Source organism: Ictidomys tridecemlineatus, chromosome 12 (genome assembly GCF_052094955.1).
Source record: "Ictidomys tridecemlineatus isolate mIctTri1 chromosome 12, mIctTri1.hap1, whole genome shotgun sequence".
In the NCBI taxonomy this organism is placed as follows: Eukaryota; Metazoa; Chordata; class Mammalia; order Rodentia; family Sciuridae; genus Ictidomys; species Ictidomys tridecemlineatus.
In genome coordinates, this window is record NC_135488.1 from 44,150,770 (window position 1) to 44,255,181 (window position 104,412).

Consider the following 104,412-nt stretch of genomic DNA (forward strand, 5'->3'; position numbering starts at 1 on the left):
GTGATTTGGGGGAGGAATAATGAACTAAAACTTTCATTTACCAAAGCTCTGACAACAGGAGAGGAAGAAGCTGGAGAAGGCAAGTCCACAGCCCGAAGAGAAATCTCATCCTTAGGGGCGAGCTCCCGCAGAGACAGAGACACATGGGGAAAGAGTAAGTACTTAATTCAACTAATACTATTATGATTCTCTCATGGTCCACGGTAGCTTTATAGCCCATTGTCTCTGGATCATAGGTAAAGAAATGTGCAGCATCTGCTCAGAAATGCTAGGGTCAAATCAAGAGGACCCTTTGAATCCCTCCACTTTCAGCCCTTCCCACAAAAAGCTTAAAGCACTGTGGAAAAGTTTTGTTTATAACCACCAGTTGTTTCGTTTAAAGTCCCCATACATGTGAAGTGACAGATGTTGCTGAGATAGCACATCCATGATTTTTGAATATTTCACACAAAGCAATTGTGTCAGCAGTTCATTTGAACAATTATTTAAGCTCTTTTCTCAACATATATGTTTGTATTAGGATATCTAGTGAGAAAATGTACTGTTATCTTACCTTTATTTCCTCTTCTTAAGACATGAAAAAAGAGGAAGGAAACTTCAAGTCCTTATGTCATTGACTGCTGGCTTTTATATCTGAAGAAAAGCATGGGGAAGGTATCCATTTTCAAAAATTTCTACCGTACTTCTTCTTAGCCAGAGAGACACCTGGAGAAGACAAGAGAGCCGTCTAACTCAGACAGTTTGGGAAATAATGAGTTATACATGGAGGGAAAAAGAGTCAGCTTTCAGTATTGTGGAAACAACCTTTAGCATTACGGAGTGTGTAGTCATACAGGAAAAAAAAAAAATCAAATTAACTACCTCTGTCAGTAGAAGGAAATGTCCTGAAGATGAAGCATCAAAAACTCCTCTCAGGCCAGCCTCCTTGATAAGAAAAGGTTTGTGGTTGGGTTTAGTTGAAAGAGTGAGTAAGCTTGCTTCCTTTACAAGAATTTCCTGTACAGAATACTAGCACCCAACTCAATTTCTCAAGTGTGAAGCTTTCTATTTTTCTTTCTTTCTTGTAAAGCTAGCCCTTAACAATATAACCTTTAAGATCAAAGGTAGAGCTGGGTGCGGCGGTGCACGCCTGTAATCCCAGCAGCTCTGGAGGCTGAGGCAGGAGAATCATGAAGCCAGCCTCAGCAAAAGTGAGATGCTAAGCAACTCAGTGAGTCCTGTCTCTAAATAAAACACAAAAAAAGGACTGGGGATGTAGCTCAGTGGTCAAGTGCCCCTCAGTTCCCCAGTACCCACCCCCCTGAAAAAGATAGTCTTTATTGTGATAAAAATTTTAATTAAAAAAATCTCTCCAACACCATTTATCTGAACCAATAATTTCTTGATAGAGTGAAATAACTTTAAAGTCTAAAATCCCATTTGAGATTTCATACCTATGTATCAAGAGAGAGCTTCAGAATATAACATATAATTAAAAACTCCATTGCAATCAATACCTCTTAATACTTAGGACAGTCTGAGTTCACTCTAGACACAAAGAATTGTGTCTAAAAGCTCTTTTGTTTATTTATTTTTTTTTTTTTTTTAGTTACACATGGCAGTAGAATGTATTTTGACATATCGTACATACATGGAGTATAACTTCCCAGTCTTGTGGTTGTACATGATGTGGAGTTACACTGGCTATGTATTCATATATGAACATAGGAAAGTTATATCTGATTCATTCTACTGTTTGAGAAAGCTTCTAAATTAAGCTCAGATAGCATTCTCCCTCAGAGTCAAAATTCTGAGAAACTTAAGGCTGATGTGGCTGAGCTCATGGAAGCTCCTACGCCATTTCTTCACATAACTGTATAATAACATAAAATACAAATGGGGACCACATTGCACTTGGGGATGAAGGCATGGTAAATGATTACCTGAGATGAAGGCAGGAGGATAGAAGAAGGAATACAGGATTGAACCAAATAAGTATGTCCACCATTGGCCATGAACCTCTTAGGAATCCAAGAGGACATGGGACTTTTTTTCTGAGACTATTGGAAGACTAGTAGCAGGTGCTATGGAAAAGACATTCCAGGCATGTGAAGTCCCAGACTCACAGGGTCCTGCTGGGACAGATCAGAGGTGAGCGGAAAGGAAGCTAACCTGGGAGGGTTTAGGGCAGGGATGGCTAGGATAGAGGGGAAAGCTAAAATGAGGTGCTGTTCGTGACAGCTGTTGAATAGCTGTTTAATTGAACAGGATTCAAGTTACTTGCAGATTTGGAAGGTGTTTTTGCAAAGTTTTAGAGATCCTGATATAGACCTTTAATGTTAAGTTTAAAGTTACTTAGAGAGGAGGTTTCCTAAAGTATATTTATCAGCAGGTGTTTCTCTAGAGCTAAACATGTATTTATAAAGTACATTTGGAAAGAGAAAAATGCAAGAAAAGTCATAAAATCATTGAAATTCAGGAAATTTGGAAAGACGCAGGGCACATAATCACTCCAAAATGTTTCAACATATTATAGAATCTCTCCATTTAAAGTAATCACATGAATAGAAAGTTGACACGTGGAATAAGAGAGATCTAATTGGATATGAAATTTTAGTGAAGTGAGAAAAGGGACATCCAAAATCAATGTCTAAGAGGTGACTGTGGGGATAACTGGATGACCCTATGGAAAACATTCTGAAGGATTCATTTCTTGTACTACACACCAGAATGAATTCCAAATGGGTTGAGGATTTCAAATGAAAAATGAATCCGTATAAGCATTGGAATAACATGGTAATTCCTCTATAACCTGGGCCGAAGTAAGCACCAACAGCAAAGTAAAAAGATAAATGACAAACTGGGAAAATATTTGTAACTTACACCACAAAGTCTTAATATCACTAATATGTCAAGATCTTTCAAAGCAGTGTTGAAAAATAACATCATCTCTACAGAAAAATGGGCAATGGCCAAGACAAAAACTCTCATGTACCTTGCTGATGGGAATGCAAGATGACTTATGAGCCCTGTGTGGAAGAATTTGGCTATATTGAGCAAAATCACATGTGTGACCCAGCCATCCTGAATACAGAAATCTTCCCCCAGAATATTCTAGCAAAAAAAAATGTGAAAATATGTATGCATAAAACTATACTTTAAGACACAAGTTGTTAGAACAAAAGACTAGAAATCTTTCTGACTCGTTAAATCAATTATAGTACAGCCACACAATGGTGTATAAGTATCTGTATAAAAGAATGAAGAGTAACTTCATATACAATCATGGAGTGATCACAAAATATATTCAAATAAGAAAATCAAGGTGGAAAAATTGTATATAATATTTCCAACTTATCTATGACAGACGAGAGAATATTTATATAATATGCATGTATGTTTATTTATATTAAAATAAGGGAGGCTAAGCCAACATGATTTTTTTTAAATGTTTGCCTTTAGGGGAAGGAGCAAACAAGTGATGGGAAGGGAATAGAAAGCGAACATCCAGGCACATACTTTATTTTAGAGGTGAGATCCTAAAAGAATGTAAACATTTTTGCAATGGTAGAAAACAAAATAAAAATTTAAGTACCAATCCCTAAAAATCAAAATAAAATAAATAAACCTAAATATATTGAATGGACTAAACTACATTCACGGGAATCCATCCCTCCATCCAGTATGATTCCCCAGGCACATCTGTAGAACCCCAGGACTCCTAAAACTTAGTATGGAAGTCACCACTAACTACTAAGCATCTGCCTCATTTGTGTAGCAATTGTATAAACAAGGTACGGTGCTCCCTGTGTGTTTGTACATTCAAAAGATACACCAGAAAGAGAGAAAAACATGTTTTGAGAAACCTCACACACAAAGCTGTTGGCTCAAAACTCCCAGCCGGGATCCTGATGACTATCAGTGTGACACCAGAGGTGTTGAAAGGCCCCAGTTCCTGCCCACAGTGCACACATGCTGTTTCCTGTTAGATTTGTGGCTGGGCCACTCTTTGAAGAACCTCCATGGCTCAAAGATCCTACTCTTTTAGAGAAGCTTTTGCTCAGAAATTTGGCTTCTCCTGATCCTGTATTTCCTTCCGTGTAGCTACATTTCAAGTCAGAGTAACAGGCTATTCCCTCGGGGTATTTAAAGCTATAATTCAACTTGGTTCAGGGGCACTGATTTTTCTAATGTCCTCACTTCAGACAGCTGTTGGTAGCTACATTCTTTCTATAGCTTTCTGGGAGTCCTAACCCACCTATCCTGCTACTAAACTTTGATATAGTCCCTGTTGAGGGTCCAGAATCCCTCTAATGCAGTCGATGCCACATGAGCATGCTCTAGTAAGCATGCACTTTAATCTTACACAGAACTTAAAGGCTTAGTTGGCCTCCACTCTGACCTTGATGGCTATAAGCACATTCCTCTTAACTGTCTTTTCATCCTCTGAGCCAGTCCTAAGCAACCTGCTTCCTCTCTGTGGGACCCTACCCCAGGCTCTCCGTGTATGATGTGCATCCCCAGAGAAGTGCTTGCAGCCTGCAAAATACTTGCTCCACAATTGAAGAAAACATCATAAGATGAAAAGATCTCCCATGTTCATGAATAGACAGAAATGATATTGTTATAATAACCAGATTACCAAAAAAATGAGACAGATTCAATAAACTCCCATCAAAATGCCAATGACTTTCTTCACAGAACTAGAAAAAAAATCACAGTAAGGAAAAAAAAATACTCAGACTAGCCAAAGCAATTCTAAGTCAAAAAAGTCATGTGTGCAATTTTAAAGAGAGAAAACTAGGAATTTTCCTGTTCCAGACTGGTAGGATAGGCTGTTCTGTGACTGCAGTCACATCCTGAATGTCTCAGTCACACCATGTCTCAGATTCCTAGGTTTGGAAAACTTGGGTCTTAAAGTTGGTCTCTGCTTTGACGGACGGACTATGACTCTAAATTTAATAAATGCTTTCCAATAGAATAATAGACATAGATAAAGCATTTCTTTATACATCCAGAGAGTTAGTTGTTCTGGTTCTCTGAAACAGATTTTCCAGTTTAAGGGTATTGGAAATCATGGAAGAGAAACATGTTCAAATATCTAAAAAGTTGTTTATTGATACTGGTTGGATTCTTTTTAAAATTTAAAATATGCACATTAACTGGCATGTGAAGACCTATTATTTTTAAGTCCTTGTTTTAGTATCATGTGAACTTGTGAGAGAGGAAAGGAAATCTTTTGCTCCTGGATAGAAGATAAATAAAAAGGTAGACACAAAGTAACTTCACATTAAAAATATGAGTGGGTAGAAGCTCATTTTGAATGTCCCATATCTTATTAAAACAGGTGGGGCCAGGCACAGTGGCTCAGGTTGAGGCAGGAGGATCTCAAGTTCAAAGCCAGCCACAGAACTTAGCCAGGCCCTAATCAACTTAGCAAGCCCTTCTCAAAATAAATAATAATAATAATAATAATAATAATAATAATAATAATAATAATAATAATAAAGGGCTGGGGATGTGGCTTGGTGGTTTAGCACCCCTGGGTTCAATGCTTTGTATATAAAAAAAAAAAAATCAGGTGGGAATCTGTTTAAAGTGAGGGTTTGCAATTTTCAAGTAAGTGGAAAAGAGAGTCATAAGGCACTTCAAAAATAAAGACAGAGACCAAAGTTTTATTAACATATTTCTTTGTATTTGAAGTTCTTGAAAGCACATATCTAATATATAGAATGCACATATTTAATGTGAAATACATTTAATACAAAATACATTTAATGTCTTTTAAAGAATGCATAATAAAAGAGAAAAGCAAAATTATTCTATGCATTATAATAGAAATATATGTTTTTTGATTATATATTTTCACATACAAAACATAAGGTATTCATTTAAAAAATCATTTACCAGCTTTAGTCGGTCAACAAGCACACAGAATCGTAAGCACTAAAAAATTGCATCTCACTCTCTCACAAAGGAAATATCACTTGTCTTGGATGTTCAACAAAATCTTCTGTTTTAAAGAGACTCTTTAAATTTTCCGGAACATTCATGCTGCACTAAAGTTCTAGTGAGCCTCCCAAATTGACAGTTCCGCACATATCTGTCTTGCCTTTCTCTGTAAAGGCTGAGTCATCAGTGTTTTTGGTTTTGTTTTGTTTAGTTTTGGTACCGGGGACTATTGAATGCAGGGGCACTTAACCATCAAGCCACATCTGCAGCCTTTTCTCTATTTTTTATTTTGAGACAGGGTCTTACTATGTTTCTTAGGGTCTCACCAAGTTTCTGAGGCTGGCTTTGAACTTGAGATCCTCCTGCCTTAGGCTCCCATATCGCTGGGATTGCAGGTGTGCACCACCATGCCTAGCTTATCACTAGTTGATTTTCAAGGACAGGCATTACTTCTGAGGTCAATTGGAAGGCCCACAGAACTGGGGTTCCTCTAGGGAAACAGATGTAGGACTTCTAAGGCCAAAAGTAACACATGTCCGCGGAGCGGAGGTATAACCTTTGCCCTAGTAATATGCATCTCCTTATATTTCTATTTACTAATGCCCTCAAATTCAGATGCTGCCTTCTCCAGATCTGCTTCGCCTTCCAGCTCTGTGGCTTCTATTTGATCCACTGTTAAATAACTGATATAAGTAATAATCAGTAACAGCAATAATAGTGATAGCAACACTTCAGTGGTAAGTCTGCACCAAGAACAGTTAGTTGGAAGTACTTTATTCACTCAGTAACCCTGAGAAGTAGGCAAAACTATTACAAAATCTAATTTTACAATGTGGAAACGAGGCAGGCACAGAGAAGTTAGGTAAAGTTGTAGAGGGCACAGAACTAAAACTCAAGATCGGGGCTCAGGATTACACAGCCAGACTCTCCACCATCATGCCATGCTTCTTCCATACTAGTGGCACTTAAAAAATTTAATTGTTAAAAAAAAAAAAAAGGTGAATACCTATGTTTTATTTTTTTATTGTGATTCAGTGCATCCCATGATCTTATGAGCGGCACTCACCTTGGATATCAACATTTACATGCAATCAACAAGTGTTTTAGGACAGTATGAGCAAAAGACCCAGAGAATCCTATGAATTAAAATTTGGGTATTTTGTGAAAAGTCCTTCTGTTTGGGGTTCTCTTTTAAAAGCTCTTACGAACAGGTTCGAATAAACCAGGTTCATGCAGTGCCTCTCTGGAGTTCCAAGAACTGTTTCCTCGCAACTGTGGCTGGGCCACAGGACTCATCTCTTGAGGTTCAGACCCTGCTTGCAGCAGCGGCCCTCATCACTTCCCTGTTCTGCACATCATCAGGCCTCTCTTCCTTTCCGCGTCCCATGCATTTAGAGATTGATGGCCAGTGCTGGGGGGATGAAGGCTGCATTCCCATGACTACCATCCAGTGGTTCATAGAAAATAACTCCTTGCGCCCTTAAAATCCTCAGCTTCAAATGAATTGTTAGCATTGAAAACTCTTAAAGATGCACCCTCCATGTAAGGCAAAAGTTGATTTGCAAGGTTCCTAGCCTCACACTTGCTGAATCAGCTGATTGGTGTGAGCAGCTGCAAGCAGTTTCAGAAGAGGAAGAAAGAAGAGCTCCATTTCTTTTGCATTCCAGGGGTTTCCAGAAGTACCACAGCTCAATTTGGTCTTACCCCCAATGACCTAATGACAGATCTCATCTTTGAACTGTGAGCAGGATGTTCATAGAGTCGTCTATTTTAAACAACAGCCTTTGTGATGAGCAGGCTCCTGTGCTGGCTCCCCAGAACAGCTGGAGTACTTTCCCATACTCCGCTTTTCTGGAGCTCAATACGCTGAAAAAATAGGCAAGGCTTCTGATTCTCCTTTGCTTGGCTTGGTGGCTTTTGCAGGCATCAAATAAAGAAGATCTTTCCAGAATCTTGAGTTAGAGGAAAGAGACTTACCAGCCTTCCATTGCAGCACTCTGTGGGATTTCAAGAGCTTGACTGACTGAGGCAGGAATGAGAATTCAGTTGCAGGTGTAAATTCAATTAAGATTATTTTGATTTTTCTTTCCACCAATGCTTCGTGGAGTTCACTTTCAAGTTCATACCTGACTTCATTGGACATGTAACTTTTACTGAGGACGATGATCAGTCTTCGGCTTTTCTCTATCAGCGAATGGATTTCATCAACCACAGCTGAAAACACAAGACATGTTGTCAATGGAAGCAGACTGGAAAGGGTGGGCATGTAATAAAAAACTATTTTGCACAGTCTTGTTTTAAAATAAGCCATTTATTCTCAATTTTTATATGCTCATTGAAAACCACCACCTAGGGGCAGTAATAATAATCACCTTCCCAGCTCTCACTCTGTTACTTCTTTTAAAATTTTACCCATATTAACTCATTTAATCATCATCGAGACCCCATGAGGAAAGTCTTGTTATCACTCCCATTTTACTAAGCCAGAGCACAGGGTGGTCACGGAAATTCCCCAGAGTCACAAAGCCAGTAAACAGCAAGTTGACTGAAACAGCTTTTGAAAAAGAATATCTCTACTAGTTTTCTGCCTAGCATCTCCTTTGTTACCTCCTCCAGGCACCACATCCCTCTCAAATATGCATAACTTGTACCCAAAGTTTACTGTAATTTGCCTTGAAACATGTGCTGTGGCCGTTTGTATTTACATATTAGTAAAAACATCAAATTTCCTATGATCTGATAGGAAAACACCCCAAAACTCCTCTTACTTATTCTTTCCTAACTCTTCTACTTTAATTTCCTCACCAACATCACGCCATGAAGAACAAGCATTCCTTGTAAGAATTATCCTGCTTATCATTGTGCAAACATCAAGGGTTAAATTAGAAACTGGTTTTCCAAGGAATAAGTGTTCTTTCTGGGGGTTGTTTCTAGATCAATGTCTCAAGATAAGGACAATTCTAAACTTGTCTCTGAAAATAAAATGTCCAACCCTTCTCTCAGAACTTTGCAGAACCATGAGGCAGAACAAATATAGCCCAAGAAAGAGATGATTGGCAGGCAATACAATAGTTTGCTTTTCCACTGTGAGATAATAAGGTATTGGTTAACCACATTAATCTGGTTAACTAAGAACCAAATATTGACAGGTCTGGTTATGTCTGTTCTAAAGAACCTTGCTCATTTATTTTTAAGGAAAAAAGGGAGAGCCATCTCTCTATATAACTGGCTGACTCAACTTTTGAAAAAGAGTATCTCTACTAGTTTTCTGTTTCGGCATCCCCTTTCTTACCTCCTCCAGGCACCACATCCCTCTCAAATATGCATAACTTGTACCCAAAATGTTTTTCCAACACCCTGGGCAAAGTCTCCACAGCGAAAGTGTACTCTTCTGCATTCTCCGAGCAACCATCTTTTAGGTAAGACACAAAAGCATCATACGTTTTTCCATCTAGGAGATAAAATTAACTCTTTGAATTAATATGTAAATCAAAGTTGTTTTAAGTAAAAGTTGATCTAAAGTCATAATTAGTGAGTATAGAATCATTAAAAAAGGAAAGTTAAAAATAGCATTGCCAAACCTCAGTCACCAACCAGACATTGAATCAAATGTCTTTGTGAAAATCTACTTTAAGACTCACGTTGATATCATCTAGAGCTGGAGAGAAAGATAAGCCATCAATCAGGGCCACGGAGGGATTTAAAGACAAGAGCAGGCCAAGGAGCAGGAATGTGCTCTCCTTCCAGGAGTGAAAGCAAACCTCACCTTGACTCACATCATTCAATTCTACCAGTATCCTAATCTCTGCCCACCAAAGGAAGAAGGAGGCAATACTGAGTCCCTGTTCACTGCACCAGGAAGAGAAACCAGAGAGGTGATTGAGACAGTATGCTAGCAGAACACACACTGATGATTTAAAATATCACAGCATATCGGGTGTCAAAAGGAAAACTTCTGACCCATTGAAAGGTTTTCCGTGGTCCCAACATCTGCCCGTACTGAACTCTTGCTCTGGGAGCAGTTTTCAGATGACCAACAGCAGTTTTCAGATGTGGCAGGCCACGTGTTACCTACATAACAAAGGTCATGCTCCTTACTGGATAGCTGGACAATTACGCGGTTTTCTCTTCAGCTTGATCTGATCAACTTGAGGAGACAAAGGAGACAAGTGCAACAACTTGGGAAAAGTCACAATCCACCCATTAGCAGATGAAAAACAAAGTAAAGCAGAAAGACAAAGTAACCTGGTCAGAGAATGAAGAGGGATCCCAGTGCACCAGCTTTATGAAAGGTGACATTTTGGGTCAGATCCTAAATAATGCAACTAAGGCTACTGAGGATGGGCAAGGAAAGAAGGGAACGGAGTATTCTATCTCTATCTCATGAAAACTGGGTAGCCGATGAGATTTATGCCTGGCTTATTATCAGGGTCAGTAAAGCTATGACTGGCTTTAATAAATTTATCGATTAATTTTTTATTAACAATTTATTATTTATCATTTATCATACTATTATGGAATTATTATATTATTTATTATTAATCTTTATTTAATGATTAGTAATTGCCCATAATACATTTATTAATAAATGTATTATGGGCAATACTTTCACTGGCAAAAATTGGCTCCGTCCTGTCTATTTCAAACCTGTTGTTGATGTAAAGCAATTGCTTTACAGAAATTTCATGCATATGAAAGATTGAAAATTTTATAAAGATTGCATAGTTGCATGCATATTAAAAATAGGAAACAAAGTTAAAAATAAAAGTGGTTATTCGTTTAATTAGTAATTATTTCACCTGGATGATTATCCTAGATTGCTGTACCATATATTTATTTATTAGTTAAGAGCCGGTGCTCCATTAGTATTGTCATTGATGAAAATAGGCATTATATAACTAAGCACCGTTTACTACTGATTGTAGGAATTACTGATGGTGATTGTTTTACATTCAGTTTATTACTGATCACAATAAACTGGGAAGACAATTTAGTCAAAGATGGATTTCTATTTCAGTGTTGCTCTTACCTATGAAGAATTGGTTTTTCAACTATAAATTGTTTTCAATTTTCTTTTTTCAAACAACTCTCTTCTTGTAATGTAAATCTGCAAATCTATGTTACAATTTTTTAAAATCCAGGTAATGAAAGATTTAACAGCTTTAAAATTTTACAAAGAGCTCAAGAAATATGAAAACGCTAACGATGCTTTTTTTTTTATTCTGAATAAAGGAAATCATCATCTGAGTGGGTAGTTGAAAAAAACAAGAAGTTAGTTATATCAATGCCTCTTAAGCTATGTGTGATTGAAAGCATGTTTTAATTAAATTTGTTTTTGTTGTTGTTGTTGATCAGTTGATTTCATTTCCAACCTTTCAGAAACCAATATTAAACACACTCTTGGATATAACAGCAATATTAAACTGCTATAAAAGTTTTTATTTTTATCCTTTAATCTCCATTTCTGCCCTTTTCATGGACTGCATCTGCTGGCAGACCACACTTTGAGTAGAAGTGGTTTAGAGCACATCTCTAAATGTCTCTGTACAGCGCCATGTGGAGAGTTAAAAGTATGAACAAAAAAAGAAAGTCTGTAAATCAGATCAAACACACTGGAAAGAAAAAAAAATCCTAGATAAAAATCTGAAAGACAAAGAGTTATTAATGCCTTCTCTAGGGTAAATACCAGTTGATTCCAGCTGTGACAGTGCAGGAAATACCAAACACAGCCCTCCCAGTTTGCTGCAGCCTCTCGCCTCATAGCAAAATCATACACACATGCAGGGTGACTTTGCTAGTTTTATGTTGTCAGACTAAAAGTCCTAAGTGAGACAAAGAAATTGGTAAAAATTTTAAAGGATCCAATATAAAAAATTCCTTTACCTGGGGTCCGTAGGTAGAAGGCCCTTTGTACTTTAACCCCAAATCCAGAGACCAAAAAGATATAATAGAGTCTTCCATATAGCACCCCAAATAAGCAAAGTCAAAAGATAAATGACAATATGGGAATATTTACATTTCTTATTATAGAGAATAGGCAAGTAAAAAGCTCTCAGAACAGTGAGCCAATTTAAAAAAAAAAAAAAAAAGCTATCAGTGCTGAGAGCCATAGCCAAGTAGGAATGAGCATGGTATTTTTGGTTGGAAGGTGACCCCAGCAAGCCATTGAGATGATAATGATTATGTTAAGATGTGCATTCAATTGGAGATTAGACCCCTGCTGTCTGCCTAGGCCTGCTACTTTGGAGCTGGGACTCCAGGAGAGTTCCCATTGTTTGGGGAAGTGCAGTAGGAGGGAATTCCGGAGGAGGGATTTCCTGTTGGAGTGTGTCCCGGGAGAACACCACCTGTGTGGTTTGCGGGAGAACACCAGACTGCTAGCATATCAGCCCAATGGAAGAAGAAGAAACAAATGATAAGATTAGGAATATTGTAAATGAAAACACAAAGAAGTCTTAAACAAATTAAGAGATTGCTCAGGCTCTTGCATAATAATTGCAATGGAAATTAAAACTATACCACAGGGGACACAAGTCACCTATCAGATTGTGGTGGGTGAGGCTATGGGAAAGTGATAATAACAGTGGTATGGAGGGCAAAGTTACAATATCTACCAAAATAACAGCTGTATCTTCCTTTTGTATTGCCAGAAATATCACTTGGGGGAATTTTTCTTTCCAATCACTGCAATTGTAGAAAGCCATTCCTCACAGAATTTCTGTAGTTAACAGACAATTGGAAACAACCGAAATACCTGTCAAATAAACATGGGGACTTCCACAGACATAAAACACTGACCAGCACTTAGAAATAAGGGGCATTATACATAAAGTGATATGGAGGAGTACCTAAGGAATAATAAAGCAGATTACAATAGTACGCACAATAAACCAAGATTTGTTTTTTGTAAAAGGGGGAGTGAAACAAGAATCCATATTAATATTTAATTGGGTGTGTATCAGTGGGTCAGAGTAGGACTCACAGACCTGGGACAGGGATGGGCAGGGGATGCCCAATTGTGTTCATTTCTTAGAATTCTTGGTGTTTGAAATACATGAAGGGTTTTTTTTTTTTTCCCTACAGTCAGACAAATATATCTATAAACAAAAGCCAGTGAAATCTATTAGCTTGATTTTTTAAAGCTCAGTAATTGTAAGGATGTCAACTCCTTCTAAATACAGGGAAAACTTAGTTCTAGAGTCCCCAGGTAGACATCATAGCAGGTAAGACTGGTAGATTTAGGAGACAAGAACCCAGATAATTTGGCTTCCAGTTTCACATTCTTACAGGTACATTATGCAGCCTCCTATTCCAGTTCAAAATAATAAAACAGAACAATGCAATTCCATATAAGCAAGCTTTATTAAGTCTATGCACTGGGTGAGATCAGTAAGTGGTATGTCAACAAAGGCATCCATATGTGCAGTTCCTGGACTCAAGTGTCACATGCAGGACAGGACATACATACGTGAAACAATTAAAAAACAATGTTTGCAAACATACAAGCACAAGCAAAGGTCACATGATAACATGCATGATGGAGGGTACATGTGGGGTTACTTTTTCATGGAAAACCTCTCCTACAGATTAAATCAACAGTACCATCAAAATAAGATGAATGTCAACGTTTCCCTATTGGGTTTACTAACTTCATCATGAAATAAGAAGTCCCAGCGTTACGACAGTTGTTACCTTTTAGTGTTTCATCTCTTCTCATTAATTTTCTATAAAACAGAGCCAAGTCGACTCTATAGATGATACCCATAATCACTAGGCACACTACCACCACCGAGATCAAAATTGCTACAATCATTCCTCCAGTGAAGACGTCGCCTGGGATGTCATCTTTGCTTGCTACAAAAGAAAGAGAAAAAGAAAATAATGAATCCAAGAAACATCACCAGCATCTTCCACCATCACATTGTGGTTGTCAGTTTCTGCCCTTCTCACTAATTTGGGTATCCACCCAAGTTCACCCACATTCCATCAAACAACTCAAATGCCTGCTGTTAGTCTGCAGTACTTATCTATTCAAATTTCGAAAGAATTAAAATAGGTATCAGAATATTCAGAAACCTGAACTGAAAACATTATAACATACTCTGAGCCTGGAGAATTCAGATTTCTGGGACAATGATAAACTAGGGTGAAATACAAAGGACTCAAATAGAAATCTCAGTTGGTGTTATGGTTTGGTTTAGATGTGAGGTGTCCCCCAAAAGTTCATGTGTGGGACAATGCAAGAAGGTTTGGAGGAGAAACAACTGGGTTATGAGGGTCTTCACCCAATCAGTGAATTGACACCCTGATGGGATTAACTGGGTGGTGACTGAAGGCAGGTATGGTGTGGGTGGAGAAAGTAGGTCTTTGGTGGCATGTCTTTGGGATATATATTTTGTATCTGGCCAATGGAGTCTCTCTCTCTGATTTCTGATCTTCACATGCCATACTCCTCCACCATGATGTCCAGCCTCACCTTAGGCCCTAAGAAATGGAGCCAGCAATCTATGAATCAAGACCCCTGCAATCCTGAGCCCCCAAATAAACTTTTCCTTCTCTACAATTATTCTGATCATGTCTTTTAGTCGCAGTGACAAAAACGCTGACTAAAACTAAAGCTAAACTAAACCTTTTGGTAAGCAGAAAATGGAAATGCATGGTTTTGACCGAACCCTGGACTGAGATTATCTAGGTTTGCAGCCTTGGCTCCATCCATTAGTTCATATCAGAGGCAAAATCATAGAGACTCCTCAATCTTAGTATTTTCATCTTTAAAAATAAACTAATAAATAAAGTTATTGCTTTACTTACAGGTGCTTTTTTGGGGAAGATATTATACACAAAGTAGTTAACACAGTGCCTGGCACAATGTCCTCAAAATTTGAGCAAAATCTCATTAGAAAATTGCCTTTGGGGAAAAAAGTTACATTTCCTAGAGTACTCAGTTTGGGCTCATGGTATAAGATAATGCAGAGGATTACAAAGAGTAAATTAATTTTAACAACCATCCCACAATGTGGTGATAGCCACAGGTAGACGTGTTTATCCACATTTCTGAGTATTTTCTCAGAGCAGATTCGAATTCACAGAATACAAACATGTTTAAAGTGTTTGCCATCTTAAGCAGCACAATATTTAGTGATGACCTTCCCAGTGAAATTAACTTTTAGGATGCAAGTAAGCAGCTAAAGCTATTTAATAAGTGCATCTGAATAAAGTCAGGCCCTGGAATTCCTAAACCTTTGAAGGGTCTTCATAGTCATGACTGTGACAGACGCATACACAAACACAGGCACCCAGGCCCACACTTTCCTCCAGGGGCAAGGGTGGGTTGGGAGGCCCTAATTCCCCAGCCTGTATTTTTGAGCTCAACGTAGGGAGAATTGATCAGGGCAGGAGGAAGGAGGAAGAAGGACAGTCCTGCACGGAGGGCGGAGGTGACAGGTGGCCAGCAGGCAGCCAGGAACGCAGGCAAGTCTGCGTGTCAACCAAGAGAAGCAGATTTGAAAGCTTCTGCCTTGCAAGTGCATGAACATGGCAGAGGTACCTGCAGGGAAGGGACCTGTGGATGTGAAGAACCGCACCGATTCCAGAGTCAATCAGTTCTGGGTTTTAATACCTTTACCTGCTATGGGACCTTGAGCAAGTTTCCTCAATTATAAAAGCTTGTTGTTGAGATAGAGTGAAATCATAGAAAGGGCTGAGCACCAAGTCTGTTGCAGAATCAGCATGTAATGAACGTGAGCTTCTGCTCTTACTGCATGTGGGAGAACAAGGGCTTCCCAACAGGGTGCCTGGGGGGATGCCAACGGACTCTGGGGCAGCACAGAGGGTCCTGGCCCTTGGTTCTCTCTGCCTCTCCCTTCTGCTTCTTGCAAAAACCACGGCAGTCATTTCTGTGTCTTTGATCTCTGCTTCTTTCTCTGTTTGCACGTGTGCCTCTCCTGTCCTCTGTGTGTTCCTCCCCAGCTCCCTGTGTCGCTCTCCCACTTCTGTCTCTCTGTGTTTCTGTCTCTCTCTGTCTCCATCTCTCCATGTCTGTCTGCCTGTGTCTGTCTGTCTTCCTCTCCGTCTCTCAGATCCTGACCTTTCCTTACATATCCAGGGAGATGGGGGAATGAGCAGTAAGTTATGACAAACAGAATGAGAAGATTTCTGGCTCAAGCTACAGCTGCACCTGAGCAGTCACTGGACCCCAGGCCCTGAGTTCTGCTGTGTTGGTAGATGATGGAATGGACGACCCTGGAGCATTGCATCAGGCGGGCACTGAAAATACTAAGAATCCCACAGATAAGGACCATCAACTGCCCACTTGCTATGTCCTGGAGATGGCCCAGGAAGGAGGTCTCAGTTAAGCTTTCTGAATTAGCAACCACCCCCAAGGGCCAGCTGAGCCCAGGACCCTGCTACAGGAGGCTGGAGGAAGCAATTATGCCTGATGTCCAATGGGCTCCTTCCACACTGATCTGCAAGCTCTCCTCTGGTTGTCGTGGGTGTGAAGGATTGGGTGTGCAAAGGCTGATCCGACTGCTTCCCCGAGACCTACCAGCATCTCTGCGTGCCCGAGCTTCACCTGCCTCCCTGCTCTGTCTACCTGGTCTCTGCGGTTTGGAATACGACTGTGAGAGTAAAGGTGTAAACTCTGTGTTTTCATTCTGCTTGGGATCACGACACAGAGAATTCCAGCAAGGGCTGAGCACAAATCCTGCTACTGAATGCCTGGGACGTAAGATGAATCATGTCACCTCTCAGAAGCCTGGTTCTACTACAAAAAAAAAAAAAAAAAAAAAAAAAGGACTCAGCAGCTGTGTGCTGTTTCCACAAGCTTCCAAGCATACCTTTTCTCAACAAGATGAACATACTGGTGTCTGTTTTTTCCTGATTGACCACAGTGCAATTATATGAAAAACTTAGATCGTTTTCCTTAACTTTCTCAATTCTCAGTATTTTTGAAGCATAAGATTTGCCTTCTGAGATCCTGTAAGAAGAAAATGATTTAGCAAGAGGCTTTATTCATAATCGGCACATTTTACCCAGGAGAGGGAATTCACATTCAAAGGCAGGTACTACATTGACTATATCAAATCTTCTCATTCTGGTGGATGCTCTTAAAGCTACAATAAGCTTCCTGCTCTCCGTGGAGCATCATGATCAACAGAAACAGTCCTCCTGCGATCAGCTGGAATGATGTTATCAAGAATCTAGAATTTAAATGCCAGGAAGATAATGATGCAAAGTTGAAAATACAATTATTCTAATCATCAATTATTTATCCTATTTCTCTCCTTCTTCCCACAAAGTGTTTTCCACCCATTCTGACAAGGCAATTGTATTGGGTAGCTTTTATTACTGTAATGAAATACCTGGAACAGGTAACTTTATAAAGGAAATAAGCATATTTACCCTATAGCTTTGGAACTCTAAAAGTCCAAACAGTATGGCCCAGGTTCTAGGAAGGAAACCCCTGAGCTTTGTCACACATGATCCCTTTAGGGATCATGTGTGCATTTCCACGTGTATTCCTCTCTTCTCCTTATAAAGCCACCAAAATTCAGTCATGGGGACTCCACTGTAATGACTTACTCTAATCAAATTGCTTTGAAAACATGTTACTTCAAAATACTACTGTTGGTTTAACTGTCTTCCCTATCAATATCATTAACAAGACTGGGAATTAAACTTTTGCAGGAGTTCTGAACACAAATAATATACAAACCAGAGCAACTGTCAACTGTTGTGCACGATACAGATTCCTATCCAGAGTATTCAATCGCTATTTTCAGATACCATGGGCACAAGAGAAATATCAGCTCAGCTGTTCAGACACATCAGAAATGGCCTGAGACAACCACTGGTAGCAAGCTGTCTTCCTCTTCCTCAAACGATCCAAGCTTTCCTTTCACTGATGTGACGCAAACACTCATGACAACGTTCACTTCCTCCATGCTCGGAGGGCATGTGAGGCAGCACACTCTTGTGTGGGTCCTGGGACATGGAGCCCCACTGAAGCCTCTGACTATCTCAAATACATCTTAGAACACAATTCAGTACAGAATCTCTAGAAGCTCCAATCCAGAAATACTATCTATCTCCAACCTGTGAAAAATCCATAAGTGAGACACAAAAGGCTTTGGGAAGCCAACAGGGATGACATTTAAAGCTTGTGCAGACTACTCTAAGACCTTCTGCTCTTGTGGCTTACGTTTCAATTCTAAGTAGCCTGGTGAGTTGTTCTACTATCCCTCCAAATATTAGAAATGCATCATTAGAAGGAGGAAATGTAAAAACTTCAATGGAGGATGGTTGCTGAGGATGAAACACCAGCAGGAAAACCATGCCATTAATTCAACTAAATTCTACGTGGATTGGGCACTAACCATGTGTCCGCTCTGGAAGACCCAGACCTTGCAGTGCAAAGAACTTACAGATCAGTCACGAGGCTGACAAAGAATATGCTAAAAAAGTGAAAATTCAGGAAAAAAACACATCAGAGTGCAGCTTAAGTGATAGGTCAGATCACCACTCCCTGGACCCCAAGGAGTGTACTCATATAATAATTAATCATTACAATATAGTCCGGGGTCATTCGGATGGTTAAAACAACCATCTGCTTAGTAGGTTTTGTTGTAGTAAGTCTGGCCATACTTTAATGTAAGAATATAGACGGTTATGGAGGTATCCCACAAAAGCTTATGTGTGAGAAAATGATAGAGTTTTCAGAGGTAAAATGATTACATGATGAGAGGTATAACCTAACCAGTAGATTAACCAGCTGATTTGGATTAATTGGGTGGAAGCCTCAAGCAGGTAGGGTATGGCTGGAGGAGGCAGTTCATTGGGGGTGTGCCTTTGGAATAGATGTTTTGCCTGTGGAAAGTGGAGCTTTCTCTCTCTCTCTGTCTGCTGTACCCCTCTGCCATGATGTTCCGCCTCATCTCAGGCCCAGACCTATGGAGTCGGCAATTTCCTCCTCTACATTGTTCTCACCTGGGTCTCTGGTCACTGGTCACCGTGATACAAAGCTGACTAAAACATAGACTATTTAAGTATCAGTTATGTATGGTTTTGGGAACATTGGTAAAAATGAAGCACTGAACACATTTTTCAAAATCCCAAAACAATGAATCCTAGGTAATTGCTCTTTTGTAAGAAACAAAGTACAATCCCACCTACCTAGGACCAAAATAACCACTATGACAAGGTGATGCTAATACCCCCCATGGACCTTGTTTATGTAACATAGATGTTGGCAATAAATTTCTTCATATTTCATCAATCTAGGGTATGGAAATCATAATGCTAAAATATATACATTGGTTGTAATTTAAACTAACCTCAAATACTACATCAACCACTTAGGAATTCTGCATCTTTTATATCATATATGTGTGTGTATATATAAATATATATAAATGTGTGTGTATATATAAATATATATATACACACATATATGATATAAAAGAAATATATATATATCATGATTTTCCTATCATATGTATTATGATATATATCACATAATGCATACCATGTTTTCTTTCCTTCTTCCTGTATATTACTAAATTGGTCCATTTCTTTCCAGAAGCTCCAATAAATTATATCGTTTTCATTCATCAAAGCCAAGCAATTCAGCTGTACATCTTTTCCTAGGTAAAAGTTGAAAAGCACCATTGCAATTTTAGAAACTCATATTTCCCAGAGGTTTCAGATTAATAAAATCAATGAATGTTAACTCAATGTAAAAAAACTGCACTACATTCCAGAAAGAGAGCAAATATGCTTTGCTTTTAAATAAAAAAATAAAAATAAAGTAGAGGAATTGGATAGTAATGACAAGCCACCAAACTATGAACTGAATTATAAATATTAACTTTTAAATCAATTATTAAAACACAGGGTCATTAGTGGACTTTATGTTTAGTACATGATTTATTAGGTACTGTCAAGTCAACTTATAGAAAAACAAAATTAATAAGTTACAAAAATTAAGTTAACTAAAAATTAAAGTTATCAAAGTATAGGGGAAAATAAAGAAAAATAGCAAAAAAAAAAAGATACATAAAAAAAGCATAGTCAAAAAAGATATCTCCAAGGGTGAGCAAAGATGATCAGCCATTTTATTCCATGGAGGAATTTGGGTTTGGGATAAATAGAAGGAATACCATAGAGATAAAAGAATCCAACGATGATTTTGTAGCTGCACAGGCTTGCAGGATTATCACTAAAGCCTTGGGCAGCATAGGAGGCCACAAAGACTGTCATCCTTATGGTACTTAGGAAAGCAAGTTCCACTCTAGGAAAAGGCCCATAATAAATACAACTGCAGTGTTCTCCCCCACCCCCATTATTGGTAACCTAGAACACCGCATCCCAGACACCCTAGCTCCATTATTAGTGAACAGAGATATTCAGCCCCTCACTCTGCCTATCTAACAGAAAAAAAAAAGAGTCATAGCAAGAAAATAATGCAAGCTTCATTCATTTTGGTTGTTTAATTCATGAAGATCAATAACAATAAATAATTAAAAGACACACAAAGAGGAAGAAAACGTGACAATAATCAATAGAAAATATAGATGGTAGAAGTAGGTCCAGAGATGATAAAGACTTAGAGTAACTATTTACAAGAAAACAGAGGAAACCATGAACAAGTGAATAAAAGATTGACATTTTAAATAAATGAGAGTAATTCATTTAAAAAGAACAAACATTTTCATATCAGGGTTATAAACAACCATAATCAGTAATTTCTTAAATATAAAACAATGTACTGATTGGACTTCAAAAAAGGTCCAAAGATATGCAGTTTATGTGAGACAGCATTTACGCATAAGGACAAAGAAATTTCAGAAATAAATGGATTTAAAAATAGATAAAACATGCCAATCCCCAAGCCAAAAACACTGTCTTGATTATTTCATACCAGAGAGCCTAGGCACTGAGGAAGGATGCATTATGAAAGCTATAGACAGACATCGCATAATGATGAAGGTGTCAATTCAACAGGCACAGATTTATATGTGCCCAAATTCTATCTTCAACACAAAGAAAGCAAAATTTGACAAGAACCATAGAGCATGTAGACAACTTGACCATCACACTTAGAAATCTTAACGTATCTTTCTCAGAAAGAGATAGAGCAGGAAAACAAAAGATGAGTAAGGATATAAATCATGTAAATAACACCATTAATTGACTTAACTAATTGACACTTAAAAGTGATATAACCCAAACCTGCAGAATACATCTTTGTTTCAACTACACTTGGAACATTCATCAAAATAATCCCTATCCTGGCCTTTCAGCAAATCACTATAAATTCCAGAAGGTTAAAAGGATAGTCTCTAATCATGGACCATCATAAAACTACATTGAACATCAGTAACAGCAACATAACTAGAAAATCCTCCGGACATTTGGAAATTAAGAACAACAATAATCCACGGATTAAAGAAGAAATCACAAGGGAATTATTTTTTAAAAATGTTTGAAACAAAATAGTATTACATATGGTATACCAATTCTTAGTAGAAGTAGCTAAAAATAGTACTCAGAAGGAAATTTGGGGCATAAAATGTACATACTATTAGGAAAGGAAGAAAGCAAAAGCCCACCAGGCCCAGGCCTGTAATCCCAGCAGCTCAGGAGGCTGAGACAGGAGGATCATGAGTTCAAAGCCAGTCTCAGCAACAATGAGGCTCTAAGCAACTCAGTGAGACCCTGTCTCTAAATAAAACAGAAGACAGAGCTGGGGATGTGGCTCAGTGGTTGAGTGCCCCTGAGTTCAACCCCAGTACTAGAAAAAAAAAAAAGAAAAGAAAAAATCCCAAAATGAGAGGAAAGAAATAATATAGACATGGACTAGAATCAATAAAAATAAAAAGCAGACAAAGTGCAAGTACAGAGGACATCTTATCTGATAAGCTCCGGGCATGCCTTATCATATGAACTACCGTGACCCCAACATCGATCGCAAGCTGTGGACTTTGGAAGCAACGACAGAGACTATGATCCCCACTCTTCCACTTTCCAGCAGTTTAAGTTTAGACAAGTTACTTAGCCTTTCTGTATATCTGTTATTTAATCCATAAAACACGTCTAATACCCCTGTGAGTTGATTAGAAAATCTAATTCAAATAAAGTATTTCAATCACTTAGCCAATACCTGGGTTCGCACATTTAGCAGAAGTGAATTTCTGCCTTTTTTTTTTTTTAACTTTCCTATTTGAAAGAAATGGCTCAACTGGACATGTTGATTCATAAGACCTGTCAAACAAATCCTAAATTACAGTTGATGCGGCCCATTGATTCAAAGTGAATTGATTAATTGAATATTCAAAGCACAAAGCCAGTTTGACTCATCTCCGAAGAGTGTTATCACCAAATTTTCCTATTTAGAAATGATCATGGAGAGCATTAAAGGAAAAGCCACACACACGGTGACAGAAATCCTAGTCTAAAAACCATAGGCAGTGCCACAGTCTTTTGAACAGACTGATCATTTTAATCAGTCTAAAGATGACAACATTCAACGACATGCTTTTCTTGATTTTGTAGTGCTAGTGCTCTTCACCAAATATGGAGTGTGTTGTGCACCTGATGTCAATTAAAAATGAATGAGATTTGCCCCTTGAAAACCCAATTATGCCCCATACTCATAAGTGCAGGAAATATACATATTAAAAATATACCTAATTCCACTTCAACATAATTAATCTTTGGTCCAATAAGAACGGGAGCCATATTCTTCTGACCTAAATGTGAAAAAGAAAATAAAAAGGTCAAGTTCTCTGTCACAATAGGCTCATTCCATGTAATAAAAAACCTTAACATACCAGTCCCCCGTATCTGCGGTTTGCTTTCTGCAATTATAGACTCACCCAAGGCCCACAGGGGTCCAAAATTATTAAACAGAAAAATCTCTAAACAGTTCATATAATCGGAATGATGTCACTCTCAGGTGCCAACCCTCCTTGTGCAGGACACAGAGAGGAGATTCCCTTCAGTGTCTTGTCCTGGTGACTCACTGGGCTCAGCCCAGCCCCAGCCCTGCTGGGGTCCACACCTGAAAGTCCGCTTCTACTTCTGATCCTGAGAGATTTCCATCCCTGACTAGAAGAATACAGTGGTGTCCTGCTCGGCCGATCTGGTCATGCTGAGATACGAGTGCATCACCCAGCAGCCCCCCACTGTATGCTAGCGTGCAGCCTAGAGCAGCCGAGAACTGCAGGATGCTGAGAAACACCACTGTCCCATCGACTGAAGACAAAACGTTAGACAGAAGCCAAGCAGCCCAGGGTCACAACCTCACTGTCATGAAGACGGTAAGGGACGGTTCCACTAAAGCAGCTGGTGCCATCTCTGCCATTTAATAATAGATATTCCTGTCGCTTCTTCAAGGAAGGAAGGAAAGAGGTGGTGATGGGCAGAAAGTAAAGATGATTGGGGGAAAGGAGAGGGGGTGACAATATCAAGGGACCAGAGGTTTATAGGAAATGAGAAAATATACCCATGAGAAAGGAAAGCTCAAGAACTTAGAGTCGATAATTACAATAGAATTCAAGACTTCGGAGTTTAGGAATTCAGGGGTGGGATTCCCAGCTAATGGCCACAGAAGGCAGATTCATAGCTCCCACAGTGAATAAATCCCGCTCTGCAGGTCATGAGGTCATGATTAAAAACTGATTAATGTCATCATTGCTGGAGTGGGTTGGTTGTTGTGGGAGTGGGAGCCTGAGGAGAAGGATGAGTCCACTCCCATTTTTCTCTGCTCACACATGCTGGACTGCCCTCCTGCCTAGGCATGATGCAGCAGGAAGACCCTCCTCAGATGTGGCCCTTCCTCTGGGCATCCCTAGCCTCCTCAAGTAAACATCTATCATTCACCATGGGTCTAGTCAAAGGAAGTGGACGAAGACACGGGGCCGTAGGATTTTGTAGACAAGATGAAGTGAAGGATGTTGACATGAGGAGATGATCCTGGATTATCCAGGTGGACCCTGAGTGCAATCACAGGTGTCCTCAGAAAAGAGAGACAGAAAGGTCACAACATGATGGAAGCAAAATTGAGAGAGAGAGAAGACTCGGTGGTCCTCTGCTCTTGGCTCTGAAGATGAAGTGATATGATCCAAGACGTGCAGATGGCCTCTGGAAGCTGGGGAACATTCTCCCTTACAGCCTCCAGAAGTGGCTCAATCCTGCTGAAACTCTGATTTTAAGCCCAGTCAATCTACTCTGGAGTCTGACTTCCAGAACTGTTAAGATAATAGATATATGCTACTTGAGGACAGACATAGGCTTGTGGCACTTTGTTACATTAGTAGCCCACGGGTATATAGCCATATATGTGGATAGTTGAAGAGGAAAGATTTTGCTAAAGTCGATATGCTACCAATATTTCATGTATAGCTAATTAGAACAAATTTTTTTAAAAAAAGAAAGAAAACTGAACCCACAGATTTGGCTGGATGAGTTACCCACCCAAAGTTTTAGTTTTCCAGGATGGTGGAGGGGTGGGACATAAGTCCAGCATGGACACGTCATCTATCTTCAAGCAACGGAAGAAATGTTTATGTTAAGAAGGGATCAATCTTTGAAGTTATTGAAATTCAAGCAACAGTAAGATAGAAGGTGCAAGAAGGCGTGTTTGAACTCCGTGGGAAAATAAATAGACTTTCCTGTAGTCAGATATTAAAATCTAGGCTAAGCTTCTGTGCCATTTGATGATTGCCTTGGAAAATCCCAAGAAGGGACCAGAAATGACCAATTATCGTCCACACCACATTCTTCGTAGAATGAGGTTTAGTTAAATGACTCTAAGGTCCCTGTCACTCTAAAATGCTGTGCTTTGATTTTTCCATTATACATAGTCTGGGGGGCATGGCAAACCAGACCACGTGTTATCCTCCAAATCCTCGTAGCACCCATGTGCCACTTATAGCTCAGTCTATCTGCCCTTTCCTAGTACATCCCGCCCCTGCTTCCCTGGCCTCTCCATACTAAGTACAGTTTTTGAAAATAGGGGCCCTCCAGAAATATTTGTGTCCTCAGTAAATATTTGTTGTGTGGAAACAAAAAGTTTAATGACCTCAAAATTCTACAATTTACTCAAATGATAAATAAAATACAGCTGACTTCTGTGAGGTTGGTTCACCCATGTATCCCTTCATTTGCTGCCCCAATTAAAAAAAACATTCAGTCAGGTGGCTGGGAACCAGAAGGAAGATTTTGAATCTTATTAATTTTAACGAGTGACATGGTCACCAGCTCAACAAAATGAGCTCTGAGTTCCGAGGTGACCTTCCAAGAAAGATTCTGTTTTTTTTTTTTTTTAATATAATTTTGTTTCTTCCCAATTCTGGGATTTCTCTTACCTTTAGTTACTATTATGTTGTAGGTTTTGGTGATGTTATAAGATTTTCCGTTATGATAAAGAGAAAACACACAGGAGTAAAATCCCTGGTCACTGAACTCGGCGTTCTTCCTCATAAATAGGCTAGAATTGTCTTCAGCTAACTTTTCACAGTTCTGTTTTTAAAAAAAAGCAAGATAAAATATTTTCAGTAAGCAAAGGTGATATTTGTATGACAATCATTCACATGGAAAGCTTAAGATCCTTAGAGAAAAAAGGAGAACTGAACAGAAATTCAGCAATTGTTGAGAAAATGTCCCAGTGACTTGATCTTGCTCTCTTTGGAGCAAGGATCAATGAAGTGTGACCCCATGACCTTGTTATCCCTGTCTTGTCCTGGAAGTGGAGCACCGGGGCACCCTAACCACTGTCCGCATTTTATTTTAAACTATATTTCACACACACACGCTACAACAATAATAGCAAAAACACATCAAAGGGCTGGGGATATCACTCAGTTGGTGGAAAGTGCTTGCTTCACATGCTCAAGGCCCTGGGTTCAATCCCCAGCACCACAAACACACACACACACACACACACACACACACATACACAAATACCACCCCCCAAAAAAAATAATAATTTCTATTCTGTTCAAAACTTTCTGCTCAAGCCTGTTTCAAAAGGTAACACTTAACTCCAACTCTGTGTACTAAGAACTAGGCACCCTGGGAGTAAGTACTAGGGATAAGAACAGAAGGAGAATAGGGGAACTGAATGGCTGACCCTTACCAGGTGACATTCTTCCTGAAAATACCAAATTAGAAGGACCTAGTATCCACAGGCTTCTCCCTCAAAGCTGGTCAAAGCTGGTGGCCACTGTGGCTGGACCCAGACAAAACAGGCTTGTGTAGCTAGGACCCACAGGGGTACCCCAGAACAACAACATGTTTCTGTATAAGTCAAATTTTTATAAACCCAAACTGATTTTTCCAGGACACACAAAATATCAGAAACTCCAATTAGCCCTCGACAAATTGAGCGTCCTTGTTCTCCTCCCCTCAAACAGGTCACAATCAGTCCACAGGATGAGAACACTTCGCCCCTGTGTCAATTGATTAGCTAAAAACATCCTCAGGGTGCCCCTTTCCTAAATGTGGGTATCTGAACCTTGGGACTTTAAAACCCACTATGTCGAACTCACTGATTTCCGTGTTCTGTAAAACATGTGGACCTTCGATGGGAAACAGAAGCAAAGTCAACTGGGGACTGACTCAATGTTTAGAAAACATGTCAGGTAAGAGGTCTCCTTGAAAAATCCAAGTAAAGAGGGTAAATCCTTTGTTGCTTCAAGTTTCCCAGCTCTTTCCTATTCAGACCACCCACTCCTGAAGCTCTTCCAAGTTTCCATGATAGAGTCAGATTATTCATATTTATTCTATAGAAACTATGTTGTTGGAGTTGTGCAAGTGCTTAGATGTGTGTGTATGTTCTTTACACACAACACACAATACACACACAAGTATATATAGAGTCTCTGTAGCATTGTTTAAAAGACCTCTTATAACCCAACAAGAAAAAAGGTACGGCAACTGAAAAAAGAAAAATATACAAGCTGTCCACCAAAGGAATAATATGATATAATAAACATATTAAAGTATTTAATTCATTATTAAGAAAAGAACAGAAAAAATTACTAAGAGTTTCAGAAATTGTCCATGTCAGATTTTTCATTTCTGAAAGCATCATTTCCCAGTTTGGGATAAGTATAAGGAAGAGGAATTCTTATACCAAGCGTGGGACCTTATACTAGCAAAGCCTCCCAGAAACTAATACTATATTGTGTATCGAAAGTCATAAATACGCCATCAACTTTTGATCCAATGATATACTTTAGGGATTTGATTGTAGACAAATTATATAAACACCCAAAGACCTATGAAAATCATACTCCTTTTTAGCCTTTAAACAAGAGAGAAAAATTAGGAATGTACTAATGTCTAATACAAGGGAATCTGTTAGGTGAAACCAATGGAATCCTCTATTTGGAAGAATGTTTAAAGATGTAGGCAAATAATCAAATATAATTTTTAGTGAGTAAAAGAGAGACACTAACAATAAAACAAAGCACTTTTTAAAAGTAGATGTTTACACAGGAAAAAAAAAGAGGCTGGTGGGATTATGAGTGATTTTTGCTTTTATTTTATATTTTTCCATCTTTCAACTTTATAAAATAAACTTGTATTTTTAGGAGAAAAAAACACGTGCACTCAAGTTTTGAATTTTAAGTGTTTGTGACAGAAGAAAATGAAAAACTTAAACTCACATTACCAAAAATTAATTAATTGAAAGAGAAAGAAAATGAAGGAAAGGCAGAAGAGGGCAGCTGTTAAAACTGATTGAACAACACACACAGAACAGAGAAGCTACTGGGCTACACACGTTGTGTACGTTACATCTTCCCAATAACCCCACAGGGACACCCCACTCAACAGGCCATTCGAGCTGTCTAGGTTCAGAAGGCTTGTCTGTTAGGGGACCAAAATGGTCCACAGCCACCAGATCTTCATTTGGGAATGTTATCTTTGCTATCATGTTGTAAGCTGAAATACTTTTCAAGTGTTACCTTATATAATGATGTTTTCTTGATCAGTTTCTGATAGTAATCATTTGTACATGGAATCTCCAAAGCTTTCTCAACTTCCACAGGTTTGCTAGTTACTTGTTTTTCATTAAAACAGCTGTGTGTGTTTCTTCTGGTGACGGTTAATGTCCGCTCCTGAGTATCATTTCTATGAAATAAAAGTGTAAAGGCCTTTAATAATTATGACAGAAACCTTCTAGCTATCAACCACCTTCCCTGTTGTCATTGATCCTATAATTTGTTCCTAATTTTTGTATAAAGACATTGATTCATTGATTGTCTATACCCTACTTTGCCTCCTCTTATTTCAGAGCAGCAAGAAATTTAACAATAGGGTGAAAGATAAATTTAACCTAGGGTGAAAGATAAAAACCTGAGCAATACACACACACACACACACACACACACACACACACACACACACACACACACCCACCACTAGCTGTATCTTATGGATGTCAGAACAGCAAATGTCTAAAACTTGGATAATCTTTATTAAGGGACAAGAACAGAAAATCCTGGGTCAGGATGGGAGGGTAGCCTTGTTTTCCTGATATCTATAAACTCCTGGCAGTTTTCTGAATGAGTAAGTATATACATTACGTTTATGTATCTCAGGGCAGTGTATTACAATCCCTGTCTCTTACACTGTTGAGTCACACAAAGTCTATTCTGGCCCTCAACACATCTATATGAGCCCTTTACTCAACAAAAGTGAATCTGAATAGATTTTATAGTGTTCCTTCTGGTCAGAAATGAGTAATTTTAAAAAAGTTTATAGTCTGACGTTTGCTTACATTGCACATGTGATGTACGTATCCATACATGATGTGATAGACCTGTATACATAGGAATCCATCTCCCAAATACAGCAGATAGGTGCTGTGAGCCTGACCAATGGGCACCCAACTTAGGCTCTCCCAGCTCCCCTTTAAGTCTAGAATAGGCTCGGAGCAAGACAAGGCTACCACCAAGCTCCAGCTGTTGTACCAGGTATTTTCCCTGTGTTCAGAAGGAAAAGCTCAGTCTCAGAGAAGTTAAACCACTTGCCCAAGGTCACACACCTATTCAGGGTGAGGCCAGATGGGCATGCACATCTGGTTAGCCCCAAGGGCCAGGAGTGTTTTGTACAATCCATGTAAACCTGGCTCCTCACTTTGGGCATTCCTTATCTGAAGATGGTCCAGTGCTGGAGAGGGTGGCAGGCGGTTGTCACAGTGAAACGCAGTGGGTCAGTGACCGTGAGACATAATGGAGCCGCCTGGCCCTTGAGAAGGACTCAGACTCCCGTTGGCACCATTCTCTTCTCAAGTGTTTGCTGAAGTTTCCCCAACTCCAGCCTCACTAACCTGGAGAGAGAGATTATTTCCAGGTCTCTCTGACCTGTTGCTTTTAAGGAACAGACATGTACCAGTTCTCATCATAGTAGATCATGCTCTTTACCTGTGTAGTCCACCTCCTAACACTCAGGAAACTGACAGAATGAGTGCTCTCTTCACCCGTGCAACATTACGCTGCAGACGTGGAAAGAAGCAACAGGCCACACTTGCTACAGAAGAACTGGAGGCTGATGGGAGGCCAACGGACCCACAGCCGTGGACTCTGACCCACTGCTAGGTGGGACCACTGACTGCACTCTGCCTCTGAGCTCCGCCTCTGGCCATGCACAGAAAGGGCTTAAAAGCCTGCAGTCCGCTCTCTGGGGGGACCTCGCCAAGCCCAACTTGCTGCTCATCAACTCAGGATCTAATTATTAGTTTTTCAAGTGTGCTTCTTGCTCTACCTTCATTTCTTTGACTCTTTCAGAGAAAATTCTTTCTTCTGGAAACCTTTCCTTCTTAATTGGTTTCCTCCTTAAAATATATTGGGACAGATCCCTGCAGGATTAAAGTATGGGTCCCCAGAAGCATTTGATTGTTAGTAAATGCAGTCCGTTAAGAATTAAGGGATTACAATTCCCATGGGAGAATTCCAAGTGGAGGGTCTGCACATTGAAAGCAGCTCCCACACCAAACTACAAAAGCTAATGCGCACCTGAGTAGGCACACACTTGTGCATGTACGTGCATGTACGTGCATGTACGTGCATGCACATGCACGCACATGCATGCACATGCACGTGCACGCACACACACACCTATAGTAAAACCAGGACGCTGCTTACTGATTGCTCTATGTTGAGCACCTCTATGTTTTCCACCATCCTAAGTGGCCTAAACAACTCACTCCCAGATAGAACCCAACCATCGTCACCCTATTGTGAAAGCTGCTTCTCCCCCATTGCTTACTCTCACGTTTTACTCATCAGTCTCCAACAACTTTCAAAGTTTGTCACCAAGGCCACTCTGAGCCACCCCTCTCCTCTCCAACCCCTGAGTTTCCATGCCTCTCTGACGTCATCTCTCTAGCTAATAACTCCACGTGGCTTCCTGTGGTGAGCTGTGTTCTCTGTACCCCATGTCACATCTCCACGTTGGTCACAGACAACGGGTTTGTCCCCTTGGTTTTGATGGTTCTGCCCTGTCCTTGTTCCTGTATTCAATCAGGGTTCGGAAGTGTTTGTTGTTCTCTTCCTCCACCCAATTTACAAGTACCGTCTTCAATCTTCCTTAACTTGCTCTGAAATATCCCGTCGTGACCCATTTTCTGCAATTATCTCTCTTTAAAAGGTCACATGAAATGTACTGACTTTTGAAAGAGCTCTGTAATTTCTTTATGACTCTTGGGAGTTTCTATGTATAAAAACAAAACAAAACAAAAAAAACCCATGACCTCATTTTGTGCAAAACCACAGGAGTGATACCGAGGTTTCACTGTGATATCTCACCCTGCTCTCAAAGACGGGGTGATAATTATCAGGACTCACTCCTGTGCAAAGAACGAGATTTCTAAAAGAACTCTGCTACATCTCACAGCACAATGACACCACTCAGCCAGCCCCGAGGTATTTTCTCAAATCTCTAGATAAAGGCATGCATACATGTGTATATGGGTACATGTATGTGTGCACATGTTTCTGTATGTTCCTGTCAACAGAACCAAGTCTAGTAACAGTGATTGACGTATTCAATATTCAATGGATTGCTCTTGTTTCAGAATAGTGGCATCTCTCCATTATTATTATCCTGGCATAATCTCAGGCTATAGCATGAGTACACTACAGAGCCCTGTCCCTGTTCCCCTTCATCACTGGCTCAGGGCTGTAGGATTTTGGTTGACTCTTGAACACACACCTCCTCCTCTAGCACCGCCACCTGGATCCCAGTGAGCCCTGAAAACTAGAGTACCATGTGTCGCCATCAATGCCATCCTCTCTGCCACCTGAAGATGCTACCCAGGAGACTGATCCTGTTCCCCCTTCTCTACACATCAATGTCATTATGAAGTCCTAGCCATTGATTTCACTTCATCGGGATATCAGGACCACAGGAGCATCTGACTTCTAAAACCGACCTTTACTCAGTCCACACTAATGAACAAGGATCCCTTAACAGGAAATCTTACCCAAGTCTTTATGATGACTAAGAAGAAAAAAAAAAGATTATTTTTTTCAATAATGAAATATTTATTTCATGTTAGATCTCTTTATAATCGAGTGGCTGAACGGTGGCCCAGAGGACTGTGAAGCAAAAAGATAATACTTACCCCATTTGGGAAAAATAAGAGCCCTGGTCTTCCAACTCTAGTGGCCAAAATTCCAAAGTGTTGTCGTACATAGTAATTCTGGGAGAGCTGCTTGGGTTCAGCTCGGTGCGTCCGTTCGACTTGCTGCTCTTGTACCATCGTACAGAGGTTTCCTCGTTTTCACTTGTGTGTGAAGAGGAGCAGTGTTTCAGAAAAAAGGGTTCCCCTTCCACCGCGCTAATATTGGGCCGTGAAAAACACGTTTCTAAAGATAAGTAAAAGAAAAGGGGGAAAACCAAAAACCAAATGAAGGAAGTAACTTTTTCTCTTGATGCGTTAGGTGAAGACGCAAAGGCTCCCAAGAAAGCTCTGAGAATTCTCAGGGTCACCGTCCCATGGATTCTTTATTTTTAGCCTCTGTCTTTTGAACACTATGAGGAATAAGACACTTTGCAGAAGACAAGGAAGACAAATCTTCCAATGGTTCCTCCTAAACAGGAAGGTGTGAGAACCTCACCTACCACAGCAAGAAGACAGACCTGACAAGTGCCATCTTTCAAAAGAAAATTTTGCACAAGACAACTGAAACCATAGGCCATGGTGTTGCCACACCTACCCACAAAGCATCCCTAGCCAGGAAGTCTCCATGCCAAAGGAAACAGATACCTAGAGACCTTCATCTGCATCCTCAGAAATCTCACCAAGCTTGTACCCAGCCGGCCAGTTGACCTGCCCATTTCCTGGGCAGGTGTGAGGATGGTTAAAGCTGCTTCCTGCAGCTTGAAGTGTGCATAGGGTTGTTATTTCTGTAGGTTACCATGGGGATAATCAAGAATTGATTAATATAGTATCACTCCAAATTCTGGTATCTGTCACTTCTGCTGTTTGGTCTCCTGTTCGGTCTCCCTCCTTCTTTCTCAATTCGCCCAGATTCTCTGGCCTTGGAATTTGGTCTGATTTGTTCAGAGGGTAGGTCTTCTTGCCACTCTTGTTGTACTCCTGGGAGTTCAAACCTGGCTTTAGTGGCCTTTTCTCATATCCTGTCCTCTGGTGGCTCCAAGGTGGTCTTCATCCACATTGAGAAAATGAGTATCTTTTAATCGAATGCAACTTTTCCCTGAGAACATGGACAAAATGCTCTCTGCAGCGACAGTTTATTTCTGAAAGCAACAGGCTGGTTTTAACTCAGTGTCGTTGACCACAGCATAAAGAGGAAGTGGCCCAAAGGGTAGAAGCACTCTTTGAAACCGTGGATATCAAGTCTATCTCAAAGTTCAAGAGTTAATGAGCATCAACCAGTTCTGTTTAGTGGTTGTCACATAATCTCTGTTTTACATTTCAGTACTTCAACGCAGAAGGTGTGATAAAAATATATACGAAACTCAAAATATGGCAAGCCATTGACAGTTCATTCGCTTTCCTGTATTAGAGTTTTGCATATGTGATAAAATGCAGAATCATATCAGATTTGCTCTTCTGAGTCTGAATTCTTCTGTACACCACTGTGTCTGTGACAGGCACCAGGTTGCTACATGCGGCAGGGATGTGTTCGTTTTTCATTGTTATGCAAGTTGTGTTACTATTTGACTGTTAATTCTATAAATTGAAAAATACTAAGAAATTGGGTTATTAGAGAAGTGTCTACAGGATATCTGGGTTATTCCATGTTTTCAAAGTTTTGATTAATATTTTAAAATGTTTGTGGACTCTTAATTAGAATAAGTTATACTCCATGTATGTATAATATGTCAAAAGACACTCTACTGTCATATATATCTAAAAGGAACAAAAAAGTTTTTAAATGCTTGTATAAATATGCCTGTGTTTTGATGAACATATGCACTCATTCCTCTTAGGAAATAGTTATCATTTGAAGAAATATAATGCTTGTTTGGAACAGTGTTTGTAGAAATGAGTGAAGTTCAGGTAAGCAGAGTTCAAGGTCTAAGAACAGTATTCCAATTTTTCCATGAGCAGGGTCTATGAATCCAGCAATCCCAATAACCTGTATCCTTTGGAACAGTCTTGAGTTTGGACAAGCATAAGATTTTGTCACCTGACTTCAACTAAGTTAAGTGACTTCTACAGGTAGAATAGTGCTATGTCTGCCCCCAGTTACCTGCTCATGGAAGGTCCTGTCCAACTACCTGAAAAGACAGGAAACTGGGACTCTGGCAACATGACACAGCAGATCTTAGAGTTGTGTTTGTGTTCTGAAACATCCTGTTATGGTTTGGATAAGAAGTGACCCCAAAAAAGCTCATGTTGGGCAATGCAACATGATAGACAATACGATTAATGTATGTACATTCCATGTATGTATTATATACAAAATGCATTCTACTGTCATGTATGACTAAAAATAAATAAATAAATAAATAAAAGTTAAAAAGAAAATGTCCAGAGGTGAAGTAATTAGAGCGTGAGAGCTATAATCTCACCAGAGGGTTAATCCTTTTTATGGATTAATAATTGGAAGGTCACTGTAGGCTTGGATGGTGGGGTTGCAGGAAGTAGGTCATTGAGGGCATGCTTTGGGGGAACATATTTTATCCCTTGCTTCTTTCTTCAGCCCAGAGTGGTGAAGTGGACTGAACCTCCAAAACCGTGCCCCCCCCCCCAAACAAACTTTTCCTCCCCTAAGTTGTTCTTGTCATGCATTTTAGTCACAGCAATGCAAAGCTGATGAACACGTTTCATAGTAACCGGGAGCAAGTTTGTTAGTGCATTTGAACAGAACATGGGATCCATGCACACACCTCTCCCTGCACCTTGCTTTTCCACTCAGTACTTTCTGACAGATTATTCTCGATCAGGAAGAGAATGTCTACTTTGTTCCTTTAGTGTTTGGAAAGTACTGCATTGTATGCCTTGGTGCCATCACAACAATAGAGGATCCATTTAAGTGACCATCCTCAAGACTGGACCTACGTTATTTGAAAGTATCTACTAACTCAGCTAGACCTTCAGCAATAATTTACCAACGTGGGTGCTCCCTTCTCCTAGACAATATATCCAGGCAAAGTCTCATATGTGCTCCCACTTTACCCTCCAAAGCCTGAGGGAAGACTTGCCATCCAATCATGGAACTCTTCTCCAAAGAATGGGGTTTCAGAATTCTTTTCAAAGAGGGTTGAGGCAGAGGGGACTTCCAAGTAATCGTTGTTCATAAGTTTAGAAATCGTATCCACCTAGAAACCTACTTGTCTCCCTCATCTAACCCGTCTCGTTCTTGTTTATTCTTTCTAGCCCCGATATTGTTTATACGTCTATAAGGTGCTTATTATTTCCTAAAGAATCAGATGAATCTTTGCATCCCTCTAAGGAACGAATTGTTGTGTACAAAACTTCCTAAAAAAAAAAATCCATAATAAAGATAGTTGCTTCCTCCTCAGTTTCAAATAACATGAACCAAAGTTTCTTCTCAAATGTAATTTATTTCAGGACACAAGTTTTTACAAGCTTGGAGAACTAAGTCCTTTAAAAAAAATATTATCACATGGATCTTTTTTACTTGATTCCATTGCTATGGATCTTTGATTCTTTACCTCAGAGACATCAAATAGTTGTCAACTTTCTAAAGTAGAATTTTAGATCAATACATTTTGGTAAACTCAGCATTTTTAGTAACCACCTCCACCCCCCCCAAAAAAAAAACAAGACAAAATCCTGACATTCCCCCTAGATGACTAACAAAGTATTTTTTTTTTCACAACTTACCTGAGTCGCGTGTAACCATAAGAAGCAAAAGAGTCAGGAATAATCCTCCACGATGCATGTTTAGGACTCTGTATCAAATCGTTTATCTGAAACAGAATAAGATAGCTTATGCCAAAAACTTAATAAAAACATACCTGTCTTAGGAAGGCTTTTAAAAAATCATGTGACAGCAGATGTTTAAACATAGCCCAGATATTTTCAAATCCCTTAAAGTAGTCACCAGTTCTCCGAAGTTCCAGCCATGGAGAACTAACGAAATGTCAAGGCAATTAATGTTGGCTTCCAGAAGAAATAGTTAACAATGCAACTTTCCTATTCAACAGAATTAGGCCTAAAATCAGTCTTTTAGGCCTGATCTACTAAGTCCTGCCTCCCAAGTCAAAGTTAAGGGCCACAGTATTTCTAAAAAATCTGCCATTTCATTAATGAACAAATTTGTGTCATGCCAAGACATGTACAGCAGTTGCATCTATGGGGAACATGTGTGTTGACACGTGCATGATCAAGTATGTGTGTTAGACAGGTTTATGTCAACTCCTGTTCACAGTTAAGGAGGTCTGTGTCTGTGTCTGCTATCAGCTGGCCCCATTGTTTTAGGTCTACGGTGAGCAAGCACATCTCCGTGGGGGACACGTTGGTGGAGTAAAAATGGTCACCTTATGACCAGGGAACAAACAAGAGAAAGGGAAAGTAGTCAGGGTCCCACTGTCCCCACAAGGGCACTCCCCCATGACCTAAAGGTCTCCTCCTAGGCCCTGCTTCCCAGTGTCCACCACCTCCCAAGCCACTTCTCGGGGATGAAGCGTTTAATACCCAGGCCTTTGGAGGGTGCATAAGAATTTGCTCATCCTGATTTGTAATTCAGTCTTCATTTGTGAGTTGAATGTTTAAAAATCCACCTTCCTTCTGAGAGCTGAGCCTATCATGCTTGTCCCGAAAGTCTGGCTCAGTATCCAGCACACAGCTCTCAGTGTCACTGAAGAACACGTGTGTGCGCTATGGCCGTGCATTCAAACTCATGTGCCCATGGGTGTTTATTGTAGGGAACAGAGACTTAAAGATCTCCTCTTTGAAACTGACCATGACCCAGTGTAACTGAGATCTGCATAGAACTTTCATCCTAGGACAACCTGACCCTTACCCTTCTAAATACAAAATTTAGAAAGAAGAATGTCAGCAAATTCTTCCTCAGTGGAGACCAGTCACCAAGTCCAACTATTTCATAAATAACCCTGTGTCCCTTGTTTACCCAAAACCCCGCTGCTTCCACCCCCGTGACCGACCAGGTGGAGGGAACACAATGTGATCTAAAGAGCTTAGTCTTACGGACACACAAACCCTAGCTGGCTGTCTAATTTGACCGAGGCCTGAAGAGCTGTCCAAGTTTGGGCAAGGTATTTGAAAGTCTTATAGCCTGTTTGCTTGTTATCAAAACGAAGCTAAAGAGGCTCACCTCCAGAGGTATTAGGTATTACATAATAAAGCCGTCTGATATTTATGAAGACTTTTGGGTACATGGTAGCCTCTCACCTAGAATAATGTTCCTTTTACCAACTTCCACTCACCTCCCATCCTAAACAAAAGGGGAGCTATTAATTCCTGAATCCTAGAAAAAGTTTAATAACGAAGCTGCTGAACTATTTATAACAATCCTTACCTATAACGCCATCCAACGTTTGGTGGAATTTCCAAGAGCTACACATCAGTAATGTAAAGGCGAAAGGAATCAATATGTATGGAAAGTACCCACTGTTCATAATTGAATTAGAACAGTTTTATGCTTGAAACTTCTTCCATTCCCCCCCACCAACACCTTTTATCATTAACTCTGTCTATTCTTGCATCTTGGGTAGAATGATAAGTGTTGTTTCCTTTATGTTATTTCTCTGGTGAAGGCTGACGTAACCTTGTAAAGGGCACCAATTTCTTTCTTTCGTTCTTTTTTTTAAGATTTGAGGTTTTTTAACAAGGTCTACAAATGGGTAAAATTATGAGATTCTGATTTTTTTCCCCCTGTCCTAGGATGTAAACCCAGGGGTACTTTGTCACTAAGCCACTTCCCCAGGCCCATTTTAATTTTTTTTTTTTTCTTGATACAGTGCCTCACTAAATTGCTAAGGCTGGCCTCACACTTGCAATTCTCCTGTCTCAGCCTCCAGAATCCCTGGGATTAGGGGTGTGTGCCACACACACACAAGTTATGAGATCCTGATTAGTTATTAGTTTCAATATGAAGCATGATAGGACCCTATTATACCAAAAATAGCTGATATTCACGAAGCTCTGTGTGTGTGGTTGTGTGTGCATTAAGCTTTGAATGTACTTGTTAAGCTGTAGGTATTAAATTAAGAGGTTAATATGTTATTAAACAATGAATTCATCTCCAGAAAAAGAACTATTCTGAGAAATGTCATTTATATACTATCAAGTATAAATAAAATAAATATAGGAGACTATAAATATTAAATTTCTGTTATGTAGGATTTTTTCAGTTTTTTTCTGATTTTTTGGTAACTGTTAAGTTTCTTCTTTCTTTAAATGTTTTTCTGATTTTTAAAGCAATATGTGCCTAACACAGAACATTTACAAAATGAAGACTAAAAGAAAGCAATATAAAATAATATTTTAGCATTTTAACTATTTTCTGTGTATTTTAAATAGTTAAAAGTATTTAATTAATTTCATATCTTGCATTTCCATTTAATATTATGCACTGAGCATTTTCCTGTATCAGGCTGTTCTCTTTGTTAACATCATTTTAATTGCCACCCCAAATTCCTTCTGATAGACATATGATTCTTTACAAGATGAATTACACTGTGAAATAACTCCATGACCATCCTCACGAGACCTGACTCTCGCATGTGACTCAGTGTTTTGGAGCGCAGCCTCTCGGACCTGCCGGGAAAGACTGGAATCTCCATTTTCTTTTACCAGTGATCGAGCCTCAGGCATGTCACTTATCCTCTCTCTGCCCCAATTTCTTTGTCCAAACAAGGAGACAGCAATACTTTCTATCTTAAGAGCTGACCATAAATTACATGCATTACTCTTGCAAATGACTGAAGAATAACAAACACCCACTTAAATGTCAGCTATTATTATTTGCATTTCTTATCATTTCCATGTTAGGATGTGAATGAACACAACATATTTGAGACATTGCCAATCATATTGTCCAGAAATGTTGCCATGATTCATATACCTTCCCTCACAGTGCAAGACGGTTTCCATCCACCACACCTGGAAAAGCACTGGGCAGTCTCATGTTTTAAAATGAACCAGGTAGTCAATATGGAAAGATGGTACCTGTTGGCTTTGTTATAAATGAGGTCAATTTTAACCATGTGCTATGAGATATTTTATTTCTATGATTATGAACTCTTTCTTCACATCCATTGCTCAGTTCTCAGATGTTGAGTGTTTTGTCCAATTTGTTTAGTTTGCTTTTAATTCCTCTTTTGATGTGCTAATAAATGGAAGATTATATATTGAGGGCATGAAACTTTTTTTGTTTTTGCTTTGTGACTTTTCTATTACTTTCAAATATAGATGATTCCTCTTCTCACAGTTGTAAAGCAGATGATTATATTTATTTTCTTCATTTTTATGGCTTAATTTTTTAATTTAAATTTTTAAAAAATTCACTGGATTAATTTTTGTGGTTAGCATGAAGATAGGGTCTAATTAATCTTACTTTTCCAAAATAGCCAAGATTAATTATCTATCATTAATTCAGTAGTCCTATCTTTCCATTAAAGTTTGTTGCTAGCAGGTTATAATGCATAGGTCCTGAGGACTCTGTGGAAAATCTAGCACAGCATGCTTGCTCAAGTTCAAATATATGTCTATGGGGGCGCGCACGCGCGCGCGCACACACACACACACACACACACACACACACACACTCTCCATTGTCTTCTCTCCCTTTGTTTTTCTATTTATAGTAATTATCACTAACTGACATTTTTACATTATGTCTGCTTAATGATTATTTGCTGAATTAATTAATGCGTTAAATTCTTAAAATATTTAGAGTTTGGAGTTCATGTGATCATCTGATTCATTAGCATATTGCCCTGATTTTCTACTTTTTAAATCATGACATCTTGAAAAGAATGTTTTAACCTCAATGATGTCCAGGGTGCTATATCTCAACTGGAACTTTTAAAAATAATAAAAAAGCTAGGACTCTACCCACCTGTCTGGAAATTCCCTGTCTGTATAGCCTGGGAATCCTGAGTCACCAAAACTCCCCAGGTGATTCTAATGCCAAGCCAAGGACAAGAGCCACTGATTTACTGGACTTATTCATATACTTAAAGAAGTAAAATGTAATATGTCATATATATATATATATATATATATATATGTATATATATATGTACATATATATTCATTTAATAAAACATACATTATATCTTGAATAATAAATACATTAAGTGAATGTATACATATATCTAATGTTTTATTTAAGTATAAAATAAATGTATGTGCACCTCTGTATATGTGTGTATATAAAGAATACTCATACACTTATCTGAATCATCTAATGTCATGAAATTTTTTCTAAATTAAAAAGATAATTTCTCTTTCAAAAATTGTGAGACCTAGGGAGAAGATCATTACAAACATTTCTGTCCCACAAGGCCATGCAGAACAAGGCCCTTTCCAGGGTATCTGGTCATCTCCTAAGCTGCTGGTTCTGCCCAGCCACCCTTGTTTATTGACCCCACCCCCACCCTGAAGAAACTGACCATTCTCTAGAATAAAATATTTCACAGAAACCCGTAAATGTCAGGCCATTAAAAAATTTATCTAATGAGGTTCCTGAGACTCATGGAAGTGAGTCTAGATTAAAGCTAGTTTCACTGACTTATGCAGAAATAAATGTGCATTGCCTTGCTACCACCCATTCTCATTAGCAAAACATATAATTGAGTTCCTCTTAAGATAAACTGCCTTGACAAAAACCATAACATCAGTGTTTTTTTGTTTTGTTTTTTGTTTTTTTTACATAGCAGATTAACTTGGGCCCTCACACATGCTAGGCAAGAGCTCTACCACTGAACTCCACCTGCAGCTCACCAGGGATTTTTTTTCCCCTCAGGTAATTCTTTCTCTCCAGGGTGCAATGCATGGGGTTTCACTCCATTTGCAAGGTGATAAAACAACCAAAGAAAAAAGAAAAAAAAAATATCTTAGAAAACTGCATGCACTTCACTCAAAGGAACAAAGAATCTATGTGGAATTGGGTTTCCCTCTATAAGGCAAGGAAAATCATAGCCACCTCATAGTTTTTGTCCCACAATTATCTGTTACTGTTCTTTTCATGCTTTTCCCTAAATCTCCCCGCTCCTCCCAGCCACTAGGAAACTATAGTCCTTGCAATGTGGCTCAAAGGCTAGCTTCTCAAGGAAGCTGATTATTACTGCCCACACAGGCACAGCCTTGTCCAAGCTCATCTGAGAGGACATTTCCATTCTTCCAGAACCAGCCTTCTCCCCCTGGTCAGGTCCCGGAGGGCAGAACCTGCCTTTCTATACTGTGTGCCCAGACCAGCAAATGCAACTCCCCAAATTTGCACCTCTCAGTCTACCCAAGCTGTGGGGTTGAGAGGAGTGCCCTAGGTCCCAGAAGTGTGTGTGGCATAGAATATGTTTGCAGAGGTCCCAAGAATAGAGCAAGGGAAGTTGGTGAAATTATTACAGTATTCTCTGATCCCTGCCCCTGACTGACCTTTTCCAGCCATTAACTGTTCTGATAACTGGGATACAACCTGCTAGGTGTTCTGACTTCTGGAGGCCCCACAGATTAAAGATAGAGCTTTGGAACCAGGAACATTCGATGTGAAACTAGGGTCTATACTTCATAGCTGTGGAACAGACTGCCTTTAGAATAAGGGCCACTTCCTAATAACTGTGTTTCTACAACCTGTATTTCCTCAAACTGTGAGTGGAGGCAGAAGGAAGAGATCTCTCCCCCCCACTCAGAGGGGCTAGGAACTGGAGACTGGCATGTTTCTGACTTACAAAGCCTACCTATATACATAATATCTGTACATTTCCTGCCTTTTGTCACACTCTGCCTTCTTGTCTTTTATAAAATCTTTCCATGTCCCTAAATCCCCCAAAGATGGATATTTTGAGTCAGAAAGTTTTTCTCCATCTTCCTCAAAGCTGGCTTTGAATAAACCATTCCCTTGCCAATCTACCTCCAGAATTTCCAGGGAGGAACAACCAGCTATAAACTCATTCCCTTGAATAAAAAGTTGGATGCCCTTGGATAAATTGCTAAATCTCTTTGTGCTTGCATCCCCCTCCCTTTTATTAAATGTGATAATACCTCCTCCTTCATTTCACCCCTGAAAGGCTTACGTGCCTACAACAAGAGTTTTCTATACTGTGTCAGGCACACAGTAAGTGCTGAAGAAACGATAACTATTGTCATCACTTAGTTCAGCTGTTCTCGTCTCTGGGAAAAGAATCGGCCATGTTTTCACTTCTAAAAATCGTACTATCAGTGAGAGTTGATGATGCTGTGTCACCAATTATTCTCAGGCGCGCGCGCGGGCGCACACAACCGGGACTTCGCATTCATGGCCCGGGCGCCCGTCCTTACCTTCCAAGGGGTGTCTCTGAGGCTGGGGCGCGGGGGTTTGTCCCTCTTTCGCACGGATTCTGGACCGCGAGGCGGCATCCAAAACTCAGGTGAGAAAAGGTGATACCCGGAGGAGCTCCCGGCAACTGTGAAACTGGAGGAGGCGCGGCCGCAGGGCGGGACAGAGAGAGAGAGAGAGAGAGAGAGAGGTCATCGGGGAGGGTAATCCGGGGCGGGGAGGGGACACCGGTCAAAGGTGAAAAAAGGAAAGCGCCCCGCGGCTCCTGGCGGTGAAACCCGGCTGGAGCAGGCTGCAGGTGGGCGCGGCCCGTGGGAAGATCCCAGATCCCGGGAGCGCTCCGGGGGGGCAGCGGGTCACGCTGTCCGCCGTGGGATGCTCCCAGGGATGGAGGCGCCCAGGCTGGAGGCGCCCACTCTCAGGAGCGACCCCGGTTTGCGGGGTGTCGGGTCAGGTGTGGGCTGCGTGCTTCTGGCAGCGAGACCGGGGACGGTTCCTCTGCGCAGGTGCCCGCCGGCGACTTACCGGAGCCGTGGGATCCCTGGGGCGACGGGCGCAGCGGGAAAATCCTGGTCGCTTGCGTCCAGGCCCTGGGAACCGCCCCGGCCTCCACGCAGGGGTGACCTTCGACTCCAGCGACCCAGGGCAGCGGTGGTGCCACCTGCAGAGTCAGGAGTCGGCGCGCCCCTCCCGCTTTTGCGCACCCTGGAGGCCGCCAGGCGCAACAGCCAGACTAGCTGCAGGAGCCGGGACACCTGGACCCCAGCGCTGTGTCCCCATTTAAGAGGAAGAGGCTGGGGGAGGATCGGAGAGAGGAAGCGTTACCCGCAGCCTCCCCAGGAACCTGGCTTAGATCCTCCCCACCACCCCCACCCCCGCCTCCCCAGGACCGGTTTCCTCCCGCCTGAGAAATAGACAAATGATGGGGAAAAAATGAAATTTATGTACTTTGCTCAAACTGGGAGGAAGCGGCTAGACTGCTTCTCCTCCAGCCCCACAGAAACGCTTCCAATGTAAAGAAACAAAATCCAGGCCATACACATGTGTGGATGAGTTAGAAAACGTATCAGTCACAATTTCCTGGGCATTTGGCCTCAGATTGAGGGAGTTTTAATTCTGAGTAAGGAAATCCAGGAGCTCTCTGTTTCAGAAGGACAACAGAGGAGTCCCCAAGCCACTGAAGGCTCCCTGAGCCAAACAGGTGGAGGGGTCATTATTTTAGGAACTCAGGTCAAACTCCAGGCATTGCCTGGCATGAGGGATGGGAATTCCCTACTGGAGAATAATCTAGAGGGGTGCAGAGTTGTTGACTTAAGATTTTAAGTTGTTCAAAAGAAAGGAGGCCAGAGGAGAATAGTGCTTCTAGATACCTGTGGTATCCACAATATATAAATAATGTCTATACATCCACCATATAAAAAGAATCAGCATAATTTAAATAGGGCAAAGACTTTACCTTCACTGAATAAGATACACTTGTGACCAATAAGAGCGTGAAAAAGATGTAACACCATTAATTGTCAGAGAACTGCAGAAATAAGACAACCGTGAGATTCATTGACCACTAAAATACCCGTCACTGGTGAGGCACTAGATCACCAGAGCTCACATTCACTAGAGGAAATTTTAAATGCAATCATTAGTTGGCAAAGCAATTTGTCAGTTTCTTAAAAAGTTAAACATACAATTACCCCTGTCATTGCTTCTAAGTACTAAACAAAAAGAAGTTAAAAAAAAATATGCCCATAAGAATGTCCATGGGAACCATATTATAATAGCCATTAATGGGAAATAGCCCATCAAGTCTCTCAACAAGAAAATGACTAAGCAAACTCTTATATAGCTATACAATGCAACACTGCTCAGCAATATAAAGAAACAAACTATTAACTGATGCAAAATATGGATAAATCTTTTAAAAAATGTTATTTTATAGAAGAAGCCAGACCAAACATCACATAAGCATGTTGATGTGAATGTGGAGGTCTGTCAAGTGTGAACATTGTTGACCTCAGGGGAAGGAAAGGAATGGACTGGGAAATGTCACAATGAAACTTCCTGGGGTGACACGCATTTCTATTTTGTTTGGGGTGCTAACCACACAAGTGTGGTTCAGCTGTCAAAACTCACTGACCTGAATACCTAGGGTATATGTTCTATGAGTACAAACTTGACTCAATTTAAAACAGTTCTTTATGTTTTTTATAATCCACAGACATTTTCGCCACAATCAGATGGTTGACACCCAATCAGTTTGGGCTGAGTTTCTTTTATTTATGCTACTTTGTGTGAATCTACGAGTCCTGTCACACAGAGCAAGAAACTGACTGAGGTTACAGGTGGTGCTGGCAGGAGAATCCAGGTATGCAGCAGGTTCCTGACCTCCCTGTGAGCAGGCAACTTGGAATTAGGAGCCCCTGGAACTCAGAAAGCCCTTAGGGGTCATTTTTTCTATCTTCTCATTTTGTCAGCTGCAGAAACTGAGCCCCAAAGAGCTTAGGTGACTTGGGAAATGGTGTGTAAACTTAGGAAAGTGTATGAGAAAGCAAAGAACTCAGCAGTGTCAACTTCCCCGAAGCCAGCCCTCTCTGGGATCTCTGAATTGCTTTCTCTTCCCACCACGTTTCCACAGTAGGCTTCCAGCTCCGTAAGAACAGGCACAGAGGGTGCTTCCCTCCTTTCTCAGCCTTCCTTTCTCGCCCTTCCCAAGGAGGTACTCTGCACACATACAGAAAATGTCGATATTTGTTGAATGTTTGCAAAGGAGCTCATAACATAGAGGCCGGAGACACATTCAAGATTAAGAAATATGGGGCAAGTTGAAAACAGATGTATCACAGAACCAAGTGAGAGATCATCACCAATTGTCTGTTAAGAATCCTATATATCTAAGGTAGAAAGATCCCAAAAACCTGAGGTACAGAGGGAAATAAAATCGGTCTCAAAATTTCCCGCGTCCATACACCAAAAAAAACACACCTATCATTTTAGATGGGTGAGGAAGCAGGGATAAAGGTATATCTATTCCCAATAATGAGACGGCAGAGAATTTACTGTTTAGGAATCTTCATTGAGAGGTGTCACGGAACATAATCAGCATTACAAGAAGTACAGGGAGGCTTCATAATTACAACTGTCACCATGGATGGAATTCTTGTGGCAATGCTAATATATGTTTTTACTATTACCACAGAAACCAAAATGTTTGACATTATTACATTTATTTCACCTAAGGCAACTAAGTTTCAATGAAGTTAAGGAAATTCCTCATGGTCATATTCCTGGTGGATCCCAAACAGATAATGATTTGTTCATTTTAAGTTCTATGATGTGAACAAGTCAGATATGCAGCATCTAGTTTTTTTGGTAATGCAATAAAATCAGATGTTGCCACAAAAAAGTACAGTAATCTAGCAAAATACTAATGCAGAATGTCCAGCTAAGTTTGAATTTCAGATCAACTTCAGATGAAATTTCAGCCTCTGAATTCAACTTTAACTGCTGTTCTGTGTTTTATCTGGCAACCTAATCTCAAGGTACAGGTTAAGAGTACAGAGTACCTAGGAAGAAGAGTAACTCTATATACTTCAGACAAACTTCTGGACATTATGACTTATTTCTACCCAGGATCCTGAAAGGTATGACAGTGAATTCAAGATGACATTCCCTGACAAGAGCCTGTACTTCAGCTTTCTTTTGCCAGTTAAATATGGAACTTTCTTAAATTAGAAAAACATTTATCAGAAATAATCTGAAGATCGTGGATTTATGAATGATTTTTATTAACTTCCCATTTTATATTTCCTGTTCTTCTGCAATATGCTTCTGTCTACTTTGATAATAAGAAAATAATATTACTAAAGATAATCTAAACATGTGAAAGAAATCTTAGAACTGAAAAATTTTGTTTTATTTTAATGGCAATTTGGATAAGGCATTCCAAAAAAAAAGTATGTGAATATTTAGATAGTAAGGCTGAACAATTATTAAATAAAATACAATAAATTGTAACATGATGGGAATAAGATTTACTACTGATTTTCTGTATGTGGGGATTGGAATGTTTTTTTTGGGGCTTTGGTTTTTTGGTTTTTTTTTTTTTTTCATAACAGGTGGGGGAACTCAGAGGCACTTTACCACTGACCTACATCCCTAGCCCTTTTATGTCTGATTTTGATACAGAGGCTTGCTAAGTTCCCCAGCCTGGCCTCAAACTTGCAACCCTCCTACCTCAGCCTCCCGACTCCCTGAGATTATAGGTGCTCGCCACTGCATCCAGCTCTCAGAGTGTTCTTTGAGATGACACCAAAATTTAACTCTAAAACTTCCAGTACAAAGTTCAAAATGCAAATTACCCATGAGGAATGAGAATCAAAATCAGAGAATCAAAAGCATTGTGGAGGGGAAAAAAAAATCAGAACAAAACAAAATGGGGAAGGGGTGGTAAACTTTTTTCTGGGCAGTTGTATCCACCTAGAATTAGGAAAACAGAAGTAAAGTTCCAAGTGGAGCCCCGAGGGCTGACTACCGTGGACATTCCTTCTATTCCCACTTCAGAACTGGTGCAGAGGCAAATCCCAGCACCAACCCCAGAAGTCAGGAGAGCTGCAAACTCAGACGTGTTCATGCATCAACGGAAGTGCTGGCCCCTGTTGTGCAAGTCTTGCTGGGGAGTTTGCTTGGGATGGGCATTTGGTACCTCACGTGCTTCCAGAACCTGGAATTCGGAGACCGTTTATTGGCCACGTGATCTTCCCTCCATTTGATGGTGCCCTGCACTTTCACAAGGTGCTTGAGGGAATCCTGAAGGTCGTCCACCTGCAGTCCACCTGTCTCTCCCGGAGGCTCCATTTCTATTAGAATCACCTTGGAGTCATTCCGGATGAGGGCACTGTGCAGGGCAATCTCCTGCTCATAGGAAAACTCTTGGCTGTTTGTGATGTGAGGAGCCAGGATAAACATGTGTCGCCTACTTTTCCGCAGGTTGGTTTCCACTGTCGTGGCGGCATCTGGTCAGGTGAGAAATAGATTGGGAATCTCCTATCATTGCCTTTTTTATAGTCTAATAGTGGAGGTTGTTCTGAACATTAAAAAATATTCTTATTGTTGTAATCTGGCTTGAGATTCTGATCACTGATCAAATAACTTATTCAGAAAGTGGGAATGAACTTGGATAGAGAACCAACCCATTTTTTTTTCTTTTTTCTCCTATCACCATAAAAACATCCACCCAATGCCCTCTTTTTCACCAGGTAAAAATCAATTCTAACTACAACGTCCTTCCAGTGAATTGGGAGTGTGGACGTATCTCACCTACTGTTTCATGGGAGATTTAGAATTATCAGAATTTTCTTCTTTGACTGTAAGAGACTTAGAATATGTGTGCATATGTTAAAAGGGCTTCATATATTAACTTAAACATATTTTAACATATTAACTCACATAGGGGAGAGTGCAATTTCAGGAAGCCCTGCCCCCAGCCCAAGCTGACCCAGGTCTCTAGGAAAATCCTGGTTCCACTTCATACCCCAGTAATCTCTGTTGTCGGGACCGATTTGATCGAGACTAGAAAAATCTTAAGGAATATTATATCTTTTGCCAAGTCAGTGTCTAAGAAGCATCAACACCATGGTGATTTAACCATCTCTGGGTGGAATAAGAAAAACATGTCAAGTACCTAGTTCTCAGCACAGAAGGTGAAAGTACAGTCAGGAAACACAACCATGAACAAAGTGACTTGAGATCTTCTTAGAGTAGGGGCCGAAGACTGCAAATTCATGCAGTCTAAAGTCAAAAAATAAATATTGTGACATATTGTTAAATGAAGATCACGAATCCAGATTCTCCATCCTGGATGGAGTGGGATGCAGAAGGGCCGTAAAGGGGGTGAAAATGGAAGGTCACTAGCATGAGAATACCCACAAAGCCAGGTGCGAACTTTTTCTAAGGAAAGAAGAGAGTCCAGTGGTGTTCTGGTGGGTTTATTCTATCGGAGTGGAAGAAAGATCACAGGTTAGGCCTTGAGGGAGGGGGAGGAGGAAATCATTTCAATAAGTGTGTCGTTGCCCAGTGAATGCAACACAGGCGTGAGCACCAGGGAGTATCTAAACTTGGCTGGGGACGGGTGGAACTAGCAATGAACTTGATGCACTAAAAAAGAAGAGATGAAGAGCCCATGCCCAGGGGTGGTGCACAGTGTGAGCTCACAGACCAGTGGTGTCCCGGCCAAGCCCTCGAGCAGACTGGTGACATGAAAAGGGCTCTTGAAACCATCACCCATTACTTTCCACCAGTGTGGGAGAGCTGGGGAATGAACGGGGAGCTTCCTGGAAAGAATCCTATGATGCACACAGAGACAGCTTTACCTTCTCCAGGTAGCAGATCTCTTCCATAAATGCATAATTTATATCCACATTGATTTTCAAGAACATCAGGCAGAATCTGATGAACAAAGTACTCGGCAGAACCGGCCTCTCCTGAATTGCATCTGTAGTCCCGTGGATATATAACGTAAGCATCATAGAGTTTTCCATCTGAAAATGAAAACAAGAAGCACGACTCCATTACTTGGTTCTAAAAATCCTCATTTTCACTTCTCCGAGTACTGCTTTCCTCACCAAGTTCTATGGCTGTTGGTGAATGATCCCCATCCTCCAAAATGTTCTAGAACCAAGAGATGATGGCAATCCACTGCCACAAAATGTGGTAGGGAAATGATAGTCTTAGTCCCAGACTTCTCTTGCTATTCATTGTCTCAGACTGAATAATGGAGAACAGAAGAGATATTGCCCAGTGTAGGTCAAGTGGTGTGGTCATGACTGATCACTAATCTATTATGAACTATTGATCGCCATTGATACGCCTTCTCCTGGTGCCTGGTAGACCTCAGTGTCATCTATTTCCCCCCAATACAGTGGTTCTCACTTATCCACAGGAAATGTGTTCCAAAATCTCAGTGGATTCCTGAAACTTCAGACAGTACTGAACCCTACATATTCTAAGTGTTCCCCCACACATGCCTACCTATGAAAGTTTTAAGTTATAAATCAGGCACAGTAAGACATGAATAATAATAACTAATAATAAAATAGCATAATCACAGCAAAATATTGTAATAAAATTGCCAGAACAGCTGCTTTTGTACTTTGGGGGCAATTATGGAGTTAAATAGAGGTTACTTGAACACCAGCACTGATATACTACAATAGTCAATCTGATAATCAAGACACTGACTAAGAGGTAGGTAGCCTGTTAGTCTAGTGGATACACCAAACAAAGAGATGATTCATGATTCAAGTCCTGGGCAGGATGGTGTCAATTTTCATCACACTACTCAGAATGGTGCAGAATTTATAGCTTGTGTTTTGTTTAGTTATAGTATTTTAATATATATATATTGTTTTTAACCACAGTTGACCTTGGGTAACTAAAACCACAGAAAATGGAACTAAGGATAAGGGGAAACTACTATACTTTCCTGGAAGAAGTGAAAATGCTAAAGGCTAGTAATGACTAACTCGAGAACAGAATTTCTTAAGGCGTCTCAATTTCCCACAAAGAATTAGCTATAGTAGAGTAGAGTATATAGAAAAATATAACATCTGTTTGCTTACAGATGAAAGAATAATGTCCGTGTTTAGTAGGCAGAACTCTCTTGTTTACGTATACATTATGTGCATGTGTGTCGTGTATGTGTTCATATGTGTGTATACTACTGTATGCTCACATGCATATGTGTGCTCATGTGCATGTAAATACTTTTGAAACAACCTTCCAGGGAAAATGATCTTGCATTCTGCTGCATCTGTCTAACTTATGTACATATGCAAAACAGAAACAACTTTTTTTTTACTGCACTTTATTTCATAAAGTTTTAGTAACACGCATTTCCCAAATATTCAAAACTTTCTGGGCTTGGGACAGATTCTGCTATTAGGAATTTAGTAGAAAAAGCAAATCTAGCAAGGAGAATATTTAAGCTGTTATCATGAATCTCAGTACCACAGAGAACATCAGAGCAGGATGGAAAACGGTCTCTGAGTAGACTCAAAAAAATTCACTAAGCCAAGTGTGGTGGCACACACCTGTAATCCCAGTGACTCAAGAGGCTGAGGTAGGAGGGAGGATCACAGTTCAAGGTCAGTCAAAGCAATTTAGTGAGATCCTGTCTCAAAACTAAACATAAAATGGGCTGGGGATGTGGCTCAAGGGTAAAGCACTTTCGGATTTAATCCCCAATATCTCCCCTGCCCCATTTACTGATAATCTGTTCTTATGAAACCTTTTTCTTTTGAAGAAAAACTTGAAACTTTCCACTTACCATTCCTAGTTTTGTAAGGTCTAGCTACATCTCTCCAGAGCAGAACGACCTCAATCCAGAATAATTTCAGAATTATCACCAAGATATTGATTATCATTAATGAGATACTACATCCTGCAACTACATAGTAGATGTGTTGATGATCAACTACAAAGGACAGGGAGAGGAGAAAAGCAATCCTTAGTATTATGAAAACAAGATAAACAGACAAATATATGCATAGTGACCTCCACTGGAATTATAAGAGATTCACACCAAAAATACTTCCCTGGAATTTTCATGGCTGCTTTAAGCTTCAGTTCGTCAACATTAATGAACCTATTCTCTGTGCAAACCACCAGGTAGTCATCACCCAGGATTCTCAAGAGCAAAAGAGACACATGTAAACTTAACTAAGCTGGGAGGTAAAAGCAGGATTATAACCGGCAGAGACATTTGAAAAGGAGCTTGCTCCATCCTGGGCAAAGAAGACTTCCTGCAGAAGATTCCTGAAGGACCTGTAGGATTCAGAGACATGCAGAAACAGGAAATGACCTCCTGTCCAGCAGAATGCTGTGAGACAAAGTGCAGATAGGGGACTCTGTTTTCTTAGGAACTGGAACAACCCAATTTGGGGAATTAGTGAAAGATGATTACAAAAATGGGTTGGGGCTAGATTTGACCAGACTTGAAACCCCAAGCAACACACTTGCCTGTTCTGATCTGAAAGTCACGGGAGCCATCAACAGTGTAAGTGCTTTTCACACAAGATTAATCCGATAGCAGAAGGCTGGGTTCTGGGCAGACAGATTGCAGGTGCTCTGAGTAGTAAAGAGCACAGAATTTGGGGTACAAGATGAGGATTCAAACTCGTATAACAAGGGGAGGGGAGTGGACAAGCCTGGTGTTTGTCAGGCACACTAGGGAGAATGAATCAATAGGTCTGGAGGACACATGAGCTCTGATAGTTGGATGGCGTAGGAAGAAAAGGAGCAGATAGAGCCTTGGAAGTCTCGGAAGCCTATCCGATCAAGTCGAGTTGCTGGGTTCTAGATCCTTCACCTACCCCTTCCTCCTCTGATGGCAAATATTATTTAGCCATCACTGAACTTTATCTTGTTTCAAGAAATGCAAATGCAACGTAGTTTCCATCTTCCAGGACTTGTATCAGTTGTGTACAAGCCGGACATAATAACTGGGATTTTTGTTTTTTGATGCCTGGGATTGAATTCAGGGATAACTGAACCACTGAGCCACATCTCCAGCCCTATTTTGTATTTTGCTTGGAGACAGAGTCTCACTGAGTTGCTTAGTGCCTCACTTTTGCTGAGGTTGATGACTTTCACAGTATTCTTGGTGGTTTATGTTTATTTCCTTGGAATTGTTGGTCATCTTGTCTTAGAAACAGCCTGGCTTAAAAATGAAAGGGAGATCAAATGAGATTTGGTTGGGTTCAATCTTAAGACTCAGTTCATGGGCTCTCACGACTGATGCTGAAAGACACTGACCTTTCTTCCCAGATTCCTCCCCTCTGTGTGTTCATGAGCTCTCTGAGTACCCAGCACTACGACACCAAGAATGATGGAGGCGAAGCGATCCAAAGCTGGGAAAAAGAACTAAACGTTGGCAGAGAGCTTACTGTCTACATTGTCATCAGTGTGAATGATAAAAACTCTCTCAGGAACTCATTTCAAAAAGATTGTCTACACTGAGCACGGTGATATACACCTGTAATTCCAGTTACTTGAGAAGCTGAGGGAGGAGGATCACAAGTTCAAGGCCGGCCTGGGCAAGATCCAGTCTCAAAATAAAAAGGGCTAGGGATACAGCTCAGGGGTAAAGCCCCACTGGGTGCAGTCCCCAGGAGTTAAGGGGAGGGGGCTGGTTTCTAGAAGTCCTATCTGGATGCAGTCTAAGAATGTACACTTCTTGTGGGGGTTGTTGTGAGGTCCTGTGCAGGACACTTTCAATTGGAGGAAAGAGACTGATTCACTATGCAGAAGAGAATTGGTGTTCAGTATCTACCTAAGTACAATAACTTAAAACGGTACAGGGGCTGGGGGTGTGGCTCAAGCAGTATCGCGCTCACCTGGCAGGCTCAGGGCACTGGATTCGATTGTCAGCACCACATAAAAATAAAAAATAAAGATGTTGTGTTCACCGAAAACTAAAAAATAAATATTAAAAAATTATCTCTCTCTTTCTCTCTTAAAAAGAAAAAAAAGGTACAGGACAATCTTGCATGTGATGAATAAACATTAAACACTCCCAGAAAGTGTTTATAAATAGAAAAATGTCACTGTGTTTGAATCCTGGCTCCATGATTGTAATAATCTATAGTACTTGGCAAGTTATTTGGCTCTTTTTTTGTTTCCTCATCTATAACATTAGATGACAGAAACATTCTCTCCCTTGTGGGGTATTGAGAGAATAAATGAGAAATTTAATTGTAAAATAACCAGACAGGACTTGGGACAAAAAACCAATGCATACGTGTATGCTATTAATATTATGAGCATCAAATATTTATTTAGTAGTATATAATAATATGGAGACATAGGATTTTGTTTGTTATTTAAGTTCAAAAGATGCTGTAGTTTCAGAAGTAAAGGTATAGCAGTAGAGACAATTTTTGTTTAATTTACACAGTCACTGAAACAGAGTGTAACTGTTGATTTGAACAAAACCAATAAAATACAAATAAACTAGAAACTACAAAATCACACACACACAAAGAAAAAAGGTCACATGAACAAAGTTCCAATACACAGGTAATCAGAGAATATTCATGAATTGTGACATGAGCAAAGCACAGGGACAAGGACACAACGGTGGTGCTAGGTGGGGAGTGGTGTATGGCTTCCCCTTTCCTGTGGGATCCACATGCCCACTACCACCCTGGGACATTTTGACCTGGTCCACAGCCATCCTGGGGTGACACAGTCACCACGGGCAGAAGCCTAATGTCCTACTGAGCAGGACTGCATTTAAGCTCCTCTTCATGAGTCGTGGCTCTTTGTTTTATAAAAACAAATCAGAAGTTAAAATCAAAGCCAAAACAAGAAAACTGAAACGGAGACCTACCATGACCATGTCAAACCGGTCAGCTTCTTCCCGCCCCAAGCTCTTTTTCATCGTTCTGGGTGTTTGTGTGTTCATCCAGATGAATCCAGGCCATACCCTGCACGTGGGTATGAACCCAGGATCTTTGACAAATAATACGTAATTTCCACGTAGCTCTACTGCTACTAAGAGAGTGATGTTGTGTCAACAGACCCATATTTTTCCCTTTTCCCTGGGGTCAAATACTTCACCTAATAAACGAAATGACTGTCCCTGGTACTGCAAAAGAACAAGTGCACAGGAACCTAGTGCTGATGGGGATATTCGCCTCGATGACACTGCAGGCAGAGAGTGATGGAAGGAGTGGACCATGGGGTCATCTGCCCCTGCCGAGAGCATTTTGTCACTGAGAAGAGTTAGTGCTATCTGGGTGTGGTGACAATCAGAAGCACAATGACTCACAGGCAGCTTTATTATTGATTTGACTCCTCGGTACACAGCAGCATCCCTCTGTGGTCTGCACCTAAGTAGGAATGGCCTAGGAAGCAGTCACAGGTGGAAGAGGAGCTCACCGGGAAGCAGGAGGAGGAGAAGCAGGAGAGGAGGAGGAGGACGAAGGGGAAGAGGCAAGGAGGAGGAAAAGGGGAGGAGGGGGACGAGAACAGAGAGCAGTAGAGAAGGTTCCTAGCAAATGGAAATATTCTGAAAAGACCAGAGCGCTGAGAGTCGGTACAGGAGAAGCGTGCTCTATGAGACAGCCCATTTCCATTGTCATGATGGAGTCCCTGGGACCAAACTGCAGGACGCTGTCCTCTAAGAAAATGATTTCAGCTTAACAGTTGACAGAGCAGACGCAGGTGGCCAAGGCCTCAGACACTCCTTACTTGGCTTTTTCCTTCTCAGTCTTATGGTATTCCTTATAATTCCATGCAGGTTCAGGGCCAGACAGTTGTACTCCAAGGACAAATCCTCTTTCTTCACATCAGTTATTCTTAAAACTGTGCTCCGACAAATGAGCTCATTGCTAAAACTGAGAAGGCAATTTGTTACTTTTTTTGGGGGACGGGGGCAGAGTTTACCGGAGATTGAACTCAGGGGCACTCCACCACTGAGCCACATCCCCAGCCCTATTTTGTATTTTATTTAGAGTTGGGGGGTCTCACTGAGTCGCTTAGCGCCTCGCTGTTGCTGAGGCTGGCTTTGAACTCACAATCCTCCTGCCTCAGCCTCCGGAGCCCTTGGGATTACAGAATGCCCAGCAACTTGGTACTTTTCATGTTTTCTCTGCAGGTGCCAATAATGAGGGAGAAGAAGGAGATGTTTCAACTTGGATATAAAAATACCTTTCATTCTGGCCTTCCTCCTCTTGAATTCTTGCTTCACCCAAATCGCTCACTTTGGTTTTGTTAATCTGCCACAGGACGGCAGCCAAGAACTGAGAGCCTTTTCCAAAGCAAGCAGAGCAAGTGATGTTTGCTGTTTTTCCTAGAGGAGAAGTAAAGGAATTCACCAGTAAAATTAAATCATGCATGAAGTGTCTAATTTCACTTAATGTGAAAAATGTTGGCAGAACATCTGATGTGGTCTGCAGAGCGCCTTCTCTCTTCACCCTCTTTGCCTCTTCCCTTCTCTCCCTTCATGTCACTCTCAATTCAACTGGAAGCTCAGCTCCCACCACCGTCTCACCTCAGGGGAAACTAAAGGGGCGGATGATCTAGCTTCACAGCCTCACCTGATCATGTGCGATTTCTCCTTACTAGAGTTTCTTTTTAATTGTTTCTTCTACACGTTCCCCCTACCACCTGAATTCTCTTCATCTACCCATAATCTACCTTTGGAGACAAAACCACGTTTTACACCACTCCACGGTCATCGGGAACGTAATCACCCATGAAGAGCACTCTTGAGTGCACCACCCCAAATCCCTAACCGGGAGACTTCTCCCTGCAGAACTGAAAGGCGCTGTTTGATCCTGGGTGTGTGTTCAACCATCCTCACCTGAGCCCTTGGCTCCCAAAGGGAGCTGTGTTAAAAAGAAGTCAACTAAGGGGACAGGAGGACCGTGGAGCCTCTGGGAGGGGGTAATGGTCTAAGTTAAAAATTAGAGCACAGAGTATGGCCACGTTCAAATAGAAAGACTGACAATGAGGACAGAGGGACAAACCTCTGGCTATGGCTGTCAAACACGGCACAAGAAAAAGATGTCCTGGACTGGGGTAGACGGAGGAGGCTTGGATCCTGCTCTTCCTCGGGAAGGAGGGTGGTGTGAGGGAATCCCACAGAAGAAATGTCTGAGCTTAGTCTTGAGAGAGGGGACAGAGGCACAAGGTGGTGGCAGTAGGGAAGAATGTGGGAAGTGCTGCTCATCCGAGAGCGACCCAGAGGGGTGGTGGGTGTGCAGGGCTAATGGCTACAGACAGGCCATGAGGCAGGGGAGGCCACGTCACGAGGACACTTGTTCCACATGCGGAGACCTTCAAATGGTGCCCACTTCCAATGAGAACTGGAAAGGCAGCGGTGGAAGAACCAGGTCCGTATCCTCATTCTTTTTCTATCATTTATTATCCATGAACTTGGGCAGTGCCCTTCAGCATCTCTGTTTTCTCAAAAGTCAAGTGGAAACCATGTCTGTCTCCTGTACAGAAGTCACAATAAAACAGACCTATACAGGAGAGCACCATAAATCCCAAAGCACCAAACAGATGTAAATGTCGCATATTGCTGCAATAGTGGTCCCCATTTTCAGCAGGTGCCTGGGGCTGGTGTTTCCACACTGTCATCTTATACCCCTTAAGGTACACTTGCTAATCAGCTGACTCTATCTAGAGGAATTCAGATCGGGGGTCATAAGGAAGAATTTTTTTCAGTCAACACAGCATTCATATAATTTTCTTACCGATTTCCACTTCCTGTGTTTCATTGTATGGAGGGGCTATAATTACCGGAAACATAGAAAAGCCTTGTGTATCTTAAAATTAAAAACAAAAGGAGAATATGAGAATTAAGAACATTGAATGGTCATCAATATAAAGCTTGTATTTTCATATTTCTAACTTATTTTAAAAAATGTTCTCAAACTTTTCTGACTATAATCTTTGGCAACACACACTTATATACAAATGAAACAACAACAAAATTTAAGTAAATACTTTCTCTTACTATATTACAATGGTTTTTTTTTAAGAGAGAGTGAGTGAGAGAGAAAGAGAGAGAGAGAGAGAGAATTTTTTTTAATATTTATTTTTTAGTTCTCGGCGGGCACAATATCTTTGTTCGTATGTGGTGCTGAGGATGGAACCCAGGCCACATGCATGCCAGGAGAGCGAGATACCACTTGAGCCACATCCCCAGCCCCAACAATGCTTTTTTGTATTTTACTTCTCTTCAATACAACTGAAACAAATGTTGATCCAGTCTATTAAATTTATTGTGTGACCTAAAAAACATTCAAGAACCACAAATCTACAGGATAAGCATAAAATTACAGAGAAGATGTCAAAAGACTCATAAAAAAAAAGATGCATGCATGGGCTGGGGATGTGGCTCAAGCAGTAGCACGCTCGCCTGGCATGCATGCGGCCCGGGTTCGATCCTCAGCATCACATACAAACAAAGATGTTGTGTCTGCCGAAAACTAAAAAATAAATATTAAAATTCCCTCTCTCCTCTCTCTCTCTCTCTCTCTCTCTCTCTCTCTCTCTCTCTCTCTCTCTCTCTCTCTCTCAAAAACAAAGATGCATGCAGTCCATAGGTCTCCTACTTATTGCTCTCCACCATGGTGGCCCACCCTTAGTGGGAGAAGTCTCTTCCTCTTAGGGAGTACTCATTCTGGTGGCTACTGAGGCTGAGGGACAGGGAGGCATGTGATTATTTTGGAGCACCCCTTTATGCTGATTTATTTCAGGGTCCTGTGATTAAGGACTACTATAGGGATTGAAGTTAAAACCATAAAAGGAAAAAAAATAGAAAAGTGGTCTGGCAATACTTATGTTGTAGCAGTGGAGATCTGAAACTGTCCACACAGAAATTTTTCTCCAATATTGTTTTGCTCTAAGAAAACTGCCACATGTAAATGTGCTACTTCACTGCACTATAGACCAAGCTGTGCTAAGGAGACCTCAGCTCTTTGTAGATCTGACAAGCTGTGACTATGAAGTCTCTTCCTTAAATGGGTTTTTATAAAATTTAATACATATATTTGGAAACAAAAGCATTGTCTAGAAATAAGTAACTTACTTTAGGTCTTTGTTGATGTCAAAAACATTGCAAACTAGGATTAAAAACCCACCCCAAAACATTTAGATACCCAACTGTACCCCTTAGAGTTAGCCCTTCATCTCTATAGATTCTACATCTATAAATTCAAACCATGGATTGAAAATTTAGGTAGAAATTTTGCTTCCCTGATAAATATGTACAGATTTTTTTTCCTTGTCATTATTCCCTAAACAATGCAGTATAGCAACTATTCACATAGCATCTACATTGTATCAGGTATTGTAAGTAACCTAGGGTTGAATTCAAGGAGGAGACACGCAGGATCTATGCAAATACTGATAATTTATTGCATAGATAAATGCATAGATTATATTACTGTTCTAAATGAGGGTTTGAGCATCCAAGGATTCTGGTATCTGAGGCGGCAGCCCCTGGAACCAATACCTTGTGGATTGCCATTCAATAAAAGTAACTACATTATCATTCACATTGCTTTACCTTTGGAAAATTAAGTCACAAGAGAAGGACTAGATGTGGCTTTGAATTATAATATGATCTCTTCCTTGAATTTCTTAGATCTTGTTAGTGTTTGGGGATATCTCTTTGTCATAGTAGAAGATGTAGACAATAGGGTGAAAGAAGAACAAGTAGGACAAAGTGCAGGAATCTCAACAAGAAAGGCACAACTCTTCCCATGTTATTTTTGTTAACACATCCTGTTTTGTCTAAGTTAGAAGCTTACGTGTAACTGTGAAGGATCTGGTCGCTGTCACACTGTAATTGACTCCATTTTCAGTGTGTATAAATTTACAGGTGTAATCACCTTCGTCATCACTCCTTACATTGTTGATGAGCAAAAATGATTTGTGTGTCCTATACCTTGATCCCTGGAGAGCTTCACAATTCTAAAACAAAAGTTCCATTCCCTTTTCAGTAATTTTGGACTTTTATCTATTTTTATGTATTTCACCACTCCCCGCCCCCCCCCAAAAAAATTTCCTTTTACCTTAAACCACTCCAGAGGTGCTGTCCAATTGTAGAGGTCAATTGTAGGACAAGAAATTCTGGAATTTTTTTCTGATCCAGATACTGTTGAATACATTAAATAATCTGGAATTTTGCAATCTGGTTGTTTTTTATATATGGTGACATTTGCAAAGCCAGTCTTATTCAAGGTGGAACTAAAAAAATAAGCCAGACCAAAAAAAAAAAAGTTACTCAGAACTGTGAAATAACAAGTCAACTCTAGCCTTCGCTTGATATTATTTTTATATTATTTATTTCTTATAATTGATAGTGGTTCCTTTCTTAGGGAAAAAATAATTTAAATGTAGAGTTTTGACACAATAGAGTTTTTATTTCCCTTAAGAAAAAAGAAAACATAACACCTATTTCAGCTCCAAAATGACGACTTTATATACTTTGTCTGCTGTAAAAGCATGATCCCAATATAATCGTGATCAGGAGTACTAATTGAAAATATGTGCCTGTCATGGTGGTAAGCATTTTTCATACCTTATCTCATTTTATTCTCACAGTGATGCTTCAAAGTAGATTATATTATCACATGTATTTTACAGAAGAGGAAACTAACTAACAGGAAGAGAAGCAGCTTGCTGGTGCCACACAGCTAGCTAGGGCTAGGTTGTGAACTTGAAGCTGGTAGGGGATCAGAGGCATGTAACTATACTCAGGTTATCTTCTGAATGTAGCTCATCTAATATTTTGTAGGTCCAGAATATGGGCATGAATTCAAAATGTAACACTTTATATACAGACTAGTCATCTATAGCCCATGCAATCTCACACAACCCTCCTTGGCTGACCTCTAAGATTTAAGGTCTGGCCAGTTGCCCCTTTTCACCCACCCAAATCTCCATGATGCCAAAAGTCTAGTCACTGGGTTTTGTGCCAGTGGGTTCTTCCTTCCAGCCAAGAGGGAGCCATTGCTCTTGGTTCTTTTGGTAACTGGGAAAGCTAGTTCTTTTTCTAATTGGGGTACCAGTGAATCCCTATCCAAAGAGTTGGCGCATCCCCATCCCCTCCTGCCCCAAGCTGGTGGTGTTTCTAGAGTTACTCTTTTATCCAAATCACTTTATAAATTCAGCTGTTCCACAACAGAGTAGAGAAGGAAGACAGGTGAGAGTGGAACAGACTCTCAACGACTAAGGAGAGAGAATCCAGCTCAAAGACAAGGTTGGCTTCCTGGATAATACCTTCTGATGATGCAAGTGTAAATTCCAGAATCATCCACGCTGGCTGGGAGAAACTTAAGACGTTCCCCTGAGGCAAACACACGATTTTTATTCTGGGTGGGAATAGTCTCATTTGTTTTTGAGTAATACCATTCTACAGTGGAAAGGGGTGCTCTTCTTTTTGGACATCTCACAATCAGAGCCTCATTTTCTAGGCCCCAGAATGTTTTATCTGCAAATAAAGAACATAGACATGATCAAATGAAATTATATAATTCTTACACTCTTAATATTTCCATCTAGGATTAAATTTAACCACGGGTCACATATATGGACATTTTAAGAAACAATAAGTCAATGAGTAAAATCTTTAATGAAGTGTTCTACTGAGTACCACAGATCAGTGAAGTCATTTGGATCCAAATTCACCCTACTGTTCCCGTGGAAAAGCAACCATCTACCTAAACAGATATGTCAGTCAACAAATGCTTGTAAATTAAAAGTTAAAATTCTGATGCATTTGAATATTTACATCTAAAATCATGATTTATCCATTATGAAGAATTTCTTCTGATAGATTTGCAATGAAGAATGATTGTCAAGCATTTACAGTTTTGCAAATGCTTTCTAGTTTACAATTCAGCCGGAATAATTAGAAGTAAGCAATTTAAAACAAGGCACATGCTTAATTTGTTTGTATTAGTTGAAAAGCAATACTTACAACCATTAGCTTCAATGAAGTGGATGGGAACTGTTAGAATTGCCAAGATCCAAAGGCCCAGTCTCTGTTTATCAACCCAGGGCAAGTGTCGGTGACTGACTGTAGAGGTTGCACCAGATAAATGAATGGTACAGGCTAGGGAAGGTCTCCACAAGGCCATTGGTTGTTCTTCTTAAGATTTACAGTCAGGAAGAATATCCAAAGCCTCTACTGAAAAATATATTATACAAAACCAGAATAAAAATAACTATTTAGTCATTATTTTTACTAGCTCAAGGCTACCAAGGAGAAAAAAAAATTGATCAACAGACTTATTAAGTACACATGTATAATAATAGCAGATTTCAGACATGCAATATTGCATTTATTCCTTTTGAACTTTGGTAACTTGGAAAGTTACCTCAATGATCATGCTGTCTCACAATTATATTTTACTAGTCTCATGAGAATGTCCTCAAAAGAATTTAAGTGAAGAGCAAAGAAAAGGAATGTTTACTGAAAAAAAAAAAACATAAAATTCAAAAGACTCTAGAAAGTGGAATATTATATAAAATGGCAAACATTTTCACAGGCTAGAGGAATTGTGTACACACATGTTAATGCACACTCCAGCACATGTGGAGCTAATCATCACAAAGCAACTAAGGAAGAAAGAGAGAGAGAGAGAGATAGAGAGAGAGAGAGAGAGAGCCAAAACCTCAAAAATTTGTCCCTGCCTTAGCTTGTCCCCAAGAGTCACCAAAGGCTCTCTAAGAATAGTTGAAGGGTTGTAAACAGCAAGAAATTACTTTCCTTGTTACTTTCAGTAAGAGAATCATTTATGATATTTTCTTTCATTGGGGAGAGGTGTAATCAATATAGAAATTTACATGCGTGTTAATAAACACATCCACCCTTAAGAAAGCTCGTTCCTTTCAACATGAATCATTGATACTTTCCTGACTACCAGCTTTAGGTAAGTAATTCGTGCTTACCTAGACTGAAGGACTGAAGGGAGCCAGCTCCAGGTCAAGGACTGAGCTAAGAATGGCTTCTTGCCCTTTAGCTCCTCCCTGGACACACTCTCTTTTATTTTAAACACTCAAAGACATCTTGCAACTAGCCACTCCCTCACACCCTAAAATTTGATCTTTAGCCAAAATCATGACTCAGTTAAAAAAATGTCGGTGCATCACCGTCTAAGAATCTGTGAGCTTGACACATGTTTAAAAAGAATGACAACTTTGAAAAATCCCCTTTAAAGGGAACACTCAAATCAGTTCCCGGTGTTTTGCACTCATTGCTCAGGCTGAATAATAATATAATGTTTGTGGTTTGTTTCCCTGGTATTGTTTCGCTTTTCCTTCCAAATGATCTTGACACATGGACCTTTGAACTGTCCTTCCAGATACTCCCTAATGCCTCATTTGACAGATGCTGTGTAGGAAGGCCCCCGTCAGCTGTGCTGGAGAATTTTGAAAACAATAAAAAAGGAGGAGGGGGGAGGAATAAGCCTTGAGAAGCAAGCCGGACTTCATATTACTTAGAAATGTTTCCTTCTGTGGTCCAGAGTGTGACAATCTTATCCAAAAATAGGGCCCAGCTCCTCAGATTTCAATCCAAATAATACTCTCAGCTTGGATGGAAAATAAGGAAGTTTTTCTAAGGAGTTTAGAGAAGTAGAGGAAGATTGTGAATAAGAAGTTCTCTTCATGGCATTTACCGGTAAATGGATGGCGTTGGAGAAGATAATGCTAAGTGAAGTTAGCCAATCCCCAGAAAACAAATGCTGAATGTTTTCTTTGATATAAGGAGGCTGATTCATAGTGGGATAGGGAGCAGGAGCATGGGAGGAATAGATGAACTCTAGATAGGGCAGATGAGTGGGAGGGGAAGGGCGGGGGCATGGGGTAATTAATGATGGTGGAATGTGATAGTCATCATTATCCAAAGTACACGTATGAGGACATGAATTGGTGTGAACATACTATGTGTACAACCAGAGATATGAAAAATCCGAGCTCTATCTAGGTAATAAGAGTCGTAATGCATTCTACTGTTATATATAAATTAGAAAAAGAAAAAAAAAATAAAAGAAGTTCCCTTCAGACGACATCAAATTATCACTCTTTGCAGATCATATGCTTCTATATTTAGAAGATCCAAAAAACTCTACCAAAAGACTGCTAGAGCTAATAAGCAATTTAGCAAAGAAGCAAGTTTAAAAATTAACATACAAAAATCGACGACTTCTCTAAATACCAGCAATGAATCTGTTGAGAAAGGAATCAGGAAAACAGTTCCATTCACAGCAGCCTCAAAAAAAAAAAAAAAAAAAAAAAAAAAAAAAAAAAAAAAACCACACACAAGAAAAAACCTGGGAATAAATCTTACCAAGGAGGTGAAAGACCTCTGTGATGTAAATTATAGAACACTGAAGAATGAAATTGAAGGAGATCTCAGAAGATGATGGAAAGACCTCCAATGTTCATGGATAGATAGAATTCATATCGTTAATATGGCCATTCTACCAAGAGAACACAGATTCAATGTAATCCCCACCACAATACCACTGACATTCTTCACAGAACTAGAAAAATCAGTCCTGAAATACATTTGAAAGAATAAAAGACCCAGAACTGCAAAAGCAATTTTAAGCCAAAAAGCCACGCTGGAGGCATGACAATACCTGGTTTCAAACTATCCTATAGAACTATAGAAACAAAAACTGTATAGCACTGGCATAAAACAGACACATAGACCAACGGTACAAAATAGAAGACACAGAAACAAACCCACACGTCTGCAGTCAGATATCTGATCTTTGAAAAAGGTGTCAAAAATATACATTGGGAAAAAAGGCAGCTTTTTTAACAAATGGTGCTGGGAAAACTGGTATCCCTGTGTAGGAGAATGAAACTAGACCCTCAATGCTCACTCTACACAAAAAATAAACTACAAATGGATCAAAGACCGAGGAGGAATTAGACCAGAAACTATGCAAGGGCAAGAAGAAAATGTAGAGCCAACACTCCAGCTTTCAGGCCAGACAATGATTTTCTCAATAGGACTCCTAATTAGAACTCAGTAAAAAATGCAAAGAGTTAAGAAACAGGATGACATCAAATTAAAAAGGTTCTGCATGCCAAAAGAAACAATTAGGAATGTAAAGAAAATACCTGCAGAATGAGAGTAAATATTTGCCAGCTTGTCTTCTGACAGAGGATTAACATCTAGAATATATAAAGAACTCACACTGTTGGTGGGATTGTAAATCAGTACAACTGCTATGCAAATCAGCATGGAGATTCCTCATAAGACTAGGCATGGAACCACCATGTGATCCAGCTACACCACTCCTCTGTATTTATCCTGAAGAATTCAAGTCATCATACTACAGTGATGCAAGCATACCCACATTTATAACAGCACAATTCACAATAGCCAAGATATTGAACCAGCCTAGGTGTCCCTCAATGCATGAATGGATAAAGAAAATAGGGTACATATGTACACAATGGAGTTTAATTTAGCCATAAAGTAAAATGAAATTATGTCATTCACAAGAAGACGGATGGAACCAGAGACCATTAAGTGAAATAAGTGAAACTCAGAAGTCAAACATTGTATGTTTTCTCTTATATGTGAAAGCTAGAGAGATAAAAAAGGAAAAGAAAGGTGGGAAGAGAAGATCTCAGGAAAATCAAAGAGAGATCAATAGAGGAAACGAACCAGGGAGCAGGAGGAGAGAAGAGAGGGGGAAATCCTGAGGAGTCACATTGGCCAACTGACATTGTTATATTGTGAGCATGTGTGAATATGTGACCACAAATTCCATCACTATGTACGACCCTAATGCACCAATAAAAAATGTAGAAATAAAAAAAAAAAGAAAGAAAAGAAGTTTCCATTTCAAGGTAGGAACAAAGCATCACCTCAGACTTTGGACTCCATGATGTTAATGTTAAATGTTAATGGTTAAATTTGATTTTAGCTATACATAGTTGTTGTGACTCCATTAGGAAAGTACATTCAAATTAACTTTTTAGTCATCACATCTGGGAAGGATTTAGGGGCTACTTCCAGACCAACATGATAGCAGAATAAAAATGGCTAGCCTTTACGTGGGACTTTCTCTGTGCCATCTGCCGTTCTGAGTGAATCACATGTATCTCTTTATTCTCAAAATCACCCGATGGCGTGGGCACTATTATAACTATCAACCTTGTACAGACAAGGACACCGAGAAACAGAAATCGAGTAACTTGCTTAAGCTATATAACACTGTGAGATAGAGCCGGAACTTGAATCTCAAATCAGCCAGCTACAAAGACCAGATTCATCACCAGATCCCGAGGCTACCAGGTGTGGGAAATTAGGAGGAAGTACAGCCAAAGAGACCCCTAAGTAAACGTTTTCATCCAGTTTCCAGAAGCTTCTTAGCTCCCCACGGTGGCTGGGAGCCTCTTGATATATCCTAACCGCACAAGGGTCTGGCCAGTCCTTGGACAAGAGTGACAAGACCTTTGACTGCTGGAGGATTGGCCGTGAGATAGATGGTGTGACTTTGAGGAATTAGTTCTGCTCATTGATCTTTTTGGTTCTTCCTGTCAAGACCGTATTATGAGTCTGAGCAGGAGATCAAAAAGCAAAGAGACCGCATGTTTGGAACCTGCCTAGAGCTTAATCAGCACCAGATAAGGGTTTGTCAAATAATGCAAAAACTCAGAATTGTTTTCTATATTTTGTGTCCTGAAATGTCTTTTTCAAAATATTTGTTAAAGTTGGGCATTTACTCGTTAAACGAGGCCACCTGTGCATTGGGCTTCATAGTTTTAAAAATAAGGTGTCAGTCAAAATTTTAACATAATAAATATTTACAGGAGCATTTGAGAAAGTTCAACTGCAGTGAAATAGTTCAGACATCTATTTGGAAAACTTAAGACCTTCCATTCAAAGTACATTACTATCGGTTAAAAAAATGATTTAAAAAATTCGAAAAATCAAAGTACAGTACTATGTACATCATTGGAATTTTATTGATTAACATGAAAACCCGAGGATAAGACTGGTGATATAATATGACCAAGCTCACCCGGTGGCGGTTGAGGTTAAAACCAGACCTGCTGAGTTTCAAAACCAAGGTCTCCACCCGCTCCTAATATCAACTCAAAGAGAGATAGATTATAATGTTAAAGCTTCCCTTCTTATAATTGGGACTAAGTTATTTAAGAAAACAAACACTAGTCTGCTTTCCCTTAGGTATTTTCTTTAAAAAGAACTAACCATTTTGGCTTCTAACAACCCTGACAGGTCCAACATAGAATGCAGTATTTTATAGAAACTTAAAATGTTGACGGCAAAGGCTTAGGATTCATCAATAAACCAAACAAGGGATTTAAAGGAGCCTGGATTATCTGCCAAGTTAATCAGAATTCCTGTTTCTCAAGCAAACAACCTTCCCCCCACCTTTTAAAAAAGAGTTTTTATAACTACTCTGTTTTCAAAATTAATCTGATAAATAAAATCTAACTTGACCCTCCTCCTGCCCTGGTTTGGGGTTATAATTTTAAACTCTTACAATCTATTCATAATCAACTTCTCTGAAGTTTCCACTAAAATTAAATTAAATTAAACCTAGACTTCCAGAGTTAACAGCTAGCTGCTTGCCTTGGACCTTCAAGTATTTGGTTACATAGAAGATGTTTTACAGGTTTACTCATTTGACCTGGCCCATGTCTCAACTAAATGTAAGATATACATGTTGAAACCCTCCAGAGCCGGCCAACTGAGCCTTGGTTTTACTGTAAACCCAAGTCATAAGCCAGGACATTTTTATGACATTAACTTTACATGAATTTAAGTTGGTCACTGAACCAGCAAGAGGTGGATCCCCACCTCCCCATCCCGCTTCTCATGTTTAATTAGAGAGCATTTTGGATACCATTTTTCTATCTTTTCTTCTCCTCATGAAAACCTGTGTAAGGCCTACGGTGGACAGGGACAGAACCGATGCCATGTTAGGAGGTTGGCCTAACTCCGCCAGCTGTCACCTTAATAAAAAACTGGTCTTGTGGATCTCCTTTGTCACACCCCAAAGTCTAGGGACGCCCAGTGCTCTGCTCCTTCCCTCCCACCATCTTTTTCCTCATCCAGTCCTCCTCTCCAAGAATCAGAAGCAACTGGAATACATTCAAGGACAAACCAGAATGAACAGAGACGCCACATCTCCAGAACTGAAGGCCTGGTCTCCTCGATCCTCCTTCCTTCTCCTGCCCCTTCTCCTGCTTCTCTCACAGATTCCCTCTGTCACCCATGGCAACTCCAAACGGCATGGCCTCCTACTGAAGCTTGCCATGTAGGATGGGCTTCTCTGCACATGTCCGGCATGCAGCTCACCGGGATGACCTCTCACTTTCACCTTCAGAGTGCACCCCACCTGCACCTATCTGTCCCTACCTCCACTGCCACCTTCCTAGTCTAGCCGTCAGCACCTGCGCCTTGGGTTTAAATAATAGCTTCTAATTTGCTGCAGAGAAGAGACTTCAGAGATCCCATGAGAACCTAAAGTCCATCATGGAGGCCTGCAGTATCCTTGAACTTCACCAAGAAGAAAAGCCAGTATGCTTACACTAGCTGCAAGGGCCCATGCTATAGAATGCCACCTGTCACCTCTCTGACTCCTCCTCTCCAGCCCTGTGTCCTTTTGACCATGAACACTATCTAGTCTCAAAACATTTTTATCACCCCCAAAAAGCCTCACACCCATAACAGTCACTCCCTGTTCCTCTCTCTCCCTCTCCAAGGGCAACCACCCATCTGCTTTCCTCCTCTGTGAATTTGTCTCATGTAGATATTTCATATTGACGGAGTCATCAATATGAAAAGTTTCCTTTTCAGTCTGGTTTCTTTCACTTAGCCTGTTTCCAAGTTTCGTCCACATTGAGCGTGTACCAATGCTTCGTTTCTTTTGAGGGGTGAATAATGTTCCAGTGAGTGTGTATATCACAACGGGTTCATCCATTCATTCCTTTTTGGAGTTGCTTCTCCCTTTTGACTATTTAGAATAATGCTGTTGAACACATTCCAGTCAAAATATGTGAGTACCTGAACCATTAATTTTAAATTGCAATGTCTCCTCACCCATTCCCTCATTCCTGACCCACGTGAGTCTTTTCCAGGTTCTTGATCACCTTCTGACATCCTACTTTTGAATCGTATTCACTGTTTATTTGATGTTTTCCCCCATTAGCTCCAGAAGCCAAGGTATTTTTGTCAGTTCCGTCACTGATGTCTGGCACAGTGACCAGCACAAAGGAGGTACTCAAAAAAAAATATTGGTTGAATTAATCAGTACAGCCAACTCGATGGCAGAGTTTGAGGTCTGAAAAGTAAAGCTTTTATTTGTGGATCTGAACAGGAATATGTGTCTCTACCATGCTTTTGTAAGCATCTCCCCTGAAACTCTGTCTTTTCTCCTTTATCTTAGCGAAGGTCCACGTTCTTCCAGGAGAGTCCACAGGAACACCTGGATGGAGAAAACTCTGTGCACCGAGGACAGAGAAAAGGGGGTGATGGGCACATGAAAATCTGCCAGCAATTTTAAGTGTTTGCACATGTGAAATGATGAAGTCATAACTTAGACCCTTTGAGGATGAAATTCAAGGCCATTGTATTATATCCCCATTCTAATGCCACAGATTTTGAAATACTCTGGGCATATACACTCATCATCCTCTGAGTTCAGATACATACTTTTTTGCTCTGGGGTCAGTGTGGCATTAATTTTCTCAGTATCTGAATCAATTTATATAGTTTCTATGGGAATTCTAAAATTCCCATGGAAAAAATCAAAGTGATTAGTATACTCAATACATTGTTTAAAAATAAGAACAGAGTTGGAGAACTTGCACAACTTAACAACATAAAGCTTTATTTATGGTAGTAATGTAATAAAGACTTGCATGCCAATGAAAAAGTCATAAATGACTTCAGAAATAGACTCAAATGTGTACAGTAGATATTTCATATTGATGGAGACATCAATATGAAAAGTTTCCTTTTCAGTCTGGTTTAATTAAAAGAACAAAAAACTGATATTTGATAAAAGCATTGACTTAAGCCTATGGGGAAACTATGCTTTTATTTCAATATATGATGATGAGAAATTTGATATCTAAATGGAAAAAAAATCTACCCCACAAACAGAAAAAGTAAAAACAAAATGGTTCTTATTACATAGCAGAAAATCTCCATAACTTGGATCAGGAGAAACAAAATTTAAACCAAACATAAAAATCAGTGGTCGTGAAAGAAAAATGAAATACCTCAGACTTCATCAAAGCTAAGAAAGTATTTTCTTCAAAAGACATCACTAATATTTAAACAAACCAAGCTGTAGATTCAGACAAAATACAATTCATACATCTGATGAAAGATTTCTGCTTGTAACTTATAAATTGTTCTTAGAAGTCAATATAGAGATACAAAAAAGTAGCCAATAAAAATGAGGAAAAGATTCCAACTGAGGAGATTCACAAATGAAAATCATACCAATGGCCAATAAACATAAGAAAAAGATACTCAAAATTATTAGTTATTAAAAATGTAAATAATAAAACCACAGTGATATTCTACTCCGTAGCTAATATTAAAATGATTGAGAGGAGCAAGTGGTGGCAAGAACGTGATCCATCTACAACTTTCATACAGGATTCTAGAATGATACAATGGCTTTGGAAAACGGCATAGCAGTTTCTGCTTAAACGTTTGCCAAATGACCCAGGGATTCTTCTTCTAAGGATTAACCTAAGGGAAATACAAACTCATGCACACAAAAATACTTGCACAGACATGTTCATAATAGTTTGATTTATAATAGCTGAAAATGATACCCATGTCTATCAACATGGAAATGGAAACTATTCTATGTTTGTATAATGGAACACTGCTCAGCAATAAAAAGGAAGGAACTACTGACTCATGTAATATGAATTAATCTATGATACATTATATTAAATTAAAGAAGCCAGGTTCAAAACAGTGCAATTTATCTGGTTCCAAAACCACAAAAGTAATGGTAACCTGGGATGGAAGATGAGGGAGACAGTTATCTATAGAGGAGTATGAGAAAAATATAAGGGATGATGTCTTTTCCAAACTTATTAAATTTTACACTTCAAATGTGCGTCTTTTGGTGTTATGTAGGTTATATATTACTAAAAAGAAAAACAAAACAAAGAACATCTGGCATTTGACCTTATTCTACTCCTAGTATTTACTCAAAAAATTAAATCACATGACTACAAACATATAAAAGAATGTTAATAAGTGTCATATTCACAATACCAAAAACTGAAAATATTCCAAGTGTCTATCAATGGGAGAAGGACAAAAAAAAAAAAAAGGGAATTCAAAGTACTCAGCAAGAAGAAGAAACTGCAATTTAGCAGCCTGGTGAATCTCAGAAACAGCATGTTCTGTAACTTGGGTTTGTTCCAAAATGCAAAGTCTCCTCTCCTCAAATCATACTAAGCAACAGAAACCCAAGAAAGGAGACTCCATCTTCCACACACTAACATGAAGAGTCCAATATTATTTAATATATATTCCCTTTTACACAAAGAGTCTACATTGCATATCCCACCTGCATGAAGAGCCCATGTTACATATTACATTTATATGAAATCCAGCAATAAGCAAGTTATAAACTACCTTGCTGGAAACCAGAAAGTAATTTGGAGAGGGAAAAGTGGTGTATTTTCTGGGAAATAGAGATGTATTCTGTGCTGTGTGGACTGGTAATTCCATGAGTGAATATGATGGTCAAATCTCATTCAAATGAACACTTAAAATCATTGCTTTTAGCTGATGTTGGTTATTTCTCAACAACAACAAAAAAATTAAAGTAAAATAAAAGCCTTTGAAAACTGTATTCTTGGGCTGGGGTTGTGGCTCAGTGATAGAGTGCTTGCCTTGCACATGTGAGGCACTGGGTTCAATACCCGGCACCACATAAAAATAAACAAAATAAAGGTCTTGTGTCCATCTACAACTAAAAAGTATATTTTTAAAAGTTTTAAAAGATTTTAAAATTAAATTTCCTTCCCCACATGTAACAGGAAAAGCCGAATCATTTCTGGGATCTGTCAAAACCATGAGAAATGTCCAGTGGAGAGGCCTTATCAACATTGGGAAGCTTTGCATAATAAATGTTCTGGAGACGCAGCTGATTCTTTTTTACAAAGTAATTCCAATAACAAGTTGTCCTATGAATAATTTTGTTGATCTGTCTTTTTTTCCCTGAAAACAGTCATTAAAATTTTCCTCTATATTTATTTTGGTTTTCCCACTTAAAATCAAGGGCAATCGGCTAAGCTTATTTCCAGTTTCTTGGGTAAGAACAAGAAATGTATTTAACATAGGAATTGGCCAGCCAGAAGGACAAGTCTCAGTCACAAATTTAATCAGTTGCAAAGCAGAACAAAGGTGGAATTCCTATGCCCATTGAAAAGCAGAGATATATTTGCTATCCAATGCTGACATTTCTGGAACCAGGTTCGCTGTGCTTTCAATAACTTCCTGTGGTTGGAAAATGTAAGGAGAACTGGATTTGTGATCTCTCAGTGATTTGACTAGTTTGAGACAGAAAAGTCAGGTCTCCTACCATCGTTGTGGCCCTTCAAATTAATTCATCTTTGCCACCTTAAGCGCACACACAGCAAGTCAATTTCCTGACCCTAAGTAAAGGCTCATGGTCTGAGCAGAAACATGTCCAGAGCTGTCACATCCTACAATCCTCCATATTGTGATGTCTCCAATCCCTTACGATCAATGAATGGCAACAAACAGTAAAACGACTATGTGTCTCCACCCACTCGGAGATAAAGTGTGCTCAGTTAAAAGATGATCCTGGAGGATGGCGGGAAGCTACTTCAAGGCAGTGAGGTCTGCCTCTACCTTTCTGCATTGTGAGGGGAGAGTGGAAAGGAGGCAGCAGAGCTTTTGACTCACTGGGAAGTGAGGAGTCCTATGTTCTAGCACCTAGTAGAGTCACACATACCAACCCTGCATCAGCTGGGCTTTAAAGAGCAAAATACTGACCCCCCAGACTCCAAAGATGGTCAGTTAGACGCCAATCACCATTTCTGATACTGGGACGATAGCCACGCACAAAACAGAACCGTCAGAGATTAAAAAACACCTGCCCTTATGAAATGTATACATTAGCCGAAAAAAGGCAATAAATCGCAGAAATAAGTAAAAGGTATTCATAAAATAGTTCAGATGACGGAAGACTTGGGCAGAAAAATAAAGCAGTGGAGAGGTCTAAGGACAGCTGGAGGTACGCAATTTTAGGCCAGATGAAGGCCAACTGATGAAGTGACATTAAATCAACAGCAGAAGCACAGCCCAGGTGGAGGGACAGGCAGTATGGGAGCCCTGCGGCAGAAACAGGACTTTCAAGCCAAGGAATGGCATGACCTACATCAGGACATGGGACTTTTGTTAAGAATTAGTTAAGATTATCAAGGCACGGTGCTGCACTCAATGTCCCCAAACACCTCCGTGTCACTAAAGAGTTGCCCGTCGTGCCTTCACTTTGCCTTGAGCCACAAGCAGCCTCTGTCAAGTTGAGCAACTCCCCCATCTGTCCTCACAGCCCACGCTGTCCCCCAGAGGGCCTCCTCCCAGGTCCAGTCCTGGAGCCCCTTTTCTTCTGCGTCTACACTCACTCCCCGTGTAATGCACACGGGTTTACAGGTTTGAAACCCTGTCCTGGTCACACTCCTGCCGTTGAACCTGCCACCAACTCTGGTACCCAGTCCTGACTTGATACCCGCACTTGCCTGCACTCCAGATGTCTCAACCTCAGAATTCTCCTTCGGCCTATCAAAATCTCTTCTTCCAACACTGCTTCTCTTCTTGATGAATGGCTACTCCATCTTTTTTCAGCCTCATCCATCAAATTCCTTGGAGGCTTTCTTGTACCGCTCTTCCTCAAACCCACCACTCCCAACGGCCAGCAGATCCCCGTGAATTATTTTCCAAACATATCGAGACTTCAGCCACCTCTCCATTTTGTATATCTGTTGTTGCTGATCCAGGCCACCACCATCTTTTACCTGGATTATTGCAGGGACCTCCAGACCAGACCCTTTGGTCCTTCTTGTGCCTGCTGTGACTGATTTTTATAACAGAAGCCAAGGTGAACCTTTCAAGTTACTCCTCTCCTCAAAGCTCTCATTTCACCCAGTAAAAGCCAAATTGCTTATAGGAGCAAGAAGGTTCTACGTGACCTTCTGTCCCCCAGCTCTCTGATCCATGACTCTCTGGGCTTCTCACCCTTAGGCCACAAGAAAGGCACTCTCCCCGTCCCTGCTCCTGAATACCCAACTTTGCTCCCACCTTGGAATGCCCCTTTTGGCTCTTTCCTCCATCTTGGATTTTCCCTTCTGGGCATCTGTGCGGCGGCTCACTCCTGCCCTTTAATGAGGTCCCCCTCCCCACCACCTGACCAGCTAACCGCACACTTCCCGATTTTCCTTACCCTGTTCCATGTTTTTCTCATGGTGTTTACAGCCTTCTAACATTACTGAACACTTGATTTATGCGTCATTTATATTTGTTTTGTAAACTTATATACCCAGCCAGATGGTCCTCAATAAATATGTTTTGAATGGAAAAAATAAATGAATTGACTATGTTAGATAAACACAATGATTAATTGCATCTCCAAATATATATTTACCTAGTTGAATCCTTGTCAGATTTAAGAATGCTTTTATTAGAAAGATGAAAGTAAAAAATAAGACGTGGGTAAATGAGCCAGAGGTTTGACTCACAGGCTTGAGGCAAAAACTGTGTATCTGATTAATAATAAACAGAGACTGAAGGACAGAGAAAACAAAAAAAAAAAAACCCACAATTTCATGTTTCCATTGAACTTCTCGTTTGTTCAAAATACTCCCTTAATAAAAGCAGGAGCCCGCCGGGTGTGGTGGCGCACACCTGTAATCCCAGCAGCTCTGGCCGCTGAGGCATTGGATGGCAAGTTCAAAGCCAGCTTCAGCAATTTAGTGAGGCCCTAAGCAACTTAGTGAGAACCTGTCTCAAAGTAAATTATAAAAGAGGGAGGAGGGGCGCTGGAAATGAGGCTCAGTGGTTAAGCACCTCTAGGTTCAACTCCTTTCATTTTCTGCCCAAGTCTTCCATCATCTAAAGTATTTTATGAATACCTTTTACTCATTTCTGGGACCTATTGTCTTTTTCTGCTAATTTATATATTCCATAAGGGTAGGTACAAAAAAAAAAAAAAGTGGATGCCAAACTCCTTCTAAAGTCACTTGTGTCATCACCATGATTTAATAATGTCTTAGTTTTAAAAATCTTAATGTCAATCACTTTTGAAAAAGACCATTCACTTCCCATGAGGGTCGGTTTTCCTAGAGAATTCCTCCAATGCATAATTTCTGTGGTCTTTAAGAGTTGGTATCTGTATCTGGAATGATCTAACTGAAACTTGCCAGAGGACTAAACAGCTCCAATTTAGACATCACCATTCAAAAAAAGAAAAAAAAAAAAAAAGGAGCAAATTTGAACATTAGGATCAGAACGACCAGAGTCCTGCTCAAAAAGAGACGAGAGAACTCACAACTGACCGCTCTGTCCTGACCTCCAGGCTCACGGGGGGAAGCCCGAGGAAACTTGTCTTGAACGTGGGGATCAGGACTCTGTGCTTCCCTTCAGAGCCTGGGGCTGCTGCTCAGGTGGCCTAGTGGAGACCTTCAGTGGCCACTCCTGCGGTGGTCACTGTGGAGTTCTTCCAGTCACGCAGGCAGCAGAGGGTGGGCACTATTTTCTGCTAACTAAGGACTGAGGGTGAAGAGGACGTATAGAAAATGCTGATTGGCCCCAAGTGTGCAGGGAGAGTGAGGAGCAGGGAGACCAATCAGGAGCCCCAGGGCACCCGCGTCATCCCGTTCCTTCCTAGAAGGCATAAAACCCACCCTGGCAGCCTCAGTTGGGTTCAGTGGGGCCCAGAGACTGGAGGCTCCAGGGCTCGGGGACTCAGTCCTTGCTGCCTGTGTCCCACTTTGACTACAAGTCTTCTGAGCGGGAGGGAGAGAAAAATCTTGACTCCCGGCTGAGAATGGGCTCAAAACTAGCCACTGACATCCACCCTTAAATCACGGTTCAGGAAGTTGTCAAAAGACGGGTGGTCTTGGGCAGGGTCTGCAGGTATTGAAATTCAAAAGTATCTACCCACCTTGGGAAGAGGCGATAAGCAGTTGTCTAAATCTCAGTTACATTTTAGTGGGCATCATGTATATTCTGTTTGGGGTTTTTGGGTTTTTTTTTCCCATTAGGGCATCATCCCCTCCCACCTGGGACTCAGTCACACCTGACATCAGAAACAGTCCTGGGGACTCAAACCAACCACATGTGTGTCCATGAGACTCTCAGTATCACCAGCTGAAGCACCGAATCTGAGCCAATCAGATCTTGGTTTCCACCCCACTTTACATAACTACCATACGAATGGCAGGATGTTATCTAGGGAAAGTACTCACCTTAGGGGCTAGCAGGGAGGAGAGTTCCTTTGGATGATTACTGACAGCTACTGCTACTTTATCATAAATGTGCTAAGGAAAAATGTGTCCCAGACAAGTTGGAAACTCCCCATCCCTTACCACATTCCCATTAGGATCCCATATTCAGCCTGTCTACAGGGCAAGGAGTTAAAATTTCCCAGAGTAGAAAAGGAAGAATATAAAAACAATGAAATCTGACATGTTGTTATTGTATGCTCAGTACAATCATACTGAACACTTTATATTCATTTGATCTTCACCCACAGAACCATCAACAGGCTATAATTAAAGGTAAGAAGTCCAAGAATTTAAAAAGTTCAGCGAATGATGTATAGTCAGTCATGCAACAAATAAGTGTAAGAGCAGGGATTAAATGCAGGTCTGTATCACCCTCAGTCCTTAGTTGTCAGAAAATAGCCCCCGTCTTCTGCTGTAGACATGGAATAGCCAAAATGGGATAATAAGGTTCATAAGGGGATTTGGGACAATGGCTCATCGATAGTTTGCCTCAAGATCTGGTAAAAGAGCTGTTGCAGCTACAGAGAAACATACCTCCACGGGCAGAATTAATATTGTCAAAATGGCCACATCACCAAAAGCAATCTATAGGATTAGTGCAATACCCATCAAAATACAAATGACATTCTTTACAGAACTAGCAAAAATAATCCTAAAATCCATATGAAAGAACAAAATACCCATAATAGCTGAAACAATTCCGAACACTAAGAGTGATGCTGGAGGTATCACAATACCTGATCTCAAATTATGCTACAGACTAAAGTAACTGGAACGGCATAGAGACACATAAAGACAGAAATGAAGACCAATAGAACAGAATAGAAGACTCAGAGACAAATTTACACAAATACAGTCTTCTAATCCTTGACAAAGGAGCCAAAAACATGCATTGGAGAAGAGATAGCCTTTTTAACAAATGGTGCCTGGGAAAACTGGCTTTCCATATGTACAGATCCTCACCCTGAGCAAATATTAACACAAAATGGACCAAAAACCTAGAAATCAGAACAGAAACCTTGCAACTACTAGAAGAAAATACAAGGTCAACACTCCAACATATTGTCACAGGCTTCAACTTCCTTAACAAGAATCCTAAACCTCAAGAAATAAAATCAATAAGTGAGATGGCATCAAATTAAAAAGTTTCTGCATAGCAAAAGAAACAAAATCATGAACAGAGCGCTTACAGAATGGAAGAAAATAATGACCAGCTACTCCTTGGAGAAAACAATATCCAGAATATATAAATAAAGCAAAAAAAAAAAAAACCTATCACCAAGATCCCAAATAACTCAATCAATAGACAAATGTTCTTAATAGACATTTCCCAAAAGAAGAAATTCAAATGGCAGACAAATATATTTTAAAATGTTCAATATTCTTAGCAATTAGGGAAATGCAAATCAAAACCACACTGAGATTCCATTTCACACCAGTCAGAATGCCAATCATTGAGATTACAAATAATGAGTATTTCTAGAAAGGAAGTGGGGAAAAGGTACACTAATACACTGCTGGTGGGATTGTAAATCAGTACAGCCACCATGGAAAGCAGTATAGATGTTCCTCAAAAGACTAGGAATGGAACCATCATACAACCCAATTCTCCCACTACTTGGTATTTATCCCAAAGAAATGAAAGCAGCATACTAAGGGAAATGTGCATTCCAATGTTTATTGCAGCACAGTTCCCAGCAGCCAAGTTAAGGAACCAGCCTAGGTGTCCATCAGTAGAGAAATGGATTTTTTAAAAATAGTATATATTTACAATAAGTTTTACTCAACCACAGAGAACAATGAAATTTCGTCAATTGCTGGTAAATGGATAAATGGATGAAACTCCCTAACCCCTGTGGCTAGCAATCCCTTGCTTCCTTGGTTCTTTTTCCTTTCCCACCCTCAGAGTAGATACTATTTCTGGATTTTAGTGAATTCCAAAAATACTAATTCTGAGGTATGCTCATTCTAGATGTATGCTGCAAGCACCCATTCATTCTTCCCTACCCTCAACCAGATCTTTTCCAATACATTAGACCAAAGTTCTATATCCTACAAACATGATTTCAAGGGACGACATCAACCTGCAACTTGGTTTTCCCATTGGTAATACAATTTTTCCCACAAGAAAAAAAAAAACGATAGCAATTATTACGTTTAATCTAACTTTGTATTGGAAAGTTCTATCTCCTGTGAAATAAGTGCACTTTTGAAAAATAGCCTGAACCCACTCACCATCAGCCAGACTCCAGTTCTATTCGAGCTCTTTCTTCCTCAACTTGCTACATTTCTCTAGTTGCTTTATGCAAAATGCAATAGCTACCCAATCTTTAAAAACCTCCCATTTTTCTTATCAGTTAAGAAACAGGAACCCAGTGACTGATAAGCTGAAATGGACAAACAATACTGTTAACAAATATCACCTGCAGTTTTCACCGCCTTCTCCGGTATTTCAAAGATCTTTGATGAAGTTGTCTTTCCTGTTCTAATCTTACGGAGCTCACATTTCATCTTAATTACAGTTTTCCTTCCTTGGAGGTGAATACCTCAACAAAACCACCCCGCCTCCACCTCCCTGACTGGGTGCCAGGTCCCTCATTGCCGTCCATGGGTCCATAGATTTAAGTTCCCCACAATTGCACCTCTAAGAGCAATAGCACATACTTCTGCAATCAGTTTCACTGCTGACGCATTAGTGTCAACATTTTAAAGATTCTGGCACATTCTGCAGAGTGCTTAAATGTACACCTAGCTCTAGGTGCACCAACATGCTATCCCATGCAATCCTCAGAGGCTGCCAGGAGGCTCAGAGAGGCTAATTACTTTACCCAAAGTAGTGGATGATACAAGGTAAATCCAGATTCCAAAGCTCCCATAACTGGACTCTTTCCACATGCCCCCCCATCCCAGATGGTCTGTCTCAGATGGTGGTAATAGAGATTTTATGGACACATGTTGCAAGTATTAGGATTCTGGATAAACAAAGCATATTTATGAATGCAATTCTTTTTCTAAATGTTGGTGACTTTTGAATAATCAGGAGATGCCATCTGCCCAAATGTTCCAATAAAGAGAGAGAACAGGAGCTTTAGATATAACCTGGCTTTTCTCTTACTGGCTATGTGAATTTTTGGCAAATTTCCTACCCTCTCTAAATTTCTTGTGCAAGGGATATTATTGTTAATATTAAATGAATGACCTATGTAAAATGTTTTCCATAAGATTAGTACTAGTGACTTTTTGCCTTATCACTATTTATCTTTTCCACCCAGTATGATTGTGTTTAAAATAAAAAGAAACCTTCAGATGTATTTGAAAAGATAGTACTATTGCTGGGCACAATGGTGCACGCCTGTAATCCCAGCAGATTGGGAGGCTGAGGCAGGAAGATTTCGAGTTCAAAGCCATACTCAGCAACAGTGAGGCACTAAACAACTCAGTGAGACCCTGTCTCTAAGCAAAATGCAAAATAGGACTGACTGGGATGTGGTTCAGTGGTTGAGTACCTCTGAGTTCAATCCCCAGGACCAAAAAAAAAAAAAAAACCCCAAAAAACAAAAAAACGATGGTACTATTGATAATGTGTACCATATCTAAATGCCACATCTATGTCAAGTCAATAACAAAATTAGGGCAACCCTCCACCTTCAGTCTCTCTACTTTTGTATTTGTATCAAGACTCCAGTTCCCATAAGGAACCCAAATCATCTCTTCCCCTTATTTATGGGCACCTTGCATTAAAAAAAAAAAAACTTATATAGAAAGGAAAAATGATGATTCCAATTACCTACTATAAAATCTTCATATGAGGTCCTCTGTCATTTGTTTTCCACTGCTGGGGAACGGGAGAAAATACACATAAGCAATATATCAAACAGTTCTTATTGATGGGCCCAACATTGTATCTTTCAGCTCTATTAGAGATGAAAGAGATGATGAGACTCATTCCTGAGCTCTAGGAACTTAAGACTATGAAAAACAAGTGGGGGGGAATGTAGCATTTTATAACTCTGCAAATTTGTGATTTAAACAGAACTTTTCAAGAATCAGGGTATTTTTTAAAATCAGCATGGATTACTAAGAGATTGTTAAGTCTTTACTCAAGATTGAATGATTTTTCCATCTTTCTGGTGTGTTGAGCTATAATTCTTCCCTAATTCTATATCTCCTGATATCTGTTAGCATCCTGTAAGTATTACGATAGCATCATTTAGAAACCTGAATGGTCTCTGCTGTGAAATTTATCCTTCAAAAAGACTTTATCACTCACATTTATGTACTTGATTGCCATCAAGATTAAAAGTGGCATTTTCCGTGCTGCCAGCAATGTTGTTAAATCCAGGAGGTCAACATCCAGACAGGTCATCTAGGGTCAAGAAGAAGAGGTCACATTTGAATGAAGATGTGAGGAAACTGAGAGCTCCATGGGTGGCTTCCGGAAGTTTCTGTCTGCAAAGGGTCTGCAAGATATGGATTCAAAGATGCCTGTTCTTGCATATATTTGGCAAGAAGGTTCTAGCTCCAGCCCCTTGCAGGATCTCTCCCCAATCCTGGAGATCTTGAAAGATGCCCCCCAACTATGATCTACCCATTAAAACGACTGTACACCTTGGAGGTGACTCTTCTTGATGAAAATGACCCCAAACCAACAAAAGGCAATTCTTTCCCGGAAAGGCAGAACAACATGTGTGACAACTCACCATTCAATGACATGAAAGGAGAGATCAAAATTAGTCGAACTCATTCATTTGAGATAAGGACAATAAGCTGGTGCTTCTAAACAGCAAAGAAATGACTGGAGTGTGTGTGTGTGTGTGTGTGTGTGTGTGTGTGTGTGTGTGTGTGTGTACATACACATGTTTGCAAGTGCTTGTTTGTGTTTGGAGTAAGTCCACATGTAGAAGACATCTTAGCTGTTCACCCAAACTAAAATGAGCTTTATCATTGTCCAAAATGCTAATTACTCCAATTTTATCAGTTCATGCAGTGTGTGTGTAGAGAGGTCATACTATACTCTATTAATATGTACAATAATTATGTTAATCAAAAAAATCTTTTAACCTCACTAAATTGACAAAAACAAGATGTTAGCTGGTCTTCCCTATGCCTTGAAAAACTAGAAATAATTTGTTCGGACACTAGCAGTTCACAACTTGTGACAACCCAGAGTCCCACTTATGTCTGCTAATTCCTCGGAGACTTGTTTCTGCGTGATCCCTGGTGTCTCAAGCTTCTGTGTCCAGCAGCCCCATTTCTGTTCTGCAGGGCAGAACAGGAGAGAGCCTCTTCTCTACTTTGCATGAGAAATCTATTTATATCAAATCCATCTACATCTAAAATGCAATGTGATTCTACAGATTTGTACATCACATGGACAACCTCACAGCCCCCCCATAGGGATGCCCACCGCCCACCAGGGCTCTCTCTTGCTCCCACCACCCACCACCACCATTTTCTCCTAGAGGTGTTTGGGAGCACATTGGTGCATGTGATATGTGTGCTCATCCCACATCCACCAAGGTGCTAGGCAGCCGGGAAGGCTGCACCTCTATTAGAAAGAATCTGAGTAGTGTCAGCAAATCCAATTTTCCCTGTCACCTTTACATCTGCATGACCACCCTTCTCTCCACTTCTAGACACTTCTCTCCCCTGGCCTCATTGCTACAATCTGCTAAACAGGTTGACGAGTATGACTCACTCCTTTAATCTCCCAAGGAGTAGAATTTCTCAAAACAAAAAAAAAAAAAAAAGAAAGAAAGAAATGTTCTACAAATACAAATGTCTGAATGGCTTGTAAAATAACCCCAGCATGTATGAAAAAGAAGGAAACTGGAGGGGGAGTAGAGTTTCAACCAAGAAAATTCCAATGGAGCCAAATACATAACCTAGCTTCCTGTTTCTACCTCACCCCTTACCCGGGGCCCTTTTTCCCTGACATTGGGCAGAAAATGAACTTACTGTAGTAAGTTACGCTACAGTAAGTTCATTCAGATCTTTTATGATTCCACAATGGGTGAAAAAAAAAATCTTCCTGTGTTCAGGAACTGAACTAGCTGATCCTGATGCTACTGAAGCAGTTAGTGGGTAAAGACTTCGGACAGCATACCCTCTATATGAAAAATCCCCAATCCTAAGCAGGCCTGAAAGCTCTTCCCCATAGCTCCTGTTCTGAAGTTCAGGAAAGGTGCTTGTTTAGTGGAGAGTTAACAGAGGTTCTGGACTTGTGGATTTGGGAAAAAGGAGTTTCATGGAAAGGATAGCTTCATCTAGAAGAAAAAATAATTCTAATCATTTCTCTCTCTCTCTCTCTCTCTCTCTCTCTCTCTCTCTCTCTCTCTCTCTCACACACACACACACACACACACACACACACACACCCCTGACCTTTCCTTCTCCAAAATAAAAGAATAGAAAATGTTTAGACAATGGTTTCTAGAAAACATATTTAAATCCTACCACATTTTAGCAAGGTTCACATGTCCTTCCCCAGCACTGGCAAGTCTAAGCAAAAGAATGAGCAATGTAGAAGCTAGACATTGTGAGCTCTCAATGAAAAGTCCCTTTAATAGGTATGACAGCCAGTCTCCAAGATGGTCCCCCATAATCTGTGCCTCCTGATGTTCATTCCCTTGTACATTTTTCTCTCACCCTGTACCAGGGCGTGTCAGTGTGACAAATATAATACAGAATAAATAATCACATGCCCCTTCTGAGACTAGGTTATGAAAGGCATGTAGTACCCATCTGGGACTTTCTGCTCTTGAATAGTTCAGAAAGAAGCCAAGACATGAACAGCCACAGCATGTGATCCAGATGGAGATACTCTAACACCCACAGCCACACAAGTGACTTAGAAGTGAATCTTCAAATCCAGTCCAGTCTTCAGAGATGACAAAGTGTGGCCAATAGCCGGTCGGTAACTAATTGAGAGATCCTGAAGCAGAACCACCCACCTGAATCACTTTCAAATTCCTGACCCTCAGGACCCATGGGGGATGATAAACTGCAGTATCAGCTGCTAAACTTTAATTTGCTCTGTTGCAAGAGAGATAATAGTTGTTAGAGTTGTCACTCCTGGCTTTGTGCATTTAATAAGGATGTAGGAGTCGGGATATTTGCAAAAATTTAATGACTTGACCCTCATGGCTTTTATCCTATTTACTTGTTTTTGCATTTTACTTCCCCTACAAAGCAATCGACCATTCAACTTCTACCCCTACTCAGTGGGTGTTGGTGCTGTCAGGAAGCCACATTGATTGTCACTCTGGGGTTTCTATTATCAGAAGAAACTTTTGCTCTTAGAGATTTGTTCCATAGCTCTTAAAAGAACTTCTCGCCCAGTCTAATCAGATAAAGTCTTTTCCCTTCTATGTGTCTGTTCTAGATATTTGACAGATCTCAGCCCATCTATCGGAAGGAAACAGATTCATCTAGTCATGGAAAATGTCTTTCCATGATGCTGCTTTGACAATCGGAGGACAGCAGTGGCAATTGAGAGGCCTGGTGGGGTCAGGACTCTCTGGACAATGAGAAGACCCACAAGGGGGTAGCAGCAGGTGGCAACAGAAAGGGCTTTCGAGAGCAGTGGGAGGAGCCAGGGACAGGTTGGATGGGAGTCCATGACTTTGGGCCGACAGTCTTGTCTTGAGATCTTCTCTTGATGGGAAACATTCCTGCCGCGGTGGACTTTGTCTCTGAATCACCAAACAACTCACCTTATAACACAGTGAGAACATCAGAAGGAAATGAGACTCGTGGGGCCTGTGATCAGGGTCTTGCTTGTGGAGCACCTTGGTTCTCTGGCTGTCTCAAAGACACTCCTCACCTTCTGACACTGTGAGGTCACGAGAGCCAAAGCTGATCTGTAAGTCCTGCTCTCATTCTTCCCACCTATTTCAAAAACATCAACATTTTCCTTTATGGTGAGGAGTCTCTAAAAACTAGATATCTAGAAGTTTCTATCTGAGGCTGGTGAAAACTTGATGTCCTTCATTTGCTGACTTCTCCTGTTCTGTAAATCTGCCTGACAGATGACCCTGAGATCAAACCCAAATACACTGAAGCATCCCAAGAAAATTTGGACTTAGGAAGAAAAGAGGATGGCAGAAGTGATGATCTCAGATAGTGTAAACACACGCACTTTCAGGAAGCCCATTTAGTCATCCACTTAAAGTTGTTTTGCTTTGAGATCCTCCTCAGTTCTCTTGAAATCAGCTTCCCTGACTGATGACACGTCTTTTTAAAACAACAGTTTATTTGCCAATATGCTTCCTTGATACCTATGTACCACAGACTGTCCAGCAGGTTCTGCCCTTACGCCGGAAGCTCAAGACACTGGAAGAGTTGGGCAACCAAGTCATTGTAAAAATCATGTACTTCTCACAACGTAATGTTCAGTGAAGAAATCTTAAAATGTATAGAAAATCATCATCAATGAAAAATTCTCACATCCTAATAGTCAAGAGATAATTTTCTAACATGCCCACAGAGTGTCTGCCAGTCCTGATTGTGTGTGATAAAATAGTCGTGTGACATATATAAAAATGTAGAGATATAATGCATAGATACACAATTTCAAATGCAAAATTGGTTGGGAACTATGAAAGAAAGTAAGTACCCCGTCACGCTTCTAGAGGGGAAGATTCAATTTTTAAAAACTTACAATGAATTTTTTTTTAATTTAACAGAATAATTCTAAAATTAAATTAAAGATAAAATAAAATAGAAAAATTAGGACTGGGAGTGTAGCTAATCGGTAGAGCACTTGCTGAACATGTGCAAAGCCCTGGGTTTGATCCCCAACACCAAAATAAATAAATAAATAAATAAATAAATAAATAAATAAATAAATAAATAAATAGCAGAAGTGACTTCTAGCTAGTTCCCACCTTCAAAGTTAATAAGGAACACTTAATAAAAAGTCAGGTTTGCTTTTTTTCATGTTATATATATATTTATATTTCCCTTGGTTTATGATAGGGTTATATTCTGAAAATCCATTTCCTAAGTTGAAAATATAAAATTAAAAAATGCATTCGGTCCACCCAACCCATAGTCGTTTACCTTTGTGATAGTGTGATTAACTGGATGCTAGGGCTCACAGCCATTGCTCAACATTATGAGAGATTCTTCAACCCTTCTCCTAATTCTGGGAAAAAATGGCATTTAACCTAATTTAGACAATAAGTCTGCTTATTTTAAAGATGAGAAGAAAGGAAATTATGACATAATGCAGCTATAGGCATGCAATGCTCTTGTCTCCCATAGGGAATTCTTTCTCTGCCAACCTTCTGTAATCATTTAGACCCATTTTACAAATGTTGCTCTTCTGTTCCCTGGTGCAATTTTAAGCCAGATGGACAATTGTCAACCATCTGTATTCCAGGTTGTCCTAGCATACATTGCCAAGTTCAAGGAAGAATACAGATCTTAATTATTCAGTTAGTGCTCAGATGACCCATGCAACATATAAACCACACACTCACTTCTCTTGCACATTTTGTTTATTTTTTGCTCGAGAAACTTTAAAATAGCATGTTTTGAAATCCAAGTCATATGTTAGCTATTAAGAGAAAAAAGAGGGAATAGTGAATAATTCCTCTCTTTATGGGAATAGACATTTAAACAAGTAACAATGATAAAAAAAATGTACCAGAAAGTATCAAAGAGAATATATAGTTCTCATTATTTTAGGATTTCATACACCAATAAAATTTTAGCAATAAAAATATCACTCAGAATCTGAGACCTTCTGAAATAATAATAATAAAAAAATCTTCCTTGCTCCTTCTAGGACCACTCTTCTGCCTTAGACAAATTAAATCCTTAGACAAATCAAAACACATATGAATGCTGCGCAAAGTAGCCAGGAGTCTCATGGCAAGGATGAATTTAATATCCTTATTACATTAGGAGACTTTGTTAGTTAATAAAAAGTTTTTTTAAAAAAAATTAACTCAACCCACATTTTACAAAGGAAAAATTCAAATGACCAAAAAATGCATTCAAATATTCTAATATTATTTTTATAATAAAAATGCATTTTAGATACTATTTTGTGGCATTTTTCATCTACCCAGCTGACAAAAGTCAGAAAGACTTCCAATGCTTGACGTCTGAGTAAATGAGTTAATTTTCCAGGATCTGTAGTGGATGGAAGGGTCAAGTCAGAGAGGAATCCTGTTTTGCTTCACCCAATCCCATCAGTTGAGTGATATCTGCTCAGAGAGCCTTTTACTCTGGGCTTGAAAGGCCAACGGTAAAAATGAAACAGGGAGTTTTGAAAGGCCTTGTCAAAAAGACAACATTGCACTTTCTGAAACTCGGCTAAAGTGCCATCAGATAATCTTCTTGGTAAAATGGATTGTATCAGTTAGATTTTTGTCCAAAATTCTCAGTAAATGACAATTGTGAGAGAACTAAGAAGTACAAACTCTGAACAAAAGGCACTTTAAAGAATATCAGCCTGGTGCGGTGGCACACGCCTGTAATTCCCGCGACTCAGGAGGCTGAGGCAGGAGGATCACGAGTTCAAATTCAGCCTCAGCAACTTAGTGAGGCCCTAAGCAACTCAGCGAGACCCTGTGTCTAATAAAATATATATATCTATAAGGGCTGGGGATATGGCTCGGTGGTTAAGTGTGCCTGGTTTGAATCCCTGGTTGGTAACAAGAAAAAAAAATTATATCTCTTCACCCAACTCCCTCACTTCTCCAATGGTGACGGTGAGGTCTGGTGACAGGATGGCTAACTCATGACACACTCAGAGACAAATTCAGTGGTGAGCAGAGGTCTTCATTTAGTGCAGTGGACTTGACCTTCCACGCTCTTTCCAGGACACAACTATTCTGCCCAGGAGACTTCTAACCCTCCAATATTTAGGAAAATCACTTAAATTCTCCCTGAGTCGTAGATATCTTATCTCTAAAAAGAGTAGATTCACAAGTTTCTGAGTGATATAATTAAGATAATATTTTTTTTTAAAAAAAAACTAGCTTAGTGTCTGGCAAGAGTAGACCCTTAATAACTGTTATTAATAACTTAAAAACCCCTTAATAACTGTTCATTTCCAACTTTAAAGACTTTATCCTAACTGCAGGCTAATGATTCTGGAGCTCAGATTATACTAGTTAAGTTAGTAATTGCTTTTCTTCTCCCATAGACAAAATAAGAACAACGGGAGAGCTGAAGAACGGACAGTTCATGGTAGAAACTTACAGGGTGACTTTAAGGAAGAGGCCACTTCAGCTCTTGCTCGAATAATAGCACAAAGAGATTCTGTACTTTACCTAAATGTAGGATAATTTCTGCTTCTGCAAGCTAAATCTTTGTCCTAATGCTAAAACTATACCAGAATAACATTTTGAACTAAACATTCCTATAGAGAGAGATGTTGTATTGCCTACAAAAGATAGGCCAAGGTTTGGGGCTAGCCTCTCTGTCACAAGCATCAAACACCTATTAGCACAAGTTTGCCAGAAACAGTGCAGAAGTTGGCATCGGCAGTGAGCCAACTTCATCCAAGAGGAGGAGGCCCACAGACAGGAACTGGCAGGGCAGTGAACTAGCAGGAGCCAGGGATTCTAAGTGACCTCAAGAAGGAGATCCATCTACCATTCCCAGAGCGTTTGCCTATTCAAGCTCTGTTACATAAGAAATAAGTTTTTTTTTTGTCTTGACTAAGCCACGCTCTTTGGGGGTCTTTCCTTTCAACACTGACTAATGCAGAAGGCATCGTGTATACAGTGACTAAGGGATGCTAATCCAGGCTAACAACAGGAAGGACCGTGTGCCTGGGAAATGTTTACAGACTCCTCCTCATTTAACTGGTGCAGGCGCCAAGGTAACTAACCACAGAGATGATTAAAAAGGGGAAGCTGAAACTAATTTTGAATTTTTCATTTTTTCTTCTTCTTTGTGACTTCTCCTTCTCCTTCCCAGCTAGCCTTTTGAACTCCTGTTACTTAACAGAGCCTCTTCATGGTGCAGATACTTCGCTTCATGCTTGCTATAAAACCCTGAACAATTCTGTATCTTGTAACATATGACCCTAACTGCAAAGAAGTCTGCTTTCCTCACTGGATTTATCCTGGGCACGTACATCTTGGTCCTAAGATCCGGCTGGAATGCTGCAGGTGTGTGAATAACTGTATGAAACTACATGACTGTAATCACCATCTTCATGTAGCATCTGGGGCTTTTCCAACTTAGTGCATTATGTCGACTTCAAGTGTATTTAGACTTCAAGTATAAACGTGATGAAATGAGAATTATTCACAATTTATTTTTCATATTTCATATGATTTATCAGTAGAATGACCTGGAATTTGTGACAAAAAAAACAAGACAAATCCACAAGATGTATCCATAAGCCACTGTGTCACTTTTCAACATCTATTAAGAATTTTGAAGTAGCCCAGCTTGGTGGTGGATGCCAGTAATCCCAGCAGCTTGGGAGGCTGAGACAGGAGGATCACAGTTTAGAGACCAGACTTAGTAAATTATCCAGGCCCTAAGCAACTTAGAGAGACCCTTAATTAAAATAAAATACGTGAATAAACAGAGAGGGCTGGGAATGGAGCTCAGTGGTAAAGTGCCCCCCAGGTTCAATCCCAGTACCAAAAAAAATTAAAAGAATTTTGAAGTACACAGAATGCAAGATTCCTGTCAAGTCCCTTGACATTTATACCTGGGTAGGAAGACACATGCATATACATGAATCAAGACTCAGAACCACAGTATAATTTTTTTTTATGTTAAGGGATCTGAATATATTTAAAAATTTGCATTAGTAATGCCTAAAAAATTAAAATACATTTTTTAAAAAGAATAATTGATTTAGACTTGTAACTTTAGTGGAATCTTCATTAAGATCTACAAAATTTAAAGTTATGTGTAGCATTGGAATTCCTAAGAGAACTCAACTTTTTAAGAATGAATTCAGCACTTGAAAAGGTTTTAGTCGAAATACTTATGAAGGAACACCAAATACATGAAGTTTATAATGCAGTTTAAAACATTTAAAAATATTTAGTCTACTAAATCGTAAAGGGACAATCTAGTGTTAAAGTTCATTACAATGTGCTAGATTTATAAATGGCAGATATTTTTAAGCTGCTCTTCAATCTGTAATAATCTGGATTTTGAAATTTCTAACTTTGACAAAATTAATATTAATTGTAAGACTAAAATAAACCCACGAATTATCTTTCCTAGCCTTAAAATTCCCCAGGGAAGCACTTAAAATTCATCTGACAGAGCTATCAAGGATATTCACAGGATTTGGCTACCTGCCCCCATATCTCATTACAGAGATAAGCCTAATTCACTAGTATTTACCATGGGGCTGCTCTGCTGTGACACCCCCCCCCCCCAGCTCAGCAAACCCCTGTTCCTTTGAATCAATCAGAACTGCTCTTAGGGAGGAGTATTCGCATTGCGTGCATCATATTTGTGACTGTGCTTTTGTGTTGGGGCCGCACAGATCTACTTTGATCAACACGCTTGCCAGGCCTCACTACATAAGGCTCTTGACCCTTCTACTGATAGGCAGTGCCTCTTCCTCACAGTGCCACATCACACTTCCCATGTAACTACTTTCCACCGAGAGGTTGCACCGGCTTCACCCCAACTCTGTACTGAGAAAGATGCCCGTCCTTTCTCCTCTCTCTCTTGCACTCCTTTCCCTGAGCATCTCCTCCTCCCTCGCCTCCTGGCTCATCTTGAGCATCCTCTCCTTTCCCTCCCTGGCTGCCAACTGCACTACTTGGCTTCCCTTCTTCGAGTTCTGGTCTTAGTCTTTTCAGAGTTCACCAGAAACTGCTGTCACAGCTGTCAATCATATTTTCTTTTCTTTCCCCCATATTTTTACCTGGGGCCTTATAGTTGTACCTAATGGTGGGATTTGCCGTTGCCTATTCACACATGCGCATGATACAAGAATACACTTTGGCCAATAGCATTCCCTGATATCTGCCCTTGCCCTCCCCTGCGATCTCCCTCAGTCCCTTTCCTCCTCTCTAGTGATCTCCCATCTCCAATCATATTTTCTTTTCCAATGAAAACAAAAATATTCTTTCTTACCATGAATTCAGACTCCTGCTACAGATTTAGCTGGATATTTACAAGCTCAGAGAATATGACTGATGGAGCAGAAAATGCCTGATGGGTTAAAGGAGCGGTCCAGAGACCAGACTGAAGAGGGCTTCACAAGGTGAGCTGTGAAGTCAGAGGCAACGGGAAAGCACCAGAAAGGTTCGGTGCTAAAATGCGTCAACTTGGATGTGGTTTCTTGGCTCTATCACTTAGTCATCTTTCTGAGTCTAAATCTGCAAAATAGAGTCAACGATGGTACTTGGAGCACTGCTGGCAGGATTTAGTGAAGTCCTGCGGCACATACGCTCCATAAAATTACACTTACACAGTCATCAGTCATAAAATCACACTTACACAGTCATCATGGCTCCTGTCCCACGGACACAGGCGATCTATAAAGGAACATGTGGAACCAGTCTAGGTGTCCCTGAATAGGAGATTGGATGAAGAAAATGTGATTGATATGCACAATGGAGTTTTACTCAACCATTAAGAATGAAATTATGTTATTTCCTGATACATGGATAGAACTGGAGACTACCGTGCTGAATGAAATAAGCCAGACTCAGAAAGTCGATGTTCTCTCTCCTCTGCAGAATCTAGGGAGAAGCGAGGAATTTTTAAAAAGGGGGTTGCCAGATCTACTTGATCAACACGCTTTCCAGGCCTCACTACATAAAACTCTTGACAGGCAGGGCCTCTCCCTCAAGTTGCCACACATCACACTTCCCAGGAAACTACTTTCCACGGCGGGAAATCTCATGCAAATAAAAGGCAGGACAATGGAGCAGAGGAAGAGGAACTGGCAGGAAAGGAGTCTGGGAAAGGAAAGGAAGAGCAGAATGAAATTCATTTAGGTCATGGGCATGTTATGAACACATCAGGTTGAATTCCACTTTTAGGTATGACCAGAATATACCAATTAAAATAAATCAATTAAAAAAAAAAAAAGAATTTCAGAGAATGTTGTTTTGACTCAGTAGAGAAGCTTGAATGAATGAGGACTCTATGCTCAAAAAAACGCTTATTCACTCATCACTTGTAGAACACATGCTGTTCTTCGTTATGCCTCTCTCTTTCTCCCTCTGCCCCACCACAGCCACTAGAATGTGCCCCTTGGGATTAGCGCATGTCTCTGCTGAAATGCAGCTAGGCACTGCAGACCGAACAGAGTTCCTGAGGTTCACATTGTAGTTTGAGTTTTCCTGTCCAACATCTGGATGAGAGAGCTATCAGCAGGAAGTGGGCTTCCAGAATCGTGTTTCTCAACATGTGATTTCCGTACCAAAGTCTTCAGAGTTGCCTGAGGCTATCTGAAATTCGGAGGTTCCAGGAAAACTTCCACTTCCCAGCTCAGCCTTAAGCCTCTCCAGTGCTTATGTTTTCCAGAAACAAAGGGAAAGCTTGGCCCTGGGAGACTTAAGGCTTGCAAATTGCAATATCATTTTGAAGAAAGCTCGGAAGCTAAACCAACTTCCTCTCTTCCCAAGCTCACAGCCCTCTGCCTATACTGGGCCATTGGGGAGCACTGGCCTCTTTCCCTCTTGGAATGTTGTTACACAGGGTTGGGGGTCCTGAGGTGCTACAAGCACTATAGATTTCTACTTCTAGCAAATGTCGGCTGGCACAGTGACTCGGCATCCTGGGTCCCTGGAGGCAGGTCTCCTGGGGCAGAGCTGAACTAGAAGGAATGCTGACTCTGAGCTAGTTTCCCTGGGCACTCAGCAGGCCTTCAGAAGCTATTCCGTACCCAGCCAGAACAGAACGGGTTGCAGGAATTGGTTTAGAAGAACAAAAGCCAGGAGATTGGTTTAGAAGTGCCCGGAGTGACAATGCTTCCACCTGGACTTCCGGAGCTGGTCTCTGGCAAGGTAGACTCCTGCCTGGCTCCTCGGTGCCGCAGGTGGATGCCAACCTGCCTCTCTGGCCTCCCTCTCTGTGGCCCTTGTCCTAACGCTTGCTCTTCCTAAAGTGGCTCTGCCCGCTTCCTAAGAAGGTTCCTATTCACACCAGCCATCCGTCACCTCTCCTGTCTTCCTGACCAGCCACCGTACCTGTATGGCGATTCTTCACTTCCCCACAGTGCTCTGCCTCTCAGAGTCCCCTGTGCAGCGGCCGCTGCCCTTCTCCCGCTCTGCTGGAGCGCCCACCCACACCTCCACCTGCCTCAGCAGACCAGCTTGCGTCCTATTCTTCCGTGATGATCACATATACCTTTCACTTCACTTTTCTTCACCTCTGTCCATCCTTTCCTTTTTCCCATCCCTCTTCCCCTCTTCTCAGAATCTTCATGCCCCCTGCCATGGTCTCCCTGCCTCTCATCCTCAGGTTCCCTTCATTAGACTCTTACTCCCGGGTCATAAGCATGTCCCAGTCTTCTCCTTGCCACCCCTCCACCGGACTCGAGGCTGGTTTTCCAGCTCCCACTTCTCATTACCCACTTACTGCTTCACCCTGAAATCAGGTCATCCCACCTGCACTGTCTTAAAGTCATTCTCAGTGAAGGTTACTGGTCCCTAGACACAAAATCCAGTGGACTCTTCTTAAAGTCTCCATCCTCCTCAATCTGCCTTTACCACTTTGTCCTTCGGGTTACCTTTCTATCTAGGCTCCCAGGACACTCTATTAGAACAGTCCTGTTACTCAGGACTCTGGTCACAGTAACAGTTCTGAATCACTAGGGCCTCTGTGACCATGGTCCTGTTGTAATGGAGGCCATTTAAAACTAGAAGCCCCCAGTTTTTCTTTTCTCTCCATATGCAGCGCATTGCTGTTAACCTGCTCCCTGGGCTATTTTCCCCAGACCACCTCCTCGTGTGCAGAATGGACGCTGAGTGTCCCTAAAGTCCTGGCTTGGTGCCAGGAGGATGTGACGAAAGATCAGAATACCAGAATTAAGACGTTTCCCTGGCTAGCACAGCCTGGCTGAATATACTTATGTGTATTTTCTGGCTTTTTTAATCTATAAATGGTAACATTTCTGTGGGATGGAGAAGGCAGGTAAATTTGTCTTCCCAGTTTGGGCCCCAAAATTGAATGATTAAATTCACGTTTCCTTTTTATATGGCTTCCTCTTTTTTTTTTTTTTTCTGGTGGGGACAGATCACCAAATCCAGTTGGTGGGAACCCCAGCAACCTCTGGCCTGGGCCCTGGAACCCTGTTACTTAAGACATTGTAACCATAGTAACAGCTCTACCTGGCTCAGGATTCTGTGATCCTAGTGATAGAACTCCTTTACAGGGCTCTGTTACCATAGCAACAGCTACTACAGGGGTGGGGCTGTGGTACTGGCGGGAGCTGCTTCATTACTCCTGTGTGGTACTCTGTGGCAAGCGATAGGCTTCACATTTTACAGGTTCTACTTAACTTTAATCTTCAGGACAACTCAGAGAAAGAGCTTTTGTTTTCCAAATTTAGAGATGGGGAAACTGAGGCTTAGAGAGACAATATAATGAGCCTAAGGGCACACAGCTGAAGTCAGATTTCAACCTCAGGCTTCCTGACATAAGTGCCCAGAACATCAAACAAGGGCACCCACATCGAGTTGCGGTCTCCCTGGCTCTCCTTCTGCCTCACTGACTTCCCAGCTTCCTCTCCACCTCCCTTCCCACAAATCTAGAAGGTTTCTGTGTTTATCAGGGGCACTCTGGCTCTCTACCTCAACACCTGGGTCTCTTCCCCTCGCCTCTCACATTCAACCCAGTGCTGAAGCATGCCGTTCCTAACACAGGTGCACCTGCTTCACAGGTATTCTTATTGTCCATTGCCAGCATCCTATGTGGGCACCCATAACCTGGACCATTCCAGTGACCTCGGCCTTCCTGTATACTCTCGGCTCACCTGATTCAGCTTCCGCAACGTCTGCATTAAAATGAGCTGGGGATCCCCAACTGTAGTCAGGTTCTTTCCCAAGTCGAATAAGCATAAGATATACTGAAGCTGGGCTGGGGCAGTAGCTGAGGGGCGGAGTGCTTGCCTAGCATGTGTGAGGCACTGGGTTCTATCTTTAGCACCATATACAAATACAATAAAAGCATTCTGTCCATCTACAACTACAAAGAATATTTTTAAAAAAATATATATATATACTGATGCTTGCAAACTATTGAAAATAAGCCCCCCCCCCAAATCAACTAATAACAAAGCATTTTCTACTAAACCAGTCTGAGGATCATCACGTTCTTTTCCAGAGGCATGATTTTAACTAATAATTAGAACTATTTTACAACTTTTCAGTTCCCTGAAGAATTTCTCTTATCTATAGGTTTGCTAGTAATAAATTTTATCATATTTCATTTGCATAAAAATATTTTTATTTCACTTTAATTTTTAAAGATAATTTCTTTGAGTATAGAATCATAGATTAATGGGTTGCCATTGGGTTATTTTTTCTTTTTCATTTAGCATTTTAAAGAAGTTGTTCAACTATTTTCTGGTTTAGATCATTTCTAACAAGGTAGTCATTTTTCTTGTCTGTCTTCAGTTGTAGATAATGTATTTTCCACTCTTCCAGCTTAAATTTTCTCTATATCACTGGTTTTCAACACTTTGATTATGTCTTTTTTTTTGTATTTAATCTGTTTGTGATTATTGAGTTTCTTGAAATTATGGGGCTTTTCATCAAATTTGAAATTTTCCCATGAATTTTTATCAACAATTTTTTTATTCCTAAACCTTTTTTTTTCATTCCTTCCAGGACTCAAATTGTATTTGTGTTCAATTACTTAATGTGGCCCCAGCATATATATTTTTTACTCACCACGCCTCTCTGTAGTCTCTTAGTCTCTAGCACCTTGTCTTCAAGTCCACTGATATTTTTTCTATGTAGCTTAATCTGCAGTTAAACCTAGCCAGGGACTTCTTCATTGCAGATGTTGTTTTCTAGTTATACAGTTTTCATTTGCTTCATTTTTGCTTGTCTCCATTTCTCAATCAGATGCCCTGCATGAACTTCTCAAACTTAGATTGCTGTCCTCTCAACTAGCCAGCATACTGCAATTTTGTGTCCCTGTCCTTCACAGTTAAGAAATCACCCCTGGATACTTTCCTTTTTCAAGGTATACAGTGCCTTTTGTCCAAAGCCTGGAAGATTGTTTTTTTCTTTATGTGCACCATCCAATTTTCCAATTGTCTATTGTGACAGGTGTAGTCTGGTATCAGCCACTCTGTGATGGGTGCTGAAGGACTAGTTTTGATTATGGCAGTCACCATCAAAAAACTAATGAATAGAACATTACTGTTTACAGAACAAAATTTAAATTACTTATCCTAAAAGTTTGATCCAATCTACTATATTTCCTACTTCTCCTCTTCTCCAAATATTCTTTATAAAAAATAAATAAGGGTCTGGGGCTCAGTGGTAGAGCATTTGCCTTGCACATGTGAGGCATTGGGTTTGATCCTGAGCACCACATAAAAATAAATAAATAGAGATATTGTGTTCATCTACAACTAACTAAAATAATATTTTAAATAAATAAATAAATAAAAATGTTTCCGATCCATGTATAAGCACCGAAGTGTTTGGTTCAAATCCTATCTGAGTCACATACTAACCATATCGCCTTGGACGAGTGTTTTAGGCAGCTTTTTCGCTGCTGTGACTCAAAGACCCAACCAGAACAATTGCAGGGGAGAAAAAATTTATTTGGGGGGCCTCATAGCTTCAGAGGTCTCAGTCCATAGACAGCAGTTTCCATTCCTTGAGGCTCAAGGTGAGGCAGGACATCATGGCAGAAGAATGTGGTAGGGGGAAGCAGCTCACTCAGCCCAGCTCACCAAATATATACCCCCAAAGCACAGCCCCAATGGCCTGCCTCTTCCAGCCACACCCTACCTGCCTTCGATTACCCCTCAATTCATCCCTATCAGGGAATTAATTCACTGATTGAGTTAAGGCTCTCATAACCCAATCATTTCACCTCTAAACCTTCTTGCATTGTGTTACACGTGAACTTTTAGGGGATACCTCACATTCGAACCATAACAACAATTATTTAATCTCTCTAAGATTTGGTTCTCTAATCTATAAAATAATAACAACTCCTATCTCATAGGTGTTATGAAGAATGAATTAAATACTTGAAGCCCCTGGTACAGTGTCTGTCATAAAAAAGAAACTTCACCACCAGAGGTGGTTATGTACCTATCCTAGGTCCCCAACCAGACAGCAATTTCCCCAAGAACCGACTTACAAGGGTTTCCTCTTTCTCCAAGCTACTAAGTAGAACACAATGTTTAGACCACTGAGATTTGTTTATTCATTTTACAAACAGCAAATGCACTGAGTGTGTCTAATGTGTTTAACTCCATGCGATGCACGGAGAACATGACTGTAAGCAAAAACAGCATGATCTCTGGCCTTGGAGTACTAACTGTCTGGAAATAGACATGAATCAGATATTTACAATAACAAACAACAACAGAGGATCTGCTCTGAGTTGGATTAGTGTCCCCCAAAAGCCTGTGTGTTTAAGTTGTGGTTGCCAGTCTGTGGTGCTCTTGGGAGGTGGTGGCACTTTTAAGAGGTGGGGTCTCTTGGAGGGAGTTAGGTCCTTAGGGACATACCCTCCCGGAGGATTATGGAGGGATGGTCTCCTCCTCTCTTCCTGGCCACCCTGAGCTGAGCAGCTCCTGATCTGATGCTCTGCCTTACCACGGGCCCAAAAGAAAGGAGTCAAGCCACCATGGATTGAAGGCCTCTGAAACCATGAGCCAAAATAAGTTGATTTATTATAAATAAATTATCTTGGGTATTTTTCACAGTAGCAGAAAACGGACACCAGGTAAAGCCTATTTATGATTGTTCCTTCAATCCGTTTTATATATTGTTGCCAGATGAATAGTCCGATCACATGTGCTGCAAGATGAGGGTGGAAGGAACCTGTGGAGTCCACTGAGTCAAAGTAAGAATTTTGATCTTTAGCCTAAGAGCAGTGGGACATGATTTCATAGCTGTCAGCAGGGAGGTTCCTCCGTCAGATTGAAATGTAGGAAGATAGCTGGGATGGGTCACTGTTTCTGTTACTATTGCTGCAGAACATCATCCCAAGACTCGTCAGATTAGAACAACCTTTTGCTTAGGCCAACTAATATTATCTTTGTGGAATTTGGACAGGCCCTCGGGTGAAAGGTCAGCATGAGGAAAGAATATGGATGACTTTGGACTGCTCCATAATGTCTGGCGGCTCTCCCTGGGGAGGATGAATAATGGGGTGACTTGTTGATCAGGGGATGGAATCACCCAAAGGCTTGCTCACTCACTTGTCTTGTCCTTGGCTGACAGAACCAAGAACTGCAAGCTAGAATAACTCCTTGTGGTTTGGCTTCCCAAGAGCATGGAGAGATTAGCATCTCTGGGCTGCCAACATAAGCATTCGATCAGCCAGGAAAGGAAGCACAGCCTAAGGCTGGGGTGTGGCTTGGTGGTCCAGTGCCTGCTTACCAGGCACAAGACCCTGAGTTCAGTTCCCAGAACTGCACAAAAAGAAAGGAAAGGGAAGCAAAGCCTGCCTTAATGATCTCTTGCCAAAGTCAAAGGGCATTACTTTAATGGTCCTTCTTTGGCCTGTGAAGTCCCAAGAGCATCCAGATTCAGGGAAATGGAACCTGGGTCTCGCTACTCAATGGGAAATATCAGAGAACTTGAGTCCAATGTTTGAAATAGCAAAATCAGTCATAAAGTTGTTGCTCTAGAGATGGAGCTGAACGAGGGGAGTTTGAACTAGGGTGATGGTGGCCCAGGTGGAGACAAAGATACCTAAGAAAAAAATCACCAGGACTCTCTGATAAAACTAAAATGAGAAAAAAAGAAGGCATCGCCAGGTTCTCAGTCCACGGAACTGGAATGGATGGTGGAGCTGCTTACCCAGCAATGGACTAGGGCTTGCTTGCTTGCTGTATTTTGTGGGGAGGAGAACTTGAATTTGGTTTCAGAAATGTTGAATCGTGGGTAATTTAAGATCTCAGAATTAAAGAGTCAAGAAAGCAGCTGAATATATGAACTCGAAAAATAGAACTGGGAGTTGTTAGTGTTTAAGTGGTAACTCCAACCCCAGGTGCAGATGGGAGTCAGAGAAGCTTTGTTCAGCTTTAATGGTCATAGTCATGGAGGAGACCGGGAGGTTAGAGGTTCCTGGAGGGGCAATGGAGGAACTAATAGAAAACCAAAGCTGGCTTTCATCTCAACAGCCAAGGAAGAAGAGTTGAAGAAAGGAGAGCGTTAGATAATGGCGCCAAATGCTGGTGAGCGGCTGGATGAGGAGAGGTCTAAGGATCTGGCATAGGGAGGTCGGTCTATCATGAGGTCGTTTCTGTAGAGTTAATGGGTGCCTATGGAAAATAAGGAATGGACGGAGCTTGCTGGAACAGAAGGAGAAAGAGACTCAATGGTCACTACTGACCCCACTCTACCAAATCCAGTGACAGATTGGTTCTCTCCCTTCCCGGTCCCCCTCTCTCACTGGTAATTGCTGATAAGTACACTTTTACCTACTCTGCTTTTACTAAAGAGTGTAACTCTGTTTTTAATAATTTATTTTTTCTGAAAAAACAAATACTTTCCAGGGAGTTTTCCTGTTTGATTTTGCTGCTGCCTCTCGCCACCCGCCATCCACAAGCCAGCATCCCCTGTGACTGTCACAGGGTCGTGTCTACCCTCTGCAGCCACATTCTCTCCTTCACAGGCAGGCTGTCTCCACTCCTCACTTACCTTAGGGCTTCCCCCCTGCCCGGCAGGCACACATGTCCATCCCAGGTGACCCTTCCCCTGTCCACGCCTTTATTTCTGGCTGTTTTGAAGATGGAACACAGAGGAGTTTCTTCCCGAAGTCAGTTGGTTTGCCTGGCGAATGTTAGATGAAATCACTCCTAGACACTCTCCCGCCGTGGCCCTTCTCTATTTCTAGTTCCCTAGGTCTTGAACTCTGAGGTCATCTTCTGTTTATGGGTACCTCCCTGCTTCCTGCACTCCCCACCTCCTGGGCTCTGGTGCCAACCTCCCAACACTACCCTGCCTTTCTAGTCTCCATCTCAGGAGAAGTAACCCGCGTTCAATGTCAGACCCATGTGGTGCTCAGGGTCTCACGCCAGGCTCCTTCACAGCAGGTTCTCTAAGTCATCTTGTAACATGTTGGTGTTTTATAATACCGTAGGCCGATTTAAGTAGAAGGGAAACACTAAAGAAAATTTAAAATGACTTAGGGATTCCAACTTGTCTCCAGCTCTGATCCCTTGGTCGTGGTTCCCTAGAGCACAATGTGGAAAAGAGTTCTGAAACCCAGACTTAGGGTTAGAGTTCCATGATTTGTTGGTGCTATTTATTATAAGTTGAGGAGTAGAGCTAGCAGCCCAAAAAAAGAGCTTAAATGCAGTTCTGGGTAAGAGCATTGGACTGCGTATCAATAGTCCTGGCATTTAATCTCAAAGAAAAGTCTGGACATGCACATTCCAAAATTTCTATGAAATATGATTGCTAATGCATTTTAGGAAGTGGTATGGTTCAACCTAGCAAAGGTTGTTAGTCTATGTCCTTCATATAGCTGTAGTGGGTTTTCAGAGAATACAAAGAGCTCTGAAAAGTTCGCCTGACACAGACATTTGAAACTAAGGATCAGTTGTTACCCACCAATACTTCATCCTCAGGTTGTGACATTTCTCCAGTTTGTGACTTGTGCATTCAAGGACATAAACAGAAAGCATCTGCCCCTTGAGGGATGAGAGAATAGCTCAGCTGTACAGTGCATGCCTGCATTCCATCCTCAGCACCACATAAAAAAGTAAAGGAAGAGAAGAAGGGGGAAAAGGAGTAGAAGAAGGAGGAGGAGCAGCCACCTTGGGAAAATACACCTCTGAAATCCCGAAACTCTCTTAGCAGCACCAAACACTTTTCAGCAGGTGATCATGTTTACCTACAAGGCAGCAGACAGCAGGATTTGAGAATCACAGTTAATTTCACAGAAAGTACTCCCAAGAATTGTAATTTTGCAATATCATTGTGAGTGTTCACAGAGTTACACATATATTATGGACCCAAATTTGTTATAAACACATCCCACCACAAGGGTTTTTGAAAATGTACAGTCAGGGTTAACAATATTCATGTACAAATTTTAATTGTATAGGGATCAATGCAATTGCTTTTGCTGTCAGAACAATAACTACTTCAGAAAAGTATTTTGTGTCCCTGAAAACATAAGGTGACCTCCTGGTTGACCCCTTAGCATTACTGGAATAGTTCACTTATGAAAACTCTTTAACAGACTTCCCAAGTGTTCTTTGAGAACTTTATGGGATACAAATTGTACAGCACATAGCAGGTACCCAAAGGAGATGTACAGAAAACCAAATATGCTTTTTTAAAAAACAAGTTCTGCAATTTACTAAAGATGGAGACGTTCATGTATTATTTTTCTTTAAAGAGAAGACTTAAAGAAGAGATTTTTATCCGGTCAATGTGGTAATAAGAGCCCACATTTAGGGACAACTGCTGTAGGGTGGACACAAGACATGGTCCGTTTCCTTCAAATCAGCTCTAAAGGTAAGTATTGCAGACACTTTATGGAATGAAGAAATTCAAATATAAACATCAAGCTATTTGCCTAATGTCACACATCTAGGAAAGAAAGGGGTTAGGATGTGAAAACCAACAGCCCAGCTCCAAAGCCTCATTTCAACCACTCTACGACACAGCCACACCTATCAGCAGATTGCACAGATTGCCTCAGCTAAGTGCTGAAAGTGCATGGAGCTAGACAGAAATGGTTAGTGGTGAAAGAGTAGAAGCAGATGTATAGGTAAGGAAGTAAGGAGGGGTCTTAAAAATTATACCCTCTGTTTAAAGAAGGTTAAAGTATGCATTAAAAAAGTATCCAAGGCCAGATGTGAGCAAGAATAAAGGATAGATTATGGGTATGACTGGATCAGAGGGTTCTGGAATGTTCCAGAAGGTTCTGCCATGTTCCAGTGTGATCTGAACTGAAGCTTTTTATGGAACCACTTTATATGTGAAGAAAGTGTTTGTTGTTGCAAGCACAATACATACAAAAAAAAATTACTCAGGAGTAACATTGCTCTGTAGTTCGACCTTGGTGAAATTGGACAGGTATTCAATTTGCTCCACAATTTCAGGGGCAAAGCTACTGACTTGGAGAAGCTCTGGTCAACTTAAAGACAGTTTTTCATGTGAAAACAAGAAGTGACACCCACGCTTGAGAACTTCAGCTGGTCTGATTCAGTTGGTTTGACCTCGGTGGCCCCAAGCATTCATCCTTCTCTGAAAATATGTCCATTAATTTTAAATTTCTTTTGCCCAGGAAATATTTCAGAACTTCATGGAAATGCAGGTTCCTAGACATTGTCCTCTATTTTTTAAGTTAATGGTGTTTTGTCTGAATATGAAGTGGTGCACACAATACGTAAAAAATTTAAAATGAACACAAATTATGTCATAATATAGAATCTAAAAGATAAAATATGGCAAATACAAATTATAACATACACTACGCATAAACTATCATATGTCATAATGCATAATATAAAACCCACAATATAACCTATGACACGTTATAATTTATAATATCCATAAACTCTAATGTGTCAAATTCATGTAAATAGAACATGCAAAGAACAAAAATCACCCATCACCTGCCACCATGCTGCAAGATTTAAGAAAAGTCTGATTGTGAAATTGGTCCATCTACACCAGCTCAGCCTCTGCTGCAGAGTCGGGAGTCTGATACCTATGGGATCAGCCATGAAGAGGAACTAAAGTGGTGAGATCATTGCGTCTGAAAAGCCCCCTCTTCCCTAACAGGAGTGGCCAGAAGTGCCCTCAGCACCAGGAACAGTGTGCTTACAGTGGAAGCAGCTCCCGGGTATGCATGTGAGCATCAGGATGAAGTTCCTACAAGACCACTTCCCTTCACCTCTGCCTGGGGAGCCTGTCCTCCCCAGACCCCTCCTTGGGAGGAAGCCCCACCCTTAACCCACACATCGGCCCTGAAGTCCAAGCCGCACCTCATACTTGCTTCTCCCTTTTCCAGGGTTGGGTCCTGTCTCTCAGATATCCATGAGCTACCAAGCCAGAGGCCCCCTTGAAGAAGTGAAAGTAGAAACCCAGAAGTTTTAAAGCTTCCCCATCTCCCCTGCAGCTCAGATTTCTCTGTGAATTAAATACTGTGTGGGTTGAATTTGAGTTGGCCCTCCACTGTTTGTGTCCCTCAGATCAGCTTCCCAGTCTTTCCCGGACCTCACCGTTCCTACACAACCCTGGGCTCCATCTTGATGGGTTCAAGGTGTCGACCCTTTCAGGGTTCTAGCTGTTGAATTCCTACAAGGCATCTGCCGTCAGTCAAAATATGCACTGAATTTTAACAGCAAAACGAGATTGGAGGAAAAAGAGAAACTCCAGTCTTCCTTCTTAAACTCCTTCCTTCTTAAACTCCTTGTTAGTTCTTCCGATTCATGGGGTTTACTTGCCAAGCCTGCAAACTCCGGGGCTGTGACTATCCCCCCTGGGACAAGAGACCAAGAGTTAATTGGGAAAGACAACTCCATGATCCCAGGACATTCATTTTCTAATAAATAGCATCCACTCGTGCTCAGCTCCAAGTAAGACAGACATAGCTTTGGTCCTCAAGTGCATCTGCAGAAGATTCACACAGGAGGATGGGGTAGAGAGAGAAGATGGGAGGGGAGGGGAGGGGGGATAGTAGGGGATAGGAAAGGTAGCAGAATACAACAGTCACTAATAGGGCATTATGTAAAAATGTGGATGTGTAACCGATGTGATTCTGCAATCTGCATTTGGGGTAAAAATGGGAGTTCATAACCCACTTGAATCTAATGTATGAAATATGATATGTCAAGAGCTTTGTAATGTTTTGAACAACCAATATAAATAAATAAATAAATATAGAGAAAAATTTTAAAAAGAAGATTCACACAGGACATCAGATATATTTCTTCAACTAAGGCCAAAAATTCGTAGTCTAGTCATTTTCTCATCTTATGTTATGCCCAGTTTCAATATCCTAACAAGCCAACAACAATGGAACAATAAACCTGAATGACAATATAATAATAACCAAATTCTAGGAAAAAAAAAATCATCCCCAAATTAAATTGCTCTCTATTTATTAAAACCTCAAGGAGAAACTAAAGTTGCACGTGAATTCACTTTGAATTGACAACTGAGGATCCAAAGTATTTTCTCCTCACTCTTGAATTCTGATGCTCAACCAGAGGAACCTTGGGTTCCTTCAGCCTCAGTATTGCCCATTTCTACAAGAAACTCTGTGCATCCCGTTTTCTTCTCTAAATGCCCCAGGATCAGAGCATTATCAACTCAGTAAACTCATTGGTACCCATAAAAGTTAGAAAACAAATGTAGAGAACTCTTTGCTCTATCAAACACAGTTGATTTTCAGCTCTTGTTATGCATGGCTGTTAGGTTATATAAAGTTGTCATCAACACTGAATTAGTGAACCCTGAGCCATCACTCCCAGGGGCAATACAGGGTTAGGTTTCTGTGAGTCTCTGGTCACAGGTTACTCAACTAAACATAACCTTGTTTTATGCACGTATCTGTTTAAAAACACTTTATTTAATATATGTGTAAATAAATTATAATTAATTTTTTAAAAAGAGAGAGAGATTTTTTAATATTTATTTTTTTAGTTTTTGGTGGACACAACATCTTTATTTTTTTATTTTTATGTGGTGCTGAGGATCGAACCCAGCGCCCCACGCATGCCAGGTGAGCGCCCTATCGCTTGAGCCACATCCGCAGCCCTATAATTAATTTTTTAACATTGAACTCATGACCAACAACCAACAGCGCTGACTTATGCTGCAAAGAAGTACATCGATCATGTGCATTTTCTCTAACACAACACATCACAGCATCCTGTGCTGAGGGATAGGGGACAGCACTTCAGCACTACACCAAGGGAAGTTTTAAACAGTAAAATCACCAACAGAAAAATAGAAAAATGCAAAACAGTCCACTGAATGGACCACAAAAACGACACTTGCTCCTTGTATGACAGCTGAAGCAAGAAGGCAGGGTACCTCATTGGACCTGCGCTAATGACCTCCAACCTAAATAGACTCAAATCTTTTGTCCCACTGTGCATATCCTCAAATGGTCACAAAAGCTTCCCTCTACTGATTTGGGGGTTTAAATAAATTTTGCAAGCTTGCAAATATGGAATCCACAAATAAAGAGGATTGACTGTCTGTTCTCATAGCTCAGTACATTCCAGAGCCAAATTGGGTTCCCTTCCAAAGGCCATGGGAAATGTCAAACCTGCCTGGAGGGAAAGGAGTAGAGTCAGAGAAAATGCAAAGAAAAGGAGAACACCTCTTGCTAGCCCTTTCAAGATACCAACTAGTCTGCGACCCTTGCCCTGTGACCTAAGTCTCTGAGCCTCACCACATTTGGATGAAATCTTTCCTCTAAAGACCAATGGTGGCACAGTGCTTACCATATCCTGGAGGACAAATGGAACAACACAAAACAAACCCTCTGTACTGTACCTCTGCGCTCAGGGAGTTGTTGTTGTTGTTGTTTGTTTGTTTGTTGTTTTGTTTTATTTATTTTCTTTTTGAAGTCTTATTGGTCTTGTAGAACACATATGTGCAAACCAGGAAACTGCCAGGCAAGTGACAACAGTGACATCTGAGCGACAAGGTCCTACATAGCCAAACCCTATAACTCAGGTGGACAGCAGCAGCCAGGCTCCTAAGCCCTGGGAAAGTAGATCCCTGGGAATTCTTCCCTCAAAGTCTCACCTCTGAACTTCAGGGTGTGAGTCCATATGCTTCCAAAACCACGGGGTGCGTGAGCAGGGAAGACCCTTCAGTGCTGTACCTGCTCCCCCCCCCTCCCAGTCTGAAAAGCCCAGCCTGGGAGTCACCAGTGTGTGAGATTTAAGCAGAAACTCACCATTTTTCTCTACTTCATTCTGTTTCTCATCTAGAAATAACTGCAGGAGCTCCAAGGAAAGTGTGCATGAAATTTTCCCCTCTATCAGCCGCAGGATGGGGCAGGAGGTGGGGTTGGCAGCATGAGGTCATAGCTGCCCACATTTCATTGCTCTTCATAATAGAAGAAAGCACCTTACTGTTGGGACCACCTCTTGAGTTCAGGTGACTGCCCACAAGGCCTCCAGCAGAGAGGAGCATTCTCTGCCTGGAAGCTTAATGTTCTATCTGCATCACTGATTGCATAATTTCTGATAAAGAATGATTTCAGGACCCAACCTGTGGGTTCAACCACTTGGAGGTGGTTCCTTTTTATCACAGAACAGATAAAAAGTATAGATGACCTTATCACAAAGTAA

General features: G+C 40.6%; 2 protein-coding genes across 7 annotated transcripts; both read right to left on the reverse strand.

The window, feature by feature from the left end:
* Positions 1-6,689: 6,689 nt before the first annotated feature.
* On the reverse strand, positions 6,690-42,678 carry Il18r1 (interleukin 18 receptor 1). 3 transcript variants are annotated; one of them, XM_078028741.1, is made up of 11 exons: positions 42,411-42,678; positions 41,888-42,020; positions 35,267-35,352; positions 27,906-28,071; positions 25,302-25,455; positions 22,620-22,682; positions 19,457-19,574; positions 16,770-16,909; positions 13,624-13,785; positions 9,224-9,382; positions 6,690-8,145 (listed from the first exon to the last, which is right to left on the reverse strand). In XM_078028741.1, exons 2-11 carry the CDS (start codon positions 41,963-41,965, stop codon positions 7,790-7,792), a joined length of 1,482 nt encoding a protein of 493 aa, XP_077884867.1. In that variant the 5' UTR covers positions 41,966-42,020; positions 42,411-42,678; the 3' UTR covers positions 6,690-7,789. The 3 variants fall into 3 exon arrangements, with proteins under 3 accessions (XP_077884867.1, XP_077884866.1, XP_077884868.1); XM_078028740.1 differs by lacking the exon at positions 42,411-42,678 and adding an exon at positions 31,568-31,811; XM_078028742.1 differs by lacking the exons at positions 6,690-8,145; positions 9,224-9,382; positions 42,411-42,678 and adding an exon at positions 31,568-31,811 and having other exon boundaries at positions 13,275-13,785.
* A 3,628-nt stretch (positions 42,679-46,306) lies between these two features.
* On the reverse strand, positions 46,307-97,947 carry Il1rl1 (interleukin 1 receptor like 1). 4 transcript variants are annotated; one of them, XM_078028744.1, is made up of 11 exons: positions 97,778-97,947; positions 60,382-60,591; positions 59,682-59,892; positions 58,472-58,646; positions 58,208-58,370; positions 56,144-56,215; positions 54,591-54,732; positions 54,132-54,277; positions 50,206-50,352; positions 48,251-48,418; positions 46,307-46,894 (listed from the first exon to the last, which is right to left on the reverse strand). In XM_078028744.1, exons 2-11 carry the CDS (start codon positions 60,539-60,541, stop codon positions 46,509-46,511), a joined length of 1,770 nt encoding a protein of 589 aa, XP_077884870.1. In that variant the 5' UTR covers positions 60,542-60,591; positions 97,778-97,947; the 3' UTR covers positions 46,307-46,508. The 4 variants fall into 4 exon arrangements, with proteins under 4 accessions (XP_077884870.1, XP_077884871.1, XP_077884869.1 ...); XM_078028745.1 differs by lacking the exon at positions 97,778-97,947 and adding an exon at positions 61,356-61,832 and having other exon boundaries at positions 60,382-60,588; XM_078028743.1 differs by lacking the exon at positions 97,778-97,947 and adding an exon at positions 61,356-61,832.
* Between the last annotated feature and the right edge of the window lie 6,465 nt (positions 97,948-104,412).

Coding starts and splice junctions, on each gene's coding strand:
- Il18r1 (XM_078028740.1), bottom strand. CDS start 35,324: ATGCATCGTGGAGGATTATTCCTGACTCTTTTGCTTCTTATGGTTACA. Junction 19,575..22,619: donor TTATGTTGAAGTGGAATTAG/GTATATTTTTAA, acceptor ACTTTTACCTAG/GAAAAGATGTACAGCTGAAT. Junction 9,383..13,623: donor AAGAGATGAAACACTAAAAG/GTAACAACTGTC, acceptor TTTATCTCCTAG/ATGGAAAAACGTATGATGCT.
- Il1rl1 (XM_078028744.1), bottom strand. CDS start 60,541: ATGGCCTTGTGGAGACCTTCCCTAGCCTGTACCATTCATTTATCTGGT. Junction 59,893..60,381: donor CTTCATTGAAGCTAATGGTT/GTAAGTATTGCT, acceptor CTTTATTTGCAG/ATAAAACATTCTGGGGCCTA. Junction 54,278..54,590: donor GAGGAAGGCCAGAATGAAAG/GTATTTTTATAT, acceptor TTGCCTTCTCAG/TTTTAGCAATGAGCTCATTT.